General features: G+C 39.6%; 14 protein-coding genes across 23 annotated transcripts; 8 read left to right on the forward strand and 6 right to left on the reverse strand.

Moving 5' to 3' along the window:
- The first annotated feature begins 18247 nt into the window (after nt 1-18247).
- LOC135653447 (B3 domain-containing protein Os02g0683500-like) lies at nt 18248-23002 on the forward strand. 2 transcript variants are annotated; one of them, XM_065175434.1, is made up of 2 exons: nt 18248-22257; nt 22724-23002. In XM_065175434.1, the coding sequence occupies exon 1, from the start codon at nt 18618-18620 to the stop codon at nt 19641-19643; it is 1026 nt and encodes a 341-aa protein (XP_065031506.1). In that variant the 5' UTR covers nt 18248-18617; the 3' UTR covers nt 19644-22257; nt 22724-23002. The 2 variants fall into 2 exon arrangements, with proteins under 2 accessions (XP_065031506.1, XP_065031507.1); XM_065175435.1 differs by having other exon boundaries at nt 18248-20054.
- An 8384-nt stretch (nt 23003-31386) lies between these two features.
- LOC135652246 (peroxidase 5-like) lies at nt 31387-32962 on the reverse strand. Its single transcript, XM_065173066.1, has 4 exons — nt 32720-32962; nt 32378-32572; nt 32037-32199; nt 31387-31946 (listed from the first exon to the last, which is right to left on the reverse strand). Exons 1-4 carry the CDS (start codon nt 32933-32935, stop codon nt 31546-31548), a joined length of 975 nt encoding a protein of 324 aa, XP_065029138.1. The 5' UTR covers nt 32936-32962; the 3' UTR covers nt 31387-31545.
- An 8112-nt stretch (nt 32963-41074) lies between these two features.
- Nucleotides 41075-42695, reverse strand: LOC103970847 (peroxidase 5-like). The gene is made up of 4 exons (XM_065173072.1): nt 42408-42695; nt 42066-42260; nt 41725-41887; nt 41075-41634 (listed from the first exon to the last, which is right to left on the reverse strand). Exons 1-4 carry the CDS (start codon nt 42678-42680, stop codon nt 41234-41236), a joined length of 1032 nt encoding a protein of 343 aa, XP_065029144.1. The 5' UTR covers nt 42681-42695; the 3' UTR covers nt 41075-41233.
- A 2018-nt stretch (nt 42696-44713) lies between these two features.
- On the reverse strand, nt 44714-46415 carry LOC135652693 (peroxidase 5-like). Its single transcript, XM_065173839.1, has 4 exons — nt 45977-46415; nt 45701-45889; nt 45403-45565; nt 44714-45315 (listed from the first exon to the last, which is right to left on the reverse strand). The coding sequence occupies exons 1-4, from the start codon at nt 46190-46192 to the stop codon at nt 44933-44935; spliced, it is 951 nt and encodes a 316-aa protein (XP_065029911.1). The 5' UTR covers nt 46193-46415; the 3' UTR covers nt 44714-44932.
- Nucleotides 46416-60735: 14320 nt separating this feature from the next.
- LOC135652895 (transcription factor bHLH57-like) lies at nt 60736-62784 on the forward strand. The gene is made up of 4 exons (XM_065174214.1): nt 60736-61079; nt 61332-61940; nt 62027-62461; nt 62561-62784. The coding sequence occupies exons 1-4, from the start codon at nt 61044-61046 to the stop codon at nt 62642-62644; spliced, it is 1164 nt and encodes a 387-aa protein (XP_065030286.1). The 5' UTR covers nt 60736-61043; the 3' UTR covers nt 62645-62784.
- Nucleotides 62785-63724: 940 nt separating this feature from the next.
- Nucleotides 63725-66788, reverse strand: LOC135652889 (flavanone 3-dioxygenase 2-like). The gene is made up of 4 exons (XM_065174205.1): nt 66514-66788; nt 66186-66433; nt 64934-65258; nt 63725-64287 (listed from the first exon to the last, which is right to left on the reverse strand). Exons 1-4 carry the CDS (start codon nt 66709-66711, stop codon nt 63997-63999), a joined length of 1062 nt encoding a protein of 353 aa, XP_065030277.1. The 5' UTR covers nt 66712-66788; the 3' UTR covers nt 63725-63996.
- A 1535-nt stretch (nt 66789-68323) lies between these two features.
- On the forward strand, nt 68324-69439 carry LOC135652286 (uncharacterized). Its single transcript, XM_065173122.1, has one exon. The coding sequence runs from the start codon at nt 68324-68326 to the stop codon at nt 69437-69439; it is 1116 nt and encodes a 371-aa protein (XP_065029194.1).
- Nucleotides 69440-70111: 672 nt separating this feature from the next.
- On the reverse strand, nt 70112-89721 carry LOC135653445 (MADS-box transcription factor 50-like). Its single transcript, XM_065175433.1, has 8 exons — nt 89595-89721; nt 89276-89504; nt 71235-71313; nt 70995-71056; nt 70807-70906; nt 70671-70712; nt 70543-70584; nt 70112-70410 (listed from the first exon to the last, which is right to left on the reverse strand). The coding sequence occupies exons 2-8, from the start codon at nt 89455-89457 to the stop codon at nt 70279-70281; spliced, it is 639 nt and encodes a 212-aa protein (XP_065031505.1). The 5' UTR covers nt 89458-89504; nt 89595-89721; the 3' UTR covers nt 70112-70278.
- Nucleotides 89722-91763: 2042 nt separating this feature from the next.
- Nucleotides 91764-96337, reverse strand: LOC103970259 (MADS-box transcription factor 50). 4 transcript variants are annotated; one of them, XM_065175430.1, is made up of 8 exons: nt 96107-96337; nt 95779-95990; nt 93058-93136; nt 92540-92601; nt 92367-92466; nt 92246-92287; nt 92126-92167; nt 91764-92050 (listed from the first exon to the last, which is right to left on the reverse strand). In XM_065175430.1, exons 1-8 carry the CDS (start codon nt 96221-96223, stop codon nt 91913-91915), a joined length of 792 nt encoding a protein of 263 aa, XP_065031502.1. In that variant the 5' UTR covers nt 96224-96337; the 3' UTR covers nt 91764-91912. The 4 variants fall into 4 exon arrangements, with proteins under 4 accessions (XP_065031502.1, XP_065031503.1, XP_009382238.3 ...); XM_065175431.1 differs by having other exon boundaries at nt 91764-92041; nt 96107-96323; XM_009383963.3 differs by having other exon boundaries at nt 95779-96035; nt 96107-96235.
- Nucleotides 96338-102334: 5997 nt separating this feature from the next.
- On the forward strand, nt 102335-104547 carry LOC103970260 (scarecrow-like protein 8). Its single transcript, XM_009383966.3, has one exon. The coding sequence runs from the start codon at nt 102606-102608 to the stop codon at nt 104346-104348; it is 1743 nt and encodes a 580-aa protein (XP_009382241.2). The 5' UTR covers nt 102335-102605; the 3' UTR covers nt 104349-104547.
- A 1056-nt stretch (nt 104548-105603) lies between these two features.
- Nucleotides 105604-109968, forward strand: LOC135652468 (B-type cell cycle switch protein ccs52A-like). The gene is made up of 10 exons (XM_065173409.1): nt 105604-106149; nt 106282-106404; nt 106490-106594; nt 107062-107241; nt 107457-107519; nt 107636-107830; nt 109108-109209; nt 109294-109356; nt 109428-109493; nt 109710-109968. The coding sequence occupies exons 1-10, from the start codon at nt 105640-105642 to the stop codon at nt 109761-109763; spliced, it is 1461 nt and encodes a 486-aa protein (XP_065029481.1). The 5' UTR covers nt 105604-105639; the 3' UTR covers nt 109764-109968.
- Nucleotides 109969-111706: 1738 nt separating this feature from the next.
- On the forward strand, nt 111707-114452 carry LOC103970261 (receptor-like protein kinase HERK 1). Its single transcript, XM_009383967.3, has one exon. The coding sequence runs from the start codon at nt 111774-111776 to the stop codon at nt 114303-114305; it is 2532 nt and encodes an 843-aa protein (XP_009382242.2). The 5' UTR covers nt 111707-111773; the 3' UTR covers nt 114306-114452.
- A 399-nt stretch (nt 114453-114851) lies between these two features.
- LOC135653142 (probable receptor-like protein kinase At5g24010) lies at nt 114852-116653 on the forward strand. Its single transcript, XM_065174687.1, has one exon. It carries the CDS (start codon nt 114991-114993, stop codon nt 116425-116427), a length of 1437 nt encoding a protein of 478 aa, XP_065030759.1. The 5' UTR covers nt 114852-114990; the 3' UTR covers nt 116428-116653.
- Nucleotides 116654-118900: 2247 nt separating this feature from the next.
- LOC135580809 (uncharacterized) lies at nt 118901-121431 on the forward strand. 6 transcript variants are annotated; one of them, XR_010502166.1, is made up of 4 exons: nt 118901-119039; nt 120553-120626; nt 120701-120827; nt 120896-120929. XR_010502166.1 is itself a non-coding variant. In XM_065173771.1 (4 exons), exons 2-4 carry the CDS (start codon nt 120565-120567, stop codon nt 121219-121221), a joined length of 504 nt encoding a protein of 167 aa, XP_065029843.1. In that variant the 5' UTR covers nt 118952-119039; nt 120553-120564; the 3' UTR covers nt 121222-121431. The 6 variants fall into 6 exon arrangements, 5 of the variants coding, with proteins under 5 accessions (XP_065029843.1, XP_065029844.1, XP_065029846.1 ...); XM_065173771.1 differs by having other exon boundaries at nt 118952-119039; nt 120907-121431; XM_065173772.1 differs by having other exon boundaries at nt 118964-119044; nt 120907-121431.
- Nucleotides 121432-127176: the final 5745 nt, after the last annotated feature.

The raw sequence follows: 127176 nt of genomic DNA on the forward strand, positions 1-127176 counted from the left end.
CTAAATTGAGGGAAAAAGCGAGAAGCCAACATCTAATAAGCTAAAAGGAAAGGAGGCTGCCGATGCACGTCATCCGAGCCGTAACAGCATCGGATTCACCGTGTGCGGGCGGCGGGGAGGGGCAGGGGCAGGGGCAGGGGCAGGGGCGGGGCGGCGAAGGGGAGGCTACGGAGCATGAGGAAACGCATCCGCCTGGGGAAGGGCGCGTCGCGGAGCAGGTGTTCGAGCACCCGCGCCACCAGTGCCGTGTACTCCTCCAGCATCTCCGCCACTATCGCCACCAGTATCATTCTCTTCTCACAACTCAGAGCAAGAGAAGCAAATGGGGAGGGGAGGGGCAGATACTTCCGGGTGTGCGCCGCTGCTGGGATGGGAAGAGAAGACGAGGGCCGGGGGAAGACAGAGACCGACACTGCGGTAGCGACGGAAACAGATCTCTCTCGATCACCGATCGTTTTGATTTGTCTTGTTCGATGAGGGTGGACGCGTGGAGGGTCGCGTTTTAATCTTATCCGCACCAATTGGTGAGAAGATTCTGGAAGTGGTTTGGGGTTTGCAATACTGATTTGAAGCCGCGGTTTCGGACGACGGTATTCGTTCCCAATGTCGTGTCGTGTCGTGTCCCAAATTAGGTAACGATACATAAGTAAAGTGCCGCGGTTTCGGACAACGGTATAGTACGATACATAAGTAAAATGCTTCGAACACATGTTGATACGAATATTTTCCCTATCGATTGCATAGCATCACCATTATTAAAGTCCTTATCAGTTAAGCTAATGAGCACTTGTAAATGGATTATGTTAGCTCACTTTCCGTGGAAGATTAAATCAAAATGTGATAATTCAGATATGGATTCAAAGTGGATTTGACATCATAACATCTCTACGAAAAATGAGACAACTGCACTTATGAGTAGACATCGAACACCATCTTCAGGATTACCAAGGAAACTTATAAGTTCTTCCCTCCTCCCTCCCCCTCCCCTTCGTTTAACACCAATAATTCTATCGGGACAAAGGTTGTACAATCCTTTGTGGATTTCTTGCGCTACAATCCTAGGTTGTCTCATTTTGTTGGATTGAAGCATCAGAAGTCAACATAAAAGAAGGGGGTGTCCATTAGGGCCACCGGCAGTAGGCCCAATGATTTGGACGAGGCCTGTGAGGATGCAGAACCACACCATGTTCCTGTGACGGCCCATTAACATGTCTACGGCTGTTTGACTCCGAAGTCCACAACAGAACAATGCAACCTTTCTGTTCCTCTTAACTATTATTATCATTTGCCCCAGCTAACAATAACGTTGATCTGAGGCTGTAGATGAGACACTTTGTAGTCTTTTTCTTAAGCCTTTGGTCAATCTGATGAGTAGCTAATTAACTAGTGAAGCACGTCTGCAGCAGCACGGAAAGAGCTACTGTTCTCAGCTCTCTTTTTTGCACGCAACAATAGCAGGACCTGCTATTGCTGCTGCTATCTGTGCTTCCTTCCAATATACCTAACAGAAAACACGAGATGAACTGATGCATGAATGCAGAGAGTCGATCCCCTGTTAGAATCCTGTAAAACTCTCTCTCTTTCTCTTTCTCTCTCTTGATGGCATCTGATGAGTTCGGAAAGCGACCCAACAGTGAAGTCTCAACGGTATCACTCGGGGGTTTGCAGAGACGAAGTATGGGCAGCTGCATGCGCAGCTAACCTTCTTTTTGTTTCTGCATTCTGGAATCATTGTATTCTGCATGATTTTGTTCAGTCCAGCCTATGCATGGTTGTGCCAGTGGCAAATGAATCAGGGAGACTTCATCGGTAACAGTTAGCTCTTCTTAACTAGAATGGTTGGCTTGCATATATAGGTTATGATATATACCACCGAAACAATGGACCTTGTCAGTGTGGCAAATGGAAGGAAGACCATGAAGAGACTGCTGGCCTTGCCGGAATACTGATGGGGAAGAAAAAGAAGACAAGTGGAGGTGTGTAGGAAGAAAGAAAGAGAAAAGCCAAGAAGAGGGTTGAGGCCGGTTCCATTGAGGAGCATGGTCCTCCGGCTACTTCCCTATTGCCTTGTGCCTGTGTCCATTGGACATGATTGTACAACATAGTAGTACACACTGCTACAGACAAGGCTTTCCTCATCTGAATCAATGTTGACATAGGGATGGAGCAAAGTGAGGGGTGGAATTAGCCCGATGAGGTCCCCTCCCCTCCCTTGAACCAGCCTTCATCTTTAAGGCCATTCTCCACCAAGCGTCGTAGGTGCTCACTTCGGAATAGAGACGGCTTCCAATATTACCTCGACCCATTCCTCTTAAAGTGACTGTACCCACGCGTAGGCATCTACCGCACGATGGTTTCAGCTGTCCGCGAAGAGTAGAAACATATTGTTTGCGAGTCTTACGTCTGATGGCATTCCCAACACGTTTGACATGGGAGGGACAGGCCTACGTGGGGTAGCTATAATTGGCGGTCCAGCCTCTGCACTAGTCTTCTAGTATCATACAACCCACTCATTGGTGTCTTTGTGACTCACATACGACACGTACAAAAACGTCAGTAGAATATAACACCATGCATCCAATATACGTATGGTCGTACTGATAAGGTGGGCACTGTAGCGTTTGGTAGCTCCACCTCATTTGTCACAGTCCACAAAGGTCCCCTCCATTACTTGTCCGAGGCACACATCACGAGGGCCTCAAAATATGTCCAGTTTTCATTGGAATTGTAGTCGGAGTGTCAGGCAGGCATTGCAGTACCTCAGCTCTCGAGTTCCTGAATTAAATTAGATTTTGTTGTGAATATAATACCTTTCTAAAATGGGTTGATTATTTAGGTGTGACGGTACATTGCTGCAAAATCTTGATGAATATTTAACAACTATAAGGAAGCGATCATTAGAGTAGTAGAAGAAAAGAGAGATGAAATTAGAATCTCAATCACAATCTTCTTTTATTTTATCACTAATTCAAATTATAATTTTTGATGATTTTTTTTTATTGATGATAGCTATGATAATGAAATCGTGATTTATGTAACAGTATTTATTTATAATAGTAGTAATTATGATGGTAATGATGGTATAATGACAATGATATAGTGAAAATGATGAATGATAGTTGACATGGCACCATATACTAATAATGATTGTATTTAGTAGTAATAGTGTGAATGATGATGAATGATGGCGCAAGTGTGATGTTGGGAAGGGTGATATAGTAACGATGACAAACTTAGGTAAATACTATTTATTATTTTTAAATAATAAAAGCACTTTCTCTGGTTTCTATTTTCTGATAAAAGTTTCCACACATTGCATATGTATCTTAATTATGGAATAAGGTGCAATGAAAAATATGTGAGAAAGGGTAGGGTTTTAGTTGTAGGCACGAAACAGGTTGCATATAGAATATATAAACTTGCAAGCAAAATTGATATTTGAAGAAAGCAAACATATAATTAATTTAAAGTTTGGAAATAGTGATTGTTGGAATTGAAAATTGATTTGAAGTCCTTTCTCCAAGTCAATAATGAGTTAAATATTTTCGGGTGGTTCGGTTCTCATTTTTTATTTTATAAAATTAAAATAATGATTAAATGGTTAAGTATAATAAAAATAAAAATATAACATATATATTTCTTGTGGTATAGTGGTTAAATACTTGGTTTCAGACTAAATAACTTATGTTTAAATCTTATAATCATTATTTATTTTATTATAATTTTTTTATTTTAAATATCAATTTTTTTATGTTATAACACTCATTAGAGTTATTCATCTATTTTTTTTATAATTTAAAAAAATTATTATTATTATTTTATATATTTTTAATTTAAAAATAAAAAATTGATTCTTCGAACCCGAACTAAAACTGCTCGAACTAGAACTGATGATTCCAACTTTGTTACTGATGGTTTTAGTTTTAGAACTAATCATAAGTGGTTTAGGTCCGATTCTTGATTTTGAAAAACTAAAATCGATAATTCCAAAACCAAAATCGATGGTTTTGAAATCATCGTCATGGTTGTTTGAGAATTACATAATAAGTTATTTTTTTTATTGAATATTAGTCATAAATAGTATGATACTCAATCTCCTGAGTTTAACTATGTGCATCGAACTCGAAACATGATAACATTTGAATATTAATAAAATTAACGATCGACTACTTGAGATCTAAGAATTGATGTTGAAATTTTAACCACATGATATGTCATTATCAAGATATCGATCACATAATGCACCTAATAAAAAAAAAATCTAAAAAAGTTTAAATAAATAGGATTTGAAGTAAGTGGTGAAGAGAGCACTGTAATCATTGAGGCCTAAGCTCATATGGCACTCTCAACTATGAATTGGTGTTTCAAGAACACAAGTACGTCTACTTCATACATTAACCACAGCGTGCCCTATGCCTTTATCCTCTTCGGCGCAAACCCATCACTTGCTGTCTATCCAACTTCACGCATGCGAATTATTATCCAATATCGTGATGGCTATTTTTGTCTTGTGTGTTCACAGAATAATGTCTCGGGATCTATGCCGTCCCATATGAGCATGCTCTTCCATCGTAGAAAATATTGACGATTGTACGGACATTCACTGTTTACTTTGCTATTTCACCGATTATCTTATTTCTCATATTTTTCATAAGAAAAATACTATTGCAAACTGATTGGCTGTAATAAATCTTCTTGCCTTTGACGGGAAATAGTTCAGATACGAACGATTATACTCATTATTATTTTTAATTAGTATCTATTTTTTTAAGAAATAATGGAATTTCTGTACCAAAGACTTATATGAATGCCAACGTTAGAGAACAATGACCCAAACTTTTGCCTTTTATTATTATTATTATTATTATTATTATTTTGATAAGATCAACTTTTCATTCTATATTATCAAAAATCTTAATTTGATGATCTGACATTCCTATCTCTTAATGCAATATTTTGTTGTCCGTTGAGGTTGATTCCGAACCTATCTGGATCAATCTCACACTTATCCCAAAATGATTTTAACCAACACCATTGTCTAAATCCAATCAATCGAGTACCTATAAAACTACGTCAGGATGTTTTCGACAATGTCTATATGATTCACCAGTTAGTAAAGGGTTCGAATGATCTGATTTATTCTTCTCAACAAGAAAAAAAAAAATCCATCTCTTGTACATGTAAGAAGTCCTTTTATAGTGGGCTTCGAATATATTACTTTCGCAATAAGTTCGGTTATAGAGATGATGGTGCGTCTCTTCTTAATTACGATCTTGGTATGTCGAACTCGAGATGTGATAACTTTTGACTTATTTAGTCGTATGCTAAGGTATTGGTCACATAACGATGAGGTGTCAATTGCGTATCAATCGTATAGTATTGAGTGTTAATCATATGATATCGAAGTATCGACCACATGACTACTATATTACTATATATTAGGAAGTTTGATTGATGTGAACAAATTTGATCACAAGCACTTGATAGATTTTTTTAGTTTGTATTACTCGTCTAAAGTTCTAAGAGATGAAGGATGAATATGATAACTTGGTGATATTCATGGAAGAACACTGACCTTGTAAGTTGATGTTGGTTATTTCTAAGACTAGTTTTGTTATATTAATGAAAATTATAAGTTAGATAAGTCACATATGACGTGAATAATTGGAATCTCGATAAGATTCAAGCAAAACCATAGGGACAATAAATGAACATTACATCTTTATCGACTTTCCTCTCTTTTATTGCTACCGGAATATTTAAACTTGTATCCATCTTATCATCATAATTCAAAAGGATAATATGAAAATGTCGTTTTCTTCTTTCTCTTGTCATTTCAAAATTTTAAACATTCTGCTAATGTCATCGAGTGCATTGATTGTAAATACCCAATAATTGGAATTATGGTGTGCATTGATTGGAAATACCTTTTATCAGATCTCTCTCTTCTTGCTCCCAAAGGAGATATGACGTCTGAGGAGATATGTGGCCCTCATCTATATCATTTGTTGTCCTCGACATCCATTCTTGCATAGAGATCAGTGCTTCATCCATTTGATGTGTCCTTCAAAGCTTCTGTCTTGGTTGTGCAAAGGGATCATAGCAGGAGCCGTGGTTTTTTTGGTTGTGCAAAAATTATATTTTTGAATCTTGATCAAGAGATTGACTCCAATTAGTGCGTCATCTCAAGCAAATGTTGTGCTTGTGGAATCAAATCAGTGTTTCATCTCAAGTAAGCGCCCATCTAAGTTTGTATTTAAAATGTCTAAAAAAAAAAAAAAAAATCTTACCTATTAAATTAAATAAAAAATATTTTTCTTGGGAGTTTCAATCTTGAATGATTGTGAAAGGAAAAGACTTAGTGGGGGCATTTAGATAGATCCATCACAAAATCTAAAGTTAACACTAATAGTAAAGGTATTGCATAATGAATTATTTATTATCTCATATAATTAATTACCTTAAATATCTTGATTCCTATACTTACATATTATCTTCTATAATTAGTTACCTTAAATATCTTGATCTATATATATTCAAAAGTTACGTTGAGATCCCTATACTTTGAAATATTTAATTCTATTGCTCCAACAAAACTCCTCTCTCTTTCTTGATTTTTAATCTTATAAAATTATTTTTTTAACCTTATATAGAGATTTCAACATTTCACTTTTATATATAGGAATCCTAATATAACTTTTAAAAAAAGTAAAGATCGATTGTGTCTATCCATCAAAATAATGTTTAGAAATCCTAATCGTGGGAGATAATATATAATTAGCCCTTCTTTATTAGAGAGTGATAGCAAAACTCTTCTTGTGTCTATCCATCAAAATAATGTTTAGAAATATTTTGATCTAATTCATTCAAATGTTTGAGGACACTCACCTTTTAACTCTAATTCTTGTCATAAATATTTTATTTTCTTTATTGATGATTATTGTCATCATACTTGAATCTATTTTTTTATATTTTAAATCTAATGCCTTTGATGTCTTTCAGAATTTTCTTGCATACATGAAACGAATGAAGGATTCATTTCTTAAATATCTTGCACGTCGACTCTCTAATAAAATGAAATTGTAGAGAGGAAAAATTGACACGTTTAGTTAATTGTTTATCGTCACCTAATATTCATAATGACTCTCTATATTTTTATTTATTTAATAAATATCCTGATTATAATCAATTACATTTTTTTTGGATGACCTTGCCATGCATATCTTCCTTCATCTTATAGAAATAAATTGACCGCATAATTTGTAAGATGTGCAATTTTTGCATATACATTCAATCAGAAAGATTTTTTTTTTGTTATGACCCTATTGCTCATTATATTCATATCTCAAGAAATTTTATTTTTGTTAAAAATTCATCATTCAACTCAAGATATATTCATAATCAACATAAATACAATCAAGGATTTGATTGCTTTAGGTAGACTTGAGCATTCAACTCCAATTAATATTCCATTGGAATCAATGTGAAATACTCTAAAAACAGGAAGAACTACTCTTTGTTCCTACTATTTATCAAAAGCTTGATTTATTTGATAAGTGCTCGACCAGACATTTCTTATGCCGTAAACCTAATGAGTCAATTCATGAATCAACCTAGATATTGACATATGACAATAGTTAAAAAAGAAAATTCGTTAGTTGCTTAGTAATAAGGGATAATTTAGTCGATCGACCATTGGTGTGGCCTGTACACTCACGAGGAATTATCTATTTTGGACGATGGGTATACTCGCATGATTTCATCCTTTCACGTGAGCTCCAAAAAGCACCTCTAAAAGTAAGGGAGACATACTATACACCAGCAACTTATCAAAATCTTGATTTATTTGATAAGTACTCGACTAAACCTAATGAGTCAATTCATGCATCAACCTAGATATTTACATATGACAATAGTTAAAAAGGACAATTCATTAGTTATTTGGGACTTCTAATGGTCGATTATTTTACAAGATTGGGTTTTCACTTAACCTCCAAGCTTATAATGATGTTGATTGGATAGGGTGTCAAAATTCTTGTCGATCTACAATAGGTTGGTGTATGTATCTTTGTCATACTCTTCTTGTTCAAGGAAATGCAAAAATAGGAAAGAGTATCTAAATCTTCTACCGAACCTATGTCATAGGTTTATTCTGAAATCACTTGGCTTTGACAACTTCACTTTTAATTGAGTTTTCCTCAAATAACTCCTACATCTCTACATGTTGATAACAACATGAGTGGCATTCCAATTACTACTTGTCCTGTGCTTCAGAAAGAACAAAACACATAGACGTGGATTTTGTCACTACATTCGATATATTTGTTCCGATCACATCATCACATTTCCTCATGTCTCAGTAGAATTTCAAACTAGAAAAATTTTTACAAAGTCATTGTCGAAGACATGACATTAATTTTTAGTTAACAATATTGTTGCTTGTTGATTCACCAAACAAATCAAATATTATGACTAATGGTGTTCATATAGAGTCTTTTTTTTCGATTTGATTCGACTAAAGTAAATAGTCTGAATTAAAATCGATTTAGATTTATTGAATCAAACCAATTCAAAACTAGTTAATCAGTTTATAATTTTACGTAATTTAAAAAAATATGTATTTTTTAAATGAATTAGTTTAATTCAATTAAGTCGATTGAGAATTTTGGTTCAATTGAGTCATTACAATAAGATTTGTGAAATTAAATTCGTGCTACATGTAAAATTGGGTCTTTCGACTAGTTTGATTTATCAATTTGAATCAATTAAGGGCTTAGGATAGTGAACTTAATAAGATTAATATCCTTTAAATTAAAATTGATTCGATCAAATCAAATTGGTTAACTAAACCAAAGAAACTATTTATAATCTTTAAAACTAAATCATTGATGAATGTTTGGTTCGGTTCGATTTGAACATGCCTACTGATGATAGAATTATAATAATTATTTAGTAAATTCTCAAAAATTACAATACTAAATCCTGGCAAAATTTCAACCAATGTATTGTATATAATTATAGTAATTGATTGTAAATATCCCATCATTAAAATTGATTGTCACTGTACCTAAAAGTTTAGAAAAACTTTACACATGATTATATAAAGTTGCATCTTAGAGACAGAGAGGACACGTTTTAAACCTAATAGTTGTTTTTGATAGCATCAAAGTGATTTAAAAGTATTATCATGTTAGCTAATGCATATGGATTAGGGTGACACCTAAGAGCTTTTATCCTTCATTAGTCAAGAAGAGTATGATCACTCACGAAGATATCCCAATAGAAAGGCTTCCCATTAGATATAGTTCCACAATCTAATTTTCTTGTAGTTACAGCTTCATGGAGTACTTGGAATGTTTCTAACTCATGTTGATGTATAACCCCAGAGAAGACGATGATGATCATATATTGATTGCTTGTTTCTTTAGTATTCATCAACCACACATTAAGTAAGCCTATCCTACCAAGCAAGCTGTTCATTTGCAGTGATCTCATCCTCTCTCTTCTTTATGAGAATTGATCTCATTGTCAGTACAGATCGAAAGAGAGAGAGAGAGAGAGAGAGAGAGGTGTTCATTTTGTTATGAAGCAAGGTTGACTTCCTCTCTGGAAATTTCTATCGGTCAGACGGTCTCTCTTTGATCACTGTCACACTGAAATCCAACGTGCTTACTGGTCCTGCAATATGTTCTGGTGACAATAAACTAAAAACCAAGATAAGGTTGCACATAATTTTCTTACTCCATGACCTGATGTAGGGTCCTAGCTATTACTGCTTCAAGCACTTCACATGTTGCAAATCGCTGAGTTTGTGCTTGCACGTTGTCTCATCTCCCCTTTTAGTGACAGCACAAGAGCATGGTAGAGGAGAAAGATGCAGCAGGAAAGAAGAGTTAGGTCACTGTATAGCTCTCCGTAGACCCATATTATTTTGTTTTTGGGACACCTTTGTGTTCTTGGTCCGTACACAAGGAATTCTTTTAGTAGCAGCATCCTGTAGCACATCTTTCCTCTTTCAAACCACCACACACACCTAAATCTTCCCTCCCCAAGCAAAAGTAGAAACCCACAGCCTAATAAATTCGATGGTGGACAAGAGGGAGTAGTTTTTATGGACAAGAGGGCGTAAACAATTCTGCAGCTCATTTAGAGGGCACGAGACAAGTAGGCGGACGTGAGAAAGCCACAGCCAGCCTTCCCTTTTACGTATTAAACCTCCATGTGGTGCCCTTAAACTAATCCCCACTTCTCCCGCCCCTTCGATTCGGTCCATCGGCCGACGTAAGGCGTCGCTTGGCAGCTGACATTTACTGTTAGTTTAAGGCGGATTCACCGATCGATGAGAGGGGAGAGGGGGAAGAAGGAATGAGTATGTGATACGACTTCGGGTGAGTTCCACGAATCACATCCCGTGAATAGCAAGAGACGTACGTGTAGACTCTTCTCGAGAAGATGATGTGTTGCCGTTGGTAGAGGAGATGACATAGAATAATGGATGTTTTATAAGACTGACGTGGCTCATTCTGAATCTTAAATTTTACATGTTAAATTATATAATTCTATTTAATTAAATAAGATATATTATATATTTTATTCGATTATAATAATAATTATTATTAACTAATAAATTTCGATGGATTCCAATTGGATTCTCGAGACTCAACACGTGATTTAACATAAAAAAAATAGATCGTAGATCTTCTCTTATATTCTTTTACTTTCTATTTTATTATTTATAGTGATCGTGTGAAAAAATAGAAAGAAAAAATATTACTGAGTTTAGTTATCCTTACAAATCGATATCGTCAGAACTTTCGAATCGAACGATACTATACTTATAGACCAAATAATTTTTTTAAAAATGATATTAAAATATACATAAACCTAAACTTCATTTTATAATTACTTGATTTTAGTTCTTGGCATTAACAAAAGCATGATTTTAATTTTCATGCTTACAATTAATATCAAAACCATATTTTTGAAATCAAAATAACTTAGCTCATCAAGGAATTTTAGATCTATTTATATGATTAGATCTATTCAACTTTTAAATTATAATTTTAATCTCAAATTAATATTATTTTTAAATTAATTTATGATGTATTATGTTCGTCCTTTGAATCTATTTCTCATGCTCCTCATATGCTTACATGGTGATATAATACAAGTGAAACTATGACAGAAGTATATTGTCTATATTTATTTGATGGGCTATCATTGGTAGCTTGTTGCTGGTAGTAGCATTGTTAAGGGTGACGGCTTTTGTTGGCCGCAGGCTAGTCATGAGCAATGTTTGCACAAATTGGAGTATTGCTACATGTAGTGATGGCTACTTGTGTGTAGTAGCTCAAGTATTATAATGGGCGATGGAGACTCGTATAATCATGATAGTTGCATTAGGGTGTGATAGAACGTCACATCGATTATTGGGGTCATCGATCGATCGTGGAAGGAGTTTGGGCTAGCGATAAGTAGGCAATAAATGGTTGCACACCTAGAGGTCATAGGCCTCATGCAGGTTACGACAATTGAGAAAAAAAAAAAGAAATTAGGGTTTTTTACCCATTAAATGATTATTTTAACTTTCTAGATTCTTTTAATTTCAATTGATGTCCTGCTATTTAAAAATAAGATATTTTCAATATATATCATACTTAAATTATAATGTTACCTTTCAAAAATCAAATGTTTTTAACTTATGTCCTCAATTATTAAATTGACTAATTTAATATACTTTAATCAAATTTTGATTGAAACCCAATTTTTTATCAATCTGTTTCTAAATTGGATTTATGATTGAATGATTAATTTAATTGATTTGATTGTTGGGTGGCAATTTAATTTTGGCTCAATTTTAAGATGTCTAATTAGTTAAGATTGATTGGCCCATTTAGGTTATTTATATCTTTAAAAATATATATTATGATTTTCTTTTATATTTTTCTCATATGAGATATTTATTATTATTTTTACTTGTGATAGTTAAATTATAATTATTATTCTTTGATATTTTTATAGTTATTCACATATATATTTAAAATTATAAAATAATTTTTTTTATATAAAGGCATGAATTATATTTTATCATAATTATATTTATGATATGAGTTTTTTTTTCTTTTATGGTGATTAATGCTTAATAATTATTACTATTATTATTTATTATTATTAAACTATTTCTGCATAAATTAGATTAAAATATATTTAGTGAATATTATTTATAACTTATATCTCTAAGAGTGACAATTGTAAATAATATAAAGACTTTATTACCATTTACAACTAGAATATAGGAATATTTAAGGGATATAGAAGACATATTTAAATATACTAATAAGTTATTGATTAATATATTAATGAAAGAACTGATTATGACTAAGCATGGTGGCACTCAAGGGATTTAGGATCACATCTTCAATATGAACAAGATTGTGAAACTTAAAGTATTAGGCATAGATATGGATGAGTCTTTCCGTTCATTCTTAATTATTTTCCTCAATTTGACCCATTAAAGTTTTATTATAATATAAATAAGGATAAATGAGATTTGAATGAATTGATTAATTTATATATTCAGGGAGAATTAAAGTTAAGATAAGAAAAATCTAATAATATTTTGATTATTGCTCAAGAAGCTAGTAACAAGAAAAGAAGGTTAAAGGATCATTCACCAAATAAACACATAAAAAAATGACATAAGAAGTAAAGAACTCTTTGAGATTATTTATACTAATATATACGAACCACTTTATATTCTTCATTTTAGTGAAGAGGGATATTTTATTATATTTATAGATGACCTATTAAAATATAAATATAAGTATCTAATATATGAAAAATCTTAGGCTATTAATACTCTTGAGATGTATATAAATAAAGTGAAGAGATAATTATATAAATAAAATAAAATTATCAGATTTGATAGAGGTGATAAATTTTTTGATAGATATGATGAGCTAGGTCAGAATCCAAGTCTTTTTGTTAAATTCCTATAAATATGAAATGTGTACTTAATATACCTTATCAAGTGCATCACAATAGAATGATATTATTGAAATATGAAATTATACTCTTATAGACATGATTAAGAGTATGATGAGTTTTTTCTACTTAAGTTGATGTAGGACGAAGCTCTTAGGATGACTATATATATTTTAAATAGGGTTCTAGTAAGTCGATTCCATCAACTCCATTTAAGTTATAGGCTGATAAAAAATCCAATTTGTGACATCTATATATTTAGGGTTGTCTAGTAGAGATGAGAGTTTTCAATCTATATGAAAAGAAATTAGATCCAAGAACTATTTCTAGGAATTTTATTTATTATCCAATTTTTTTTAATTAATATATATTTTATTACCCTAATCATAATATGAAGATAATAGAATCTGATAATATAAGATTCCTATAAAATGGTAAAATTAATGAGAGTAAAAAATATTAAAATATTAATTTTATTATAAAAGAGATATAAGATGATGCTTCTTTATAATTTCTTATTCGAAAGTTTATTATTCCTTAAATCATGAAACAAATGGATGAGGGTAGATAATAAAATAATATTAATAAACTCTTAATGTAATTACTAATAGCTTTGTAAAATAACTATAATCGATAGTTTTAAGAAGATCTCAAAAGAAAGGAGACTATAATTTCTAATGATTATATGATATATCTACAAGAATAAATTATGATATAGGAATCAAAAGGGACCAATTATAATTTTCACAAATCATGTAGAACATGCTAGTTATAGGTGCCTTACAAGCCAATCACGTGAGTGATAGCATGTGTGATACGCTACATAATTTCTTTCGATTAATACTAATAATGATATTTTTTCATTTTATTCGACTAATGATATATTTATTACTAGAGTTAAAAGATTCGATCAAAGCCATTGTCTTAAGAATAACTTAGAAAAGAATTAGAAATCTAGTACATGCTCAAATATATGAGACCATATATTAGTTTTATAATTGAAATATTGGGTAGATAAAAGAGTAACACATAAATGGAACATTGAAAAGCATAAAGAAATTGATGAGATATTTATAGATGATGAAAGATCACATGCTCACACACACAGAAGATTAGATTAACTTGAAGTAACATGATATTCATAATATGTTGATTTTGTAAATTATATTGATAGTAGAAAATCTACTTCAGGATTTATATCTATATTAGTTGGAGGAAAATTTTCTTAAAAAAGTATAAAATAATTGCTTATTGCATCATCAATAATAAAAGTCAAATTTGTGGCATGATGCCACAAATCAAGCTTCTGGCTGTGAAATTTTATCTCAAAACTTGGTATGGTTGATTCAATTATTAGATCACTAAAGATATTTTGTGATAATACTATAGCAGGTTTATTATCTAAGAATGATAAGTACTTTAGTAATTTTAAGCATATCAAAATAAAATACTTAGAAGTTAGAGAAAAAATTAAAAATAAATATCAATTGAGAACCTAAGTAATATCTTGAAGAGTACTAATTTATTTACTAAAGCCTTATAACATGAAATATTTAAAGAATATATTTTTAGAATGGAGCTTGTGAGCAACTTATGATGCATGTTTAAGTAGGTACTATTATTATTATTATTATTTACTTAATTAAATATTTATTTATATTTTCCTATTTATATTTATATATATGCATATTATAATTAATATAATAACATGATTATCTTAACAAGATAAATTAAAAAAGGTAATTATAAATTATTATCTACTTCATTCTTTAGTTATGCACTCTTGTATTGACCCGAAGACTTTCACTTTTGGCTATCTTGATGAGAAGCTCGTTGACACCGATCTTATGAAGTTCTCTAGCCTCTGCCCTTTAGTCTTGTCTCGGTACTTGGAGTTTTACCTCTGTATTCTCTACCTCCTCGATCCCTTTCATTACCAAGCATTTTTCCTCTATGAGAATATAGGATCGATGACTTCACGGAAGTCCCACCTCTACGGTACCATGGTGCTGCCATGCCCATGGCCCTACTCTCCATTCTTTTTTTCGTGATCGGTAGATCTGCCTCTATGACACTATGATACATCTCTGAGTCCATATTCATTCTAATTGATGCTTTGTTCTGAGTAGCTAAGTCCCTCTAGATTCGTCGTCGCTTCCTCGTCCCTTTTGACCCCTGCTTCAACACTTCTGTGTTCTCCGAGCAGTTCCCCTTGGTCGATAGAAAAACAAATTGCAACTCCCATACATGGGCTCTACTTTCATATTGTAAGGTTTGCACTAATTCTGTTCTCCTTAGCTTCCGTGGTAACAATGTTCGTTTACTCAACCTTATCCTCCGATAAAAACTAACCATATTGTAGTATATATAAGAGAGTATAATATACCACTATGACTGACATTGATAGTTAGACTTAATGTAGTATTATTGTGTTTATTAGATTTATTGGTCTGTTTTATAAAATTTGTATATAGGTTGTAAAATATTTTTCAAAATTTTTAGAATCTAATTTAGTAAAATTATTTTTTAATAAAATTTTATTTTTAATTTTTTTATGTCTTACCAATGGACAAGTGAGAGAATATTAGATTATGTATTATGTTTGATTTTGTATGATATATTATAAATCTGATTAGATTCTAATTACAATTATCGATTAATAAAAGAAAATTTCGATTATAATAATATTCTTTATGAGGGACTGAATACATAATAAGATAAGAGAGATTACACATTTTTTAATTGAAGGCAAGTCTAGTTTTCTTTGTATATCGATATCGCTGTACCTTTAGGATCGGATGATGATGCGCTTATAGATTAGATAAAGATTTTTTGAATGATATAGAAAGATACGCATCTAAATTTTATTCTATGATTATTTGATTTCAATTCTTAATATTAAGATTATTTCGTATACGATTTTTATACACAACTGACATGTGTAAGTTGTGATGAGTTAGCAATTGTTATGATAGATTTCGGATGGAAGAAAGTGAAGATGTTGTGTGTGTCATGTTTTGGGATCTGTCTAATTGTATCAGAATAAACAGATGCAAATTCAATTACGACCTCAAAACGAGAGGCGTTCCCTTCACATGTTTGTCTCGGTCGGCATCAAACAGTGCCTCGACCCACAGATTAATTTGCGAAGCTTTGGGAGCCACCATCTCATAGAAGTCGAGTAGGCTAAGGAAGATGCACATGGAATGCTGCAGCGTCTACCGGAGATGATGATGAAAATGGAGATGGAGGTGTCTCTCGAGGACAGAGCTCGCTGAGGTCGCTGTTCTGATGGGAACATGGCAGCTAACCAAATAGATGGCGGTCATTCTTGGCTACCACGTGATATCGTGCTCAGGAAGTCGACAGGTTTCATTTCTTCTGGGTGCGGAAGCCATGCGCATAGGAGGGATCGAAGAGGACGGTATCACGTCGATGATGGTTGATGGGGACATCTTTAAGATTCCTTCTCTTCTCCTGATTTTTCGTCACAAGCTCATCTGAGCCGTCCAAATTACCACACTGTTTCACCCTTTCGACGCATCCAGCCTCAGGTTTGCGTCTCAGAGCTTGCGAGCTTGGAAAGCAGACAGATGAGGAGAGGCATGACCAAGAGAAACAGGAAAGAAAGAACCTGATGCTTACTGGGTTATAATAGCATATGATTGCCACGGGATGAGATCCTGAGCTAAGAAAGGTGGCCTTGGGAAGAGGATGACAACTCATACTATACGTAAGATTAAATTGGGGATTGGGAGCCGTTATAATATGGATTAATTATATATTTTTAATTAGTTATTTTTAATATTTTGATCTTTATATTTTTAAAAATTATATTAATTTTTTTTTATATTTATAAAAATAAAATATTTAATCTTATTTATCTTTAATTAAAATACCGTAAGTACTCAATGATAAACCCAAATGATAAATCTTACGGTATTTTCGTTAGCAGAGTCGATAGTATAAGAAGAAACGAGATTAGATGTTTTATCTTCGTATAAGTATAGAAATCTCAAACGTAACTTTTGAAAAAACAAGGATTAAAACATTAAAGATAATTAATTATAAGGATAATCTGTAATTAATTGGTATAATATCCACCTCCTGGGTCCAAATGGGCATGTGATCGACTAATAATGTAGGGTCCAAAAGATTATTATTGCTACCGTCCATGATGCTCATCCCCACCAAATCATGTAATGTTGATGGGTGTCGTTCTGTCAATTAGACGAAGATTGTCCATACATGATGGATGAAGTCGATTTCACCTTCCTCACTAATGTGAGAAAGAGATATTTAAATCAAGGGAGATAGTATAGTCTTTCCAACATTTTTCTTCCGATATTTATATCAATATTCCTCTTCTAATGCTTAAGTCAGGAGATCCTTTCGTAAAGAAAGACTCGAGCTTTGCCACTCTAGGAAAAGAGAGTGGAGATAGTTAAGAAAGTAGAGGTGGAGTTCTCAATTCTTGCATAATTATATGTATGTGTTCTTGCAATTGTATCGATTAATAATTTATGTGTGTGTTTTTGGAATTGTATCAATTCCCATATAGAGTTGAATATTTATAATACTGGGACGATGATATTGGCCACTCCAGACGAAAGCAGATGGAAATTTAGCACACCTAATTTGAACTCGAGATCAGTATCAAAGCTCACATTCAGATTCGATCACATGTTCATGTTTCTCTTTCTCTACATGGGTTTCAGAAGTGTCGAGGAGGAGTGTCTGATGGGTAGGAGAAAGACCAGCTGCTACCCTCCGTTGTTGAGTTATCAGTGTAAAGCTCAAGTCACAGTATTCTTCTCTGGTCAAACCAAGCCAAGCTTTCTGCTCTTCCATTTACCCTACCAAACAATATCATACAGAAGCAGCCCAAACGAACGAGAGTAACCAAACAGGAGATGTGACATCAAATGCATAGGCCGAATAAGATGAAGTTTATATATGAGTGATTGTGGTCTCTGCGACGCAGTGGAGAACCAGGCTGAGGGCCTTTGTTCTTTAGAACGACTTGCTCTAGTGGGGCTCGTCACAGGTCATCTCTGTAAATGTATGACGAAAGGGACAAGGCCACATGAACCCAGTCAGATTGATAATTCATTCCTCTCCCTCCTTTATAAACTTGCTGCTGTTAACTATGCAACGTTTACTGCTCTCTCTCTCTCTCTCTCTCTCTCTCTCTCTCTCTCTTTCATATACACACACACACACACTACAGTATAGGATGCTGCTCTCTTAACCTATAGCAGCAGCATGGCTAACATACCACCATCCTTCTTCTGGGAAACTTCTAAGGCGGTCTCGGTTGGTAGGACAAAGAATAAGCCACGAAAACAAGCTAATATAGTGGTGTTACGATGCACTCAACATCTCATCTCTTCTCCCAAGGGGTCAATGGCATCCCGCTTAATCTACAAACCTTTCTACTCTGCAGTCAAAACTTGAGGCACCGACCCCCCGCCCCCTTTGATTCTTTCTTTAGATCGCAGATCAGGATAATAGAAGGAAGGAAGGAAGGAAGGAAGAAATAGGAAAAGAAGATACTAATATCAGGGGAATAGTAGCCCTCCTGCTGCTGCTGCTGCTGCTGCTATCACTTTTAGTTGGGGTTTCTTTTGAGGATGGAGTTCACGCATGGAAGAAGAAATAGGTTTTCCATCACCGAGAAAGAAGAGAAAGGGGAAGATTGCAGATATGCTGCTTTCGTACCTTCCCCTTCTTCCTCCTCGTCGCCATCGTCCTCCTCCGCTCCTTTCAGGCGGAACGACGGCTCCTCGGCCAACGGCGACAACCTTTTTGTGGAGAAGGAGCACATGTTCGACAAGGTGGTAACGCCAAGCGACGTCGGCAAGCTAAACCGGCTGGTGATCCCGAAGCAACACGCCGAGAGGTACTTCCCGCTGGACGCGTCGGCCAACGAGAAGGGGCTGCTGCTCAGCTTCGAGGACCGCACCGGCAAATCTTGGCGCTTCAGGTACTCCTACTGGAACAGCAGCCAGAGCTACGTGATGACCAAGGGATGGAGCCGGTTCGTCAAGGAGAAGCGGCTCGACGCCGGGGACACCGTCTCCTTCAGTCGTGGCGTTGGCGACTCCGGTCAACGCAATCTTTACATCGACTGGAAGCGGCGGCCGGAGAACCACGACCCGGCCCGGATGCCCCGCGTTCCTCTCCCGGCCGTATCCTTTGTGCGGTCGGTAGGACCGTGGGGCGGTCACCTCGTCATGCCACCGGCGTCGGCGTACGACCACCGCCGCGAAAGCTATGGATACAGTGTCGCGAGCCCGAGTGCTATCGGCAGACAGCTTCTTTTCTTTCGTTCCCCAGAGACCGGGCCGCCACCCGTGAAGGTGCAACCCAGTGGCAGTGGCGGCCTGTCCATGGTTCTTGAACCGATGCCGGAGGTCCACAGCCAGGCGACGGCCAAGCGTGTAAGGCTATTCGGAGTCAACCTTGTCCGTCCCGAATCAGAAGGCGACGGCGGCGGCGGCGACGGCGGCGAATCTACATCATCTTGCCTGTTACCATCGCAAGAAACATCTGCTCTCCATCTCCTCCGATTTCAGCATGGCAGCGTCGAGTCCTCGTTGGCATCATCGTCCTCGATGAGCAAGGAGCAGCATTCGTCGTTGGATCTTGACCTATGAGGAGGAAGGACCCTGCGAGGGAGCATATTGCCATTCACATCCTGATCAATTGGGATGGAAATCGAACCCGAATAGAATGAAAGTTTTGGAGGTTCTTTCTTTAATCTTGTGCTTCTCTTTTACTCTTAAAAACGGAAGAACGGATGGGTGCATCCAAATCAAGAGCTGGTTTAATCCTCCATAATCTTCTCTTAAAAGTGTAAATACGCTGGAAGATTCAAAGGCTCGTAAGCCCACAACATAGGATTCTTTTGCTATAAACTCTCATGTCTTTGTTGATCTTCCTTTGAATTGGAGTTTATTCCAACTCCTAAGCCAGGTTTTAACAGCGTCGTCTCTCTCAGAAGATTCCAAACTAGTCGATTCGGCATTCCTTAAAATGGAGGACAGACAGTTCTGGAGCAAATAGAGGTCAGATCGCAATCCTTCTCTGTCCATTTTCCTATCTTGCATTTACCGGGATTACTTTTTGGTCTGCTGTGGCAGCGTTACAATACTTTCATCCATGCACTATGGGTAGCTTAGGACACGACTCCATACACCTGCATATGTTTTCTTCCTTCCCTTCCTTTTAGCTGAATGTCTTGTAGAACTTGTGTCACCGAAGGAAGTTGCAGAAGGATGAATTACCTGCTCCTCATTTAATTAAAGGCTGTTAAAGTTGGATTATCCTTGCTTTTGCTGCAAATTTATTGAGTTCTACCTGTTGATATATGTACACAAAGGTGCGATGTTCTCCATAGTTTCATGCTTTTACTGGATTATTAATCTTCTTACTCCCAAAATTAAACGGAGAAGTTCATATGATTTACATGTAAATGAAACTTTGAAGGCAAAAATAATCTACATGTTTAGTAGCTTTATCCCAATCTTTTCCCTACAAGTATTTCGTTGTCTCTAGCAATTTTCACTCAAAAATTGCTCCTTACAATTTTCATTAGAAGAAAATCTCCTTATATGTTCCGTTTAAAATGTTAATTAGTGATTAACTAGCCATTAATGCTTCCAATCTCGTGAAGGTTAATTAGTAATTAATCTGATCGAAAGCTGGTATTGTTCTATCAGTCATGCCATGTTCATTCATTGCTGATGCTACAAGAGAGTGACATTTATATCACTTTACCGTAATGCTACAGACTGGTCCCATGAAACTCTTCCACCGAAAGCAAGGTTAGAAAGACAACAACATGGCTACTACTAACATTTTATTTCATTTCTCCGGACTATAATAAGATCGTAATTGGCTCCTACTTGAACAAAGAGATACCTTCTTTTAGTTTTACATGGTTGTGCACATGAGTACAACATCATGCGGTGATGAATAGCTTGTGCTTATCGACGCAGAATAAAACAAGGTTCATTCATGCATATTATATGGGTCTTCTCATTGTTTCTTCGGAAAATGCTAGTTATGACTTGGAAAATTTTGCGCTTGCGATACCGATGTTGATTAAGGAATAACTCATTGTCAATTTGTCTAGTACAGTGTCGGATACATACCTAAGTATTTGAAGAAATTGTGTGGTATTCGTGTTGATTAATGTTATATTGGTCATGAACATATATATTATAGGTTTGGCATTGTACGTAATCAATTCACTTACTTTCAAATGGTCGTACTTTGATATGCTAATCGAGTTTTATATAAGTACTTTTTCTAAGTCTTATTTATTTGGTCATCTTGGCATGCTAGTTTTATTTAGGGCATCTCTCAACATGCCATGGCGGAATCCCTTTGCTTTTGCAACATCAATGAATTTTGCTCACATGATAGCATACTGTGAAACTAATTAAGATGCAATCCTTGCATATAGAATGGACATGTTATTGATTGATCACACATGTTATTGATCTGATTTGAAGACGTCTATTGAGGGGGAAGAATTGCTATTATTGTACTATGTATCAAGATGAATGAGCATGCACATGACAATAGGTTTGGTCCTTTGAATTTGAGATGATAGTTAACAACTTTAGATAGAACAGCCATTGAATCAGTCTTCTTTTGTCTTGATCACAAGATCACAAAAAATGGTCATGTAATTTGCAGAAAACAATACATTGGCACAGTTGAAAAACTTGTAAATGCATATGTAACCTAAAGATATGATGTCTATTACAATATTATATTTTTCATAGACCTTTTAGACAGCTGAATGGTATTGCTATTGGTCATGAATTATGACTCCATCTCTGAGGCCATGATGATGCATTATGAAATTTAATTTGGTGAACCAGTTGAGTATGTATGTTTGGGCAACGAACATCATCCGTATTGCTAATTGTCACAGCATGCGAAATAGGGTATTCTTCTATGGTTAAAGAACTTGCAATTTATAGAGATTAAAGCTTTGGGGCCACAATGGTGTCAATTTCATTTATCATAGCTTTGGGGCCATAATGTTAAACGTTGGATTAGAGTGATTCCAATTCCCTCAGATAAGACTCCTATTGTTCAGTTTGATGTTTGCACTCCTATAAACTAATCTCACTAATAAGCATCATAATCGCGTGTCTTAGTTTTCTAACTCGCAATTTACTTATATCTTTTAGATATCATGAGCCTCTTCTTGAAGTGTCCGTATAAACTATTGCAATTCGACGTATGTTGGATGTAAGCTTTCCCTTATGGTTCATCTATTGAATTCTTTCCTTGTGTACATATGCTTGTGCATTTTCTGCTACTGCTGCACTCGGCCAACAATGAGTTCCTCTCTGATGTTTGGTTTACGTGCACTGAATACTAACCCAAATTTTAAAGAGAAAGGAATTAGAAATTTAAATAAATAAAGTACATATATATATATATATTCTCTTTTATGTATGCATTCGTGGCATTAAAGAAATGATGAAGATGAGAGTTGTACAATGTGCATTTGAGCAAATCTGTTCCAGTCACCATGTTAATCAAAACAATTTAGTTTAGTTGCAGTAAGAAGCTGATTTGATGTTGTTGTTTTATTTTTATTTTACATTTTTGAAATACTAATGTGGCAAGCATAATTGGCTAAAAACAAGCATTTGATTTTGATTTGCTCAGGCTTATAAGACTTACAAGTTTCTTTTGTGTTCCTGATCAGATCTGAGAGTACTGACTGGTGGCTTCTTGAAGCACAATTTAGAACTTTTCCTTGAAAGGAAGGTTTCCTGTGAAGACCTGCAGAAAGCGAATATGATGGTAATTCTTGATCTGATCTGAACATTGGTATCATATAGTTTGATCTCTAGAACTGAGCAATTTGTAGAATTGACCAATAACAACAAAGAAAGATAGGATGAAACTTGGACTGAATTGTCAGAAGCAGTGACAGGAAATTAAGGATGGACAGAGTAGTTATAAATAATGTTCGTTGTCTTCATGTGGTGTCACCGCTCTCGTTTTTATATGAATTTAGTCAATATTGTGCATTTATTGTGATGGAAATTTCTATCGGTCCACTTGATATTTCTCATCCGTCGAGATCAGAAATCATCACATCATGCAGGCTTGAATAATGCACCCCAAAGAAACTGGAGGAAGATCTCATGGGGACTTCGAAACATAGCTGTTAACTTTTGAAGAGGACGTAACTTCAAAATACTTTCCCTACATTTACCCATACTACCTTTTTCTTTGGAAGCTCATGTCATTTGCGTATCCGATGCAGAAATAAGATATATTATAATATTACAAGATGGTAGATAAAGGCTGATTAGTACACGATTTGGGAGTAGTCTAAATCTGTAACTTCATAATGTTAAACAGGGACTTTCTCACATTTAAGATGACTTGCTTTTCTTCTCTTCCTTTTGAGATGGAAGTCTGCATCGGCTGATGAAGAGTTTCCGGCCGCTATACGTTGAAGGTTTCAACATACCACTATGATCACTTGGCCGGCAAATAATTGCCAAGTGCTTTGGTATGCCCACGTGGTCAGAATCACTTTCTTTGCACATTGTCCTTTCCTATGGGTCTCATATCATGCAATCAAATTATATAGACAACAATATCTATAGCATGTGATCTTTGGCACCAAGGAACTAATATGCTTGCAGCACTTTCTCATGGCACCACTGTTTCCCATACATGGTGCGCTCATCGGCATGGGCGTGGCAACAAGCTCTCTCAACCTTAGCTCGAACATGTAGAAGCTATAATGTAGAAGAAGAAGACAGATAGCTGGTCCCTGTTCATGCTGAGAGAGCAGATGTGGTACGCATGTAAGCTAAGGCAAAGTGTGCATGAGCCTGCTCTCATCTCCAAGGTGGTCCAGGGGCTGCTAAAACTTTATAGCGAGTACCGAGTCTTAAGCATCTGTCTTTTTTAATCTCATGCCCGGCCACTGCTGTCCATGGCTGGACTCGTATCTCTAGATGCCTGCATGCTCTCTCTTTTGGCTGAGCTCAACTACCGCCAACACCACCACATGTTCTTGATGATGACCTCTCCTTGATCCTCAGTGGTGTTTCAGAATGACAGGATCAAACCCTTTCTTACCTTAGCATATATGTGATAGACCTCATTACTTTGCTTTTCTGTCACCTTAGCCCACTTGGATGTTGGGTTATTTCCTTTCACACTTGCAGGCAACATGGCATTATTAACCTATATTGATCGAAGTTGGTTTAAAGTGCTCAGTACTGCACTGCATCAGTCCATCTATATACTTCTTTACTGAATGGATGCTAGCATAGCGCATAGAGAGAGAAAGAGAAACTTCGTGGTTCGTACCTCTCAACATTGATTTGTTTATTGTAAAGGAAGCGGTGTTTCTTTGGTGAGCGGGTGGGTGGGAAGGACGCGGGTAATGCGTGCAAAATGATACGACCAAGGGTTGCATGGGACCACGTAGGTTGAATTTTCCTGTGCATCAGCTAGCAGCGGAACTTCTTCATCACTTTGACCTTATTGATCTACGACAAGGTTGGGACGATAAAGTTTCGTGTGCAGGAGGGAGAAGCAGTAAAATAGACTTGTTGCTGGTTTCTACAGGCCTCGTGTTGTAGAAACCGCTACCTTGTTTCGGTGCACTACAGTTCTGACAGAGCTCACATCCACACGAGGTTTATTGGCAGCGAATGATTGGTTTACACGGAAACAGATCAATGGCTATTTGTGCTGGTGATTTGCCAGAATCCGCCCGTGGGTCGTAGGTTAAAACACGATGGTAATATAGGGTTTTACATCTCATGAAGGATCCTGCAAATGCAAGCTCTCAACGGTGGAAGCTGCTCCGGCAGTGGCCCCGATCTGTCAGGCCTTGATCTGTGTGCCCAATGAGGGTGACAGGGATCTCTCTCGATCAGAGGCAAGGCCGACGTCGCTCCCATCCACGTACATGCGTCCACAGGGATCCTGCGGGCTTATAATCGTCCTTTTATGAATGGTTTCAGAGTTCAGTCGTTGGCCATGCCCGACTGGCCCTTGTGCTTGCAGTAGGAAACAATCTTTAAGAGGCCTCATTAATGGAACATATATTGCTCTCCTTTCTTATTTCTGCAGTTGCCTCTCTCTCTCTCTCTCTCTCTCTCTCTCTCTCTCTCTTTGTTTTGTTTTTTCCCCCTTCTTAAATTCCGGTATCTGTTTGAATGCATCTTCTTCACTCCATTTATGCATTGTGGTTGCTCGTTTCTCGATTCATATCGCTTATATGGTAGTGCAAAGTTTGACGTGGTTATTATTATCATTGACCCTAAAATTTCAATAGCCGTAAACGGGGGACTTAATCCCAAAAAATGTGGATTACCTTCCCAACCTTCAGATCTAAAGTTCGAGAATGCAAGAACAACCCATCGGCTGATACAGTAAAACAAACAGTAGAGGAGCCTCTGCTAGCTGCATCCTGATGTCTCACAGGCCTGCAGCACAAGTGGCGTATATCAATTAGAGCTGCAGACTCGAACGAGAGTAACAAAGCATGGGAAACTAGAGACAAAAAGGAAAACAGCAAGCAGCGAAAAAGGCGGCCCGGAGGAAGACGAGCGAGATGCGTGTTGCAGAAGCTTGCCCAAGAGTTACGTGGCGAGAGTACCGCTACAGTTTCTCCCTCCCTTCTCTGCTAGCTGCCATGGCTTTTGGGGGTGGGGACGCCGGACGGGCGACGGAGTCGAGCACCTGCATGCCTCTCGTGGCCTGAGGCGGGCTCGCACTCCCACCAAGCGAGCTGCTGCTCTGATGCATGCACTGCGTGCCTCGTTGCTTTCATGCCGTTCTGGTGTAAGCTCCAACCCCCCTGCGCTGGCTTTACAGCCCTCCTTTGATGGTTACGTATTAAGCGCGGGCTACGAGGCGGGAGCGCAGCGGCCCTGCGCCTTTTTCTTGTTGGCTTCATTCATCCTTCTTGGAAGGAGCTAAGCAATGATGTGCATCTGTAGTTGGGTTGTTGGGTGGGGCCCTCATACTAAGTAAGAGCATCATGGATAATTTGGTAATTTCAATTTATATTTTCAGGCCTCGAGAAATATAAATCTTGTGCCTCGACGGATTTGGTGGCCCAAAAAAGCCCAAAAAGATCACAACTTGCCCGAAATTGACTGTTCCCGGCCCCATCTGCGGCTGATCTACATCTGATCGAGCACGTGTCCACCTCGACTTGATTGTTCCCTGCTATCTCGACCAATGATTGATCGACACGATTCATCAAGAAGCATCGTGACGTGTCAATTCACGAGAGGAGGGGCCGAGAGAGTGATTGACCCTGACGTCTTCGAAATGACCTCACGAGGCATCTTCGAAGTAGATGGGCTGTTCTTAATGGAGATCCGACCCGTTTACGAACGATTAGCAGGCCTGGCGTCCGTTAAGCCCAGCAAGAAATGGTTGCTTCTGCTTTTACGCATGAGGATTATCTTTTATATATATTACATTTTTCTTATTTGATCAGAAAAGACCAATCGAGCATTTTGAGAATTCCATCTTACATGTGTTAACTATTGCATCGTTCATTTTATGACTTGAGATTATGGATTCAGTGTCCTAAACAATGGATCTTAATCTTATAGCCAAAAGTTTATTCCCGAGTTGCAACTCATATAGTGGCATATTCTTTAGAACGGACATACTGGATTGGGCATGAATCGGGGTCTTGGAGTGGCACTTAATTTCATCGAAAGATTAGCTTAAAACCATCGCATTGTTGAAATTTCAACACTTGCGGAGAGAAGACTTCAAGTCGCAATCCTTCGATCGATGCGACTACGGGGAGAGAGAGCATCTTGGATTCGTGGATCTCTATTGAACAATCGTATCTAAGCAAGTTATGTGAATATTTGAGTAGCTAATAAAAGAAAAATCAATCGATACAGTTGTTATGGTAAGTAACTTTTTCAGCCGTGACCTCGGGGTCGACGCGGCTGGTTCAGGGCTCCAAATGGCTGGGATCAGACGTGTTAGAACTAGCCCCAGGATATTTACCACAAGATAATTTTGGCAACACAACAAAGACAATAAAGCGGAAAGATAAAAGCGACAAGAACAAACAAAACACCAGAACACCAGATATACGTGGTTCGGTCAATTGACTTTGACCTACATCCACGGAAGAAAGAGGAGCAAATTACTACTATAAAAGAGGGACACTTACAAATGCCTTAGGAAGATGTTCCTAGGCCATAAAACACCTTCAGCTTACTAAACAAGAATTAACCGAAACCGTAAGCAGGTTTTCTTGTGGTGCCTCTTGTGCTGCCTGTGGTACATCTGACTTCAAAGCCCAGGCCCTTATTTATAGTTCCAAGACGAGACAACAAGTCTAATTTTCCCGATGTGGGACTATGGGACTTGCCAAACTAACAAATCTCCACCTTGGCATGTCCCAACAAAACTTGCTCCACCTTCTTCACAAAAGCCCTAATGGGCAATCACCAACAATGAACACAAACCAAGTCCAAACACTGCTTGAACTTGTAAACCGGAAGAGGCTTCGTAAACATATCAACTGGATTGTCCTTCGTATGAATTTTCTGAACAAGGACCTTTCTCTCAGCAATCAACCACTTAGCGGAATTATCAAAAGAAACTGCATCTGAATAGGTAGTAGGCTCACCAACTTCACTTGTCTCTTTTGCAACAGACAAAGCATATGCAACCAAATCTGCATACCTTTGTGGTGGTCGAATATTTCTCCGTGGTCTATCCTTGGCTATGGAATATTGCTCTTCCTCTGGATCATCTACGTCAGTAGACTCGGGACCACCTACTAGCATTCTTTGAGTAGAAGAGTTCAACTTAAAAGAATCTGAACTACCAATCTCAAGCTCCACCTGCTTCTGCGCACTATCATTTGTACAACTAGTAGAATCCTCTTTGGAAGATAATATAAATAATTCATCAAAAGTAACATCTCTACTGATTATAAATTTTGGGGATTTGAGATCAGGACACCATAATCTGTATCCTTTCACCCCAAAAGCATACCCAAGGAAAATATACTTTTTAGCCCGAGGCTCTAATTTTCCTTCATTTACATGCATGTATGCTGGGCACCCAAAAATTTTAAAATCAGAATAATCAGCAGGAGTACTTGACCAAACTTCCTCTGGAGTTTTAAAGTTAAGTGCTGCAGAAGGAGCGCGGTTGACAACGTAACAGGCCATATTAATCGCCTCTGCCCAAAAGTCTTTTGTCAACCCTGCATTTGAGATCATACACCTCGCTCTCTCCAAGAGTGTTCTGTTCATACGTTCGGCCACACCATTTTGCTGAGGCGTCATCCTAACAGTGCGATGCCGAACGATTCCTTCATTTTTGCAAAATTCTTCAAAGTCACCTTCACAAAATTCCATGCCATTATCTGTTCGAAGCCGCTTAATCTGTTTACATGTTTGCTTCTCAATCAAAGCCTTCCATTGTTTAAATGTTAGAAAAATATCATTTTTATGCTTCAGAAAATAAACCCAAACTTTCCTAGAATAATCATCAATGAAAGTCAACATATACCTAGCACCACCCTTAGACTGAACTTGAGCTGGACCCCAAAGGTCTGAATGAATATAGTTAAGAGTACCTTTCGTTTTGTGAACTGTCGGAGAATTGAAGCTGACTCTTTTCTGCTTTCCAAAAATGCAGTGTTCACAAAAGTCCAGTGGCCCAGTACTCTGTCCGCAAAGTAGACCTCTTTTGCTCAATATGCTCAAACCTTTTTCGCTCATATGACCCAAACGCATATGCCATAATTTGGTGATGTCAGAATCAGACAATGATGATGACGAAACTGCAACTGAACTTGTGACAGTAGTTCCCTGCAGAATATACAAGCTACCAGACCTACAAGCTTTCATAACAATAAGGGCATTTCTAGAAACTTTCATAACTCCACCTTCAGCTGTGTATTTACACCCAAGAGCTTCTAGGGTGCCTAAAGAGATGAGATTCTTTTTCAAATCAGGAACATGTCTAACATTAGTGAGCGTCCTCACAATACCATCATGCATTTTAATTCGAATTATGCCTCTACCAACAACATCACATGCGGCATTATTGTCCATCAAAACAATTCCACCATTACAAGATTCATATGTGGAAAACAAATCCCTATTGGGACACATGTGATAAGAACAACATGAATCTAAAATCCATTCATTTTTAGACTTTGTCCTGTCATCAGTAGCAAAGAAAATATTTCCAAAATTCTCATCAGAAGCTACACTAGCTTCAGCGGACTTAGTAGTTTTCTCAACAATTTTTTCCTTTTGCTTTAATTTATTTTTCAATTTAAAGCAATCAGATTTAATGTGCCCCATTTTATGACAATATCTGCATTCCAAATTTCTATGTCTGGATTTAGATCTAGATTTAGATCTACTACTGTCAAATTCTCTTTTATCCATTTTATCCCTGACAACCAGACCCTCAGCCTGATTTCCTCTACTTTCCCCAGTGATATCTCTGTCTATTTGCTCCTTAGATTTTAGTACAGATTTAATTTCCTGATACGAAACTGTTTCTTTTCCATAAATCAAAATATCACGGAAATGCTTAAAAGATTGGGGAAGAGAACACAAGAGCAACAAAGCCTTATCCTCATCATCAATTTTTGCATCTATATTCTCCAAATCCATAACCAAAGAATCAAACTTATCAAGATGCGAGAGTATAGTTGTACCTTCAACCATCCGAAGCATATACAGACTCTGCTTCAAGTAGAGACGATTCTCCACTGTCCTCTTCATGTACAAGGCTTTAAGTTTGTCCCACATGCTCTTAGCCGTAGTCTCCGTAGCTACCTCCCGTAAAACCTCGTCAGAGAGGTTTAGAATGATGCTGGATCGGGCCTTCTTATCCATACCCGCAAGATCTTCCTTTGACGTACCATCTGGAATGTTCTCAGCACCCTGAAGTGCCAAATCAACTCCGTCTTGAACCAGAATGGCCTCCATCTTGAGTTGCCACATGCCGAAGTTGACATTTCTGTCGAATTTCTCAACAACAATCTTTGTTATTGTCATTGTTGCCAAAAAATCCCAGAACCAGGCTCTGATACCAGTTTGTTAGAGCTAGCCCCAGGATATTTACCACAAGATAATTTTGGCAACACAACAAAGACAATAAAACGGAAAGATAAAAGCGACAAGAACAAACAAAACACCAGAACACCAGATATACGTGGTTCGGTCAATTGACTTTGACCTACATCCACGGAAGAAAGAGGAGCAAATTACTACTATAAAAGAGGGACACTTACAAATGCCTTAGGAAGATGTTCCTAGGCCATAAAACACCTTCAGCTTACTAAACAAGAATTAACCGAAACCGTAAGCAGGTTTTCTTGTGGTGCCTCTTGTGCTACCTGTGGTACATCTGACTTCAAAGCCCAGGCCCTTATTTATAGTTCCAAGACGAGACAACAAGTCTAATTTTCCCGATGTGGGACTATGGGACTTGCCAAACTAACAAGACGTGGCTCCCCTTGGGATGTTGTGGTGGCTGATGCAGGGGGTCTGGCTGGAAAGTTCTGCGACGCCAAGTGGATTCGGCAGCGGTCGAGTTCCTGCACACAGGTCGGGTCGGTTGCTCGACCCGACCCCTCCGACGATCAAGTCAATGATGCGGAGAGGAGTTTTTGAGTGAGATTGTCCCCCTTGCCCGTTGGGAGCCAGGGGTTATTTATAAGTGGGTTTGATGTTACCTGATGTGTCATCCTACCGGAGTAGGGTCGTACCTCTGATGGCGTCTATCGTCGTCGTGGGCGTTGCGTGGAAGGCCGAGCTGCCGCAGGGCATGGGGGATGTCAGTCAGCGCCTTCCCCTGCCTCGGCCGGCCATGAGGGGTCAGCCGAGGGGGTTGTTTAGGTACGGTGGGTATGGGTGCGTGTTGTGTCGTCGTTAATGCTCGTTCTGGGGCAGTGCGCCGCACAGGGTGTCTGACGTAGGGGTGTATTACGTCAAATCCGGGGTGTTATGTCATATCAGTTTTTTACCCCTATCAACAGTAATTTAGGATAAAAATATATTAAATATTTTACTTAAGTTTATTAAATTTAATGATCGATAAAAAATAAGTGTTAATCTTGAGGGATTGATTACCTTAATGAGAGGACTCTCTCAACTTATCTCTATCTATCTGCATCTTTTGTTCCGTATCTTCTTGAGTTCATCTCAATTAATATCATTTTCAATTCTTTCAATTAATTATAGTTATCTTATACAAGTACAAAGGTATACATGACTAAAATTTTTTCACATAACAGTTTAATCTAACAATGTATGTTTATTCATTATTTTGCGGAAACAATTAGATCATCATTTTCACCGAAACATAAACAAATTAAATTTCAAAAAAGCACTTCTTTGGCACATTTCAAAATACATAATAGAGGAAATCAGCACAACAGCATACGCCTTTATGATCGAACGTAGCAATATCAGAAAAAGATGAAGCAAACAAACAAAATGCATCGTATAATAGGAGACGACTTTGTGCCCACTAGTTCACCACTCTGCAGTAGCTGCGTATCTCGCCTTGGTCACCGGTGAGGACACCAATTTTGCCCATCTTCACCATGGCAGCTGCGAACTTCTGCTTGAAGAGCACAGAACTGCCTGCGAACTGCCTCACCTTTCCCGCGGTAGCAGGCGTGGACATGAGGGTCTGGTCGGAGGTGAAGAGGCCGCGGTTATCGAGGAGGTTGCTGTAGTAGCTGGTGTCGAACGTGAGAGGGCTGGGTGGATCCATGTCCACCTCGTTGTTGCTCCCCGGAGGGCATTCCATCTTCAGCTGGTAGGCATACTTGGGGTTCAAGGTTGGGTCGGTGCTCGCCTTCCGGCTGAAGTTGTACAGCCTGTTGGAGACTGTAGGACAGTGCGCTACGCCGATGGTATGTGCTCCTGCATACGACGTTGCAATCTCCTCAGGATGCATGGCTTTTGCATGCCTCGACCACAAATAGGGACTTAATATTGCTTCTGATTTATTACCTGAGAGTGTGATCATGACATCCTGGCTCAACCCTTTCGAGGCAAATGAATTAGTGAGTTGTTTTAGGTTAAACGTCGGAGGTGGGAGATCGATGGTGTCGCTTGATCTGGAGATCATTCCATCTCTTCTGCCTGCTGGGACCGGGTAGGATGTTCCTCCGTACTGCACGCATGACACCGTTTCAATTCCAAGTTACACAACTTTCACGAAATTCTGCATGAACTATAAGTTTCACGTTGAAGAACAGTAAGGTAAGCTAAAAGTCAAAGAAGGCAACGTCTTGGACTTAGGTTTGTCTTTTCCTTATCATCGTAAGAGTTTTAGAGTCGAAGAACGTTACATGTGCAACACTGTCTCTGGCGGCGAATGCAAGAATGTCTGCACATGAGACTATCCCTTCGCAGACTTTCTCTAACTTTTTCTTGGCCTTGTCGATAACTTGAAATGCTTCATCTTCAAGGGTTTGGTTGGGGATCGCATCCTTCTCCGCGGTATTTTTCTTGGTCGAATCAAGAAGAATCGAACCATCACAACCCTGATATGATCACAGAGACAAATCGCATTTACTTAATCCCCATCCAATGTGCTGAACTTAAGACTTATAAGAATTTGCATAGTTAACAATCTGATGCAGATAACCAAAGTAATAGCAGATGATCAAGGTGTCAAGCAGCTAACTAACCCTCACGAAACAGTCATGGAAGTGCATCCTGAGAAGGTCAGCTCCAATGCCAGCATCGGCCTTGAGAGCCTTTTGAAGCTCCTTCTTGACAATCACTTCAGCTTTAGGGCAGCTATAGGAGTAGAACCCAACTCTGAGATGGGCTTCTGTCCCGATTGCGCTCAAGCATAGGGCCACAACGATAGCTAGCAACATCTCTCCTCTTCTGAAAGCCATCTCCCTCACTGTCTTAATCAGCTCAGATGTGTGCTTCGCTGCAGCAAGGTCTTCCATGGCATCCCTATTTATAGCCAGGGGAAGTAAGAGAAACCAGTTGACCCCATGCAAAGCTGGGAAGGATATCTGCTGCAAAAGACTACTCCACCGCCACCACCATACGAATGGTAAACGAATCACTGACTGACAAGTGTCTGAGCATAACGTGGGGCCGTGTTTAGGAACGAGACTTATGTGTGAGGCGCTCGATTGCTGTCTTGTTCTTAGCTTCTTTTCCAAGGAAAGATCATGTGCACCTTCGACGTGCAGGCTTGTTGCGAAGGAAGAATATAATTCATATGATCTTACGTTCCAACTTTTAGACAGCCAAAAACCATACAGTTTGGCAGATTTATACAGTATCTGATCGTGTGGAGAACACATCGATATAGAAACGAACAGTTGACCTAAAAAAATGCTTATTTTACAAGTATACATGGTCAATGATCCGCTTGAAGAAGAAAGAATAAATACGAGTAGATGTCTTCACTACTAACTTCCCACGCGAATCGGAACCAAATTGCGCGTTTGACGAATTAATAGCGAGAGGCGCTGTTCTTTATTCAGATTTGTTTGGGAGGCGAGGAAGTTCTCAGCATTAGTGTGTGGGAGACAGATCGATATGGCTGTCGTGCCAACCATTACCAGAGTCGCCCGGAAGATGCGTGCAGCAACAGTGTTTAGAGGGCCTCGAATTCAACGCATGCATTATTCTAACATTGGGTCAGAGTTTCGTGGAACAGCTCATTGCCCTACGTGGAATCAGTATGACCTTAATGTTAGAGAGCCGTATGTTCCTTGAGAATGTTTGCAGAACCATTTAACAGTCAGAATGGGAACTTGTAAAAATATTATTTTAATAAGTGATAAAAGTAAAAAAGTGTGAAGAAAATGTTTTTTTTATGAATGTTTGCAGATCCACGTACATGCGTCCACAGGGATCCTGCGGGCTTATAATCGTCCTTTTATGAATGGTTTCAGAGTTCAGTCGTTGGCCATGCCCGACTGGCCCTTGTGCTTGCAGTAGGAAACAATCTTTAAGAGGCCTCATTAATGGAACATATATTGCTCTCCTTTCTTATTTCTGCAGTTGCCTCTCTCTCTCTCTCTCTCTCTCTCTCTCTCTCTCTCTCTTTGTTTTGTTTTTTCCCCCTTCTTAAATTCCGGTATCTGTTTGAATGCATCTTCTTCACTCCATTTATGCATTGTGGTTTCTCGTTTCTCGATTCATATCGCTTATATGGTAGTGCAAAGTTTGACGTGGTTATTATTATCATTGACCCTAAAATTTCAAGAGCCGTAAACGGGACTTAATCCGAAAAATTGTAGATTACCTTCCCAACCTTCAGATCTAAAGTTCGAGAATGCAAGAACAACCCATCGGCTGATACAGTAAAACAAACAGTAGAGGAGCCTCTGCTAGCTGCATCCTGATGTCTCACAGGCCTGCAGCACAAGTGGCGTATATCAATTAGAGCTGCAGACTCGAACGAGAGTAACAAAGCATGGGAAACTAGAGACAAAAAGGAAAACAGCAAGCAGCGAAAAAGGTGGCCCTGAGGAAGACGAGCGAGCTGCGTGTTGCAGAAGCTTGCCCAAGAGTTAGGTGGCGAGAGTACCGCTACAGTTTCTCCCTCCCTTCTCTGCTAGCTGCCATGGCTTTTGGGGGTGGGGACGCCGGACGGGCGGCGGAGTCGAGCACCTGCATGCCTCTCGTGGCCTGAGGCGGGCTCGCACTCCCACCAAGCGAGCTGCTGCTCTGATGCATGCACTTCGTGCCTCGTTGCTTTCACGCCGTTCTGGTGTAAGCTCCAACCCCCCTGCGCTGGCTTTACAGCCCTCCTTTGATGGTTACGTATTAAACGCGGGCTACGAGGCGGGAGCGTAGCGGCCCTGCGCCTTTTTCTTGTTGGCATCATTCATCCTTCTTGGAAGGAGCTAACCAATGATGTGCATCTGTAGTTGGGTTGTTGGGTGGGGCCCTCATACTAAGTAAGAGAATCATGGATAATATGGTAATTTCAATTTATATTTTCAGGCCTCAAGAAATATAAATCTTGTGCCTGGACGGATTTGGTGGCCCAAAAAAGCCCAAAAAGATCACAACTTGCCCGAAATTGACTGTTCCCGGCCCCATCTGCGGCTGATCTGCATCTGATCGAGCACGTGTCCACCTTACCTTGATTGGTCCCTGCTATCTCGACCAATGATTGATCGACACGATTCATCAAGAAGCATCGTGACGTGTCAATTCACGAGAGGAGGGGCCTAGAGAGTGATTGACCCTGACGTCTTCGAAATGACCTCACGAGGCATCTTCGAAGTAGATGGGCTGTTCTTAATGGAGATCCGATCCGTTTACGAACGATTAGCAGGCCTGGCGTCCGTTAAGCCCAGCAAGAAATGGTTGCTTCTGCTCTTACGCATGAGGATTACCTGTTATATATATTACATTTTTCTTATTTGATCAGAAAAGACTAATCGAGCATTTTGAGAATTCCATCTTACATGTGTTAACTATGCATCGTTCATTTTATGACCTGAGATTATGGATTCAGTGTCCTAAACAACGGATCTTAATCTTATAACCAAAAGTATATGAGTAGCATATTCCGAAGGATATGTTAGAGCTAGTCCCAGGAAATTTACCAAAGGATAATTTTGGCAACACAACAAAGACAATAAAGCGGAAAGAATAAAAGCGACAAGAACAAACAAAACACCAGAACACCAGATATACGTGGTTCGGTCAATTGACTTTGACCTATATCCACGGAAGAAAGAGGAGCAAATTACTACTATAAAAAGGGACACTTACAAATGCCTTAGGAAGATGTTCCTAGGCCATAAAACACCTTCAGCTTACTAAACAAGAAAAACCCAAACCGTAAGCAGGTTTTCTTGTGGTGCCTCTTGTGCTGCCTGTGGTACCTCTGACTTCAAAGCCCAGACCCTTATTTATAGTTCCAAGACGAGACAACAAGTCTAATTTTCCCGATGTGGGACTATGGGACTTGCCAAACTAACAAATCTCCACCTTGGCATGTCCCAACAAAACTTGCTCCACCTTCTTCACAAAAGCCCCAACGGGCAATCACCAACAATGAATACTAACCAAGTCCAAGCACTGCTTGAACTTGTAAACCGGAAGAGGCTTCGTAAACATATCAGCTGGATTGTCCTTCGTATGAATTTTCTGAACAAAGACTTTTCCTTCAGCAATGATATCCCGAATAAAATGAAACTTCACATCGATGTGTTTTGTCCTCTCATGATACATCTGGTCTTTAGTCAAATGAATAGAACTTTGACTATCATAGTAAATTGTAGTAACACTTTGATGCAAACATAATTCGCTGAACAATCCTCTTAACCATAAAACTTCTTTGATCGCCTCTGTCACTGCCATATATTCTGCCTCTGTAGTAGATAAAGCTACGACGGGTTGTAAGGAAGCTTTCCAACTAACTGCACAACCGCCAACGCAAAATACATAGCCTGTCAAAGATCTTCGTTTATCAAGATCCGCAGCATAATCAGAGTCGACGAAATCAACCAAAGTGTCATGATTTTTTCCAAACTCCAAACAAGCATCTGAAGTCCCTTGCAAGTATTTGAGAATCCACTTCACAGCCTGCCAATGTGTTTTACCCGGGCGAGACATATATCTACTAACCACACTGACTGCTTGTGAAATATCTGGACGAGTACAAACCATTGCATACATAATACTGCCGATGGCACTAGAATATGGAACTTTCACCATATATTCTTCCTCTTCAACTGAGTGTGGTGACTGAGCAGCAGATAGTCGAAAATGGCTAGCAAGAGGAGTACTAACTGGCTTAGCATTTTTCATGCCAAACCTCTCCAAGACTTTCTTAAGGTAATTTTTTTGAGTCAGAAATAATTTTCCAACTCCTCGATCTCTTTTGATCTCCATGCCAAGAATTTTCTTAGCTGCTCCCAAATCTTTCATTTCAAATTCACTACTCAGCTACATTTTCAAAGTGTGAATTTCTGACAAATTCTTAACTGCAATAAGCATGTCATCAACATAAAGCAATAAATACACAAAAGAGCCATCAGTTAACTTCCGGAAGTAAACACAACTATTATACATGCTCCTCGTGTAACCATGACCCAACATAAAAGAATCAAACCTCTTATACCACTGTCTTGGAGACTGCTTCAATCCATATAAGGATTTCTTTAACAAGCAAACATGGTCTTCCTTACCATCAACTTCAAATCCATGAGGTTGTTCCATATAAATTTGTTCTTCAAGTTCACCATGTAAGAAAGCTGTCTTGACATCAAGTTGCTCCAATTCCAAATCATACATGGCAACTAAAGCAAGCAAAACACGAATAGAGCTATGTTTAACAACAGGTGAAAATACGTCATTAAAATCAACACCATGTACCTGACTATAGCCCTTTGCAACCAACCGTGCTTTGTACCTTGCATCTTCAACCCCTGGAATACCTTCCTTCCTTTTAAAGACCCATTTGCATCCAACAATTTTCTTACCCGAAGGCGACTTCACAAGATCCCAAGTTCTATTCCGATGGAGAGACTCAATTTCTTCATTCATCGCAATCTACCACTTAGCGGAATTATCACAAGAAACTGCATCTGAGTAGGAAGTAGGCTCACCAACTTCACTTGTCTCTTCTGCAACAGACAAAGCATATGTAACCAAATTTGCATATCTTTGTGGTGGTCGAATATCTCTCCGTGGTCTATCCTTGGCTATGGAATATTGCTCTTCCTCTGGAGCAACTGCATCAGTAGACTCGGGACCATCTACTGGCATTCTTTGAGTAGAAGAGTTCGACTTAAAAGAATCTGAACTACCAATCTCAAGCTCTACCTGCTTCTGCGCACTATCATTTGTACAACTAGTAGATTCCTCTTTAGAAGATAGCATAGATAATTCATCAAAAGTAACATCTCTACTGATTATAAATTTTGGGGATTTGGGATCAGGACACCATAATCTGTATCCTTTCACCCCAGAAGCATACCCAAGGAAAATGCACTTTTTAGCCCGAGGCTCTAATTTTCCTTCATTTACATACATGTATGATGGGCACCCAAAAATTTTAAAATCAGAATAATCAGCAGGAGTACCCGACCAAACTTCCTCTGGAGTTTTAAAGTTAAGTGCTGCAGAAGGAGCGCGGTTGACAACGTAACAGGCCATATTAATCGCCTCTGCCCAAAAGTCCTTTGTCAACCCTGCATTTGAGATCATACACCTCGCTCTCTCCAAGAGTGTTCTGTTCATACATTCGGCCACACCATTTTGCTGAGGCGTCATCCTAACAGTGCGATGCCGAACGATTCCTTCATTTTTGCAGAATTCTTCAAAGTCACCTTCACAAAATTCCATGCCATTATCTGTTCGAAGCCGCTTAATCTGTTTACATGTTTGTTTCTCAATCAAAGCCTTTCATTGTTTAAAGGTTAGAAAAACATCATTTTTATGCTTCAGAAAATAAACCCAAACTTTCCTGGAATAATCATCAATGAAAGTCAACATATACCTGGCACCACCCTTAGACTGAACTTGAGCTGGACCCCAAAGGTCTGAATGAATATAGTCAAGAGTACCTTTCATTTTGTGAACTGCCGGAGAATTGAAGCCGACTCTTTTCTGCTTTCCAAAAATGCAGTGTTCATAAAAGTCCAGTGGCCCAGTACTCTGTCTGCAAAGTAGACCTCTTTTGCTCAATATGCTCAAACATTTTTCGCTCATATGACCCAAACGCATATGCCATAATTTGGTGATGTCAGAATCAGACAATGATGATGACGAAACTGCAACCGAACCTGTGACAGTAGTTCCCTGCATAATATACAAGCTACCAGACCTACAAGCTTTCATAACAACAAGAGCACTTCTAGAAACTTTCATAACTCCACCTTCAGCTGTGTATTTACACCCAAGGGCCTCTAGGGTACCTAAAGAGATGAGATTCTTTGTCAAATCAGGAACATGTCTAACATTAGTGAGCGTCCTCACAATACCATCATGCATTTTAATTCGGATTGTGCCTCTACCAACAACATCACATGCGACATTATTGCCCATCAAAACAATTCCACCATTACAAGATTCATATGTGGAAAACAAATCCCTATTGGGACACATGTGATAAGAACAACCTGAATCTAAAATCCATTCATTTTTAGACCTCGTCCTGTCATCAATAGCAGAAAAAATATTTTCAATATTCTCATCAGTTGCTACACTAACTTCAGCGGATTCAGTAGTTTTTTCAACAAATTTTTCCTTTTGCTTTAATTTATTTTTCAATTTAAATCAATCAGATTTAATGTGCCCCATTTTATGACAATATCTGCATTCCAAATTTCTATGTCTGGATTTAGATCTAGATTTAGATCTACTACTGTCAAATTCTCTTTTATCCATTCTCCCCCTAACAACCAGACCCTCGGCCTGATTCTCTCTACTTTCCCCAGTGATATTCTTGTCTATCTGCTCCTTAGATTTCAATGCAGATTTAATTTCTTGATACAAAACTGTTTCTTTTCCATAAATCAAAGTATCACGGAAATGCTTAAAAGATTGGGGAAGAGAACACAAGAGTAACAAAGCCTTATCCTCATCATCAATTTTTGCATCTATATTCTCCAAATCCATAACCAAAGAATCAAACTTATCAAGATGCGAGAGTATAGATGTACCTTCAATCATCCGAAGCATATATAGACTCTGCTTCAAGTAGAGACGATTCTCCACTGTCCTCTTCATGTACAAGGCTTTAAGCTTGTCCCACATGCTCTTAGCCGTAGTCTATGTAGCTACCTCCCGTAAAACCTCGTCAGAGAGATTTAGAATGATGCTTGATTGGGCCTTCTTATCCATACCCGCAAGCTCTTCTTTTGACATATCATCTGGAATGCTCTCGGCTCCTTGTAGTACCAAATCAACTTCGTCTTGAACCAGAATGGCCTCCATCTTGAGTTGCCACATGCCGAAGTCGACATTTCTGTCGAATTTCTCGACAACAATCTTTGTTATTGTCATCGTTGCCAAAAGATCCCAGAACCAGGCTCTGATACCAGTTTGTTAGGGCTAGCCCCAGGAAATTTACCAAAGGATAATTTTGGCAACACAACAAAGACAATAAAGCGGAAAGAATAAAAGCGATAAGAACAAACAAAACACTAGAACACCAGATATACGTGGTTCGGTCAATTGACTTTGACCTACATCCACGGAAGAAAGAGGAGCAAATTACTACTATAAAAGAGGGACACTTACAAATGCCTTAGGAAGATGTTCCTATGCCATAAAACACCTTCAGCTTACTAAACAAGAAAAACCCAAACCGTAAGCAGGTTTTCTTGTGTTGCCTCTTGTGCTGCCTGTGGTACTTCTGACTTCAAACCCCAGGCCCTTATTTATAGTTCCAAGACGAGACAACAAGTCTAATTTTTTCGATGTGGGACTATGGGACTTGCCAAACTAATAGGATAGACATACTTGATTGGGCATGAATCGAGGTCTTGGAGTGACATTTAATTTCCTCGAAATATTAGCTTAAAACCATCGTATTGTTGAAATTTCAACACTTGCATAGAGAAGACTCCAAGTGGCAATCCTTCGATCGGTGTGACTATGGGGAGAGAGAGAGAATCTTAGATTTATGGATCTCTAATTGAATAATCGTATCCAAGCAAGCTCTGTGAATATTTGAGTAACTAATAAAAGAAAAATCAATCGATACAGTAATTTAGGATAAAATATATTAACTATTTTACTTAAGTTTATTAAATTTAACGATCAATAAAAAAAAAGTGTTAATCTTGAGGGATTGATTACCTTAACGAGAGGACTCTCTCAACTTATCTCTATCTATCTGCATCTTTTGTTCAGTATCTTTTTTTATTTCATCTCAATTAATATCATTTTCAATTCTATCAATTAATTATAGTTATCTTATACAAGTACAAAGGTATACATGACTAAAATTTTTTCACATAACAGTTTAATCTAACAATATATGTTTATTCATTATTTTGCGGAAACAATTAGATCATCATTTTCACCGAAACATAAACAAATTAAATTTCAAAAAAGCACTTCTTTGGCACATTTCAAAATACATAATAGAGGAAATCAGCACAACAGCATGCGCCTTTATGATCGAACGTAGCAATATCAGAAAAAGATGAAGCAAACAAACAAAATGCATCGTATAATAGGAGACGACTTTGTGCCCACTAGTTCACCACTCTGCAGTAGCTGCGTATCTCGCCTTGTTCACCGGTGAGGACACCAATTTTGCCCATCTTCACCATGGCAGCTGCGAACTTCTGCTTGAAGAGCACAGAACTGCCTGCTAACTGCCTCACCTTTCCCGCGGTAGCAGGCGTGGACATGAGGGTTTGGTCGGAGGTGAAGAGGCCGCGGTTATCGAGGAGGTTGCTGTAGTAGCTGGTGTCGAACGTGAGAGGGCTGGGTGGATCCATGTCCACCTCGTTGTTGCTCCCCGGAGGGCATTCCCTCTTCAGCTGGTAGGCATACTTGGGGTTCAAGGTTGGGTCGGTGCTCGCCTTCCGGCTGAAGTTGTACAGCCTGTTGGAGACTGTAGGACAGTGCGCTACGCCGATGGTATGTGCTCCTGCATACGACGTTGCAATCTCCTCAGGATGCATGGCTTTTGCATGCCTCGACCACAAATAGGGACTTAATATTGCTTCTGATTTATTACCTGAGAGTGTGATCATGTCATCCTGGCTCATCCCTTTCGAGGCAAATGACCGAGTGACTTGTTCGAGGTTAAACGTCGGAGGAGGGAGATCGATGGTGTCGCTTGATCTGGAGATCTTTCCATCTCTTCTGCCTGCTGGGACCGCGTAGAAAGTTCCTCCATACTGCATGCATAACACCGTTTCAATTCCAAGTTACACAACTTTCACGAAATTCTGCATGAACTATAAGTTTCACGTTGAAGAACAGTAAGGTAAGCTAAAAGTCAAAGAAAGCAACGTCTTGGACTTAGGTTTGTCTTTTCCTTATCATCGTAAGAGTTTTAGAGTCGAAGAACGTTACATGTGCAACACTGTCTCTGGCGGCGAATGCAAGAATGTCTGCACATGAGACTGTCCCTTTGCAGACTTTCTCTAACTTTTTCTTGGCCTTGTCGATAACTTGAAATGCTTCATCTTCAAGGGTTCTGTTGGGGATCGCATCCTTCTCCGCGGTATTTTTCTTGGTCGAATCAAGAAGAATCGAACCATCACAACCCTGATATGATCACAGAGACAAATCGCATTTACTTAATCCCCATCCAATGTACTGAACTTAAGACTTGTAAGAATTTGCATCGTTAACAATCTGATGCAGATAACCAAAGTAATAGCAGATGATCAAGGTGTCAAGCAGCTAACTAACCCTCACGAAACAGTCATGGAAGTGCATCCTAAGAAGGTCAGCTCCAATGCCAGCATCGGCCTTGAGAGCCTTTTGAAGCTCCTTCTTGACAATCACTTCAGCTTTAGGGCAGCTATAGGAGTAGAACCCAACTCTGAGATGGGCTTCTGTCCCGATTGCGCTCAAGCATAGGCCCACAACGATAGCTAGCAACATCTCTCCTCTTCTGAAAGCCATCTCCCTCACTGTCTTAATAAGCTCAGATGTGCGCTTCGCTGCAGCATGGTCTTCCATTGCATCCCTATTTATAGCCAGGGGAAGCAAGAGAAACCAGTTGATCCCCATGCAAAGCTGGGAAGGATATCTGCTGCAAAAGACTACTCCACCGCCGCCACCATACGAATGGTAAACGAATCACTGACTGACAAGTGTCTGAGCATAACGTGGGGCCGTGTTTAGGAACGAGACTTATGTGTGAGGCGCTCGATTGCTGTCTTGTTCTTAGCTTCGTTTCCAAGGAAAGATCATGTGCACCTTCGACGTGCAGGCTTGTTGCGAAGGAAGAATATAATTCATATGATCTTACGTTCCAACTTTTAGACAGCCAAAAATCATACAGTTTGGCAAATTTATACAGTATCTGATCGTGTGGAGAACACATCGATATAGAAACGAACAGTTGACCTAAAAAAATGCTTATTTTACAAGTATACATTGTCAATGATCCGCTTGAAGAAGAAAGAATAAATACGAGTAGATGTCTTCACTGCTAACTTCCCATGCGAATTGGCACCGAATTGCGCGTTTGACGAATTAATAGCGAGAGGCGCTGTTCTTTATTCAGATTTGTTTGGGAGGCGAGGAAGTTCTCAGCATTAGTGTGTGGGAGACAGATCGATTTGGCTGTCGTGCCAACCATTACCAGAGTCGCCCGGAAGATGCGTGCAAGCAACAGTGTTTAGAGGGCCTCGAATTCAACTCATGCATTATTCTAACATTGGGTCAGAGTTTCGTGGAACAGCTCATTGCCCTGCGTGGAATCAGTATGACCTTAATGTTAGAGAGCCGTATGTTCCTTGAGAATGTTTGCAGAACCATTTAACAGTCAGAATGGGAACTTGTAAAAATATTATTTTAATAAGTGATAAAAGTAAAAAAGTGTGAAGAAAATGTTTTTTTTCATGAAAGAATTCATAAATAAACAAACCTCAACTTTTACCATCTCTTCCGTATTAGAGAAGACAGTTGAATATATTAATTAGAGCATTAATACTAAAATAGTAAATACGCTAAAAATAGTTTAAATTAAAATAGAGAGTTTAGGAAAAGAATTCTAACGTGCGCAAGAGTTAACCTCTTCGGGCCAATAGAAAAGTGTCGCGTGGCACTCAGCAGACGTGCTTGCGGCAGAACGGAAACCGAGTCGAACTGTGTGGGCTTGATGAGGGAGAGAGAAGAGGAACCTCCTCCCATGGACGTGAGACTAAAGTTTCCACTCACACACATGCATGGGAAAGGGAAAAAAGCTGAGGTTTTCCCCATGTTCTAGCAGAAAATAGCCAAATTTGTTCGACTCGATTTAGTTGAATAGCACAAAAATGGGACAAAACATGGTGACCACCGAGATCAATAACATTAGAAAGTAAAAGGCAAGTGAAAGCAAAGCTGACATCAAAGTAAGATAAGGATACGGAAAGAATATGTTCTTGATTGGACGTCATGTGTCATCAACAAGCCATTTGATGATGAGACGAAGAATAAAGGCGTCGGAGCGGGTTTGGAGTAACTTTAACTTTACACAGTGCAACTTTAAGTCAACTTGTTTGCACGCCTGAATTCTGAGCCCCTACCCGAGCTAATTGGTGAGTGTTATGTAGCACCCATCAAGCAAATGCACTTGAACCACCGGGAGACACTGAGAGAACCCATGCTAGATTTGGTAGAGGAATAGTTCAAACTTCTCTTTTGCTTGAAGCCCAAGCAAATCGTGCACATCCACGAGTCGAAGATTGGGCGTCCATCGAGCGAAGCCAGCCATGCCAAATTGAGTCAGATCAGAAAAGCCAAAACATAAAGTGATGAAATCCAAAAGGTCAGTCAGATTGGGGCATCATTCAGTAACCTTTCAAATCCAGGAAAAGTCAAAGTTGCAGTTAGCGAGCATTTGGATTCGACACGAAATCTTCTCACATGAAGAGGGGCCGACCAGCTTCAACAACCCCCCATCGGCGCCTCGTACATCAATGATTGAGTTGTGTTGTCACCAACTACAGCAGAGTATCCAATGCCCCTCTCCTGTTTGAAGTCATAAGCAATCCGAGAGCTCGTAGACAAGTACCCACAATTTTATAACATTCAACAAATCAAATGATCTCCAAGACGTGTATTAGACACACCCTTATTCAACAATGCCACACAGATTTGAACAACCTAAGAAAGATCACCTGAAACGGTACAGGAAATCTCCAACAAATCAAAGTATACAATGGCCACAAGGAATTCCGATGTAGATTCCATGTGGAGGCAAGTCGAGCTAAGTGCACTCCTCAGTTGACCACTTTGCAATCGGCGCGTATCTCTCCCTCGCTCCCCGTGAGGACTTCGATCGCCCCCATCTTCACTATCGCATCTGCGAACTTCTTCTGGAAGCGCTTGTAGCTCTCGGCGAGCCGCTTCACCTGCGTCGCCGTGCCCTGAGTCGAGACCAGGGTCTGGTCGGAGGTGAACAGCGCTTGGTTCTTCAGGATTAAGCGGTAGTAAAGGTTGTCGAACTTGCGAGGGGTTTTGGGATCCATCGACACCGTGTTGTTGCTCCCTGGCGGGCACTGCGTCTTCAGGTAGGCTGCGTAGTTCTGGTCCAGCGTCGCGTCTCCGTTGTACAGCCTGTTGGAGAAGGCGTCGCAGTGCGCAATCCCGACAGTGTGCGCTCCTGCGCGCAACAATGACGTGCGTGCGACCGCCACTATTAGTTGGTCTCGTGCATGATCGTAAGGTGCTTATAATGGCTTCTACATACCTGAGAGAGTGATCATGTCATTTTGGCTCAATCCTTTCGAGATAAATAACTTGGTAAGCTCGGAGAGGCCTAATTTTGGGGAAGGGAGAATGCTGGTGTCGGCTGCAATGGACACCCTTCCATCTCTTCTTCCTGAAGGGACTTTGTAGGGAACTCCTCCGTACTGTTCAAACCCAGTTAGAAACTTGTCTTAAGATGCATGTTGGTGAGCAAGTCCAGCGAACGGATCTTAAGATAATTTTGTTCTCCATCTCATAACGCCTTATTGGGAGATGGCAATGGGAGCTAGAAAGCTTACATGGACGATACTGTCTCTGGAGGCGAATGCAAGAATGTCTGCGCACGAGACAACTCCTTTGCAGGCAGCTTCCAACTTTTCCTTGATGGTGTCGATGACATCAAATCCTTCAAGGTCCGTGTTGACTCGTGCATCCTTCTCCGCAGTGTTGCCCTTCGTCGAATTAAGAAGAATCGAACCATCACAGCCCTGACGTGGTCATACAACATCAACTTGGGTTACTCGGTCAGCATTTCACGTTATCAGCACAGTTTATGCACAGTACGAACGACTAACCCTCACGAAGCAGTCATGGAAGTGCATCCTGAGGAGGTCGGCGCCGACGCCAGGGTCGTCCTGGAGAGCCTTCTCAACCTCCTCCTTCACAAGGAGCTCAGCTGCAGGGCAGCTGTAGGAGTAGAACCCGACTTCGAGCTGTGGTTCCGCCCCGGTGGCGCACAGGCACAAGGCCACGACGAAGGCCAGCAGCACAATTCCTCCTCCCAAAGCCATGTCTCTCCACTGACCTGTGTCTTGGAGTAATGAGGCCTTCGATTGCGTTCCCCATTTATACCAAAGGAGGCAAGGGGATAAACCCGACGACTGCTGCTTATTCTATTAATCCATCTGCGTTAGCAGCCTCTACTCCTTGCAAGGCTAGAAAAGAAGAGATGCCCGACGTCTCACCAGCCAAAGGATCTTGTCCCAATACTATATCACGTGTAATTGAAATGTGGCAGAATCATTGCATTCTGCGTGCATAAAATAAAATGCAAAAGAAAGACTCAGATTGTATTTTTTATTAGGCAGAGAGAAGAATCGTTGTCTAATCTCACAACAAAGAGAGAAGAAATCACTCCCTGACAAATCGACATAGTATGTATCATCGTCGGTGAAGCTGGACCTGGAATTCTATTCACCTTACCCACCAAAACATGTGTACGAGGTAAGATCGTGGGGTGATGGAGCAACCACCAGTAGATCCGACGGTTGTTAGGAACCCTTTGGGCCAAGTAGATCCTACGCCACGTACGTATGTCCAGCCAATATCGTGACGAAATAAATTGCCTGGAAATGAACTCAATCATAGAGGGTTGGTACGCTGGAAATACGTGCATGATCTCCTCGAGATTAATTATTGTGGCGTCGTCCTCAATGACGCAGACACTTCAACTATGTTCACTGCACCAGACAAGCTCGTGATGCTAAATATACACTGAAATGTATGCTATCTTATACACAAGAAGCCCGGCATTGATAACGATTGCGTACAACACAGTTCATGTGCATGAAAACGATACTGTTCTCAAAGAAATCAACAGCAAATCAATCCTACATTGGCAGAATAGACCAGAAGACATCAACACCTCAACACTGAAGACTATATCGAAAGATATCGCCACCTTCATACAGGCAAGCCAGTTCGTAGTGCTTCAAAGTCCCTATACCTCATGACGTAACCTTTAGCATGACAACTCCATTTGGGATATGTTTAGGTTCAGGAAGGACACAATTTAGACAGATGATAAAAAATTTAAAGTTATAGACAAAATATGAAAAGCAAAAAATGTTATACACATGACAAAAATAAATATAAATAAATCGTATGCTGAAAGAAAAGGAAAGCGATACAAGTCGTAGACTTGTGTTACGTAATGGAAATTAAAAATTTTGATCACATTGAATCCCTAATTTCAATACCTTCACATCCACCCAAGATATGCCGTCCATGTCATGCTACTGATTGATGATATGTCTCACCGAGTAGGTTTGCACAAAATAGACAGCATGAGACTATGGCATGCTTGTTTGCATCCCACCTGCTCCGGTTGGTGAATGTTCCCAATCACCTCACCTTTCGTTGCGCAGCATTTGGCTCTTCCGAAAAGGCTATGTATAATTAAAGAACACGTCGCTCTAAATCCAGTTAGCGTCATGGTTGACCAACATGGCATTGCTTACTCCCTCTTTTATGTTGTCCATGTGTACGTATACATGTATACAACTTCCATCGATCATAATATCTGCCATTACTACTATCAAAAGTAGTGAGTGTCATAAGTATCATCGTAAGTCGACATGATTAGTCCACTATCGAAGATATAGGCTCATTTAGGTGTCTCTTTCTGGCTAACGTGAGAGACTTGGTAAGGTGAGACCGTATATGCTACTCGGTCGGAAGACGTTATGTTGGTGATACTTAAGTCAGCGAAGGGAAGAAGACAGTAGTATAAGTTGTATGACTAAGTTGGTATGGAGAGAGAGACATAGAGAGAGAGAGAGAGAGCCCTCCCCTCCAACGTGAGTTGATGGGAGCCCTCCCCTCCTTCAACGTGAGTTGATGGTTCCCTTTTATACCTGATTTCTGGGCCTTCTTACTTAGATGGTCTAGGATAAGATTAGGTGAACTACCTAATCATTCTTCAATCTTGATAAGATATGATGATTATTGCAAGTGAGACACATCAGGATGCATTGTAATGCCATTTTGGGGCTGGTGACTTGGAGTCATGCTTAGGTGTCGGCCTCGATAGCAGATGAGTTGTCATAGGGCAAAATCATCCCTATCATTTGCCCCCCCTCGGAAGGGCATCCTTCGAGGCCTTTCTTTGGAGGGCACACTTGCGTGCTCTCCTGTTGGGTGTGTGCTTTGATAAAAGTTTGTTGGCTGGGATGTTAGGAATATGCCAGTTTGGCTGAGATATGGTCCTGGGGTTTTCATGCTGAGTGCATGGCTAGGGAGCATGTAAGCTCAGCCTAGGTGCATCCCTTGGATCTTCTCACTGAGGTGCATGGCTAGAGAGCGCATAGGCTCGACATAGGTATAGTCCTTGGGGCTTCACGCCTAGGTGCATGGCTCAGGAGTGAGTCTTTTTTAACTCTTACTCATCTGAGGTGCTACTTTGGGGTCTTCATGTTGAGTGCATAGTTATAGATCATGTAAGCTTAGCCTAGGTGCAGGCCTTGGGGCTTCTCACCAAGGTGTATGACTAGGAAGCACGTCAGCTCAGCCTAGGTGCATGGCTTGGGAGAGAGTCCTTTTTAACTCTTACTCATTCGAGATGCCACCCTTGGGTCTTCAAACTGAGTGCATGACTAGGAAGTGCGTAAGCTCGGCCTAGGTGTAGCCCTCAAGGCTTCTCATCGAGGTGCACGATTAGGGAGTGCATAGGCTTGACCTAAGTGCAGCTCTTGGGTAGCTGAGCTTAGCCTCATCGAGGCAAAGGACTAGGCTCGTCCAAGGTCAGACTCAGTCACATTGAAGCGAAGGTCCAGACCTATCTAGAGGTTTTGCTCAATTGCATTAAGATGGGAGACTAGATTCGTCTAGGGTCAAGCTCAACTGCGTTGAAGCAGGGGTCCGAACACATTCAGAGGTTCGACTCAATTGCATTAAGGCAATAGATAGGATCTAATCGGGGCTAGACTCAGCCATGTTGAAGTGGGGATTTGGACCCATCTGGAGGTTCGACTCAACTGCATTAAGGCAAGAGATAGGATCTTTTCGAGGTCGGATTCAACCGCATTGAACCGAGGGTTTAGACCCATCTAAAGGTTTGACTCAATCGCATCAAGGTGGGAGAGAAGATCCGTCCTCAGTCAGACTCAACCATGTTGAAGCCGGGATCTTGACCCATCCGGAGGTTCGGCTCAACCGCATTAAGGCAAGAGACTAGATCCGCTTGGTGTTGGATTCATTCGTGTTGAAGGTGGTTTTTGCTATTGTGAGGTATCCTGATCGCTTACACCCCTTTTAGTGGAATCCTCCTTTGTGGGCTTGATCTGCTTGGGGATCCGAGTGCCCCTCTTCCGATGCTTCTGTGGTTGTGCTGGGGTAGGCGATACAATCTTCGCCATCATCGCAAGCACTGACTTAGGGGTATAATCTCTCTAAATCAGCGATGTGCCAGGTCCTTGGTAGTGTTTTGGCCTTCATGGTCTCAAGGCGATACATCTCATCTTGGACTACCTCGACCACCCTATAAGATCCTTCCCATTTTGGCACCAGCTTCCCTCGAGAACTAGTTGGTTCACTGATCTCGACTTTTTGGAGCACCAGGTCTCCAGCCCCAACCTTACGTAGGTGAACCTTGTGGTTGTAAAGTTTTGCCATCGCTTACTTGTATCATAGGGCTCAGAGATACGCTTTGACTCTCAGCTTGTTGATCAGGTCTAGCCCGACTCAAAGTCCTTCTTTGGACATGGTTTTGTCAAAATTTTCTACTTGAGGGGCCAGAAGGACTATCTTAGATGGGAGGATCACCTCATGCTGAATGCCTAAGGTAAAACATGATCACCTGAGCTGATCTTGGGGGTGGTTCGGGACACCCACAGGATGCTTGAGAGCTCATCCACTCATGTACCTTTTGTTGGGAAATCTTGGGGGCGACATCACATGCGCAGCGGAAGAACAAGAAAACAAAATCTCTGATTCCCAAAGAGATGTTCGTCGTCGTGCGAAGATTGGTGCGTAAAATCTACGAAACTGAAAAACTGCGTATAGAGTAGATTGTGTTACCTAGGGAGATCGTATATCCCTATTTCCATGTAGATCCTTAGGAGAGGGTGAAGGAGGTCAAGCGTCCTCCTCTCTAGTGGTGATCCACATAATAGGGCTGCGACGATGCTCCTTAAAACTCCAGGCCTGCTCTGAGGTGGAGAGGGGAGGAGAATAGGAGAGGCAAGCAAAGACTCTAGCCTATGAGGCTCTGAATCCCTCCTATTTATAGAGGTCCCCTATCAAACCCTAATGGATCCTCCCCTAGTGGGTATTGGATTTGCATTCAATAACCCAATCCTTTTATATTACTGGATCTCTATCTAATAATCTCTCACGGGCTCTTATTGGATCTCGTCCATGAGATCCAATAATTCAGGGGCTTATTGGATATCCAATAAGACAAGGGCTCCGCTCCGTCGGATATCTCGTATCCGAACCTCTACTCATCGCAATGCCTACCATATGTGTATGACCCTCTAGGCCCAATATCGAGCTGGCCGTGAGTCATACCTGTCAGAACTCCTTCTAACTCAATGAATTATTATCTCTGTAATAATTCACTTGACTCATCGACTACGAACGTACTAGGCCACTACGCCGTAGTCCCCAGACGATACAGGGGAATCCAATCCATTGGACATGTCTGTCCTTGTTATCGTGTACATATAGTCCCTCATCTATCTAATATCCCAGAGACCGTATATCGAGCATTGTGCTGTCAGACCCAAATGGTTTCTACTCGAGTCTCGCTCTAATTGGATTCTCCCGGACAACTCTTTCTCTCTCAACCCGAATGACCTTGGACAGGGATTTGTCTGAGCAAGAACACATGGGATATTCCTCTCATGACGCCGAGAGTGGATGATCCTCTATCGACACTCAATAGCCCTCGTAAGGTCGACTACCACTCCCAATGACCAGTTGTACTAGATCTGGGACAGCCAAACCTTTAAGTCTGGTATCAAAGAGTGGAGCACTCATACAGGATATCCTTGGTGTCTCAAGTCTAAGGACCAGATATACCACTAGGACTACGGAATCGTTGTCTGATAATAAGGCATCATCAACCATCCAGCATTCCGTAAGCGGATCAATCAGTGAACTCATTCTCCAATGAGCACCTGTACTGTATCCCTAGTGTCCCTACACGAGCAACTATGAGACCAGCTGCATCCATCATATGGAAGGGTATACAGCACACCAGTCTGTCCGGTAACATATGACAAGGATTATTTAGGGTATATGTTTAAAAGTGAATCATTCTCATTATCGTGATTTCATCACGATCCGATTTCCATTGCGCAGATCCATGGACATTATATATGCATATATGCAATAAGCAATATAAAGTGATAAAATATTAAAAATATAATAAGCAAAAAGAATGTGTATCATGTCACACATGTCATCACTCACGTGATTGGCTTGTAGGGCACCTATGACTAGTATTCAGCTCGGCTCTTCCTCGATTGCAGTAACATTATATGCTTTAATGGTTCGAGTAGGGAGCACCTTCGGGTGGTCCTCACCCAATAGTCAAGCAGAGACTAGCTTGGCCAATGCATTTGCCTGAACATTTTCCGCCCGAGGGATCCTCTGCATATTTAGTTGGAGGAAGCAATGCGTGAGTCGACAAACCTTAGCTAGATATTTGGCCATAGTCATATCTTGAGCATCATAACTCTCGTCGATCTAGTTGACGACCAGCTGTGAGTTGCTGAACACCTCTAACTCCTGTGCCTAAATGTCCCGGGCGAGTCAAAGCCTTGACACGAGTGCTTTGTACTCAGCGTCATTGTTGGTGTTCTTGAATTCGAATTGGAGGGCATGTTCATACACCTAGTTGCTTGGGCCTCTCAGGACGAGTCCTACTCCACCCCTTTCTAATGTAGTTGAGCCATCAATGAATAGGGTCCATGTTGGGGGGAGCGCTCATCTCCTTCAACTTTGAGCGAGAGGGTTAACTCCGATTTGAAATCCGCCAATGCTTGGGCCTTGATGATGGTCCTCGGGGCATACTGGATGTCGAATTCTCCCAGCTCCACTGACCATTTCAACATCCGCTCTGAGATATCAAATCACTGGAGGACTTATCGCAACGACTAGTTGGTGACCACCCGTATCTGATATGCTTGGATGTAGGGATGCAATTTTCTTACTATCAATACCAATGCGAGCGCCAACTTTTCATTGGGAGGATAGTACTCCTCGGACATGTTTAACAAATGACGGACATAGTATATGAGTCGTTGGTTCCCAAGTCTTCTTGTAGTAGTACCGAGCTAATGACCTAGGTAGTGGCCATGAGGTATAAGCCTAGCACTTTGCTCGAGGTGGCCCAAGTAAGTAGTAGTAGTCAGGTAAGGCGGCACTTCAGCCCTCAAACACCTTCTAGCATGCCTTAGTTCAAGAGAAATCATTCGAGTCTTTTAACACTAAAAAAGGGGAGGGATTTATTGCACAACCATGAGAGGAATCGGTTAAGCGTAGCCAACTGCTCCGTCAGCCGCTATGCCTCTTTCATAAACCAAGGTGGTTGCATCTTAGTTATAGTGTGAACTTTCCTGGGGTTCACATCTATCCCTCTCTAGTGAATGATAAAGCCAAAGAACTTTCTCTAATCGACCCCGAATGCGTACTTAGATGTATTCATGCATATATTAAACTTCTTTAGAATCTGGAATATCTCAGATAGGTCCACCAAGTGTGTGTTAAATGTTTTGTTCTTTACTATCATATCCATGTATACCTCCATATTTCTCTCGATCTAGTGTTTGAATATCTTGTTGGTCATTCTTTGGTATGTTGCTCCTACATTCTTCAATCTAAAGGGCATGACTTTGTAGAAGTACATGCCTCTGTTGATGATGATGGAGGTATGCTCCTAATCCCAAGAGACCATCCTAATTTAATTGTAATAAGGGAAATTGTCTATGAAAGTGAAGAGTTCATGCCCCGAGGTGGATCCATCAGTTGATCAATTTGAGAGAGGGGGTAGCTATCTTTAAGATATGCCCAATTGAGGTCGATGTAGTTAACACAAATCCTCTAAATTTCATTAGCTTTTTTAACTAGTACAACATTAGATAGTGAACTTTAGTGTTGAATCTAGCTCCCGTCAGCTTATCTACATCATCGGCGATTGCTTGCCGATGCTCGAGAGCGATTATACCATTCAAATTTCTTCATGAGCTAGGCGAAGGATGACAACAAGAATAGCTTCAGACGATTGTACCATTCTCGAGCCTAATCTTTTAATGTCATTGGGAACACTTGACATATCAGAGTGTCTGACGTGTCATTAAGAGGCACTCGAGCATCGACAAGCAATTTGAAGCTTGGTCATCCAGGAACCCTTGCCGTCGTAGGGGCTAACCAAAGGGGGTGCAGGTCAGCTTGGTTGTCCAGGCACCCTTGCCCTCGACGGCTGAGTCGTACCACTCATTGTGGTTTGCCATCCACGACGATCGACCGACTATCACCCCGTTGCCAAATGAGAAAGGGTGATGTGGCCTTTCCAAATCAACTCCCTGGCGACAACCTGTTGGTGTTGGTGGGCTGCTATTGACTTCCAGTACTCTACCTTCCATACCCAATATCTATAGTTATCACAAGCCCTCTAGGAAATAGACAACAGAACATTTGTTTTGCAGTGTGCATTCGCATATCTTGGCCCAATAATATACATCGATTATGGGACAAGTGGAAGAATGAGTTAGAAAATAAATTAGGTAGATCGAAAACTTAAATGTAGGTTACAAAAGTACATCTTAAATGGAAACTTTATGTACATTTTCTTTCTCATGTTCTCAGAAAGTACATTTGGGTTATCAGCTTTTTCCAACAACAAAATTGTACACGCGTTCAAACTTGTCTCCAGAATCAAAGTGCATGAAAGGACACGTAAGTGTAAGAAAGCTGCGTAATTGTAAGCAACACAATGAAACGATTAGAACACACATCTCCGAGAAGACAACATCATGGTGGTTAAGATGTTATGTATGCAGTCAAAAAAATCCCATTACAAGTGTTTAGTTCGTGCACATTAATCAGCCTGTCAATTTGCCTCCCCCAATCGTTTCATCGTCCACTAATTAAGCACATGAGGGCAGGCCATCGAAATCGATTTGCCAACTCCTAAGACGAAGACTGGAAACCAACGCAATCAAACCTTCCTTTGTTCGCCATGTGGGAAGGCGAAGCTTTAATCTGATCCACAGAGACAACCTTTAAAGACGAGGAAAGATTCAGGAAAATTATGATCCACCAGATTGAGAGGTGATCATACTGTGTGTGGTGGCTAAAGAGGGCTACTAAAATCGAGGGCTGCCATTTACGATTGCGCGTTAAATCTTACTTGCGTAAAGGGTTGCAAAAGGACGAAGCATCATCATCATTTGTGCCAAGTGCGAATATTGAAGAACCAACGATTACAGCTTTGTGGACATGGAAGGGCATGATAGATACAGATCAATGTATGATAGAGACATCTACGTCGGATTTCATGATCTAACTTATTAATTCATTGGAAAATTAAATCAAATATTTTAATTATTAATCATTTTTACAGAGTAGATAAGTCATGTTTTTCCATCATCACCAGTCCAAAATGGGACGGCATGATTTTGTATGCGTCATCTGTTGATTGGTCGATATATAAGAACGTTCCGTCCACAAACCCAACCGCTGTGGCAACACAAGCAATAATAATCCATGGAAGAATCCACACATATACGGTAAGAAGAGAAGACAACCGCTGTGCAAGATAAGACGACGCGTCCCTTACAGCACTGAAGCCCATCTGCCAATCTTGCATCTCTTTGCCTAGCCACGGGAGCGACAAGCTTTGCAGTCTGCCTCGTGCTCTGACCTGGTCACTAATTATGGATCAACATTGGTCTTACAAGCGTGCACCATAAGGATGCGTGGTCTTGGAGAGAGAGGCCTCCCTTTCCTTTTAGTTTCTTGATAATTATGATCAATAGGATATGTATAGTTGAATTAGATAGGAATAAGAGATAGGACTATCACATAAAGAGTAGGATAAGATAAAATATTTTATATTTCACTCAAAAAAATTTATATTTTATAATCTAACGCAAAAGGTTTATATTGTCCTCATACATACATTACATTTATTATGAATTACTCTTTTTTAAGATAATCTTTAAGAATTAATAGTCAATTTCATTTATCCTTCTATTATTTCATTATGATATCATTATGATACTTTGACATATTTAATTTCAACATTCTCCCCCTTAAACTTGTTCCATCTAACATATTCGATTTTTTTGAAGTTGATAAAATATTTTAAATTTAAGAGATTTTATAAATATATTGGCTACTTATTCAATTGTCTTGACATGAAGTAGTTTTAACATTATCTTTTATAAAATAAAATCTTATGTCGATATGCTTTGATTTTTTATAGTAGACTGGATTTTTGGCTAAGGTAATAATTAATTTGTTATCAATATAAATCTTGGTTAACTTCTCCTGCGACATATGAAGTTTTTGGAGTAGTTTTCTTAGCTATATTACATGACAAATATAAAAAGATGTTGTTATATATTCTACTTTATAACTTGATAGAGCAACAATATATTATTTTTTTGAAGACCATATGAATATAGTTTCACCAAAATAAAATATAAATCTAGTAATACTTTTCTGATCATCATAACTTTTGGCTCAATCACAATCACTATATCTAGTGAGCTCCAACCTTTTAGATGAATAGAATATTCTATACTCAATTATCCCTTTAATATATCATAAAATTCTTTTAGTAACCTTTAAATGAGATATTTTAGGAGCTTGCATGTATCTACTTATTAAATCAACTCCAAATAATATATGTGCATATCAAATATCTTAAACATCCAACTATATTTTTATAATAAGTTAGATTAATTCTTCACATTTCTTGGTCAACTTGATGTTATATCCCATAGGTGTACTTGTCGGTCAACTTGATGTTATATCCCATACGTGTACTTGTAGGACAACAATCTTCCATGAAAAAAAAATTTAGAATCTCCTTTGCATAATTTTTTTATGAGATAAAAATTTCTTCATTATCTCGTATAATTTTCATACTGAAGAAATATGTTATTAGGCCCAAGTCGATCATCTCAAACTCCTTCATAGAATATTTAAAATCTTTAATCATAGAGACACTATTATCTGTAAAAATTAAATCATTTACATATAGGCATACAAATATGATATCTAGTTCAATTTGTATAGAGAGCATATTTATATAAACATTTAGAAAAATTATTTTGAATAAAATAAATATCTATCTAGGAATTCCATGCTTGTGAGACTTATTTAAGCCCATAAAAAGCTCTCTTTAACTTATTCATGAATAATAAAACCAAAGGGTTGTTCAACATATACCTCTTCGAATTAAGAAATACTAATTTAATATCTATTTATAAAATTTTTTATTTTATTTGAGCTGTTAGGGAGATAAATAATCTTACTATCTTAAGTCAAGAAACTCGTGTAAATACTTCTTCATAGTCGATCATATATTATTATTTGTTTTCCTTTGTAACCAATTGTGCCTTATATTTATACATCTCCTGTTGTGTATTTATTTTTATTTTGAAGATCCATTTAATACCAATTGCTTGGTTGTCTTTTGAAATTATAGTAAGCTCCTCTATATCATTTTTGTTAATGGTATGAATTCCTCGTTCATAGCTTGTCATCATTTTTTTTCTCTACAAGCTTCTTCAAATATTAATGGATCACATTCTACAAAAAGATAAAATAAAGAAAGCTCATCATTATTATTATCAAACCTTCAAATCACATCATATAGCTCTTGAATTATTTTTATCCTTCATATAATCGGTAACAAATAATGTATTTAAAGAGATCATGAGATATAGATCTCTTTAATATAAATTCAGCCTTTGCATTTAAAGTCATTGATCTCAGTCTCTAAAGATATAGCATCTTTTCCTTTGAGTTAAGACTCTAAATAAATCTTTCAAATCTTATAGTTAAACTGATTGAGAAGTTCAATACCAAATCCATCAACTCGACTATAATTTTTTATAATCGAAAAATGTTATCTTATTCTTCACCAAAGAGATCTTGAAACACATTATCCTTATGGCTTTAATACCATGTGAAGAAAAGGAAGATCACGTGCAACTCTTTCTTAAATAGTAATAACAACGTACTAAAGATCAAACCAAATAAAAGAAAGAAGAAATTAATGTGAAAAAGAAAAACTTTATTAAACTTCTTAAAATGAAAAATGCTTAACTGACTCTTAAAATTGACTTGAATACTTAGATGTGGAATTCAAGAGTTCTTGATCTCTATAACTTTATCTAATTTTATTTGAAATCTTCTCAAATATATTTTAAACTAAGAGTTTTTTATCCCTAAAACTCTATCTAATCTTATTTAAAATATAAGACATCAATTTAAAATCTACCAAAATATATTTTAACTTTTTCGACTAAAAATTGTTATCCCTAAAACTCTATCTAATCATACTTAAAAGATAAAATATTAATTTATGATCTTCTGAAAAATACTTTTAACTTCTTAACAGGATTAATAATAATGCATTCATCCATCTTTTATTAGTCAACTGAAATATTAATCAGATTCAATGTGAGATTAAATTGAAATGTTATAGTAGTCCTTTGAATTCGGACACAAGTCCTCGATCCAGGGCGTACAATGGAGACAGGGCATGGGAGTCCTTCGACACCGCAGCAGAGGCGGGGCTCTCAAAGGACATGTGCACTTCGAAGCCAACGGAATCTGCAGACAGAAATGGAAGGAGGCTTTTCACCCACTGAACACTGACATATTATTTGCAGCTAGCAGGCAGGTCAAATTACTCCTTGATCATCACTGTTGCTGATAGTGTAGTTTGGTGCCACTCCAACATTGCTTCTCAAAAAATCAGATTGGAGTTTCGACTATTGTAAGGACAAATAATTGGAGTTCCTTGCTGCCTCCCATCATCGATCGTGCTCGTCTAACGAGACAAATATCAAAGACATGCAAACTGTTCGAGCATCAGCATGCCAATGCACCGTGATCTTGCCACCCCGACAGCACCTTACAGGTCAAACTAGACCTCCCACGAGAGAGCAGGACCTGAGTGACTGAGAAGGAATCAAAATCAACAGCAATAGTGGTGAACATGGGAAAGTCGAGCAAGGAGACAACAGAGTACCAACTTGGTATTGCATTTTCCCGAGGAAATGGCTACTGCTTTGCTTTTGGTAACCCAAGAATCAGGTTGGGTGCAGTGATTCCAAATTCTGCTGGGGTCCAAATGAACCGACATGATACACCATCACACTGTTCATTCTGGAGTTAACAGGTGAGTAACAATAATAATAACCACAGCTTAATTAGGTTTGACAGGAAACGGCATCATACATCCCAGTAACATGCTCTACTTGGATACAGGCAAGAAGACAAAAGGAGGCGGAGAGGAAACGAGGAGAGCTTGTAGATGAGATTGGAATGGTTACTCTTTGCAGGTGAAAGGAGATGGAGAGGAAGCCAGCTTCTGTATTCCCAGTACAGACAAGACGCTACACTTGCGCTTCGGCCTTTCGTCTTCCCGTGAGAGGCTGTCACCTCTTCAGGATCGGTTTCAGCTGCGGTACCGTCACATGCATAGTTATCAGCGACTCCACCGGATCGTGTATTTTACATCGTAATGATCCATATATTTCAAATGAATAATACAATATAAATTTGACTGCTTCGGATGGCGGTAAAGAACAACAACCTCATCTAAATCCACAATCACTTCATAAGGACAATGGAGGAGGAAATTAAAAATCCCCTTCTAACGTTTGGATTTTTGCTCTCTTCGAACTGGATCGTGGAGGTGGCTTCTTGTTTGTCGCCAATTATTGTGAAAAGGGTGGCGGACGCGTACATCTCATGTGGAGATGGGAATCCTATGCACTGTAGGACATATACGCGTAGAGGTCGGAAGCCAAAGAACAAATTGCGTCGTCCTTGGACTGATTCCTGTTCCATTGTGTTCGCTTGTAGATGATTTCATGTTGATGCTACTCTTAAGTTAGTTATTTCAACAAAGATTTCGGAGTTCATGGAATCAAACACATGAAAACTCGCTCGTATAATTGCCGCAAGCTCCATTAGTTGCACTTGAAAGAAGAATTGCGTATTAATTGCACTTACATGTAGATTATTCTAATCTGCTACATTTTACGTTAATATTATTATGTTTAGTCTTACACTTTTAATTCCTAGTAATGCGAGAGTACCTGTTGATTCATATCCATCTTCTCTTAACACCATGAACATCTGCTATTAAAAATATTCATATGCATGCGAAAAAACCTAAAAACTAAAAACATAATGGATAGACAGGAACGAAAGAGAATGTCTAATTTGACGTACGATAGTTGTACCAAGTTTCTGCATGTAAATGAGTTAACCATACTATTTTAACAAGGCAGATCTTTATAGCATGGAAGATCGAACTACTTCGCCGTAAACACATTAACTTACCAAGTTACTTGAATGTGGGTGATGAAAATGCCACTTTTACATGAGGGATTACTTACACTACTTGGACTGAACAGGATCTCTGCAAATTACCATATCCAAACAGGGTAAGTTTGCACGAATCACATCCCTGTTCCAACTGGTCACGTTTGCCTCTTTATGCGAAGCTAAAAATGGAGAGAAGTACTGCACGAGATAATTTGCTGCGCAGTAGAAATCAGACGCGAACTTTGGACATTTAATGGCGTCTCAGCGTATACACATGAGACCTACCGTTCTTGTCCAGCTATATGGTCGAGCAATGCACAAGCCCGCACGCCTAATATGATTAGGCTGTGGTACAGTGGTAGGTGAGTGGGATTTGGCTCTTCCATTCCTTTCCATGACTCGTGTGATACTGTCACATTGTTTGATTAGTAGACGAGTCATCACCTAATCCAGAAAACAATTATATTTTTGGGCTCGAGTGTAGTCTGACCGAGACAGGCATCAGATTTGACAGACGTAATCCTTCAATGTGCAAGTAATATAATGTCATCAAGTGATTATTATATGGGAAGTAATCACCGTTTTCCTTATGGTTTGTTTTTTCACGACTGCACGCCAAAAGTCTTTGCATCGTCGGACACTTTTCTTGCCCGTAAGTGAATCCGGAAGCAGGTCAAGGAGATGGGGGAAAGAGAAGGCAAAAGACCGAGAAGAGAGAGGGAGAGGACCCCAGGACTGTGGGTTGTCGCCGCTGCGGGACAAGTCTGCACCCGAACAATAATGGATGGGGAGCTTGTAACGTAGTCCATAGGAACAACCGCTGGATCCCCAGACCTGTAGTCCCCCCGCATCTCTCCTTATCCTCTTCTTGTTCTCTTCTCTAGCTAGCTCGTGAAGTTACAGGCGCCCCTCAGTTTTTGACTACAAGCTCCTTCGCTCTGTTTTCACCGTCCCATGGTTGTTTGGTTGCTTACTTAACAGTTGTGTTCACATTGCAGCTTCTCTCCCTACACCACAGAGCCTTTTTATCCTCCGTATCGCCACCTCCCTGACTTCTCTACTGCTTTCGAATCAGCATTTATTTTGTAGCCCCAAGTCCGCACATCCGAGGAAGGAGGGGAAGGAGCAGAGTTCGTAATAAGTGATGATACTTGCTCTCCAGGCATTTATTGCTCCGGGCGGGTGGTGAGAGGCAGCATTTAACGGGAAGACTGGACTGTGTTTCGGTTGCGAAGAGGTGAGGTGACTGGAGACGACTGAGGGGAACCGTCAGACGTTGTTCTTCTGCCGGAAGTGTTCAAATTCTCATCAGTTGCTGTTGCATTTGCTGCTGCTTCCATGGAGCAGCTCGGAGGACCCATTAATGATTCCCTTGTAAGACCCTCAAGTATCCCAACCTATTCATTCCTTTATTATTTCCCTGTCTCCTCATATCTTGGTCCCATCTGCTTGAAGAAGACTCTTTTGTGAATGGAAAGAAGGTGAGTATTGACTACCACTTCTGGACATCCCATTCCATAGGGTGCGAGCAATGACTGCTGAAGACACCATCTATGGCTAAGCTAAAAATTTCGCTTGTTGTTTGTTGCCTATGTCTATCACTTCATATATCATTTTCTGAAGCAGTTGGTCAGGGAAGAGTTGAACTCGGTGTGCATGGAACCAGGAGCAGCGAGCGCCAGGTTTTCCGAGCATCCTGAAATGAGATATGAGAGCCTGTTCTCTCGCCAAATGCCTTTCCTTCAACTACTCCAGGGAGCCATGCAAGCAGAGGACGAGACGGAGGAAGAGAAAGTCGAGCTCCAACTGCAACAATATCAACACCAAAGTTTATTCACTTCTTGCGCACAAGAATCCAACATCGAGCTCCTGCTCCGGTTACAGAGACAAAACTGCCTCGAGCAACTGCGGACACCGGAGAGGGACAAGGCCCGTGCGGTGGAGCAGCTGGAGAGCTGCATCACCCACACATCCGAGTCGGAGACGAGAGGCACAGTTCACCATAAGCATCCTGTGGCGGTAACCACGACGGGGCCCACGAGATCTGCGGCTGCAGCCGGGCCGAACGAGCGGAGGAAGAGGAAGCGGCCGCGGCAGGCTTCGACGTCCAAGAGCCCGGAGGAGGCGGAGAGCCAAAGAATGACGCACATTGCGGTGGAGCGCAACCGCCGGCGGCTCATGAACGATCACCTCGCGACTCTCCGCTCCCTGATGCCATCTTCCTACGTCCAACGCGTACGCTTATAGTTCTCATTCCATGTCTCACACACACCTCTCGTCCGCAAGTCCTTGACGTGATAACGCTGTGCTGTTGGCCACAGGGAGACCAAGCGTCCATCGTCGGTGGTGCCATCGAGTTCGTTAAGGAGCTCGAGCACCACCTCCTCTCCCTCCAATACGAGAAGCGGTTGCGGGCGTCGGCCGCTGTCCGGTCGAGGTCGAACGACGACGAACAATGCCATGCTTCCACTCTGCACGACGGGTTCTTCATCTCCCCACAATACACGGGCTACTCGCAGTGGAAGCGGCGACGGGGCGACGGTAAAGGAGACGAAGCGCAGCAGGAGAATGCAACGGGGATGGACGTGGAAGCGACGTTGGTGCAAGGCCATGTGAACTTGAAGGTCGCCGGGCGGCGACGGCGAGGGCAGCTGGTGCGAGCCATTGCAGCCATGGAGGAACTCCGTCTCTCAGTCCTCCATCTCAACATCATCTGCCTCGAACCATCCTCCATACTTTACTCCCTTAACCTGAAGGTTGGCCGATAGCTGCTCCTGTTTCATTCCGTACTTGTACTAGGGAATCACATGCTCGGTTGAAACGAGTTGATGCCTGTAACTTTTCTCGATGCGCAGATGGAGGAGGAGTGCAAGTTGGGGTCAGCGGATGAGGTTGCGACGGCGGTGCACCAGATCTTCAGCTACATCAACGCCTGCTGATGACGCGATGATGAACGCGTCAGGACGTACAAGAGACGAGAGAGACGAGAGAGACAGGACAAGCGAAGAGGAGATGCTCGTCTTAAAGGTGGGGAGGGCAGCGTAACACGTCTCCTACTTCTGCAGCGGCAGCTTTCCTTCTGATACATGCAGTGATGGGAGCTTGGACTCTTTGGGTTGCGGTTTTGCAGCTTTATCTCTCTTCGTTTTCAATCTCTCTTTGGGAAAGGATGCTGACAATTGGGCTGAACATGATTACTGATGATGCAGGATACTTTATCCCGTTATTAACAGTGTGTATTCTGCATGAGTTTGAAGGCATTGGGAAGTTTCGATGAGTACTTCTTGAGACCCGTGTTGGTGCGTTGGCTACGGCCGTAAAGCTAATTCCATGTTACTCGACCTTCCATTGTAGCATTCGCCTGGTTCGGGAAGCATATGAGCGAAAAGCTTCAGTAGTCCACTTTTGTTCGGTGGTGCAAAAAGTAGATTCGCTAGTGGTTCGACTTGTCAACAGTTCCAAAGTCCAACTTTGCCGTGCCAAAACCAGGGGGAGAGAGAAATATGGGATGGATGAGCCCGATGGAGTCCCGTGTCCTCCTCAAACCCAGCCCGTCTCATCCTGCGTTAGCATAATCGATCAGGGGAAGAGGCCGTGTTTGGGCTGGGCACTGTCTACGTTCCCTCGCTTATAGGCTCCATTCCAAAACCTGGGTCAAGTGCATGTGACATGAACCGTAGTCTCTGGTTCGTCGCTGCTCCGATATATAATTTATATTTACATCCTATATCATGTGTCATAAACAACGTTGTCGTTCACCCTCTGCTGAAGTCATTCTAGTCTTCATCTCAGATGACCTTCTTTTCTCCTTTACCAGCCTTGGGGTCACAAATATTAAAGCGCTACGTCGAAATCACGATGAGAACATGGCCTCCAAATCCAGACCATACATACATACACCTCTTACTCCATAAAATTCTGATTTTTTTTGGCAAAGTTGTCGTGAGATCTATTTCTCAGAAATCAGAACAGCAAAATTCGACGGAAAAGTTGAACTAGTCGAAGAGAGAACAAAACAATGATACAAGCAGTTACTGGATTACAGAGCCAATTTTAAGAAATGGAGACGGCGGGCCAGCTCCGAACTCCATGGTGCAGACAAGTCGAGTGCTTTGGTAGCGAAAGGTAACATGGCAAAGCAGGAATAAATAAATCAATAAGAGGGCAGACCACCGAACTCTCCTCACTGTCGATCGTGGACAACACGAGAGTCTCCGCAAATAATTTGTGCTCCACATGATGAACGGAATCAACCAGCATCACGAAGAAGCACTGTCCGTGTGATGTCACATCATGTCGAGCTTTTGCAGGGGCCGCTCAGTCCACCTGATTGGCTCTTCTCCCCTTTGAAAAGCTCCAAGCAATGTTCGTCATCCAGGTTTCTGCTCCAAAACTTGTTGTAGTACTCGTCGTATGTGTAGCTCCTGTAGACTGCTGGTGATCCCTCGGCAAGGAGCTTCTCCGGAGGGCTAATGATCGCGGTGTTGCACGGACAGAGGAAGGACGCCACAGACATCCTTTCGGTGTCCGAGTTGACTACAGCTCGGTGCCAAACGCTCTTGAATCTGGCGTTGCTTAATGCCTGCGTGAAAATATTTAATCGTCTGCAGCTTTTCCAAAGCTTCATCACACTTTTACTTTAAGCCGATAGGCTGATATCATATATGAGATGGAAGCAGCATCATAGATTTAGTACTTCTCTGATGCACAAACTAGGAGGACGATATTGGAGGAAAAGAAAAGTAGTAATTGAACATAAACAAATGGAAATCTGAAAGTAGAGCACAAGAACCGATTTACATATTTAATATATAAAGTGCAAGATCGCCTAAGCCCACAATGCTATCGGCAAACATTGTGAATGCCTCTGGAAGAGTTGCATATGTCTGTGAGTAGAAAACGAAGACAGCGACTGGGATCAAGCGGTCTGGTTGCTGGAAAAACATTATTGCTACTTAGACATGGGCAGGAATGGGATAATTGCCAAAGCTCAGCTGCACGCTGTCATGTGCAGGGCATGGCAGGCAAGCTCAGCAAAACGAGGAAATGGGCCAGTGCGTCTGACCATGGCGTTCAAAGGGCAACTCTAAACTACAAACCATGGTCCTTAACACCATAAAAAAATAAGGTGCTTTTCCTTGATTCGTGCAAGAAAGAAGTGCTTTTCCTTTGTTTTTAGGTATCAGGATCTCCTAACGAGATAGAACGAGTGTGTGATTAGCAATCACCTGTAGTTGGTCACCGATGTTGATCACAAACGCATTCGGTCTGGGTTCCACTGCGATCCATTTTCCGTCCTTGAGAACCTGCAAGCCAGCCACGTTGGGCTGCTGGAGAAGAATGGTGAGGGCATTTGGATCAGTGTGTGCGGGCAGGCCATATGTGAGCTCCGGTTCCGGGCACCTTGGGTAGTAGTTGATGGCCATATGCTGCTCCTGCTGTCCCAGCACCCGTTCGATGTACTCCTCCTCCAAACCTAAGCTCAATGATAATGCTCCAAGGAGCCGAAATCCCAGTCGACGAACTTCCTTACAGTAGGTGCTCACCACTTCCCTGGAACACACACAACAGAAAGAACAACGCAGCAATCTCTTCAAACTTAATCATCAAGAAACGGGACCATCCGGTTAAAGAACTTTTATTGCAGACCCATTTGCAGATGCATACGTTCTGTGACTGTGAACATGTGCCTGCACATGCAGGATTTGAGTCATCTGTTTCCCCATATTTAAATGCACTTGCTCTAAGTGGGATGTCTTGTATGACTCTGGAAATGGTGCTTTTATGAGTGCACCTATTTTCTGACCAGATGTTCGTACTGACCCGGATCTTGTCTTCCACAAACTTTCATGAAACCTTGTGTTTTCCCTTGATTTACTAGTCCATGTTATGAAATCTCCGTATAGATAACCATGTTACTGTCAGTGCTATAAAAAAATCTAAAAATATCCCACAAGGAAGGTTTGGTACTGCCTCACACGATGAAGATTCCCCCTCTAGAATGTTCTTACCTCAGCAGATTATATTTTCCAGCCATGTTTGTCTTCTACGACAATGACCAATCATAAGATCCAGAGACATGAAGTATTAATTCCAAGTGATCAACCATAATCCATCATCATCAGCAGCTAATGGCTTCATGCACACTGCTACTCTCGTCAAAGAACCAAATTCTAGTGACGACTTAAGGGAACTGGAGTGTTTCTCCTATACATGCATCATGCTCTGGCAGCATCAGATTCTTAACCAGCATCAAGATGCGAGCCTATCGAATCAAGCATACTGGTAATATGCACCTGTCCAATCGCTACATAGAGATTCGATGGGTATTCCAGCAGTCTTTACATCAATGCTTTATTTATTATTATTATTCTTATTATCACCTTTTTTTTTCAGTACATACTCAAATTATTTGACTATTCTTATGCTATTACTGTCCGACTAAAGAGAAGAAGAGGAGGAGAAGCACGGATAACTTACTTGAATGAAGAGGGATTAGAAGGCCAGCCGGGAACGTATTCCTCCAGAGGATAGCAGTGAAGCCGGAGGTAGTCCCTCCAGTTGTGTACCGCCTCCTTTCTGACATTAAAGCTCGTGGAGAGCCTCATTTTCTTGGCCGGGTCATCGGAGTAGAGCTTCGCCTTCTCCTCGGGAGGGAGACGGAAGAATTCCAGACTAATAGCCATCATCTTCACCATCAATTCAGTATCGATTCCATGGTTCACAACCTACAAACGAATAACCCGGGAAATACTCAGCATACAGTTGAGGAGGAAAGGAAGAAGCTGGGTCGTCGGAATTCAATGACCTGGAAGAAGCCATAGGATTGGCAGGCTTTCCCTATCTGGGAGATGATTCGGGACTTATCCGGTGAACCGAGATCGATGATGGGGATGTTTGCGTCGCTGATGACCTGTGTGAGACGAGGTCTCTGAGACTCTGGCCTTACGTAGTTCTCCGGAAGGGTCTCGTGGTAAGTTACGGTGGAGAGAAGCTGATCCGCCATGAGATAGACTGAGGTACCGAAAGGTAGCTTCGAAACGCTGCACAAATAAAGGGAGAAGGCGGACCTCCTCGTTCGCGAGAATATGTTGACGCAGTGAAGAAGCTTGACGCGGGTGATGTAATCGACCGTTGTGATCGTGATGTCACCTCGGCTACGCGCATGTGCGGACACGTGTGCTCGGCGTCATCCACGTCGAGGGTTATGGAACAGCACAAAGTTTCGTCGGCTGCTTTAAGGGTGCAACCTGTAGTGCCGAGTCAAGGGGTTCACTCTTGAGGTTGGGTATGGGCTCGCTCCGTAGTTGATAGAAAGCTCACATGCTGTGTTCAGTTCGATCCAAGTCAAGTCAATCTTACAACCAGAAGAGGCACGCACACATGTGGAAGACCAACAGCTACTCGTTGCATTATTGTATTGCATTAAATTATTCTTCTCATGTGGAAGACTCATTTGCAGGCCATCTCAATCAATCGTATTACAAGGGAAATAAAAGAGCCACAGCCTGTTAGCTCGATCGAAATTTGAAGGCTTCATCGCTATAATGGTTTCGGGCTGTGAACGCGTCGGAGCTACAGCATCGACTCTCAAGTCGATTCAACAATAGGCTTAAATGAAAAGGGCATTTGTGTGGATCATAGGAAACAAACAATAGGCTGGACTTTGGTTAACAGTCTAAATTGGGCTTACGTAGGCAAGACAACCACATACTCGAGCCCACCTGGAAGGGTCAACCTCACCCTCCTCCATCCTTTACAGTACTATGTTCATGGCAAGCTCTCGTTGTTGGGATCATGCTTGTCCTTTGTTTACAGTCATTACTAGCGTCCAACACGCCCGCCACATGTATCAGACACACAAACACTTTTGTGTCAGGCACCTTCGATTAAATCTAGTAAGCTAACCTAAAGTGCTGCATTAAGTATAGAGATGAGGCCGTGTGCTGTGCATGTGGCTGAGCGTACGAAGCTACATCAAAAAGCAGTATAACTAACGTAGCAACATCTTCCAGGAGGAACATATTTCTGAGGAGCATTAGTCATGCTTGAAACCATTTTATGTCGAAAGACGTATGGACAGACAGGCATTATTATGGTAGATAGGAGGAGCATAAAGACCATTTAAACTGAAAGCTCAAGCAGGTAATACCGACAGGGCCACGAGACATGCGAATGGCCTTATTATGACCCCCAGTCAACCCAACAAAAAGAAAGCACTCGAGGATACTAGCAGTAGCAGGCATGCCTCCGCCACCATCATTCCATTAGCATAAGCACCGCCAGCCAGTCCGTCCCTTCAGCGAAAGCAGTGCATGATGTGGGAACCAATCCATGGCGAAAGCACTTTTTAGCCCCTCTCTTAGATTAATCTATTCCTCACGCAAAGCCTAAAGCACGTCGTCCCCAGATCCAGACTCTTCTCCTTTCCAAAAGAGCAATGCTGACTACCCATCTACCCTCATCATTCTTCCCCAAACCCCACACATCAAACCCACCACCCCCCGACCCCCAAAAGGTAGCCCATCCCAACTACGTAGCCGCCGTAACCATCCAAGTCACTTCATCCTCAAATAGTACCCAAGTCGACGATCCAACACATTCGCAGCGAACCCTTCATGCAACTGCAACTGGAAGCAGAACCCTCGATCTTCCATTTGGAGATCTCCATTCCGTCCTTGGTCTGCGCCTTGTCGGTCTTTATCGACAAACGAAAGGAAAAGAGACGAGAACTGAAGGTAAAAAGGCAACAGCCAGAAAGAGAGACGATTCTCAATGCTATTGCGGTGGAGAGGAGCAGTGCTTTTCCTAGCAACCTATTGATGGGTCTTCGCTTGACGCCTCACCTCCTCTTCCTTCTCGTCATCAGTCTCTCGTCTCCTTCGCACCAACTCCAGGACCCTGCCCTCATCGACCGGATAGTGAGAGACTCAGCCTTCCGGTCCTATCTCACCGACCACCGCAAGACGGCCGTCGTCTACAATGTCTCACTCCCTCCCAGCGTCTCCGGGGCGACCGTGGAGACTGTGCGGTATCGGACTAGTAGCTTGAGGCGTCACGGCGCCTCGGTCAATGAGTTCCATGTCGCGCCAGGCGTCGTCGTTCATCCCCACTCTAAGAGGCTCATCCTGGTGATTCAGAACCTGGGCAACCTCTCTTCCGTGTACGGCAGCTACAGGAACATATCGAGGTTTCAACTGGTCTCTCCGGTGCTGGGCCTTCTATTCTACAGAGCAGCGAGCATTCGCAATTCTTCGATTCCACCTGAGCTGGAGATCTTGGTGACGAAGAGACCCATCACAGTAGATTTTTCGGGATTGGGGCAGAGCACCAAGGGACAGCGAGTGCTCTGCGCGCTGTTCGAGTTGGACGGCAAACTGAGCCTATCGAACGTGACCCGCAGCAATGCATGTAGTGCTCGAAGTCAGGGCCACTTTGCCCTGGTAGTCGAGACCATTGACAATGCCGGTGGTGGAGAGGAGATGAAGCTGAGCGGATGGAAGGTAGTCGTGGTCAGCGTTGCTGCGGGTGCCTTCAGCGCAGTGCTCTTAGGACTAATCGTGGTGGCCATGGTGACGGCGAAGTGGAAGAGGTTGCGGACTGCGGACATGGAGAGAAGAGCGTACGAGGAGGAGGCACTGCAGATCTCCATGGTGGGTCACGTCAGGGCACCTACAGCGGCGATGGTTCGGACCACCCCACGTCTGGAGAACGAAGATGCGCCATCTTGGTGACATGAGTCTGATTTATTGTAGGAATCTCTTAGCTCAGCTCGCATTCCATTCATTCGATTCCATAATCGTCACCCACAATCTTTTCTTCTTCATCATCATCTTTGATTTTCTGATAACATTGTCAAGAATAGCTAACACGCGGATCAAGAAACTAGCAGTGTGATTTTATGGGTTAACAGTGCAAAATGTCACTCTAGAATAAGAGAGAAGAAAGAAGAGATAACAATGTACACATGTAAGATGAACTACGGCTAGAGAACCCAAGTAAATGGAAATTTCAGAACAGGAACTGAAATTTGATGAGCCGTGTAAAATTCAGAGGTTCACAGAAGAAAGAATCACCACACAAAAGCTGCTGCCATCAAACTAATTAACCATAACCTGATTTCCATTACTTTCTGCAACTACTCACTTTTTAGCCAAATGATGGATCTACAGGCTACTTCATGTCGAGATTGGGCAAGGAAAATGTCATGCTAGCTCATTGGTCGCACCGCAGAATGGTAGAAAACGGATCACATCAGTAAACTTGCTTGGTGTCCAAATATCGCATGATCTCTAGAAAACAAAATCAAGTCGATGAGCATAGAGTTCCAAGTAAGCATTAGCTCTGCCTCTCATTTAATAGGTAGAAGAGCATTTTCCTTCAGTCAAGTAAATCTACATGTAGTATGCAGGAAATCTAATTTTTCTTATTTCACTCAATAGAGAAAAATAACAATAGGAATTTTTTCGGCAGATAGTTATTTCTCCCTATTGTGCCCAGCATCATATTTATGTCACTGAATTTTATACAAAAGTCAATAAATTTACAGATCCGAGAGGTCAATTAAACATTGCTACATCCCATGGGTCTCTCTTCCTGGAAATCCAATGCGCAGCTCCGTCTCTACCTCAGGATGTTGGTCAAGGTTGGTGTACGGTACAACTTCCTTGGAAGCAGCAGATGGCAACCCCGGCAGTAGCTTGCACTTCCAAGTTCGAACATTAACAATGTCAAATCAGTTAAATGCTTTTGCAGTCCCAGTGATGCAAAGAACATTTTTTGGCCAAATTATGCCATCAAAAAAAGCAACTTAATTCAGCAAATTGATTCAACGTACCTTTTCACGTAGCAATGAATTTTCCTTCACTAAGGAACTCTCCTGAATCAAATGAGTGAGTAATATTAGCTACAGATGCGGTACATGCCTGCAACACTTCACCAACAGCAAAGCTTCGAGTAATTTACCTTCTCTTTTAGCTGTGAAATCTTCTCGCTTAGCAAATGATGCTGAAGTTAGTATGAACAAGAGCATGTAATCAGTATCGGTTTCCTATTGCTAATTTGATACGAGTAGTACTGAAATGTTCAGCAACCGACTTGCCTTTCTCCCTCTGATGCTGCGCAAGCTCTGCTCTATCGTGCCTTCTAATTCATGCAGTTCCTCTAATGAGCACGACTCTAGTTTTTCACCCAAGAGCTTCCTGCATCGATAGGATTTATTATGCCCACAAAATCTCGTATTGACTGCAACAGTATCAGATGAGCAGGGTTATCAGACTAGAAACTTACTGCTTAGAGGCTTCAAGTACTTCAATCTTCTTCGAGATGAATGATGCTTCGTTTTTCCATTGCTACACTCGACAAAACTATGTTTTAAGAATCTAAATGAGAAGAAAAAGACATTTTTTTTGGCTCTGGCAGAAATCAAATGCTAGTGAACAAGGTGTATGATCACTTGTTTTCCACTTAATTGACCAGATTAGCACAACTATAGAAACTCTTAGAGTTGGAAACAAAGGAATGCTGCACCTCGGCGTCTTGTTCCATGGTCGTGCTGCTGGTATCTTCCTTCGAGTGTTCTCTGTAACGCTCGATGGTGCTTTGCATGCTAAAGAAACCAAAAACAATTTCGAAACCTATTAGTTTCTGATACGGACAACGGATGGCTTCATGAAAGATGATCTAGCGACATGAGAACCAGAACCGCAGAAACATCATGCAACATGATGCCCATGCAACAGAAGCTTATAAATATGTTTGTAAGATATTGGGAAAGAACTTAGGTTCTAATATATTCTTTCTGATCATACTTCCTTTTTAACATCATGGCAACCTAAGAAAATACTAAATGATATCGATTGCCCTAATTATCTTTTTTAGAAGATTTTATGTATTTTGTAAGGCCAATTCTTGTTATTTATGTGAAAACTTCTCCAATTCTAAATACGAGTAACCTAACTCAATCAAGCTTATGAAGAGACCTTCTTACCCATTAGGTCTAACACAGCCCTAGTTGTGACATTATAGACAAAATGTTTTAAATGAAAAGAGAAACTGTGGTTGGGTTTTAAATGAAAAGAGAAACTGATGGACATCATAGACAAAATGTTTATATTGGAAGAAAGAATATGAAGGAGTAGAGTTGATCCATTCCTACAAAACAAATGGCCTAACAAAATTTTATTTGAAGCACACAAGTGTCAAAAAATATATTGTCAGTGACCATAGATTTATATATTCAACGGGACTATAAGAGAATAATCGCGGGTTAGAATTAATATTGCTACCTTTTGGATCATATGATATTAATGATAATTTAATAAATAATTTAAATCTTATTCATTAATGAGGAAGACAAATCTAATTTGAATTGTCATATATAAAAGATGTGACTCTTGAGTAGATGTTACTTCAAATATTTAGATATTAATTCTAAATTGATTTCTTGATGGAAGGTATCTTTTTGTCACTGTAAATTCATAATTTGGTCCTCTCTCCACACATAAATCAAAATACGGTATTTGTATCGATAATGTATGTTAAGGTAAAGGGATAAGGGAGAGAAACCAAAAATCTATCTATTTGAGTTATCTTTCAGGATATTCAATTTCTCAAAGGATCAAGGTATATTCTTTAACCAAAATTTATTTTTGTGATAAATCACTAAGTCTAAAAATCATGAGATTTATGTAATGCATGCACTATGATATTTTATTTGTGCATGTTTACATGTGGTATCACAACCATGATTTAGGGCTTATGATTTTTTATTATTGAATTTGTTTATCTTATTATCACATCAAATTATGATTCTACTATTTTATAAATTTGATTATAATTTAAGTATTAACAATTAGATTTGACTCTGTTTAGATTGTATTAATCATGAAAATCATAATTCATTTTTTTGAATTTTATAGAATGGATGACTCTAAGTCATATTATGATAATGAATTAGATAATGGTATTATGATTTTATTTCATATATCAAATTATAAGTAATTTGATATGTATTATGTGGTTTCTTGGTCACCAAAGTGGTTGAACATTATGATCGTATAAATATTAATTACATACCCAAAGTTTGATCTATTATTCTTATAACTAATAAATATAATTATGATTGTTGATATATTCTATTAAATTATTTTATGTATCCAAAAATAATAAATATATGTAGTTTGAATATATTCAATTGTTAAGTAAAGTGAGACATAAAGAATGTATATCTTAATTAGTCGAAAGGAGAATTTTGATATGCAACGTTTTAGTCGTGATTTTGATCATGAACTACTTAAGTCCTTATGATTTACTTTTGCCTAAAATAATCAATATATTTTCAAAAACATAATATATAAGCTCCTTCCAGTCTAAGTTAATTGACCTTAGAGTCAGCTTACGAAATATGCTGACTCACAATAAATTATTAATATGATGATATATAATTTAAGTTTAAAAAAAGATTAAATATTATTTTAACCCTTATAGTTTTGATCATAGACCACTTAAGTCCTTATAGTTTACTTATGTTTAAAATAATCACTACATTTTCAAAAACGTAACATATAAGCCCCTCGCATCAAGTTTGAATTAATAATATTAGAGTTTAAAAAGGGTGTAAGGTCCATCTTGTCAAGAAAGAAGAAGCGAGGAAGGCCATAGCGACAAACGAAGATGGAGAGGCCAAAGGTGGAGGTGAAGGTGAAGGAGAGCTGGACCACAACGTCATAGGCACGACGGATGAGGGCACATAAGAGGACGAAGTGAGAGGTGGTGGGGACGAAGACACCTAGGAGGAGGAAAAGGGACCAGGAAACTATTACGTTCCTAACATTGGATTAGTTGACATACATCCACCTGAGGTAGGATCAGAAGCTCTTGAATCTCATTAACGAGGGAGAGACTGTGTGCGTACGATACTCTGCTAGGTAGCAATAACTCAATACTATAGTTGGTAGTCATTTCCACGATGATGCCTTCTCCCGTTAATCATCTTCGTTTTTCTTAAACTTAAATTACATATATCATTATATTAATAATTTATTATGAGTCAACATGCCACATAATCATACTCTAATGTTTGTTAACTTAGACTTGATGAAAAAAAATTATATATTATATATTTTTAAAAGATAAGGGTTATTTTAGATATAAATAAATCATAATGGCTTAAGTAGTCCATGGTCAAAACTATAGGGGCTAAAATGGATCTTAAATTTTTTTTTCTAATTTAAATTATATATATGATTATACTAATAATTTATTATGAGTCAGCATGCTACATAGATTCTAACGTTTATTAACTCAAATTTGACGGAAGAGACTTATATATTATATTTTAAAAATATAAGGATTCTTTTAGATACGAATAAACTATAAGAACTTAAGTGATCTATAACCAAAACAATATAGGTAAAATGATCCTTAACTCTTTATAATTCTAGTAATTTGGCGCTTTGAGAACCCAGCGGTAACAAAGAAAAGTCTTTCCATAAAATTTGAAAAAGAGCTAATAGATTAAGCTTAATGTTTACACAAATGAAAATTGCAAAAACACATTAAGTCTACTTTTCCCAAAATTGATGGTGCTAAAGAATTCATGAAATTTGTATAAGAGTGTTATCAAACTACTAACAAATCCTTTGCTGGTAAATAAATGACCAAATTAACTACTATAAAAATTGATGGTTCTTGCAGCATACATGTGCATGTCCTTGAAATGGCAAATTTAGCAACAAAATTAAAGGTTTTAGGAATGAATGTAGATAAATTCTTTTTAGTATAGTTTATACTTTATTCCTTGCCTTCTCAACGATATGGGCCATTTCAAATGAACTATGACACTATTACGGAAAAGTGAAGTGTTCATATAACTAGTATTGTTGTTCAAGAGGAACAAAAGGTTCATTCAATTTATTTTGTAAGCCATCAAGAAGTTGAAAAGTAGCATAAAGAGAAGTTCGAAAAGAGCATAAAAAAAGATTGTATAATGTGAAGGAATCCTATAAACATGCTCAAATCCACAAAATGGAACGGGAAAATGATATATTGCATAGTTGACTTGCCCAAAACGAAATGTTTGGCTCGAAAAAGAAAAGTAAGCTTGTGCTTTTATATGTTTCTATTCAAACTTAATAAAAGTTTCTTATAATGCTTAGTAGATTCATTCTCAATCAACTACTCATATTTCTAATATGATGCAAGGATTTCTTACTTGTCATGACCATGGTTCTGGAATCTAACGATTTCGATTTTCCAAAACTTGAAATCAAAATGGCAAGGGCTAGTTCTGGTTTCGGTTCCAGTTTTGTCACGATTCTAGTTCAAATCAATAATTTATTATTATTATTATTATTATTATTATTATTATTATTTAATAAAAGTAATTTAAAATATGAAAAATCATAATTTTATTTCTAAAATTTGAAAAAAAAAAATGGATGTACAACTATAATGAGTTTAATAGCATAAAAAAATTTGATATAAAAAATAAAAATTAAAATATTTAATCACTTTTAATGTTGGAAGTTACCATAGTTGTTACTTCACTTGATACGTTGAATAAGCAATCATTGTCTTAGTAGATAATCTCTTTATTTTGTTTCACGGTCCAACCATTGATATATGCTTGAGCTTCAATTAATACGAGGGTCATGATTTGTTAGGAAAAATTTGTTAAAACGGAATAATTATTTTTCCTCTTTATGTATCAAAATATATTCTTCATCAAAATACCAACTTGATATCAAAATGCTAATATTAATTAGAACAATATAAACAATAGAGCAATAAATCAATCACATAGTGAGACCAAATCTTTTAACGTGGAAAACCCAACGTGGAAAAAATCACAGGATCATAGTTCACCTCAAACTTCCACTATCAATAGTAATGATAACAGATTTATAATAGGTCTTCTCTAGAATAATTAGAGGATCACAATAACAAACATATATCTCCTCAAAAGATAATTCTAAGTTTTACAAAATGGGTATAACAGGAAAGTACCTCAGAGAGGGTAAAATGTAGATCAACACCGTTAGGATTGTAGAGCTTACTGCAAGGATTCTTCATATAAAATTTGGATCAAAACCGATAATGTTTGACCACTGATCGTCATAATCTTTCTCTCTCCTTCTCTCTCTCTTCTTTTCTCTCTCTCTTTTGTCGTGTGCTGCCGTCGTTCACTGCACACGCTCGCTGCTTGCTGTGTTCTCACGCTGCAGACATCACAACCCTACCTCTCTCTTTTTAATTTATTTGATTTGGGCTCAAACGATCCAATTTCTTCATATAAAGTACAGATACTTTCCTGCTATACCCACTTTGTGAGACCTAAAATTCTCTTTTGAGGAGATCCATCCTATATGATGATATGCTAGAGCCAAGATCTATGTTCTTGATGTTATTATGATTCTCTAGTTATTCTAGAGAAGACTATTATAAATCTGTTATCATTACTATTGATAGTGGAAGTTTGAGGTGGACTACGGTCTCGTGGTTTTTCCCACATTGGATTTTTCATGTTAAAAGATTTGGTCTCACTGTGTGATTGATTATTTGTTATATTGTTTATGTTGTGTGCTGGTTGATATTTACATTTGGATATCAAGTTGGTATTTTGATGAAGAACTAATTTTGATACACAAAGAGGGAAAAGAATATTTCGCTTTAACAAATTTTTTCCCAACATGATTAATCAAGTCTCATTGAGGATGCATCCTCCCGCATTAAAGGCTTACTCACATCTATTATTGAAAAGGGAGTTGTTAGTATTTGTCTTATAATTTTTGCTAAAATTATATATCGTGTTCATCATTCTAGAATAAGAAACTCTATATCTAATAGCACTCCAACCTCATAATCCCTTTGGGTTTTTCTAATCTTTGTAATAAGAATTTTTCTCCATTACATTTTTTACTACCCTTACCAACTTAATATGTAGATAGAAAAATTTTAGAGGTAATTTGTTATCTTCTATATTTAGCACTAAAATAGTCATATGAGTTAATTATCATTTTTTTATTTCTCTAATTTTATCGCTAATATCAATATCTACTCCTAAACTTTCATAATAAGTGATTAAATAATCATTTTAACCATCTAATTTAGTACAAGGATAAGAAACACAAGCAATTAACTAAGACCAGTGGAATTTTTAAAAATAATTTATCTATTTTAATTTCATAGCCACTATAGCCATATTTAGATCATTATCATATTGATATTCTTCTAAAGCACCAATAATATTAATATAAATAAATAAAAAATGTAAGCAGTAGGATAATAAATACTAGATAAAGTATAGAAAACATTATTAAAAAAATTTATAATTTTTAAAATTATTTCACAAATATTTCAATGTTATGGATATAAATTGATTTGTCTAACATTATTTATAATAAAAATACATAATAATTCTTTATACTCAAAAGATTCTTGAACAAATTCATATATAAAATTTCATCGAGTAGGAACATCCCTAACAAATCTTTTGAGTCTTTTACCATTTAATTTGTAAAATCTAATCTACTCTTTCATTACTTGTGGATAACCCCACAAGAATAAAATTGCTTACTTAATTGGAGAAAAAAAAGGTTTTAATAGACTATAAACATTCTTGTACACATAAATTTAAAACATGATAAACACACCTAACACAAAAAGAAATACCACCAAAAGCTGATTGATATACTTCTTGAAATTCCATAATAAAAACAGTATTTGTTACTACATTATAAAAATCAATTAAAAAAGTTTTTAAATCAAAAAATATTATTCAATTTTTTTTATTATTTTATAAATATTATTGATAATATGTCGTTCATCAAACGCTCTAAAAGTAATAATTTATTTTTACATGGTTTAATCACTATCAATCCAATGACTATCAATCAAACACTCTAAAAGTTCATTTGCAAGTGATCACTCCAAATATTAACACAAATGGAAATACGATCATCAAAAGCTTAAAATAATTTTTGTAAATTTCTTTAAAAAATATAAAGTATAGGTAAGAGTAGTTCTAGGAACATATTAGCAATGAGATTTAAAACCTCTTAACAATAATCAACAGAACTAACTTTTTCATCAAAACTAAAAGACATATTGATGAAAATTAATTAGATAATTTTTTTAATGATTTTTTTCAATAAAAAAATAAAGAGTAGGATTAGTGGGGTATCTAAAAATTTATGTTTGGCTTTTCTTCATACCAGCTTGTATTGGATGTTTCCTCTCAATATACTTACGAAAATTTACAATCCTCATTTAGATTTGAAAATCCGACTTCAAGTTGTAAATAACATAGAATAAGCTATTGGTGTTTTATACCTTGAAGTACAATTTGAAGTTGTCCAACTTTAGTTTGACCATTGCGTCAAATTTCTCTGACTCTTGCTCAATGTTATATCAATTTTACTTTGGCCTTCTTGGGTTATCCTAGTTGGACTTTCAAAGAACTCTTCGGTGAAGTGGTGGCTTCTAGTTATCATTGGGATCAAGTAGAAAACTTAAGAGCTTAACAATGTTCAAGGAGTACTTAATCAAATGTGTAAGAAGAATGAGGGATATGAGGGGGTATTTATAGGGTTTTCAGATATTTTTCCTTCTTGAGATACCCACAAAACTAGTTATTATTTGATTGTTGGAAGGGGCAAATTTATCTTTTTATTTATATATATATATATATATATATATATATATATATATATATATATATATATATATATATATATATATATATATATATATATAACAATCCAAAAACCCCTAAAATAACAATTAATAAGATTGTTAAGAGGGATAAATTGGTCATTTATCCCTCCTTAGACCGTTACGTCAAGCACTGATTGTTGGGCCAATCATTTTAGCTCCAATCGTCTCTCAAAACCGACTTTAACTAGTCCATTCTTTTTTAAAAAACTAGCCCATTCTCAATTTTGGTTCGATTTTGGTTCAAACAGAATTATAGTCAATGCTATTCCTTATAATCTAGACTATAAAACTTTATTTTTATTGGGAATTGAGACAAAACTTCACTTGAATGTATTAAGACTTATCGTCTTGTTTTAGATACTAGTAATTACTTGGATTTATCTACTCTTTATGTACCCACTATACTCATAATCTAATTTTCTTATCATAAAGTGATATTTTCTTTTTAGTTTGGTTATGGATATTTTAGCTTATTTAAAAATAATGCTTTTATTGGTCCTGGAATCTTGTATGATGATTTATATAAATTAAATGTTGATGGTCTATTTGTTGAGATTTTTTTTTATTTTGCATCATAATATTAGTGCTAAACGTAGATTAGTTGATGAGCATTTTGCTTTCTTGTTGTATAAATGTTTGAGTCATATATTTGAAGAAACAATACAAAGATTAATAAAGAATTAGATTCTTCTAAATCTAGATTTTAGTGTGTATTGATTATAATTTCATAGCTTCTTAAAATTATATATACTAATATATGCGAACCTTTTGAAATTCCATCTTTTGGTGAAGAAAAATATTTTATTACTTTTATTAATAATTTTTCATGTTACAGTTACATTTATCTATTGCATAAAAAAAATCTCAATTAGCATATGCCCTTCAAGTATACATTAAAAAGGTTGAAAGATAATTAAATAAAAAAATAAAAATTATGAGATCAAATAGAGTTGATGAATATCATGAAAAGTATAATGAATCAAAATAATGTGAAAGTCCATTTGTCAAATTCCTTGATAGTCATGATATATGTGCACACTATGCTAAGTATACCACAACAAAATGGTATAGTAAAAAAAAATAAAATTGCACCTTGATGGTTAGGAGTATGTTAAGTCATTCATCTTTACCTATTTCATTGTGAATGCATGTATTAAACATGGTTTACAATAGAATAATTCTAAAGACTATTTGAACTATGGATTAGATGGAAGCCCAATTAAAGAAACATATACATTTGGGGTTGTCTAACAAAAGTAAGAATTTATAATCTATAAGAAAATAAAAATAGATTTCAAGACAACTAGTGGATTTTTCATTAGTTATCTAGAAAAATTGTAGGAGTATAAATCCTATTGCTATAATTATAGTCCAAGAATCCTAGAAACTAGGAATGCTAGATTCATTGAAAATGATTAAATTAGTCAGGATAGGGAACCATGAAATGTATTCCCTCAATTGTTACATTTACCATTAACTTCTAAAGTTGTTATTCCCTCAATTGCTTAACTATTTGATAGTGTTCAAAAGCAGTAAATAAATGATAAACCACTCCATCATGAAACTATGGCTAATAAATTTATAATAAATGAACCACAAGTAATAACATTAAAAAGATCTTAAAGATAATGAAGATTTATTATTCATAATGATTATGTAGTTTATTTACAAGAGTCAAAAAATGACTTAGGTATATATGATGATCTAATTTCATCCTCATAAGTTATTGAAAGTATAAATTCTAAAACATGGGTTGATATTATGAAAGAATAATTGAAATCTATGAATGAAAATTAAGTTTGAAATTTTATTGAATTGTTTGAAAGACATAAAAAGATTAATTGCAAATAGGTCTTTAACACAATTCAAATGATAATATCAAAAGGTATAAAACCAAATTTATTGTTAAAAGTTTCATTAAGAGAGATAGTCTTGGTTATAAAATGACTTTTTCACTTATCTCTAGAAAAGATTCTTTTAGAATTATTATTATCTTTATAGCATATTATGACTTAAGAGTTGTACCAAATGGATATAAAAATCATGTATCTAAATGGAGATTTAGAAGAAAGTTTACGTGAACTAACTTAAAGGCTTTCCAATTAAAGAGAATGAACATATGGTGTGTAACTGAAAGTTTCAAAAATATGTTGGTTGAATAGTTGATTTACAAAAGTCTTAATTGAGGTCATTTTAAGTCAATTTGAGCTAGTATTGGGTCAAAATATAACCCACTTATCATAAAAGTTGTTGTGTTTGAAGTCAAACTGAATTGGACCCATTAGAAGGCCAAACCAATGGCCTAAACTAGAACTGGGTGCTCAGACCTCAAGGCCCAAGCAATAGTACCACTTGAGTCAATTGATAAGTATTATTTATATCTTGTCAACTTTTTGACGATGGTACTGCCTATAACGACAATAGTATTACCTAGGGTAGTGGTGGTATCACCCAAAATTCAAATTATAGTGATGGTATTACTAGAGTCTAGAATTATGACTATGTCAAAGTTATGATGGTAGTATCACCCAATGTCGATGGTAATATTGCACATATATCAAATTTTTTGAGATTTAAATTTTTAACTATATTCTTGAAGCCTTTAGAGGCCTATAAATACTCTACTTAGGCTTGGTTGATAGAGCATTTATTCTTGAGACAATAGAGTGGTGTAATATGATATTTTTAGTGTTGTTTATGTCTCGTCCTCCTCTTGAATTTATTTGTAATTCTAAATTATTGAAGATAAAAGATCTTATATAAAAAGAGAGTACGAAGGTTATCTCTTAAGTTGAAAAAAGGATAGAGTTATAACAAGGGTAATTGATATTTGTCTATTAGAAAAAGAATCGATAATGAAAGTTGATGGTCTCAAGAGAAGATGAATCAAGAGTAGATGTAAATTGAAATGACTAAATGACTATAAATTAGTTTGTCTCTCTTTAATTATCATTTACTTATGACTTAGTTTTATTCTCTTTACTCGTAACTTTCTAACTTCATCAATTAAGTTTCTAAAATTTATTAATTTATTAATCAAATTTTAAAATTGATTAGAGAACTTTATTACACTAATTCACCCCCTTAGTGCCATTAAGATCATAACAGGTCTACCTATAACGAGACGAGGATATGACTATCTATTTATGGTGGTCAATAGGTTATCAAAGATGATGGTGCTCATTGCAAGAAAACAATTATCGAAGAAGAAACAGCTCGATTATTCTTCTAACACATGCGGACACACTTCAATCTTCTAAGTTTCATCATGTCCGATCATGACAGGTGTCTCTTGAGCAACTTTTAGAGTTTACTCAAGACCATGGACACTAAACTAAAAAAGAGCATAGCCTTCGATCCATAAATCAATGACCAAACCAAAGTAGTAAACCACATCATGGTTCATCTCCTTTGATAATATAACTCTTGATATTTGAAAACATGGGATGAAAGCCTATCATACCTTTAGTTTTCTTTCAATCAGGCGATGTATAAGTTTTACCAATAAATCAATATTTGAGGTATGTAGAGGTTATTTACCTAAAAGTTATTTTGATTTATTGTTTACAATTGATTCAGAATCAACTATCTTACACAAAAGTAATGCAACACAAAATATCCATAAATTTTTGGAGAACATCCATAAAGTACATAAAGAGGTTAAAAAAAAACTCTAATAAAGCTAAAAGTAATACAAAGAGTGACACAATCGATACTATGAATGAGACATTGTATGGCTACACTTTGGGAAAGAATGACTCAAAAGATAAGAAAAGAAACTAAAGTTCATCCGATATAGATCTTTCAAAGTCTTTAAATAGATTGGAGACCATACATGCCAACCTGAGTTGCCATCCTACATGGAGATGTGCTCAATTGTTAACATCGAGAACTTGAAGTCGTTCGAGCTTTCTATCCTAGACAACGGGCTAAATAAAACATTGTCATCTACTGAAGACTTAATGATCAACTAAAAAAAGCTCCTCGAAGAAGATGGTATCATCAAGAAGAAGTACACTACCACCGATGGAACATCAAAGTTGTCTGAATTAGATACAAAAGGGTAGAAACCAAGTGCAGCAAGATGATTCTTCAAAGAAAGATTTTATACGATATGAATCACATAATTAGGAGAGCCATGATCAAGGACAATCGCAACACTATACAACCTTGTTTGGCTAAGCAAAATCTAAATTTCAACAACCCACTCACCTTAATCCAAGTCCTAATAAGACTCGAATTAGGATATTTGTTATCTAAATAGAGAAACCACCGAGGAAGGGGGTACGATAGCCCTATAAGAAAAGTCTTAGCTATATACACCCTACAAGGAAAGTTCTTAAACCCTAAGGATTTAAGACACCCCTCTCCCTATAAAATAAGAGGTATATCCTCATCTAAAAGAAACTAAAGAAATCCTCAACAAGAGTCCCCAACCCTAGCTATTTCAACCTTAGAAGAGAGAAAAGAAAGAGAGGAGAAAAAAAGAGAGAGAAGAATTCCGAGAGTTACGAGAACCAAGGTTCTGCATTAAAACTTTGTTCAGCTATTGTCAAAAGTTCCTAAAGTCAGTTGTTTGCTATCCAAACCAATAGAAGGTTCGAACAATGAGAGTAGGAGAAAACCAAAATTGAGATCCCAAGTATTATCCAAAGATAATATGTATTCTTACCCATTTATAAGATTTCTATCGTGCTTTTATTTTTATTGTTTAAAATCTTATAGTTAGTATTTTAGTTTTATAAATAATAAAGGTTATTTTCTTTTAGTTTTAGGCTTGGTATTTTTTATCTGAAAGATGATATCAAGCCGATGGATCACCGAACCTGAACCCTATATGATTCAATAGAAGAGGCTACCTATGTGATAGAAATTGAAATATTTTAGGATTAATCATAAAGATTGTTATGGTTATCTCATAAAGCATATATTAATAAAGTTTTATAGGGATTTAAAATAAAAAAAATTATTTAGTAGGTATTATTCTAATTCAGAAAATAGATAAATTTAACCTAATGCAATGTCCAAAGCTGAATTAGAACGAGAACAAATAAAGAGAATTCCTTGTGCATCTATTAGATAGCTTAATGTATAACCGATGGGTAATGGGCAATGGGCTATATAGTAATAAGTGGAGAATTCAGGACATTCGTTTTACTATCGATGGGCAATGAGCAAATATCAAAGCTATATATAACCGATAGCTTAATGTATAAAGAATTCAGGACATTCGTTTTACTATCGATGGGCAATGGGCAAATATCAAAGTAATCCTAGATTGGATCATTAGTAAGTGGGGATCAAATGATTAGGAAGTAATTAGATATTAGATTCAGATTTTACTATATGATTGGTATAAGAAAGTCAACGATGGAACATTTATTCCTTTTAGGAAGATCAATTTTGTGAAGGGCTATATAGTAGTCCATTATGTTGCATCCACTATAAAAGCTGAGTCTATAGCGTGCTTTGAGGCCATAGTTTATGTATCATGGTTATAGGATTTTATTTCAAAACTTGGGATAATCAATAGTATTGCTAAGTTATTAAAAATTTATTATGATAATTTTGTCTCAATATTCTTCTTAAAAAAGATAAGTTTTATAACATATCAAACATATGAAAATAAAATACTTAGCTGTGAAAAAAGAAGTTCAGAATAAAGAGTGCCAATCCAACATATTAGCTCTGCCTTTATTGTTGTACATCCATTAACTAAAGGATTATCACTCCTGTAGAAAAATTAAGCATTAGTGTTTACTGGACATCATTATTGATATTATGTTATATTCATGAATTATTATATGACACTTGAACTCACGTATATGTTTGTTATTTATTATGTTTTCTATAGTGTATACATGATGAAAGTATATAAAAATTGATAGGATTGGCCTCTGAGAAAGACATTATCATTAGACCATTATGAAAATATTATTATGGATATGTCAAGTAGAAATATAATGTTGTGATACATGAAAAGAAATATATTGAATTAATGATATATTACTATCATGAGTCACATTAGTAATTTACTTAATAATGATGAATGATTTTAACCATTATGTGAAAAGGATTTGTCATGACAATTTGCGCATTATGATTTATTGAATCAAAGTCAAATGGGAGAATGTTGGAATTAATGTGGCCTGTAATTCCTGTAATATTAATGGTGATTTAACAAATAACTTAAATCCTATTAGTTATTGAGGAAGACAAACCTAATTTCAATTGTCTTCATAATTGACATAATATTTAGATATTAATTCTGAATTGATATTTTAATGGAATGTATCTTTTTGTCACTATAAATTCAAAACCTGATCATCTCTTCACCCATAGATCAGAATATAATATTTTTCATCCACAACAAATGTCAAAGAAAAGGGGTAAGAGAGAAATCAGAATTCTATCTATCTAAGTTGTTTATTAGAAAATTCAAAATTTTCAAAGGATTCCATAAGGTATCAATCGATGGATCCAACTTTGTTTTTCAATTAAAGTTTATTTCTATGAAAATCTCAAAGTGTAAGGATCCTGAGATTTATATTATTTACTGTGATGTTTTATTTTTGCATAAATTTACATATTTATAAAATAAGTCAAAATCATAAAAATAGAAAAAATTCTATAAAGCTAGAAATAGATATTAGAATCATATTCGTGCCAGATTAAAAGAGATAATAAGCCTAATCATTAAAATGATCATGGTATCCGATCTCTATGTATGGTAATTAGAGTAATTAATTAATAAAATCTAAAAGTTATGTGGTCATAAAAACAATAAAGTAGCATATATGATACAGGTTATACTTGTTAAAGGAAATCATAAAGTCCATTGTATTCTTTCTATTGGCGATCGATAATTTTTCTTTCAAAAGATAAGTAGTGAAGATCGTTGAAAGAAGTTTATTTTCTTTTGTTAAAAATAATTTGACTAAAAAATTTTTGACGGTCTATCGTAAGGTCCTAAGTTCGAATTCTTCTTTCAACACTTACTCTTAAAAAAAAAATTTTTGATTGAAATACAAAAGACTAAAACTTAGGTTAAATCAGAAAGGATTTGATTAAGACAAGAGTTGGCCTCTTTCTTATTAAAATGAATTTTCTCCCAATTAGCAGAGTTGAACTCTTTCTTATTAAAATGAATTTTCTCCCAATTGGGAGAAAGGATTTTCTCCCAATTAGCAAATGAATTTTCTTATTAAATCGTAAGGGTTGCTCACAATTAGCAGCAATCATCTCCCAAGATAAAATGACTACTTTTTACAATAATAATACTCCAAATTATAAGAATTGAACTTCTGATGTCATATGAATGTAAGAATGAAATCAAATTTCGATAGAATGAATAAATGGGCTGGGGTTTATTTATTTTATACATGTTGGAGAACCTTATTGGAGGAAAGGTCATGTCCGGTTGGGTGATAAGTCACATCTATATGGACGAAAGATCATGTCTATTCAGTCGAAATGTCATATCTATTCAAGCCAAAAACTATAAATTCTCATTCATTTGGAAATGATCATAGTCAAATATACTTAACCTACCATTTCCAACACAGGTAAGATTTGATCGCAAAATTTTATAGTGTTCTAATAGAGTTTTCATTAACTAAACTAGTTAATGGTCCATAATTCATTGCTAATATTTTTTGAAGGATATGTTTACCGCCTTCCTTGCTATTAGAAATAGTAAAGTTTTAGAGTTGATAAGTATCATTGATAGCAGGAATCAAATTATTTAGAGAATCAAGTTACTTAAATGAAAAGGGATTTTAGTGTCCAAAGATGCCTAGAGACTCTATAGTTTTTATTGTTCAATAAATATTATATGTAACTCATGGTTTTTATACTAGAGGAAAGTGTAGAAAAAAAAAAAACCTTGGGTACTTGTCTAGTTTCTCTTTAATAAATCAAGGCTTATGTGATAGAAAAATATTATTGCATTCCTTGTAATCATCATCGATAGTAAAGTACTTTTGGATTCGTAATAAAAACCAAGTTAATTTGATGAAGAAGAAAATAGTATGCAAAGAAACTCATAGATATTAGGGTTTTGTTGTTTAATTAATACTCTATAACTCAAGGTTTTTACACGAGGAAATTCTAGAATAGCAAACCTTTGAGTACTTATACGAACTCCCTCTAGTAGATAGATCATCAGTAAGGCTTATGAGATAAAATGTATGAAAGATTTGGTACTTGATTAGAAGTGTCGTAAATCCTATGTCAATTATTATTTTCTATTTACTTTTCTATTGTGGTCATGTGTATACATTTGACAAGTTCAATATGAATTGTAAGTTGCTTAAGGCTTACATTCATCTATGGTATGTGTGATAGCGAAGACCTCAAATCCATATTCAGCTAACTCTATATTACTACCTATACTCGTTTGATTTGGTTTCTCGTATGATAAACTAGACATGATCTTGTGAAGGATCAATCATCATAGTGCCATAGCAACACTGGTATTTATCAAGCCAATGCTTCTACATTTTTACAAGGCACATCAGATCTCCCACTGAAGAGTCACAACCTTTAAATCATTCTTTCGAAGCCCATAAATCCATAGAGGAGTGCATAGCATGAGAAAGACAACCACTGGCATTCCATCGGAGATCATTGTTTTATGCTTTCATCATGTTAAAATGATGTGTAGTAGGAGGACCTGATAACTTCATTTTTTCCATGATGTTGACAGTTTTATATATGTATTAACTATAATGATACGAAACATGTAAAGAACAATGCTATCTTTATTTGTGAATGACGCAATCCATTAGATTTATCCATTGCATGCATACATGCATATCATGATCTTGTTCTTTCCTTCACTTAAGACAAATAAGCTAATTACTCAAGTTTTCCTTCACTCCCTCTAGCTTAAGATGGACTAAGGTTTTATCCTTAAATCCTTAATAAAATCAAAATTTCTTTTATAGTTGCTTGTTATATATATTCCAAACTCTAATATTTCTCAATTCCCATCTTAATTTTTTTCATTATTTGTCTTAAGCCCAAACAAGGAAGGAGGACATACTGGTCCTATTATTTTTTAAGTATAAGATAGTGGTAATAATAATGGAAGTCAAGATAATGATTGATGGCATCACTCGAAATAAAATAACTTATGAGCTGAAAAACATGTTAAAGCTAAAAATAAACTCATAAGAACATTGATTAAGATTAGACAATAGAAATCATTAAGACCCAAGAATATATCAAGAATCTTGATTGCATTAAAGTTAAGTAGTTAGGAACAAAAATAAGGGGTTTCTCAATGGATATATATATATGGTGCTTCCGAACCATTTCAGACTCTCCAACTAGACATGAAATCTGTTTTAAGAGGATGAGGAGTAATAATTTTTCTAAATAATCTAAAATCCAGAGAATGGTTTATAATTCTGGGATAAGGTAGAAAGGACATGTTTGGATCAAAACAACCCATTAATCCTAAGTGAAAAGCAATTCTCCTATTGTACTTCTTGTCTCCCTTGTTTCGAACTTACATGTATGGCTCAAAATGTAACTTTACATGTCTACCAAAGCTACAATCATGGATTTGCTTCTCAAATTCACGTAATATATAGCGACCATGAAGATGAATCCTAACCTCTTATTATTTCAAGTTCAGCTACATTAAGTTTTCTCAGCGGACATAAACATAGGTAATTTTAATTCAAGTTCATAATAACAAGTGTTTTTCCTCTCACTGTGGTAAATGCATATTAATTTATCAACATCATCAAGGAAAAAGAACTTGCGATGTCTTTGTGCAATTATACATAGTTCAAACAATCGTTGTAACTATCTAACCATCATTCGGAAGATGTACGGCAGAAAAGAAGTACTTGGAACATGTAAAACTTTATATTATATTCATGAAGAGTATGATTCCTGTCATCACTAGCCTTAACCATGTCATAAAAGATATGTAGATAACTCACACTAAGGACTGCATCTGCCACAAAACTTTATGCATGGAGGGTCGACTATCTAACATACATGAAGCAGGTGATGGCAGGAGAAGAAGAAGAAGATAGTGAAGGAAGGATACTGTTCAGGTGGTTCAATTTCTCAGGTAATTGAAAGAAGAAACAACAAGTCGATGTTATATAGTCTCATAAATTAATATGCCAATAGTTCTGTAGGAAATCCACATCTACTAGCTAGCTAGATTGTCACATGCCACTAGGATTATTGGATTTCTGTGAATCCTTTTTGAGGAATTTGGGTGACATTATTTTGGATCTGTACGTACGATAATTTATAACACTTTGGCAAAAAGGACAGACACTGAGACAACCAAAGCATTGCACTCCGTCTGAAGGAAATACTACATATGGATGTACGTTAGTCAAGTAAGAAAACTTTCCCAACACCTTCTTGTAGGGAAGCCATGAATGGGACTCATCCCACCGATGAAGAGCAAATTGAATACAAAAATCTGTGAATCTGGATGGGTCACCATCGAAGCCAAATCAGATGGACAACTCTCCAGAAAACGTGATTTTTGCTAGGTTTAGAAGATGACCAAAGTAGGAGGACAAAGAGATTAGAAGATGATCGCAAAGGGAGGAGATATATGTTCGGCTCATTTAATTAGATCACTGTCTCACCTTGTGATCACAGTCGAGAGCAGCAGCTGCCTCGATGTTGCCAAGCACAATACCGTTATACGCGAAGACTACTGATAGTAAACATGTATTTTGCTGGCTTTGGTTAAAGGGTTTGCTTATTGATCACCAAGAAATCCTAGAAGACGAGCAGCAGAGGCAAATACCAAAGAGAAGCATAGAGAGGGAGGGAGAGAGAGGGCGGGTGGGAGAGGAGGTTAATGGAACCTGGAGCTGGAGAACTGGTGGAGCTTCCCCCGGGAAGAGAAGATGATGAGCGCGACCTCGACGTCGCAAAGCACCGACAGCTCCAGGGCCTTCTTCAGCAGCCCGCTCCTCCGCTTGGAGAAGGTCACCTGCCGGCTCGTCGCGTTCTCTATCCGCTTCATCTGTGTCTTCCCCCTCACCATGACGACCGATCGATCTCCCCTCCCCCCACCCTTCTCCTTCTGCCTCCCTGAGGTGATCAAGCAAAAATAAGCTCGGATGATCTCGAGACGACCAGACTAAACATGGATCACATGAGCTTCCAAAGAGAGGATCTCACAGGAATTAGCAAGGACTAGAGTAAGACCAGCGGCGTTTACCTGAAAAAAGAAAAGAGAAGGAAATCTAGTATTTATCTCTCTCAGACGAAAAGAAAGGCGGCTAGGAACCACATCATGACCACCCCCTTTCCCTATTTTGTGACGAGACCCCGAAAATGAAACAATGGTATTAGTGGGAACGGAAGGCAGGCCAGAAAAAGAGCGACCGTCCCTTTCCCCATCACTCTTGCCCCTCGGTTAAACGCTGGACCAACAAACAAAGAAAGAAAGCAAGCTCCAATATAAGAAGGAAAGGAACTATTGGAGTTTTACTTTTCCTAATTAATCTCAAGATGCTTTCGATTCTTCCTATAGCGTCGAAATAGGTTGTCAGTTCGGTCTGTCGAGAGGAATTTGCCAATGGGCATTGGCTGGGCCTCGGGGGCCACCTCCGCTCCGGATCGCCTGTCTTGGTCGAGCCAGGAAACACCAAATTGCCAGACGACGCTTCCAAGGTGGGTCCGATCGTCCGTGGGAAGCAGAAACCCTGTTCCCTCACCGGACGCGAGACAGCAAAAGCGAAGAGCGCTTGGGAGCGGGTGCAAGATGCCCGACACGTCGGCGTCCGGAAGGGTCGTCGCCTGACCAATAGGTGCACGAGGCGGGACGCGCGTCACGTGCCACCTCGTCTTCCTCCTCCCCGACGGCTAAGCAAAAGCCGCTCCCGCGAGTTGGGTTCACGGGGCCACAGGCAAGAAGAAGACCGTCTCCTTTGCTAGTAAATGCACGTCTTATATATATATGAAGCAGCTCCTCTTCCTTTCATCTTTGTCCTCTGAGGAGGTGGTGTTGTTAGGTTGTTCAGCTTTCCCTTCTCCCTCGCCATCAGTCTCGGGACCAAAGCGACTGTCAGCGTCGCAGAGGACGCTGCAGCGTCATTCCACCATAATTTCCGCCGATTGCCACTGGTGGCTTAGCAAAGTTTCGACGACAGCCGGTGGCCGAGGATGAGAGGGTGAGATCACGAGGGTGACACTTAGGTTTCTCTTTCTTAGTTGCTCTTCTCTCGGCATCCCATAAGGAGGTGGGCGTCAAGATAAATTAGAGTGACGGAAACTTGGTTCGTTGTGACTTGTGCGGATGCCAAGAGACGTTTGGGCCTATTGGTGGCGGGGAAGGAACTATTGGCCTGGCGGAGTCCGCACATCGTCTCAAGTTCCTCCCAACTTTTCAATGTTGGCCAGCTGAAGCAAAGCTGTGTTAACCACCACGCTTCTTATCCATTGCAAGATCAGAATATCCCGGCTTAAGCTAATACCTACCTCACATTTGGAGGATATGACGCACATAAAGAAGTGGACTGCCGGCCGTCTTGACTGACCTCCGGTTGCTGCACAGGATAGATATATCAGAGGTGCGACATGAGTTATGGCGTAAGTCGGGCCGTGAACCACTTCCACATGCACCGACAAAACTCATGACAGTTCGGTCGTCCGATTAGGTTTACAAAAATGACCAACCCTACCCATGGAATCTTTTCTTTTTTTGTACGATGAGAAAATATATTTAACGAGGGATGAACTTTGAATTGTCAACCTCCCCTCCCATATTACTATTTGATGGAGACATTTTAGTAATTTTATAAAATATTTGATGGGGCCATTTTCACTCTACCGATTCAAAATTCAAAATTAGATCATAAGAAATCTCACATATTAATATTAAAAATTATATTAAAAAATCGACACGAGATTAACGTATTTTGATAATTCAATATCTATATTAACATAAAAAAATTAAAATATTTATCATATAAAACTAATTATGAGACTCTTGAGTTACGTCACTTCAGTGCAAATTCGCTTATATCCCTCTTATATAAATTTAAAAAAAAAATTCTGAAAAGAAACTCTGGAGTACCAAAGTATTTTCTCCTATCGTAATCATAATAATGTTAGTCTTCTAATAAATTTGAATTGAATTAGGACTGGGTGGTGTAGTAAGAAACCCAACATTGAGTTACACTTCATTCTTGATATCATTAAAGTCTAGATATGGATGGTTAAGCTTGTTAAGTGTAAGGTTAGAAAGTAACAAAAAGTATAGCTGAATGGTAAAAGCTAATTAAGTTCAACATCCTTATCTGAGTTGTTTCCAGTTTATGATACAGAATTTAAGCATGCTTTTGAATCAAAGAAAGGGCTAAATTTCTTTCCATTAAAACTGGCAGAATTTAGTTATTCAGTCGATTAATTTCTTTAAAATCTTCCTGAATTCGAAATAAGGAAAACAACATCAGCTGAGAAAGGAATAAGTGAATCAGGCCTGTAGTTGCTGATCAACTGTATGTTCCTCTTCCTGGACATCTAATGCACAGCTTTGTCTCTACATCACTATGTTGAACAGCTCCATTGTGGGCTACACCTTCCCCTAAAGTAGCAGTTGGAGATTTAGCCAGTCCCTTGCACTTCAGATACTAATAGATATCAAATCACTTGCCAAACTATGCCATTAAAGAAAAAGTATATAACATGCATGGACTTAGTTATACCTTTTCACGCAGTGATTCGTTCTCCTTGGTTAAGGATCTCTCCTGAAACATGGTGATTTGATAACATTGGCTAAAATGTCGCAAAGCTAACTAGTATACAACAGAGTTCAAGTAATCTACCTTCTCTTTGAGCTGTGCCATCTGCTCTTGTAGCAAATGATACTGGAATGAATCAACAAGAGGTAAGTATATTTTTGGTCGATAACTTGACAGAAATGAAGTAAGTTCTATTCTGACTTGCCTTCCTTTCTCTTATACTGTGTAAGCTTTCTTCTAGCTTGCCCTCCAACTCATGCAGTTCATCGAGCGAACATGACCCTAGATTTTTGCCCAACAGTTTCCTGCATGCTTCTTCATGTAATTAGGATTTTAATTCCTGCTTGTTGCAGTATCGTGAAATTGAGTAGAACTCACTGTTTAGAGGCTTCAATAAGTTCAATCCTCTTTGATATCCATGCTGCTTCATATTCCCCTCCCTTCAACACAATCAATCTAACTCTTAGCTTTTAGCCACTGATAGATGCACCAGCCTTTAAGTTCACACTTCATTGCATATGCACTGATCTACTTGCATGCTAGAGAATATTAAGAACGGAAAATCCTTTCTCACCTTTATCGCAATTAAAATGATTCAACCACTAATTAAAATCTTTAAGGCATTTTGCCAACTGTAGAATATTTTTTCCAGCGTAAAGAAATGTGCAATCCTTTCATGTCATTAGTTCCGAGTAAAAAACCATCTTCATTAAACTACATACGATTAAAATCTTCCTTCAGCATATAGAATCTGAGATAAATATATTTCATATTTCATAAAGTAGCATAATGAACTTTGTGACAGAGAATTATTCTATGTGAAAATACCACAAAAAGATAGGGTCCCACTCTGACGACAGATAAAACAATAGAAACTAAATGGACAAATGCTGCACCTCGATATCTTGTTCCATTTTTGTGCTGATGCTATCTTCTCTTGAATGTGCGCTGTAGCGCTCGATTGCACTTAGCATACTGAAGAATCACAAAATGAAACAAAAGCTGGTAAAGAATTGAGTTGCAAAATGAGAAAGTAATACAGATAAAGTATGCGAATGTACAATACCACTGGAAAAGCATATTAGTTTCTGTGATCAATATGATAACAAAAGATTGATAGAAGATAAGATTTCCTATTGTTAAGGAAATCTCTATATTCTGTTAAGGAAAATTCTCTATTCTGTTGAGGAAAATCCTTCCTCTTAATCTGTATAAATAGGAGAGGGAATTAATGTATTTAAGCTAAAGTTTCTTAAATAAAACTTATTCTTTGTATCGATCCAAGATTGGTTATCCTTGTGTCAGGAGTACCATCTTACGGGGTATGATAGAAGATAAGATTTTCCCAACTATATGGGAAAATCTTCTATTCTGTTGAAGGAAATCCTTCCTCTTAATCTATATAAATAACCTATATAAATAGAAGAGGAAACATGTTAATATATTTAAGCTAAAGCTTCTTCAAATCTTTTTATCTTCTATTCTATTATTCTATCCAATGACGTGCATATAGAACAAAATAGTTCCTATCGTCGTGTTGCTTGACTCCACTACGAGAGGAGTGATGACCTACTGTTGTCAGGAAGTCGGACAGCCACTATGAGGGTTAGAACGTAACCAAACTCACCAATCTCAGGTCACATCAAGTTTGCAGATATAAAATGGGAGAAACAAGAAATTCCACATCTAAACGTCTGATGTTTATATTTTGTCATTTCTTAAATTATTGGAGACCATAAAATACATAAAAGCATAAATTATGTGTTCTCCTTGTTATGTTTCCTAATTTTTACATGTGAAATCAATAAAATTATTATTTGATACTAACACACGCCATAAAAAAAATTATATCGAATCAGGTTGTCAAAGTTATACGATGATAAGATTGTTTTTTCATGATCTGAGTGATTAACTTTTAGATTAGAATGTAGTCAACCTGGATGAGAGTGCATAGATTAACCTTTCATTGATATTTGAGATTGAAGGTAAACATAATTAAAGGATCGACATACATTGAACTCCCATACTCATTCTCAAACAGCTTGATTTGTTGTTGTTATGCTCCAAAGCTAGTAACTTTAATTATTAAAGCTCAAAATATATTTAGAAAAGATTGAGCTTAGCTCAAACTTGATGAAGCTAGTTGGCCTCATCAGATGTAAAGGTTAAATATGTATGAGGTTTCTAGGATTTGGCTCTTCTAAATCCAACAGTAATGAACACATCACAATGAACATCCACCTCAATCGATATGCAACAAGTATCACCGTATGAGACTTATAGAACTATGCCAAAAGAACAAAGAAAAAGAAAATTTTGGGACTGCATATTGGCGAAAAGTTCCCATGTAGAAATTATATTTCATCTAAAGGAAGGAATTTTTCTCATGTTTTCACACCATTGCTTCTCATTATTTTTTTGTTCCAAGTGAAGGTGGATTATGTTTGGGTCTGTCAAATTTTCCATGGATATGACAGCCAAAACACAGGCCAACCTCAACACAGAATGTGTTTGACGACTATGAAACAAAATTCAGGCTAAATAGATCTTTTTTTGTGAGCTAACAAATACCCTCTCATCACAGCAAATTTTATCTATATATTTATTAACTGCAACCATAAAGGTGTATCCATTTATTGGTTTGCATCACTGAAGGTCTAATTTTGGGTACATAAAATTTGATATATTATTGTTGTCTTGTTCCAAACTTTGGTATTTTGGAGATTCATTTAATAGCCTTGTCCAAATATATTGCTATAAAGTTCTAAAATAGCTACCAATTTAAAGAAGTTATTATATATAGTATACATTGTTTAGTGTCATTCATCAGAGACAGTACAGACGCATGAAAGAGTGACATAATCTTCAGATTATATTTTTGAGAGTTTCAATTTCTAGGATAGCTACAGGCCTACTGTAAGATACGTGAGTGATAGGTGACCAAACATGTACTAACCGATGCTTTGGCTATATAGTCCACCAACTGAGGTCTCCTGATTCGTTTGTGAGATGATATGCCCAGAAGAAAAAAGAGACAAGAAATTATTAATGCAGAAATAATTCGAACAGATGGTGCATGTTCACTTGTTTAATTAACGAGGGAACAAGTGCTATATGCCTATTGTTCATTTCCATATTTTCCGTCTTATGTATTCATTTGATATATTTATGAAGGATGGCTTTATGTAAATGTTATCTGACATTCTAATTTGCTGTTCCATCTGTAGATCTGTGAATAAAGACCACTGTACTCAAAGGGACGGACATGAACCGATCAGAACCTAGCAAGCTCGACCACTTTTCCTTGAAGGAAGTGACATCGAATGAGAACCATTTTATATCTCGAAGCAAAAAAGGTGTTGGAAATCCAAGTCGGAGGTGCCTGAGAGACCAAGTCTGAAATGTTTCTTTCATGGAGATTCTTCTACTTTGAGATTATGATGTCGTAAAATGATGATGGGAATCTAGGCCTGAAGCTGACGAAGGAAGCAGGTGCATAGATCCCCATGGAATATTCAGAACGAGATACTGGTTTATCTGGCCTTCTCTGATCTAATTGTTGATCCTCGAAACTGAAAAGAAAATGAAAGATAGAGGAGGAGGGCATCGCATCTCACCTGGAGCTGGCGAACTCGTAGAGCTTGCCCCCGGAAGAGAAGATGATGAGCGCGACCTCGACGTCGCAAAGCACCGACAGCTCGAAGGCCTTCTTCAGCAGCCCCTTCCTCCGCTTCGAGAAGGTCACCTGCCTGCTCGTTGCGTTCTCTATCCGCTTCATCTCCCTCTTCCCTCTCACCATGATGATCTCTCCTCTTTTCTTTTTTTTAAACTGAGATGAAGAGAAGTGTGCTTACCAACCCACACAAGAAGATACCTATAAAGAGAGAGAGAGAGGTTGCAGAAGTAGATGAACTCCCAAAGAGAGATGGAAAGAGAGGATCTCACCAGAAATGGCAAGGACAAGAAGAAGGCAGGCGGTGTTTTCCCCTTTCTCCTTTGCCTACTGTGAGACGACTCGGAAGAAATAAAAGGCAATGGTGGGGCGAAGAAAAGGTAACCCATTCCATTCTAGCTGAAGTAGTAGATCAAGCCCGAGAGAGGGAAAGGATCCATCCGTTTGTATCCCAAGTTGTCGTTGCATTGCGGTTGGATGTAGCTGCTGTGGGGAGAAGAGGGGGTTAAGGAAATGGGAAAGAGCCATTTGTCTCTTTCAGCAGCGCTGGATGTGCCCGTCGTTTCCCGAGCATCGAGCGAGTCTATCAGGCTGGTAACAGCAGTACGCGAGAGATGTGAATTCCACTGGAAACCCCCCTCCCCCAATCTGAACCGTCCATTTTTTCCAGAAGATGAACGATCCAAATTAAGAATGGGATTGAAATGGACGGTGAAGAAGACACCTTCGTTATGCTTAACGAGTACAAGGCATCACGCAATAGGTCGGTGGGCTCATCCGGATCCGCCGGTCGTCCAATTGGGCTACAACAGCCGAGTGGGAACCACGCCACGTTGCACTACCCACTCCTGTTTCCTGCCCACGCCCACCGATTTGGAAGACGCCGCTGTCCCTCTTCCTGACTCCCTCTCTTTCATGGCTTCGCAGTGAAACCTGTGTGTGTGTGTGTGTCCCTCTCTCTCGCTCCCCCACTTTTCGAAGTGACTTTACTGCTTTCAAACATGTAGGCAAGCACCTTTTCCCCTTGTGTTAACCTGCGCTCTAATTTCTCCTCTCCGCGTCGTCCCGTGGGGTGGTGGTGATGGGTTTGTTGCCATTTTGGTGGTGGGTTTAGGTTGTTGGGCTTCCCTTTTCTCACGGCCATGGTTCCGGGACCAATGCGTCTGTCCCCTCTCAGAGCTTGCAGCATGATGGTTCAGTTCGCTTGGATGTTTCCCCAGAGGTAAGAGTACTAAACACTGCATCGCAGAGGACGCAAACGACGGGCCAATTAGAATGAGATCGTATAGGATGTATTATGCCATGCGGGCGTGTACGAGTTCACGAAGATAATACAGAGGTTCCAATTGGAAAAAGGAGGTAAGGTGGGGATGAAAAAGGAGACTCGGCTCCAGTGGAGCGCACTATGAGCACTCCATGTGTTTGTCAAAATGGCGTGCTGGTCCCTCTCCGGTATTTTTTTTTTTTTGGGTTGAATATGTTAGATAAGACTAAATTATATATATATATATATATAATAGGTCAATTTTGATTTGTTGTTCTTTTTTGGATGTTATCATGTCTCCAAAAGTTCAAAATTAAAATAAAAAATACAGTTGCAGAATTCGATCAAAGAAGAATATCTGGTAATCTCATATTTTATCTCATTCTTGTGAAATATTATATCGAGATGCATCGGATTAGTAGGATGCGATAATTTTTTTATTTATAATAAAGAAAATAATAATAATAATAATAAAATAAATAAAAGATAACTATTGGTCTCTTCCTAACTCGAAGAAATTAATATGATGGAGGTGATGGAATCACACTATTGAAAATATAATAGTTTGGAGATGATCGAATCGGAAATATAAAACTACTAAAAAGGTCTTGGGATGGTAGAATTATTCGATTAAAAATATAGTTATAGTCTCACACCACTCATATAGGTGGGTCATAACGTTCTAGTCCTAAGAGATTAAGGGTTGAAAATTTCATATGATATATAATTATAGCTTAAGCATAATAGTGTACCAACTAACTTCAAAATCTTTTCAGATTATTATAAGAACTTTGATAGATTATTATAAGACAATTTATCTTTGTCACTTATCTCTTGTATAAAAAATATATATTTTAATATTTTTTTATAGACTCAAATATAAGAATAAAAAATATATAATTATATCAAATCAAATATATATAATATTTTTTGAAGAAATAATAATTATGACTTGATTCAAAGAACAATCATCCTCTATATTTTTATTAATAAATTATAATCAATAGAGATTAATCTTAAATCAAGAATAAATATGATTTCTTTTATTTTTCTAAAATTTTTTTCTCTCTTTTGAGCAGATGTTTGACAACTTACGCATAATACCTCTAAACTCCAATTCAATTAGTTCAAAATGAATATATAATTTGAAAAAAAATTTGTAACTATTAATCTAGTGAGAGAATATTGTTTTGGATGTCATGTTAACTATATTTAATAAATTCTTTGTTATTTCTAGAAGCTTAGTATGTTTAATAGACTATTCTTCTCCTATTTCTTTGACCTTTTTTTCCTTCCTGTAAACAATTTATTTTTTCTTGTCCTTTCAAGGTTGATAGAAAAATATGTATCCTAATTATGACTCGACGCATGATAATTTAGTAGAAAAGCTAAGTCCCCATTAATGATCGAATCACATGAATATTAATTTAAAATGAAATATCAAAGAAAACCTTTACGCCACTGTAGGTATGACTTGCTATAAAACGAAAGGCATATGCCGGACTACGTACACTGCTTGTGTGCAACAGTACTCTCTCACAAATGGTTTGATCCATAGCAATGTTCAGTGGAGCTGCAACCCAGAAATAATTTGAACAGATAGTTCTCTGCACAAATGGTGAGCCGGCCGATTCAATCGTTGGCAGTTTGTGAAAGCGTCGCTCCAGGAATTGGAAGCCGTAGATTGCAACATGGTTGTGCTGGGCCGGCCTTCTTCTATCCTCTTATTTCTGTTCTTGTGTGTGTGATTCAAGTCTGCAATTGTGGCAGAAAGCAAACATGAAACACGATGCCGAGTGCAAACACAGCCATCGTATCATCATCTTGGCGTGCGTTGTGATGCGAATCCGATGTTTGTTGCGATGCCGGAGTAGCCGATCCGCTGCCCAAGGGAGCGGGGAGGACGGCTTCCTTCTGGCTGTCTTATGATGAGCGAACAACTTCTACTTGCAAAAGCGAGCTTGTCGGACAAGAGTAGTTTCATGGAGATGGCGAACGACTGTGGGATCAGCAATGGGGCTCCCATGTATGCGCTGATGCTGGGCAGGCATTAGACACTCTCGAGGAACATGGCTTGTCAAGGGATGCCGCTTTGGCTCTTTCCTCCTTGTAATGAGAATTTTCATATGGGAAAGGGAACAGTGTCTGCCTCGTTCGCAGATAGGACGACGATTCCACGGTAAAAGTTGTGGACGTCGAAGCAATGTGGATTCCTCGAGTGCTGGCGGATTTAAGTTGGATTTACGGTCTACGTTTCGATCATATCTGCTTAGCTTTACGGTCAAGCGAGACACCTCAAGAGTCCAGACGAAACAAGAGTCGTGAGCGAATGGCAAAAAGCTAAGCCTCAGTGGAGGCGATGATGGCGGAAAGACATCCCACTCCCGTGAAAGAACGAAGCAAACCCAAAGCATGGTCCCAAATCTGCAATACCTCATCGTACAGCATAAATGAAGTCTAAGGAGGTAGGAAGTGAAAGAGACTTCACGTGAGCTCAAACTAAAGAGGCCGATGAACGAAAGAGACCTCGTATGGCAGTATGGGTACTTTTGTTTAGGGGACCATTTACGTTTGTCTTCAACATTTGCCAAAGCTATCGATACATGTTATCGAATTTGATTCGACTTACTTGCTCTTTCATTAGGTTAGATCGGGAGACCAGCTTTTTAAGTCATGGGAAATCGGAAGGCACATCTTTCTTTCTTTCTTTTCTTCTTTTTTATATGAATGATATCAGCATCCAAAGACATTAACTATCGACGCTATGTAACATCGATCGTGATCACTTTATATAGCTAGCGTTGAAATTTATAGCGTAAATATTGTCATGGGTATCGCATCAAAACTACGACGAGCAATTAATCGTAATAATAATAATAATAATAATAATAATAATAATAATAATAATAATAATAATAATAGTTAGTAAATAAGGAAGCTTATATCACACTTTGCTGCTCGATGCTTCTTGTCGACACCATTCATATGTTGGATTTCCCGTTCACATTCTCATCTTTCTCTGTTCTCTCTCCACCTCTTATGTCTTTTTTTCCTCTCCTTTCCTTTCCTTTCAATCACCTTCTTTTTTTTATAATTTTATTTATTTATTATGTTTTTATTTTTTTTTATTTTGCATCTTTTAGTATATTGTGCTTGTTTTTCTTTATTTTATTTGATTATTTATGATCTATTCCTCCTCGGATGATCGTTCTTATTCCCAAGATGATTTTCTCATTGTTATCTCTTTTTATTGTATTTCATTTTTATTTTAACTTTCAACATATATTTATATTATGTTTGTAATGATAAATTTTAGTTGTTCAATCTACAAAGTGACATGGATCTAACTATGATCCTTTCCTAAAAATATCATAAGATGATTAGGAGTGAGAGCTGATGAGGGTAATAATGGTGATAAGACTCGGGTTGACGTCAGCTGTCCCAGATGACGCCTCGCGCCTCTGTTAACATAACAGCACCTGGTCAACACGGATCGGAACGCCGATCGAGGCACATTAACATCCTGCTCAAGCTCGGTCCTTTACGCCACGCCAACGTTGATGTCAGACGTTACCAGGAGTACGATTCTGCTCCCTGCAAGCGGGCACATCAGGCAATGGTAGCCTTCATTATAAAAACCCTCGCGCTCCGAGGAAAAAGGGAAGAGGAAAAAACTCTCTCATACTATCCACTAACTTGACCGTCGGAGGGGTCGGGTCGAGCCCTCCGACCCGACCTGTGTGCAAGTGCGAAGACGGAGCGCCTCCCACCGCGCAATCGGGCGAGGAGCCCCTCCTCGGTGAAAGCAGTCGTCGCTCCATCGCGATCGGACCACCGCAGTCAATCTTTTGCAGTCTCAAGAATCGTCCGAGGAAGATCCCCAATCATTCGGACCCGAACCCAACCGTGTCGGCCCCGAGGCCACGACTTAAAGTTGTTTACACTAACAAAAGCATTGAATTCTCTTGTTACGATTTTACAAGATTGCATTGGTAACGAGATCAATAAAAACCCTTTACTGCTCAATTCAACAATAGAATTTGAAAGATTCAATTAAAATTAAATCTAAAGAGAAATCAAGTAGATAAGAGATTAGATTGTGTTATCGTCATATACTTGTGGGGGGGTTTATATAGTAGGATAAATAACCTTAAGAATTTGACAAGTGTTCATGAGAATCGATATTAGTGATCCAAAATGATAATTCAAGTTATTTGGATTGTATATTTAATTTTTTATCAAGTTATTTAATGGTTCCTCGATTCAAACATTCTTCTTTAATATGGTATCAAGATATCGGACACATATTCGACATGTCAGATATATATATATATATATATATATTGTTGAGATATCAATTATATATTGTTGATGTGTTAAAAATATATTTTTTTCATGTTAATATTTTTATTTAAGTAATTAAATTATATATTTGCTGTTTAATTTTTTTAATTATTATGTTTATTTAATATGGATAAAGATTTATATTTATAATGTTAGTTGATGTTATTAATTTGATCTAATTTTAGATGACTGAAGTTTTATCTTATTTTTGTGACGATATGTTATTTTTTTTATTAATTTTAATATTTTAAAATTAATATTTTAATAAACATCGTTAGATCGACCCATTTTGTATGCCAAGAAATCGGCGCATACAAACCCTCAGACTCGGTTGAAAGCAGTCTATCCTAACGCGGTCAAACGCCACCGAACGGCAGATAAGTTAACCATGCATCGTCGTGAAGCGAAGTCATTATGTACTTGATTAGCTAATTTCTTGGCATATTGTGGACGTTCTAAAAGGCCAGTGGTCATCATAACGCAACGTTCCAGCGGCGCAGCGTATCATAATACGTACGATACATGGCTGGGTTGGAGAAAGTACGCCACCCATTTCTACTTTTCTCGACCTCACTCACCATCATCGGCCTTTATATCTATCTGTTAGTAGTGGGTTCAACATGTGAGAGCCCCCATCCCCAGGCACGGCCGCATGGGTCTCACCGCCGCAGAGGTGGGTCCCGCTTCCCTCGACCCGCGTCGCTGACCGACGAAACCCTGCGTGCTCGAACTCAAATGGTGGATGCTGCCAGGGTCATGGCCTGCGAGAGCCGTGCCGCAACCCGGTTGAGTCTTTCGGTGCATCATCGTAAAAATGGCCCGAGTCAGGATGATCCATCACGGTATGTGGCTTGCGTTTCCGTCGTTTACGTGTTATTATTTATTGTCATGGCATCTTCGAAGCGGGGAGGGAGACGACGGAGCAGGCAAGGGCAGCCACATCATGATGATGATGTGATACCGGGCAAAAGCAGCCAACCCCTCTCTGTCTCTCTATTATTTAGGGAGGAGAGGGAGACAGGGAGAGGGCCTTCCGGGTGGAACTTTTGTTGCGGAGAGAAAGCTGTTCCAGATGAACATGAGGCGCAGAGTAGCCACCTCTTGAGAGGAGGAACTCGCTGGTCGCCACCGTCACCCTCCCCCTTTGCTTGCTACGCTGAGTTATGGCGTCTGGGTTCCCTCCGACTCGCGACCTCGGGTTCGGGTTTGAAGCCGAACCCGGGAACCGACCGGAGGATGCGGGCCTCTTGAAGCGCTCCCTCACGGAAATGGAGGAGCGGAGGCGGCAACAGCTGCAGCAGATGCCGTTCCTCCGCTCGGTGAAGCAGCGAACTCATCTCGCCTCCCCCGTTGGCCGCCTCGCTTCACCCGCTCGTCTTCCCACTCCGTTGAAGTCGACTTCCTCTTTGACCACGGTCTCCTCCGAGCTTGCGCCCCAGAGGAGAGCCGATTTCGGACCGGATAAGGGGTCGGACGCGATGAGGAACCGGCTCCAGGAGCTGGAGCGGCGGCTCCTACTGGACGACGAGGAGGACGAGACCTGCGCCTCCGGTTCCGCCCTGACCGGCGCCGAATGGAGGGGCCAGGAGGTGCAGCAGATCATCTTCCCGCCGCCGCCGCCGCCGCCGGGCCTCGCAGCCGCGAAGAAGCTCTTGCCGTCGCCGACCAACTCGGCCTCCTCCACTGTCTCTTCCTCCGCCTCGTCCTCCCCTCCACCGCCTTCGTTCACGCCTCCTCCTCCGTCATCATCTTCTTCCTCTTCACGGCACGTGCTCCTCGACGCTGCGGCGTCCATCGCCGACGGTAACCTCGAGGCTGCGGAGGCGAACCTCGCCGTGCTGAAGCGCTCAGCCAACCCACGGGGCGACGCAGAACAGCGGTTGACTGCAATGATGTTCGCCACTCTCCTTGCTCGACTCAATCCTCCTCGAACCGGGAGATCTAAAGCGATCGCGGAGCTGTGCAGCGGGGAGCACTTGGCCGCCACCCAGATGCTCTACGACCTTTCGCCCTGCTTTAAGCTCAGCCTGATCGCCGCCAATTTTGCAATTCTGGAGGCCGTCAAGGACCAACCCAAGATCCATATCGTCGATTTGGATGTTGGCCAGGGCCGGCAGTACGATGCCCTCATCCACGCCCTCGCCGACCGTCATCGCTGCCGGCCCTCCTCCGCCCGCCCTCCAGCCGTTAAGATCACCGCCGTCGCCGATCCCACAACCTTGCTATACGGCAACTACGACGCCTCTAGCCTGAGCGAAGTTGGCGGTCGAATCGCTAAGCTGGCGGAGCGGGCCGGCGTGGGGCTCCGTTTCACCATCGTCTCCCGGCGGGCGTCTGAGCTGGACGCGGCGTCGCTGGGGTACGAGCCCGGCGAGGCCCTGGCTGTGAACCTGGCGTTCGTCCTCTCGCGCGTGGCGGACGAGAGCGTATCGCCGGCGAACCCCCGCGACGAGCTTCTCCGGCGGGTGCGCGCTCTCCGCCCGGCTGTGGTGACGCTGGTGGAGCAGGAGATAAACACCAACACCGCCGCCTTCTCCGGGCGGTTCGCTGAGGCGTGCGGGCACTTGGGGTCGCTGCTGGAGTCGCTGGACGCGACGGTGCCGCGGGAAAGCAGCGAGCGAGAGCGGGTAGAGGCCGGGTTGGCTCGGCGGGCGGTGAACTCGGTAGCCCGGGAGGGCGCGGACCGGGTCGAGCGGTGCGAGGTGTTAGGGAAGTGGCGTGCGCGGATGAGCATGGCCGGTTTCCAACCCATCCCGGTCGGACCAGGAGTTTCGGAACCGGTGAAGGCGCGGCTCGCGTCATTCCGGTCCAATCCTGGGTTCACGATCAAGGATGAGGCCGGCGGGGTCGCGCTCGGGTTCGGTTGGATGGGTCGAGTCCTCACCGTGTCCTCCGCGTGGCGTTAAGCCCCCCCCCGCCCACCCCATCTATCATTTATATTATTAGCAGCAGCTTAAATACAATTTGTAACGATAGCAATAGTTGGGCTGTTACCAACTTCTATGGTTTTATTTCCAGTAGAACTCATATATTGTTGATCGGCTATGACTATAATCCCGGTTTAATCTACGTAGCTCGAGAATAAATATCGTAGTCATTGTTGTCCTTTTTGGCTTGCCTCGGAGAATTGCTAACCCTTCTTCGCACCGAAAGCCCTGTGATCTTGTGAAGCTGCCACTCGGTGCATGTCAACATGCAGTGTTCGTGCGGAAGTCTGCAAGTTGTCATTACGGTGGTGGTGGACTTGACAGGATCCGTGATGGGAGACAACATGGCAGGAGAGCAGGTTGGCATTGCTGCTCGCCTACTCCAACCTCAACTTTTGAGCTGCATTATGATTCGAATTCTAAATAACCCCCCCCCCCCCGATTAAAGTTCCTGATTTTAAGAAATTATTTCTGTTGATGCTCGATCCGTGTGACCCCAAATCTGTTCTCGATCGTCACATTTACCACGGATTCTCTCTTGGATTTTGTGTCGGACATCCTGATAATTAAACTTTGACAAGTAATAGCGGATCACGAGCCTATGATTATTATTAACGTGTCATGGAAACGATGCCGATACATTTGGAGGGGACAGATTGTGGGGCCCGGTGCTAATAATTGCCTCCGATACGAGCACCTGTGAACCGAAATGTCATCCGGAGTCGGTCAACATCTGTTCCAGGGTAAGTCAGGCAACTGGTTCCGGTTCAGGTTCTATCGGGCGATGCATGAAATGATAACTCATCATTAATATCGTCGACTCACATGTTTTAACCTAGCGATGGTGGGTTGAGGTTCCTCCGGCCGACGCTACGGAGCTACTCCATGATCAACTGCGACGGTGTCGATTCCCAAATCCCAGTAATAAAGATATTATATTTTTATTATTGACATCCGAGTCAGATCCGCGGGCAAATCCGTTAACGGGCTTACCCGAAAACCCGATATTGGAAAATAAAAGCTCACTTTCCTCCTCACACTACCCTCACATGTCTTTTGCAATCATCACATCGATAAGCGACCGCGTAGGAAGTAATCGGGCGGCGAGAGATGCTGCTTAAAATGAGGTCGGATCCGGATCACGATGTGACGACCGAAATCCGAAACAGCAACCCGACAGGAGCAGGAGCAGTAGCGGAAGGGATTCCTTCGCGGGAGCGGGTAATGGGAACGATAAAGGCAACAACAGTAGCTGCGGTGGTCACTTGGGATGGACTCCTTTTCGGCCTTTGCCTTCTCGTCGCCTCGCATGGAGAAGCCTTCCTTGTCCTCGACACCCTCGCGCGCCCTCCCGTCCTCGTACTCCTCCCCCCGCACCATCTACAGCGACCGATTCATTCCCAGCCGCATTGGGTCCAACTTCACCCTATTCGACCTCTCCCCCTCGCCCTCCGCCTCCTCGTCCTCAGACGTGTCGGGAAGAGAGTATGGATCCGGCGCCTACGCGGCCCTACTGAGAAATGCTCTCTTTGGGCCGGATCAGGGCGTGGCGCCCCCGGCCACGCCCGACCGATCGGCGGAGGCAGCCGGGAGGAGGTCTTCCTCCGCCGCTTCCTCGACGTCGTCTTCTTCGGGTTTCTCGATCCCCAGTAGGAACATTTTTAGGTACAAGGCTGATGTGCCCCGGCACTCCCTTGCGACGCAGTTCGAAGATGGGCTTCCCGGGTTCCCACATATCCATCCGAGGGCGCCGAGAAAGGTGTCGCCATCGCCTTACAAGGTAGGTTCGCTTTTCGTTTTCCTCTTGGAGTTGTCATTGTTCGTCATTGTAGTTGAGAAAGGCTGGATTTGATGAATGTGGTTTGGGCAAGTTTTTCTTCTGGTGCTGAAATTGGAAATCTGTTGCTCCTAGGTACTGGATGCGCCGGCATTGCAGGACGATTTCTACCTGAACCTCGTCGATTGGTCCTCACACAATGTGCTGGCTGTTGGTTTGGGCGATTGCGTGTATCTTTGGAATGCCTGCAGTAGCAAGGTAAGATATTTTTCTGCTGTTGCTTCTCTTGATGCTTTTACACATATACCCGTAATGACTTTGTTCTACGTGATTGTCATGCAAGGTTACCAAGCTTTGCGACTTGGGTGTGGATGACAGTGTGTGCTCGGTTGGATGGGCACAGCGTGGCGATCACTTGGCCATCGGTACTAACAAGGGGAAAGTTCAGGTAGTATCTTGGTCTTTTGTTGTCGACCCTCTTATAGCAACAATTTTAGCAGAGATCGAGGGTAACATAGGAGTTCTCTTACGGCTGGCTACCTTGGCTATTCTTTATCTATTCCAGACATGTTTATTACTACTTTGCACGAATATCCTAAATGCACTTTTGCTTCTTTTCTTTTAGTATACTCTTGAACGAGGTGTTTTCAATTATCGGATTGTTCATAGTTCTACAGTGTGCATTTGCTTCTGGAAGTAAAACTTCGATATTATGGTTGTTATCTTAACATTTGTTTTCATTTGCTGTTTGTTGTTAGTCTCAGGATTCAATTTAACTTACTGTTTTGTCCTGTATATAAGTTTTTGTTGGTCTTAGATATCTGTTCATTTTTACTTAATCCCACCAAAGGGTGTGAAACCATCAGTATCTAAATCTTCCAGCATTATGTATTTTTTGTCTTTTATTTGACACAGATATGGGATGCTACTCATTGTCGGAGGATAAGGACAATGGAGAGCCACCTTTTGCGAGTTGGAGCTGTTGCATGGGGTTCATCTTTGTTATCCTCAGGTAGCAGAGATAAGACGATTCTACAGCGTGATATTCGTGCCCAAGATGATTTTGTTAGAAAGCTGACAGGGCACAAGTCAGAGGTGATTTATGGACACAATCACCTGCACAAATTTCCATATTGAATGTTTTGTCTTGAGTAACAATCTCATTTGGCTTTTCCTGATCACCTGCGTATATTAAGATCTTTAGGTTTGAGATTTTTTCTGATCAGAGCAAGTATATGTTTCTAATGAACTTCACAACATATATATCCACTTGCTATGCTTTTGTTCCCTTATGGTTCTTATCTTTGCAGGTTTGTGGCTTGAAGTGGTCTTATGATAATTTTGAACTTGCTTCTGGTGGAAATGATAACAAAGTAAGTTGGTTATTATTGTTATTTCTATGCATGTTGTTTCATGATTTACTTAATTCTTTACAATTGAATTTTTATAGATTCGGTATGTAACCTTCTCACATTTTTTCTTATGTCAGCTTTTTGTGTGGAATCAACATTCCTCACAGCCGGTACTGAAATATTGTGAACATACTGCAGCTGTAAAAGCAATTGCATGGTCACCACATGTACATGGACTTCTAGCATCTGGTGGAGGAACTGCAGACCGATGTATTCGTTTGTGGAATACTACCACAAACTCTCACTTGAGCTGCATTGACACCGGAAGTCAGGTAACCTATCACAGCTTAACATCTTATACTAGTTGGATATATTTTTGACCATTTAATACACTGCTGGCACATGACAACCTAAAATGTTTCACCAATCATTTCATTTCGAAGTATTGTTTATTTTTGGTTCTAAACATGTATGTTAGTGGTGATCATTCAAAGATCAGCTTACTAGAATAGCTGAGATTATCACAAAACCTAAGGAATCTTTCATATCTCATGACTATACTAACAGATTTGCAGCTATGCTTTTTCTCCATGTGTTTCTACTCTTTAATATTTTGTTATCAAATCTAGGTCAATTCCTTCTTCATTTTCGCTTTACGTCAGGAAATAGTTCGACTATGCTTCTTCTTTGTATAACTTTAATAGACATAAACACCTTGTGCATTCGTGTCATTTTAAATGCTAATCTTATTTTTTGAATTTAGTACCTATCTTTGGCTGCAGGGAAATCTTGTTTCAAAAGTTTGCACACACTCTCTCTGTTTCCTCTCCACCAATGCCTCCTCTTCCCTGCTGCATCTCTGCAACCGTTTTGTCTTCCCTGCTGCATCTCCAGCATCTTCTCCACTTTTTCTAGGTTGCCATTTCCTCCTACTGGTGTGTTTCTTACTCCTCTTCTGCCTCATTCTCTTCCCTCTTCTCCTCCCATCTTATATCCATCTTTCTCTTTGGTCCAGATGGTACCAACCTATATCGAGTGCCAGTGCATAAATCATACTAGTCTGACCATTGATCGTTATCGACACCAAATCTATTCATACTATACCAACTGTGCTTCTTTATTGGACTTGAATGCTGATATTCTGTAGTACTCAGATTATTTGACAAATAAATAAATATTTTCTTTTTTCGAAGCAGAGTTCACAGTACCAGTACCATGTCAACCATACAAACCAGTATAGTTTTTGAAATAGGTATCAACCATACATGTATATTATCTGGACTTTAGGATTTCTAGGTCCTTGCCACCTTTTCATTTGCTGTCTATTGTTAACTATATCATTACTGTAAACAGAGGAGCAAGGGGATGGCTCAACGGCTGATCTTTTGGAATCTGCAATAGTGTCATGCATCTTTCAGGGATATTGTTGTTAAATTACTCATAAAATAGTGAATATTGATGTTGGTGATCTTTTTTCCAAGTATCATAATTAAGCTCCATCTTTTAGACTTAGAGATCTGTGTTTCCTGAATACATACAGATGATATAGTTAGGGGTAGTAACACTAAAAGAAAAAAAAACAAAAACTAAATATCTCATCTTCGAGCAGGTTTGCAACCTTGTATGGTCAAAGAATGTCAATGAAATTGTCAGTACCCATGGTTATTCCCAAAACCAAATAATTGTTTGGCGATATCCAACCATGTCCAAGGTGTGCCTTTATCCCAGGATTTCTGACAATTAAACACCAAAATAACTCTTTTACTTTACTGAGACAATGTATTGTGCTTTGCAGCTCGCAACACTTACCGGCCATACTTACCGAGTCCTGTACCTCGCCATATCTCCTGATGGGCAGGTAATTTCTTCTCTTTTATATCTATACTTACCAAGATATAACTCATCAGTTGACCTCTTTTCATCATGCAGACCATCGTCACTGGTGCCGGTGATGAAACGCTAAGATTTTGGATTGTGTTCCCATCTAAATCTCAGGTACATGTACCTGTCTTTTTTCATAGCTAGGTTGTGTCATGCCCAAATATTTTGGGCCTTTTCCTACTTTAGATATATCATGATACAGACACTCTTTCGAGCTGGACAACTTAAGGCCCTCAATGCATCACCTTCTCTTCTTCTTTGCATACACTTACACCTGAAATTGTTGCAATTGAAGGATTGCTTTGTGCTAATATTAAGCTTTTACAACAGAACACTGGCAGCGATATCGGAGCAAGGTCTCTTGGCAGAAGTCACATCCGGTGACCTTGAATTCTACCTGTTGGTCCCATGGGTTGTCTGTTTGTATAGTTGTTGATTTATGTTTTCCTTTTCTTTTTTCGTCTTTCTGAAAAGGAGCTATTACTTTGTGCTAACCAGGTCAAAGTTTAATTTTCATAAGCTTGACCATTGGCAGCATATGGGGCCACTTTTTATCATGCCATGCTCATCATCATTTGCAATGATACGAGGGGACGAGATATCAGTTTGCCTTGCTGATAATTATAGACAGAGTTGGTGATGTGGTTGAAAACCCGCTAAAAACACCCTTGTAACATTGTACTGTGCTTGTATATTAATTACGTAGTACATTTCTACGTTGTTCTGTGCTTGCATGGTAGCCTTTTGGTGTTCTTTGAGTTCTGATCTCTGGTGACAAATAGCGAAGCTAAGTGTCCATGTTATTAGAACACCCACCTAGCATTGGAAAGCATGAAATTATAGGTTGATCGAGTGTGTCTATTTTTATGTCAATTCTAAACCACAATGTTTATTACATTATGATGATGACCATTTGGCATGAACAGATATCAACCAATTGTAGTGATCATTACTTGTCTCTGTGGCCTCATGAGAGATGGTCATATTCCTGCCTTGATGCCACAATATTTTTGATGTAAAGTCACCATGATCATGCACAATGTTATTATTACTTAGGACTATTTCCCCTGTTTTTTAGATAATTCGATGTGTTGCTTCAAGTGTTTTCCATATTTTTACAGTAGGAATCGATGTGCAAACTGTTACAAGTATGCTAATGATAAATAAATATTTTGATTCTTATGATTATAACGTTGACTACCGAAACTTGGTCACCCCGTCTCTCATTTCTCTCGTCTCTGCTGAGACAAACGAACAGCCTCTCTCAGGGTTGTGTTTACATGATTTTTCTAAAGGTTTGGATGATTCAAATGAGTCGAAATGATCCGAACGATAATGTTAATTACTATATCGTGACAGCCTGAGCATGATAAGATGCAGACGGTGGATAGCGTTGAAGTAGAACTCTCGTGCTTTGAACTTCGAGAGGTCAACGAAGCCCCGTCGGACGATGCCAAAGACCGTAGACTCCGCCTTCCCATGGACTCAAGATGCGTCCCGTGATCGCAAGATGACGTCCGCGTCAACCACGGGGCACGAGTCAATTGATGAGCCCCCCGACGCGATGCTTCCCGTGGCGAAGAACCCCCTTTTCCAACTGTTTATTTGTTGACTTGGGTCAACGAGACAAATCCAGTCGACGGCCAGCCGCCTCCTAATGAAGCCGATCGCCATTAATGCCAGCACAGGAGTTGCGCCACCAATCGCCGTTTACTTAGCGGACAACAACTCGGCAGGGCCCCGCAGACTGCGAGTCCGCTGAGTCCCGCCACCACGAGAGACCGCCGACCCGAAGAAGTCACGGAGTCCACAAAAAAGTGAGTGCGCAAGGGAGCTGTCCGTCGTCAGCATGGCCATTTTCCACTGATATTTTGGAATATTGGGATGAAGTGGTCTACACACGGCACTGTCCACCGCACTTGATCAAGACTCTTCAAATATATTTTCCAATGATTTGTCTCACTATACCTTCATTTCATTCCACAGTGAATCACTTGGACATGCACTGAGCCCAGTGGATGAACGGCTGGCAATAATTCAGGCGTGGGACCTCACGGGCCAACAGTTCTTCCAAGCGATAGACGATGAGATTGCTACCTGGAAAGGTCGTATCCACACTAACGATGGACTATGTTCACGGATATGCACACGACACCCGGTGTCTTACCCGTCTGGGTTTTGGAGGGGTGACAGGTGGGCCCTTCGGTGATTGGCAGGGTAGGTGGGGATGGCGGCGGGCCGTGGGTTGCAATTGCTTGTTTTGGGTTATGAATCTTCCACGCTAAGGGCCAAAGGGGGACCCATTCCAATTCCACAAACCGGCTGTAAATTTGCTAGCAGTCACAAGCATAAGCATCCCCGCACAAGCACTCCCCGGTGCTCCGTAGCACCATAATGGATCTCAGGATTCTCGCCTTCCTCCTCCCCCTCTTTCTCCCCTCCGCCCTCTTCGTCTCCACCACTGCCTTCAACCCCAACACTTCCCACTACCTCAACTGCGGTTCCGCACCTGACATCGTCATCACCACCGACGTGCCTTCCCGCAACTTCACCGATGACTCTCCCTTCCTCTCTGATTCCGCCAAGTACCCCTCCCTCTCCAATCCCTCGGTCGCCGCCTCCTCCTCCTCCCTCTACTCCACCGCTCGCGTCTTCACCAGTTCTGCCTCCTACCGCTTCACGATCAACACCCACGGTACCTACGTCCTCCGCCTCCACTTCTTCCCCTTCTCCGGCAACGGCTACAACCTCTCCTCCGCCCGCTTTGGCGTCAACGCCCTCCAACGCGGCGTCGTCCTCCTCGAAGACTTCTCCGCACCGATCTCCACGGCTCCGACCATCAAGGAGTACTTCCTCTGGGTCGATTCTGACGAGCTCGTTGTCACCTTCGCTCCAAGTCCGAGCTCGTCGTTGGCCTTCGTCAACGCCGTCGAGGTCTTCACCGCACCCGCCAATCTCATCAACGACGAAGACTCACAGCTGGATATCGCCCAATTGTCCCGTCAAGCGCTTGAGACTGTCCACAGGATCAACATGGGCGGGCCTCGGGTCAACGACAGCCTCTGGAGGACGTGGATCGCCGACGATGAGTACCTCCTTAACGAGGTTGCCTCCTTGTCGAACCACACGGACCCCGACAAAATTACGTACCAGCAGAACGAGTCTGACGATGTCGCTCCGCGGACAGTCTACAGTACGGCCAGAACCATGAACATCTCGAGCTCACTCCGGGCCAACTCCAATTTCGACTTCAACGTTACGTGGAGCTTTCCGGTGGTCGCAGGTTACAAGTACCTGGTACGAACACATTTCTGTGATTTCATATCGCCAGCGATCAACAATGACATCAGCTTCGACCTCTACGTCGGGAACCTGCGAGTTCAGGAGATACAAGCCAGTGATCGCGTTCAGTTTCTTGCCCAAGCATTCTATATTGACTACGACTTGGAAGTTCCGAGCTCCGGAACGATCAATATAAGCATTGGCCGGAACGTTGCCCGGACCACGCAGTTGAATGCTAATGCCATGCTCAACGGGCTGGAGATCTTCAAGGTAAACAACACGCACGGCAGCCTTGATGGAACTTCCAGCCTGCTATCAAATTCCAGCAATGGCGTGCCTATTGCAGCGGTAGTCGGCGCCGCTGTTGGTGGCGTCCTGCTTGTGAGTCTTCTGATCATCTTTGTCTTGGTCTTCATACGTAAGAGGCGCAGATCGAAGCCTCTGCCTCTGCTGCCGAATGAATCCTGGTCTCCGTTTCGAGAAACTCCGCGCGGAAACTCTGTTGGGCGTTCGAGTAAGTCCACCGAAGGAACGGCGCTCGCAGCATCGCTCAGAGTTAATCTCGGCCTCTATATCCCCCTGCTCGACATCAAGGCAGCTACTAACGACTTCGATGAGAGCCTCGTTGTCGGCAGCGGCGGCTTCGGGAGGGTATACAGGGGTGTCCTCGCCGACGGTACCAAGATCGCGGTGAAACGAGCCATGCCGGGGTCGAAGCAAGGGTACCCGGAGTTCCAGACTGAGATCCTCGTCCTGTCCGGTATTCGCCACCGGCATCTCGTCTCCTTGATCGGGTACTGCGACGAGCAATCGGAGAGGATCTTGGTCTACGAGTACATGGAGAAGGGGACGCTGAGGAACTACTTGTACGGCTCGGACAAGCCGTGTCTTTCATGGAAGCAGAGGCTGGAGATCTGCATCGGGGCCGCCAGGGGCCTTCACTACCTCCACACCGGCTACTCGCACACCATCATCCACCGCGACATCAAGTCCACCAACATCCTGCTTGACGAAAACTACTTGGCCAAGGTCTCCGACTTCGGCCTCTCCAAGCTGGGTCCTTCCTTCGGCGAGACCCATGTCACAACCGGAGTCAAGGGCACCTTTGGATACTTCGACCCGGAATACTTCAAGACGCAGAAGCTCACCGACAAGTCCGACGTCTACTCCTTCGGAGTGATGCTCTTCGAGGTGCTGTGCGCGAGGCCCGTGATCGATAGAAGCCTCTCCATGGAGCAGCTGAACCTGGCGGAGTGGGCGCTTCACTGGCAGAGGAGAGGCCAGCTCGAAAAGATCATCGATCAGAGGCTTGTGGGAAAGATCAACACCAATTCACTGAGGAAGTTTGGTGAGACGGCTGAGAAGTGTGTCGCAGAGTATGGTATCGACAGGCCTGCGTTCGCGGACATCCTGTGGAACTTAGAGTACGCTCTCCAGCTTCATGTGACGGAGCTGAAGAGGGAACCGCACGAGGATAGTGGCGCTGTGGAGTCGCAGATGTCAGTAGCAGCGATGAGGGACGTGGATACGGCGAGCTTAAACTTTGATGAGGCAAATGACAGGAGCAGGATGGCCAGGCAGGGGGAATCGGACTTGATGGCAAGCATCGTATTCTCCCAATTGGTCACCGACGAAGGAAGATAATTACTCTGGATGGCCAAGGCATATAAATTTGCAATCATAGTTGAATTATTATTATATGAGCCAGTGTTACTGTATGGATGCTCGTTTAATTTGATTGTCGTAGCAGCCAATTTACAGGCCTTTTCTACATAAAACTTTCTTCTGCAACTCCAATGGCCTTTTCGACTCACTTCAAATGTTGATGCTGGGCTATATATGAGAGACCAATCGCTGAACCGTGCATTATATATGACTCGGTTGTGATTCTGGAGAATTGAAGGTCATCATCGAAATGTTTGACTTGGTCAAATTTAATCGATATAAATAACCTTTACTGAAACTATTTTATGGACCGTTGAGTACACCGTTCAGATAAGGCGTCTCACTCGTCATGCGTTGCTGCGTAAAGGGCCGACGCTTCTCCACTGAACAATCCGGACCGTCCACATCACAATCCCTCGGTGGGTCCCGCGTGGGACCGACCACGATCGAGCTACGCTGGAGCGCGTCGATAGCATCATTGAAGTTTCTCCAACGCGGGGTAGAAATTTTCTTCCCGTCCCACCGACTCTCTGGCTCGGACCGCGTGACAGCTGGCTCGCGTCGAAACCAACCACAATCGTCGTCCTACCCCAATTTCCAGACCCTTCCGTCGCCAGCAAAAGACACTTCCCAAATCCCCGTCTCGTGATCGATACCATCTCCAATGGCGAGTCGTCGAATCCCTGGCGATCTCGCCACCGGTCTCCTCCTCCTCTTCTCCCTCATCTCCACCCTCTCCGCGGTCCGCTTCTCTCCCCCTGACAACCACCTCATCGCCTGCGGCGCTTCCTCCGCCGCGGACCTCGACGACGGCCGCGCGTTCCTCCCCGACTCCGGCCTCTCCCCACCCGTCCTCCGTTCCCACGGCCGCCAGATCTCCCTCTCCAACCCGTCCCCGGACGCCGTCCCCCTCCATCGGAATGCCAGGGTCTTCGCTTGCCCCTCCTCCTATGAGTTCGAGATCAAGAACAAGGGAATCCATCGGATCCGCCTCCACTTCTACCCCTTCTCCACCCCGGAGTACGACCTCTCCTCCGCTCGCTTCCACGTTTTGGCCTCGGATATTACCCTACTGTCCTATTTCGGCACCTCGAGCCCTGTGATGAAGGAGTACTTCATCAACCTGAATGAAGGGAAGCTCGTAATATCGTTTTCTCCGGCGGACAGGTCCTCCTTTGCCTTTGTAAACGCCATCGAAGTCATGTCAGCTCCGAAAGATCTCATTTTGGACGCTGGAAGGTTAGTAAAACCCGATGAAATTACGGAATTTCATGGGCTTTCGAAACAGGCTTTGGAAACACTCTATAGGGTTAATATTGGGGGTCCAAAGGTGACTCCTTTTAACGATACTCTCTGGAGGACGTGGGTTTCTGACGTTGAGTTTCTAAAGCTGAGTTCTGCTTCGAAAGTTGTGACATATAGCGGAAGGATTAAGTACCAGAGATACGGAGCGAGTCGTGAAGTTGCCCCTGATAATGTTTATAATACCGCAAGAGCAACGAGTGGTGCCACTGTTCCAGGCTCCAATTATAGCATGACATGGGAATTCCCCGTCAGTTCAGGTTACAAGTACCTTGTTCGGATGCATTTCTGTGATATTGCTAGTTTGGCGCTTAACCAGCTTTATTTTAATGTCTACCTTAATGGGTACTTGGCATATCAAGATTTTGATCTCTCTGATTCCACTGGGCAAATACTGGCTTCACCATATTATGTAGACTTTGTTGTGGATGTTGATGTTTTGGAGCTTTTGAGCATAAGCATTCGTCCATCTAATCTGAGTAATCCTTCCTGGATTCGAGGATTGTTGAATGGTTTGGAGATAATGAAGATCAACAATACAATGGGCAGTCTTGATGGCAAGGCTCCAGTTATCTTGGTTTCTGAGGATCCGGTCGGAAGAGGCTTTGGAGCTTTTGTTCGTTCACTTACATGTGGCTTTGCTTTTATGAGCTTGTCAGTGATTGCCTTCATGCTATTCTTGAGGTGGCGGTCTGAGTCAAGGAGTCTTATGTCTTGGTCACGTCTACCTGTTGATGTTTCAAATGGTAAGTTGTCCAAGGATTCTCCAGTTATACCAGGTAAGTTGGTAGACTTTTGATGAATTAAGGGAAGAATGTTGTATAATATTTTCTATGGCTTGTATGAAGAGTATAAAACACTCGTGTTGCGTTTAATACTTTCTTCCACTATGTAAAATGTGCTGTTTGCACATCACTTGATGAATCTGTTTTTGAGGACTAGCTTTGTTTCTCAAAGGACTGAACCCCTGTAAACTTCTATGCATTTTTCAATCAACTTGGCAAGCTTACAAATTAATATTTAAATATGCTGTAATTGTCTATACACTAAAATTTTGTTCTCCTTAGTTTCATATAATTCTTGTCATCTGTGGGATAAGAGGAATAGTGTGCATTCAGTTTATCTGCATCTTCAGCCATATTTCTAGAGATCTCTAGCAGCTTATGGAAGTCGCTTAATGCGGGCTTGCCATATATGTGATCTGTTGTAGACTTCTGAACAAATTGATTACTGCCTGATCAACTTATGATCGAGGTGCAAATGAAGCCTAGGTTTCATCTAGCACTTATGTGCATGCACCACATGGATGCTCATTGTTGGGGATGCCCATTAGTGATACAAATATATCATTGATATCTTCTAGTCCATTATATTGCTCGTGCTGCTGTTGGTTTTTTTTAATTATTTTTCTCATAGTAGCTTTTGGTGTGTTGAAAATGGTTGTTTCTTCTGGTTATTATAGGACACAGAAAGAAGATATGCTCATAACTGCTTTCTTAATCTGATTTGAAATATTGACCTAAGTGTAATAGTTGTCAAGCTGGAAAATTCTTCCAGGAAGCCTATTTGTATTTGTAAAGTTATTTAGACATATAGAGTCAGTTTGTACCTCATGAGGCATGTTGAGACTGAGTTCACCTATTGTGATGACTTGTTGCTATTCACTTCACATCTTAGCTTAAGGCAAGCAATTTAGCATATCCATATCAACTCATACGGACCTTGCATTATGCACCTTCTGGTTATGCTTCTATAGAAGGCATGTCGTGCTTTGGATAATCCTACAATGGAGTAAAATTAAGCATTGTCAAGCACATTGAGTGTCATGCTTAGTAAAATATTTCGTGGTTGGGATAAAACTATGGCTAAAATTGATAGTAAAAATTGGTGCTGATATAGATCTGATCGAATTTTGATATTTCTTTTCCTTTTCTCGTGAGGTTTAATTTCTTTTCAGCTACCACATCATTATGAAGAAAGAAAAAGAAATGAGCATACTTGGCCTCTTTGAAGGGCAAAAATGCATGGTGTTGTTTCCTGCACCTTTCAATATCTTTTTCCTTGACGCAAAAGGCAGGTGACCACGAGCTTTGATTGTTGCGCAATGCATTTTCTATCTTGAATATGCATCTGTCACATTGATTCCATGTAAGGCAAAGGTAAATTGATGCATCATTTACTTTTCCTTACTGCCGACGGCCTTCCGATATTTGGTACTTGGCTATTAAATTTTTGCGGATGAACAAGTAGTTTACAATTCAAAATGTTAATAGTGTTTTAATGCTGTAAGTTGCTAAATCACTCTCAGAAAGTCTGGTTGATTAACCCAAAATGAGTCTTTGCATTCTCCTTGTTTTTGGTTTTAGTGATTTATTGGGATAATTTAGATCAACAGACGGCGCACGCACATCATTCTTCACTTGTGAAATTATTGGGGTTTATCTTGTATCAGTTTATTTTATTGTTTGCCCTGCTTAAGTCATCTGAGATTTGTTCTCCTCTGAATTCATGGTGTCGTGTTGGTGCTAGAACAATTCTCTTTGATGGTAGAGAATGAGTACAGATTCATTCCCTTGCTTTATATTTTGGTCGACAAATCTGATCATGTTTTTGGCACGCTGAAGTATGAAGAACCATCTAATGCAAAGCATGCGACATGTATCTATTGTTGGTTGTGTTCATCTCTGTAACAAAGTGGATGCAGTAGTAGATAAGTTCTTCAAATGATGGTGTGGGTATGCGATTGCTGAATCGTTATATGTATAATCTCTGGAACCACATGATGAACTCATGGAAGACTTTGTTGGCATAAAGGATCTCAACATAAAGGTGCAAGTTGTCGATCGTTTAAGCTTTTTTGAAATGAATATTCCATACACAGATTCATTTGTTCTTCTAGCAAGAAACGAACTTTTGGAAGGCTTCGTTCTCAATTAACCATCGCAAAATGTCGATTTCAATGCAAGCTTTTCGAAATGAATATGAAAGCATTTTTATTGTTGATAGCCTACGACGTTACAGCTCTCCGAAATGAATATGAAAGCATATATATATATATATATATATATATATATATATATATATATATATATATATATATATATATATATATATATATAAGGAAAACCTTTCAGATAGATTGATTTAAGACGACATTTCCGAGACATAAATCTTCGACTTAGGAAGTGGCAAATGACTCCAATTCATTCTTGAATCGCACTATTTTACACGTATCGCACAAGTTTACATGGGCCGGATCTTACTATATGGGCCGAACGATTCATCTCGATGCCGTATTGTAGCCCACCTTTGGGGTAACAGATAATGGTGTCTCTCTCGAGCCCTAACGGCCTCTCCGTCCGTCTACGCTGACTTCGCTCCTCCCCCTCTCGATCGGCGGCTCCGTAGAAGGTAAGGTTCGGATCTTCTTCCTTGCATGCCTTGTATCTTTCTCGTTTCTTCCCTTGATTTCATTTCGTTCATGTCTCATCATCCTCCGTTGCTCTTTCTATCTTTTACTTCTTGGGGCAATAAATTCGAGAGCCATGCCATCCTGTGTGTTGGGGTTTTCGATGTTCGATGCATATCGAGTAACTCTCGGTACAGTTCGAGGTAGATTACGGTGGATTTTCGTCGATCATAGACCATAATTGTTGATCGTCCTTCTTTCTTCTCTTTCTTTTTATCGCTGAGAAGAAATCAATGGATGAAGAGGCTCCGTTTTCGTGGAACTGGTTGTTCTTTGGGGCGCCGCGCGAGTTGGATAAAATTAGGCACTGGAAGACATCTTTGAGGAGGTGAGGACAAATGGAATTTAAAGAATTCTAAACAACCTTCAGTTGACTGGAAAATAGAAGATGATGATGAAGAGGATTTGATGAGAAGATGTAGTCTTTTGACTTGCCCGTTGGGTGCTTCTTGTTCGGTGTTAATTGGTATATTAATTGAGATTCCAGAGTACATTTGCATGTCGGAATTGGGATTGGGTAGTGATAGTTTGATCACGGAACAACAGAAGAAATTGAAATCATATTAATAAATTGGCGATGTTCTTGTTAGCTGACACTTCATACGTTATCTAGCGGGAAATAAAGTTGTAGATGAAATGAGCCTTTTCAGGTTTGGTAGCCATGGCTAGTAGATCAGATTGTTGTTTGTTTTCCATCTTTGTTTGAACCTTCTCTACGATGAGAAAACTGTATAGAAGGATTAGAAAAACAAATTGCAATCTTTCAACCCTCTTTAGCACTCTGAATTTTTCTGTACCGAATGAAATTTTTGATGTGATGCATCCTATGGAACTGATTATTATTGGATAAGTGATGAGATCTATCTTATCTTTCACATTATTTCACCTAAATTGAAGACTGCTGTCAAAAAAGTTTTTAATCTTTGAAAATCTTCAGGTGAGCTAGTTCCATCGGTAAGGCACCATCGAGGATTCTGATGTTGAGTATAGAATTTATTGTTGAATTAAATTTGTACTATCCATTTGACTATTAGATATTGAATTACACAATCTTGAAATTTTCCAATAGAGGATTACCATCTGCCAATGAGGAGTCCCGATCAGCAGACTTCACCTATATAGATCTAAGTTTTTGATGATGAATTTGATGTTATGCTTTATTTCAATGAAATTGTCACAATTTGATGTGCTGGATATGAGGCTTCCATTTTATCTGTTAAAGTTTGAACACTTCATATTTCATCGTAAGAATTTTTTATGTGTGCATCTGACTTTTTATGTGTTTGTCCATGTCTTTGTGTTTCTCTTTGCTGCAAGAACTTTTCCATCATTAAGACTATCAAACAGATACAATTTCCATTTGACAAGAATGTTGGTTGCTGCTGGAAATTTGTCTCCTAACCATTTTACTAGTGCATGACAATCTTACATCACGGCTTCAACTTCACAATGCAGGACGGTGGGGGTATGACCGATGAAACGTGTGAAAGCAAGATATATGTTGGCAATATTGATCAAAGGGTTCCTGAGTAAGAACTAATCAACGTTATTCCTTCTTACAGCCTCTTCCTTGTGATACATTGCTTACTGTAATCTGAATTAGGTCCAATGTGATCAAGATGTTTTCCCCTTTTGGGAAGATTATATCTGAAGATTTTCTGTGGCACACCCGTGGTCCTAAACGTGGGGAACCACGTGGCTACGCCTTTATCCAGTATAGCGCGAAAGAGGTAAGCAACAAAGTCCCGTAACATCATCTAAAACCTAGTTGCGATAGTCTTATTGTTGTTGTTTGAAGTGAGCATTCAGGAAGCTCTATTGGCAAAAACAAAGATGAATGGTAGATTTGTTTCTGGACGCCCTCTGGTCGTTCGTTTGGCCAGTGAGAAGCATCTGGGAGACATGGAATCAAAGTTTGCCTGTGCTGAAACAAAAGCCAATGATGCACGCAGCAGCACGCTAGGGCAAATGAATCGGAATGCCAAGATCGCAGCGATAAGGAATAAATTGAAGTCCCTCGAAGAACAAGGAGGTTGTGCACCTAAGAAACCAAGACTGCTAACTAATTCCTTGCCTCCTGGCAACAAGGATCATTCTTTGACGGGATATCAAGAATCAGACTGATAGAGGTGTTGTAAACCTGTACAAAGAGTGAATCAACCACCGTTACCTGATCTGGGACACTCTGTTCTTTTCAGTGGTGATGATACTCTGGACGTTACTTCTTCGCTCTTACCACCACTTCTACAGCTTGTGGCGACTGAAAAAATGGCTTGATTTGCTTCACTCTGTATACATGAATTTTCCATCATTTCAACTACTTATTTCTTATTATTCTTGGCCTACCTTCGCATTAGAAATTTCCACCTCTTATGCATGTTTTTACTGTGTTGACGCTAACGTTGTTACATCCCGTGAGTAAGTTTTTTTGATACGCTTTCGACAAAAGCACAACAAAGGGAATGAATGTAATAAAATTAATTAATAATTGTATTCAAAATAAATCGTAAATATTTTTAAAAAGCAAATGAAAATTCTAAAATAAACAAATGAAAATTCCAATCACACTCAATAATTTAATTAAGATAGAAACGTTATTATTCAATACGATTCTAAAACCATCATAATGAATTTAAAATATTAATAAATCAATAATCCTGAATTAAAATTTTTATAACTCATGACAATTTCAAATGAAATTTATGAAATATAAAAAAAAAAACTCGTAGAGAGTAAAATAAAATTAGATAATTGTCCCAAATAAAACTTTAATGATTATTTTATTCATTATTTTCTTATATTTTGATCTAATAATATCAATAAATAATTTTAAATAATTTTTTAAAAATAATAAATGTAAAACAGGTTTCAGATATAACGATATAAAATTTATATGACAATAATTAAAAAGAAAAGAGTCAGAAACCCACCTCGGGAAAATTTAAATTATATGGTATTTAGAAATTTAAAGGAAAATTCACCTGTGCTCCAATATCCTACTCGGGAAATCACCCGTGACATTGTGCTATATATTATTATCTGCATCAGCATCAGCATCTGGAAATATTGTTTTCTGCCGTCCAGCTCGCATCCAGTCACATCGAACCCCGTTGCCACCGTTTGTTCTCCGTTGCGTATGCATCACATAAATAACATGTAACAAGTAAGGCTTAATGAATGAACAGTCTTTGACTTCGATTGCTTGCCACAGAGATTAGATGCCGGAGAACGATCGCTTGGATTCCCGATTCCTACACTTATTCCGGTTTGCTGTTATCATCATCCGCTCGACATAAACTTCTTCGTGTATGGTTCCCATACCCTCCTCCGACGACGAATGAATGTCTACGTAAATCTGGACGGTAGATCGAGTTCCATCGTCTGGTATCCGCCTATCACGGCCCCAAGCTGACGCCGGCTCGGTCTTCCGGTGACTATTCATGTCGGTCGCCAAAATGTAAACCCCTGCAGGTCGTTTGGCATAGGACTGTCATGACGACGGGACCATTGGGGCCATTCGACAACCACGTTGCGGGCGCAACACGTCGTTCGTACCGCTTCCGAAAGCTTCCTTGTCTACCTTCATCTGCCACTAAAAATGTCTTATCTCTGGTGGCATGTCACCCGTGTTTCTGTTTCGGTTCAATTCCAAGCGATTTCTGACACCTAAAAATAATGGTCGTCGTCGTCCATCGAATTCCTCTTTCCTTCCTTCCCTTCCTTCCCTTCCTTCCTTCTTCCAGCCGTATTAATTGTGCACAACGACTTAAACGAGTAAGAAGAAATCATAAATATCTATCGCTTTCTGTACGTATTCTTTTGTTTTCAATCGTTTGATATCTATCAAAGGTTAAAAAATTCTTGATGTAATCCTTTTTTTTATATATATAAATAATAATTTTTAGAATTTTATTTTTTTATTATATTTCTTTGATAAAATTATATATATATATATATATATATATATATATATATATATATATATATATATATATATATATATATATATATATATATATATAATGGAATAACTCTTAGAACTCTCCCACTCCACGTGTAATCTTATGACTATAAATAAATAAGCGTAGAAATTAAAAGTAGTCCACGAAATTAGAGGACCAAACGTATTTTCACGGAAGAAGATCTCGGCGTCTCGACGCAAACAAGCAGAGGGCATCCTCCAAACCTAATCAATCAAGACGTGGAATGATGTGATAACATTCTTGTTGTCACTCGTCATGTCCAGTTTCTTCTCATCTCGCCCGGCCAACTACTCGCTCTCAATCTCAAGCCTTAAAGCTCGCATGGAGACCTCACAACTGGTGTTCATCGATAGTAGCTTCTCCTATCGTCAAGCCCTCCCACGCCACTCTCGACCACGGCCATCGCTCCAGCCGACTGTGGCTCCTCCATCGACATGGATCCCGAGTCCTTCTCCACGCGGTGGATGAGCAGTAGCGCTGACGTCTTCGACTTCAACCTCCCCCTATCTGAATCTTCGTTCCTAGTCCATGCAGACCAAATCTTCTCCGATGGTCTCCTACTGCCGCTTCACAGCGCCACTGCACCAAAACTTTCGGTAGCATACGATTGCTCATCGAAGTCCCGTCCCTCGAGGAGGAGTACCTTCTGCTCTTCTCCTGGTAGAGCCGCTTCCTCGATCTCTTCACACCTTCCGGTGTTCCTCCAAGCCAAAGCCACACCCAGTTCGGCCAGTTCATGCTCTTCCATCGATCTCACACCAAAGAGTTGGAAGCCCAAGTTGCATTTCTTTCGGAACTGCACGAGACCTTCGAAGAGAACACTGCGGAGGTGTTTGTGTTTTCTGATGCCCTTGTATAAGAAGGTGAAGTGCTTGAGATTGGTTTCTTCGAAGACGGTGAGGAGTCGGAAGGACTCAGCGGGCGGTTCTCCCAAACCCAAGACCAGTAATCCCTTCTCGAGCGTCGAGTGGTGTCGCAGCAATGCTGATATTTCGATTCATGACGCGATTCTTCACTGCAAAAGATCAATCGCAACTCCAAGCGACAATGCTTAAACTTAGTTCTCACTCCTCCGTCCGAGACGCGGTGACTACACCTTCGGAAACTACCGTGAATTGCTTATTTCTCTTCTGCTTCTACACTCAGAAACTACTCTGGAGTTTCTTCGTTGGTCTCTTAGTATTCAAGAAGAACATGCGTGGAGAAGAAGACAGTAAGCAGAATCCAAGAAGAATAAGAGACGTTCTATAACTTATTTTCTTGTGGATTCTTCATGTACTCCCCCAAATGTCTACCCACCCCAAAAAAAAGTCTCATAAATGTTGAGTTGTTGAGAAAAGAATTCTTGTGCTATATTCTTGAGTTCTTCCCTATCTTGTATCTTGAAATTGGAAACCAATGATCGTAAACACTCTTCATAAAACATCGAGAACTATATTTTCTCAAGACTTTTTGTGAGTGAATTTCAGATTAATTCCATGATTTGTTCGATACAAAAAAAAAAAGACTTTATTGACAGAGGATGAGTGCAATAATATGATTAAAATTAAATTCTTACATATTTATGAGACTTTCTATTTTTCACCCTTTTTCTAACTAAGGTTAATAGATGATGACAATGAGTTCATATGAAAATATTGCAAGTGGTATAATAGTATGAGAAAGATTAGAATACATCGAATAAATACATTAATTTACTAGAGCTCAATAATTTGTTCTCCTACAGCCAGTGTTTGTATTAATAATGCATGGTAACTAAATAAAGATGAAATGATTTAAGGTACCTTTGTACCATATTTTTGTTCTTTGTATTTGAATCATAGTAGGATCAATAGATTATCAAATTAGCGTGTTTGATTATTAATATAGAAGCAAATGGTGACTAAATTAAAAAGGATTGTTAATATACAAAAAGGTTATATAAGTATGGATGAGTTTTTATCTTATTATCTCTTCCAAGAGTAGCTTAGAAGAGCCCTCTACATAGTTATGCGTTTGAGATGCAAAACCGATGCTATTAATATAATTTATCAAGCAAGAAGTTGACCATGCAAACTATGCATTTTTGTGTCCACAATAACCTATTGATGATGAGCTTATTCTTATCAACCTCACCTAATTCAAACCATGTGAATTATAATTTAAGAGGAAGAACAAATTTTAAATAAATATTATCAAAATTAAATATTGATAAATATGCGTCAAATTGGTCAAGGTTGACATATATTAAATATCGATTCAATCAAAAAACTTAAACTTATAAATTATTCTTTAGAATAACTTATTGATGATGAACTTATTCTTATCAACCCCACCTAATTCAAACCTTCTGAATTAAAATAAAAAAGGAATAATTTTTAAATAAATATTATCAAAAAATCAAATATTGATAAACATGTGTCAAATTGGTTAGGGTTAACATAAAATAGATATCAATTCAATCAAAAAACTTAAACTTATATATTATTCTTTATGAATGCTTCAACATCTTCCCCTATTCTTATGGGTTAGCTAAACCTAATCCCCATCTCTTAGTCATGTGTGAGTTGATTATCTTTCCTTTAGTTTTCAGGGTTTAAATTAAGTCTTTTGTAATGTATGTTATAAGGTGGTTCATTTATCTACCTCTATTAGTCAACATCTGCTAGTGCCATTTATCTACTTATTGCATTGCAATCAAAATGACCTATAACATGTAAAACACTAATTTAACCTAAAAGGTTAGGTTTATATGTTACATGTCAAACCTAATATATGAGTATCCTCTCTATTATCTCTCTTCATCTAACATATATGAATATTTTCAACACATAAAATGACATGACTTGTCTCGGTTTTACATTATCATTTTCAAATACGTAACCGTTTAGTATATATATTCATATTAATTGAAAGATTATTTTGGCATTCAAATGATGTTTTATTCTATTCCAGTGAGATATTGCTTGCTATTATTCATGTAAGAAAAATCAATTCATTTTATCCATGCAAGAACTAAAGAAAAAGAACATATATAGTGTTGAAAGAGAGAAAACATTTTTAAAATAAAAATATAAAAATTAATAATTAAATAATATATCAAAAAATTAACGTAAGATTAATGTAGTTCGAAAACTCTCCGATTATATCCATAAAAAAAATTAAATTCTTCGTTATATAAGATCATTTACAAGGTCTTTAAGTTATCCACACTTCAGCACAAATCTCCTTTTGTATCTTTTCATATAAATCATGAAATAACGGAAGAGCACCGTATTCCTCACTCTACTTATGATGATGATGATCGATCGCTAGAAAGGTTGGTAATCATAAATCATTTAATAGCCCTTCAATGCTTTTATACGTGTAGTTGACTTAGTAAAACCCATCGAGCAATCAGGAAAAGCTTCACAGCACCAAAGCAAGAAACAGTTTGATGAAATGAATGAATCGTGAGATGGAGAAGTAATCCTACAGTTCCGAGATGGCAAAAGCAAAGGCGTTATCCTGTAAACGCCATCAGACAAGCTTCTTTGGTCCATCCACTTCACATCCTCAGCACTGTGCAATGATTTAGGTCCCAGGCTTCTCCATGAATGCCGAATGTGTGGCTCTTGTCAGCCTATCCTTTGCATACCCAAAGGATGAAATCAAATATTAGTTGTCAGGGCACGCAGACAATCGGAATGGTGTGTCCCGACGTAATGTCAATTTAGAATCTCACCATATGATACAAGTCACTTTTCAGTTTGCGAGGCATGCATGGATGTATTACCCTTCCATGGGGGGCTCATTAGACTTGCAGGTCCCTACAAGGTTTGTCCGCATTTAGGGAGAAGATAACGAAGACAGCTCCTTTCGGGCCATGCATTCTGTCCCCAGAAGAAGGATGACAACACAGCTTGCGCAGCTTTCAGATTTAGCCCACAGAAAGATGCTGCCAGGAGATGGGTGTGCAGGTTTGGACCAAACTGTTCAAGTGGGAAGAGATGGACTTCTCTCCGTCTCCTTCACATCTTCTCTTTGTGGGCTCGCTGTCCTCCGGCACCTTTATCTTCTCTGGTCCTCCTTATTCATTGCAAGAGTGTCATGCTTGAGTTGAAGCTCTCCTTTGGTG

Source organism: Musa acuminata, chromosome BXJ3-11 (assembly GCF_036884655.1).
Source record: "Musa acuminata AAA Group cultivar baxijiao chromosome BXJ3-11, Cavendish_Baxijiao_AAA, whole genome shotgun sequence".
NCBI lineage: Eukaryota > Viridiplantae > Streptophyta > Magnoliopsida > Zingiberales > Musaceae > Musa > Musa acuminata.

What these genes read in the sequence shown, in the direction of transcription:
- LOC135653447 (XM_065175434.1), top strand. Translation starts at nt 18,618, where the DNA reads ATGGAGTTCACGCATGGAAGAAGAAATAGGTTTTCCATCACCGAGAAA.
- LOC135652246 (XM_065173066.1), bottom strand. Translation starts at nt 32,935, where the DNA reads ATGGCTTTCAGAAGAGGAGAGATGTTGCTAGCTATCGTTGTGGCCCTA. An exon ending in TCCATGACTGTTTCGTGAGG is followed by an intron (nt 32,573 to 32,719) that starts GTTAGTTAGCTG and finishes TGATCATATCAG; the next exon opens with GGTTGTGATGGTTCGATTCT. An exon ending in TGTCATGATCACACTCTCAG is followed by an intron (nt 31,947 to 32,036) that starts GTAATAAATCAG and finishes CGTCGTATGCAG; the next exon opens with GAGCACATACCATCGGCGTA.
- LOC103970847 (XM_065173072.1), bottom strand. Translation starts at nt 42,680, where the DNA reads ATGGAAGACCATGCTGCAGCGAAGCGCACATCTGAGCTTATTAAGACA. An exon ending in TCCATGACTGTTTCGTGAGG is followed by an intron (nt 42,261 to 42,407) that starts GTTAGTTAGCTG and finishes TGATCATATCAG; the next exon opens with GGTTGTGATGGTTCGATTCT. An exon ending in TGACATGATCACACTCTCAG is followed by an intron (nt 41,635 to 41,724) that starts GTAATAAATCAG and finishes CGTCGTATGCAG; the next exon opens with GAGCACATACCATCGGCGTA.
- LOC135652693 (XM_065173839.1), bottom strand. Translation starts at nt 46,192, where the DNA reads ATGGCTTTGGGAGGAGGAATTGTGCTGCTGGCCTTCGTCGTGGCCTTG. An exon ending in TCCATGACTGCTTCGTGAGG is followed by an intron (nt 45,890 to 45,976) that starts GTTAGTCGTTCG and finishes TGACCACGTCAG; the next exon opens with GGCTGTGATGGTTCGATTCT. An exon ending in CCAGAGACAGTATCGTCCAT is followed by an intron (nt 45,566 to 45,700) that starts GTAAGCTTTCTA and finishes GGGTTTGAACAG; the next exon opens with TACGGAGGAGTTCCCTACAA.
- LOC135652895 (XM_065174214.1), top strand. Translation starts at nt 61,044, where the DNA reads ATGGAGCAGCTCGGAGGACCCATTAATGATTCCCTT. An exon ending in GACCCATTAATGATTCCCTT is followed by an intron (nt 61,080 to 61,331) that starts GTAAGACCCTCA and finishes TTTCTGAAGCAG; the next exon opens with TTGGTCAGGGAAGAGTTGAA. An exon ending in TTTACTCCCTTAACCTGAAG is followed by an intron (nt 62,462 to 62,560) that starts GTTGGCCGATAG and finishes CTCGATGCGCAG; the next exon opens with ATGGAGGAGGAGTGCAAGTT.
- LOC135652889 (XM_065174205.1), bottom strand. Translation starts at nt 66,711, where the DNA reads ATGGCGGATCAGCTTCTCTCCACCGTAACTTACCACGAGACCCTTCCG. An exon ending in AATCCTATGGCTTCTTCCAG is followed by an intron (nt 66,434 to 66,513) that starts GTCATTGAATTC and finishes ATTCGTTTGTAG; the next exon opens with GTTGTGAACCATGGAATCGA. An exon ending in ACATCGGTGACCAACTACAG is followed by an intron (nt 64,288 to 64,933) that starts GTGATTGCTAAT and finishes ATTTTCACGCAG; the next exon opens with GCATTAAGCAACGCCAGATT.
- LOC135652286 (XM_065173122.1), top strand. Translation starts at nt 68,324, where the DNA reads ATGCAACTGCAACTGGAAGCAGAACCCTCGATCTTCCATTTGGAGATC.
- LOC135653445 (XM_065175433.1), bottom strand. Translation starts at nt 89,457, where the DNA reads ATGGTGAGGGGGAAGACACAGATGAAGCGGATAGAGAACGCGACGAGC. An exon ending in TTTCACAGCTAAAAGAGAAG is followed by an intron (nt 70,585 to 70,670) that starts GTAAATTACTCG and finishes CATTTGATTCAG; the next exon opens with GAGAGTTCCTTAGTGAAGGA. An exon ending in ATTCATTGCTACGTGAAAAG is followed by an intron (nt 70,411 to 70,542) that starts GTACGTTGAATC and finishes CGAACTTGGAAG; the next exon opens with TGCAAGCTACTGCCGGGGTT.
- LOC103970259 (XM_065175430.1), bottom strand. Translation starts at nt 96,223, where the DNA reads ATGGGTTACCTTTTCTTCGCCCCACCATTGCCTTTTATTTCTTCCGAG. An exon ending in AAATGGAACAAGATATCGAG is followed by an intron (nt 92,602 to 93,057) that starts GTGCAGCATTTG and finishes ATTGTGTTGAAG; the next exon opens with GGAGGGGAATATGAAGCAGC. An exon ending in TGGCACAGCTCAAAGAGAAG is followed by an intron (nt 92,168 to 92,245) that starts GTAGATTACTTG and finishes ACCATGTTTCAG; the next exon opens with GAGAGATCCTTAACCAAGGA.
- LOC103970260 (XM_009383966.3), top strand. Translation starts at nt 102,606, where the DNA reads ATGGCGTCTGGGTTCCCTCCGACTCGCGACCTCGGGTTCGGGTTTGAA.
- LOC135652468 (XM_065173409.1), top strand. Translation starts at nt 105,640, where the DNA reads ATGGACTCCTTTTCGGCCTTTGCCTTCTCGTCGCCTCGCATGGAGAAG. An exon ending in CTGGTGGAAATGATAACAAA is followed by an intron (nt 107,520 to 107,635) that starts GTAAGTTGGTTA and finishes TTCTTATGTCAG; the next exon opens with CTTTTTGTGTGGAATCAACA. An exon ending in GCATTGACACCGGAAGTCAG is followed by an intron (nt 107,831 to 109,107) that starts GTAACCTATCAC and finishes ATCTTCGAGCAG; the next exon opens with GTTTGCAACCTTGTATGGTC.
- LOC103970261 (XM_009383967.3), top strand. Translation starts at nt 111,774, where the DNA reads ATGGATCTCAGGATTCTCGCCTTCCTCCTCCCCCTCTTTCTCCCCTCC.
- LOC135653142 (XM_065174687.1), top strand. Translation starts at nt 114,991, where the DNA reads ATGGCGAGTCGTCGAATCCCTGGCGATCTCGCCACCGGTCTCCTCCTC.
- LOC135580809 (XM_065173770.1), top strand. Translation starts at nt 120,547, where the DNA reads ATGCAGGACGGTGGGGGTATGACCGATGAAACGTGTGAAAGCAAGATA. An exon ending in ATTGATCAAAGGGTTCCTGA is followed by an intron (nt 120,627 to 120,700) that starts GTAAGAACTAAT and finishes AATCTGAATTAG; the next exon opens with GTCCAATGTGATCAAGATGT. An exon ending in TCCAGTATAGCGCGAAAGAG is followed by an intron (nt 120,828 to 120,906) that starts GTAAGCAACAAA and finishes GTGAGCATTCAG; the next exon opens with GAAGCTCTATTGGCAAAAAC.